Here is a 143,178-nt window from a genome sequence, read left to right on the forward strand (position 1 = left end):
GGAAGGGAATATCCCCTACCCGATTCCTTTAGACTAAGGAACTAGGCACCGAGCCCATTATGGTCTAGGGGTTCGAAGGTTGGCCCCCCGAGGGTCTCGATAGCCGCCCCAGGACAAACAGAGTCAGGGATGACTATGGGACGAGCCTGTACATGGTCGAGGCCCAAGCAAGCAATTGCTTGGGATGCTCTAAGTCATGTTCGAGACCGACAAGGAGGTCTCTAAATGGGATCCCACCGTAGGGAGGCACCGAGCCCCTAGGGCTAATCGAATGGCCCTGGGACCCACTAGAGAAGCTCTCTGGTACTTTTAGAGTGCGTCTCTGGATCACTAGCCGACCCCTTATCGAATGGGGTATGGGCCTCTACTCGGACTTACCCGATAATAGCTCACCGGAGGTGTCACTACTCGCGCCCACCAAGGGTAGCCTAGCATACTCCACCCCTCCTTCCAAACAAAAAGGATGCGCGAGGGCCACACAAAAAAGATAGGGAAACTCCTGATCGCCCTCTTGCTCTGAGCAGAGGCTCGGGGGCTCTTCCTGCAACCAAGCTGAGACCCAGCGACCCGAACTCGCACTCGAGGGCTCGGCAAACGTGATAAACACCTCTCCTTCCGAACGAAAAAGATGCGTGAGGGCCGCGCAAAAAAGACAGGGAAACTCCTAATCGCCCTCTTGCACCGAGCAGAGGCTCGAGGGCTCATCCTACAACCAAGCCGAGGCCCAGCGACCCTGAGCTCGCACTCGTGGGCTCGACAAATGCAATAAAACCCCTCGCTCAATATGAAAAAAGCCCCTGGAGGAATAAATCCACTCCTCTAGGGCCTCGAGGGCTACACTCAGCGGGTGTGCTCGCGCGCACCCACCGAGGCCTCGAGTATGAAATACCATCCCGCCAGGAGCTGCCGTGAGCCAAGTCTCGTCAAAACCTCACGAAGAGCGCTCACACTCTCCCCGAGGCTCGAGGGCTACTGTCGGGTACCATAAAAAGGGGTCCCGTAAGCAAGAGTCGAAAAGATCGCTTAGACCTTGTAAAAATCAAAACTAAGAAACAACCACCGGCAAACCCCCACCTTATCCGAGGCTCGGCTGGACCGCTCGGCCCACCTCGATCAATATCCGGGCTCACCCGAAGCGGGCTCGGCCCAGAGTGAAACCACGAGGCCTCGGACTAGGTACCGAATTCTCTGACTTGCTCGAGGCCTCGCCCGTCAGGCCTCGGATGAGGTACCGATTCTCCGCCTTGCCCGAGGCCCCGCCTGTAAGGCCTCGGACGAGGTATCGATTCTCCGCCTCGCCCGAGGCCCCGCCTGTTAGGCCTCGGACGAGGTACCAATTCTCCTGCCTCACCCTAGGCCCTCGCCCGTCAGGCCTCGGATGAGGTACCGATTCTCTGACTCGCCCGAGACCCCGCTCGTAAGGCCTCAGATGAGGTACCGATTCTCTGCCTCGCCCGAGGCCCTGCGCCACGAGGCCTTGGACGAGGACGTCACATCCAACCAATGCGTCCAACCACTCCCGTGACTCAGCCGAACGACGGCTCGATACAGCGGAGTGGCCGATGAGATGGGAGTCACATCGACGCCACGCCGTCCGGGACAAGACGGGGCGGGGGTTACCGGTCGCTGTGCTCGGCGCTGTGCCCACGACCGACACCTGTGCTACACTGTGCTGCCTAACCCCACCTGCTCTAAGGACAGCGCGGCGTGGAGAGTCAAGTCCGGGTCTCTGTAGCCTCGGAATCAGCATAAAAGATCAACTGATCCCTCTGAGCCTGGCTATCCGCTTCTGGGCCCCTGTAGCCTCGGGACTCGGGTCCGCCGAGCCCCCCACGATGGTTCAACCTCTGCACCGACTAGGCCTCGGCTCCCCGCGCCGGTCAAACATACAATGACCAGCACGTCTCCAACAGAAGAAGGCGCGCATGTCATCATAGGAGCTCTCACGTCGCACAGGATCAGGCGTGACCGGCGCATTGCTCCATTGCACTAAGGACAAGGCCGCTCCACCGACCATGCCGCCATAGTGACAAGCTACAGGGCTTGAACATGCCGCCTCTGCTCACAAAACGTCACGTTGCAAATCCATGTACCGCCCCCGTGCCTCCCTTCGACTATAAAAGGGAGTGACCGGGGCCGCTTGTAGGGGATCGGGGAGAGAGACAGACACCACGTATGCAAGCAACGCATAACGCTCTGTAACACACACTCTTCCTCACTGCACGAGATCAACATCTCAAGCAACCCACGCCGCTCCACGCAGAGACCTAGGACAAGTTCCCTCTCTCGCCTAGCTTGTAAGCCCCTACTACGAGCACCTCAGTGCAAGGAATACAAGATCGCTCCCTCAGACTGGACGTAGGGCACCTATTGCCTGAACCAGTATAAACCTTGTGTCTCTTTGCATCACTGTCGGATACCGTGAGAAGGGGTACCCTAAGCCAGAACCAAAAAACGACTGCTTAGACTTCATGAAAATCGAAACCAGCTAAACACCGCTGGCCTCGGCCGAATCTCTGACTCGCCCGAGGCCCCCTCACCGCAGGCCTCGGCCAATTCTCCGACTCGCCCGAGGCCCCCTCACCGCTGACCTCGGGCGACCCCCCACCGAAGGCCTCGGCCGACCCCCTCTCGTCGCAGGCCTCGGCCGGGCCACCGACCCTCCGTCTCGCACGAGGCGGGCTCGGCAGCACTCTGCTGCCTCTTCCTTCTCCCGTCCCTCTGACAAAACGTCGTATCGCATTAACTCAGCCAACTGCTGCCCCTGACATCAGCCGCATGCTCGGCACAGTACAGCAGAATGACTGACGGGACAGGAGGCAGGACTGGGCAAGGGTTACCCGCCACTGTGCTAACCACCATGCACATGGTTGACGCCTGTACCTCACTATGCTGCCAACTCCTGCTCCGAGGACAACGCAGCGTGGGGAGCCACATCTGGGCTACTGTGGCCTCGGAATCAGTACCCAGGACCAATAATTCTCTCCAGGGCCTCGGCAGTTTGCTGCAGGGGCTCGGCAGCCTGAGGACCCATGTCCGTCGAGCCCCCCGCGATGGCTCGGCCTCGGCACCTGCAGAGCCGCAGCTCCCTACGACGTCATCACACGATGACCTGCACGTCGCCCGGACTGGGCAGGGGTTACCCGCCACTGTGCCAACCACTATGCGCATGGTTGACGCCCATGCCTCACTGTGCTGCCAACTCCTACTCTGAGAACAACGCGGCGTGGGGAACCACGTCTGGGATACTGTGGCCTCGGAATCAGTACCCAGGACCAATAATTCCCTCCAGGGCCTCGGCAGTTTGCTTCAGGGGCTCGGCAGCCTGAGGATCCATGTCCGCCGAAGCCCCACGATGGCTCGGCCTCGGCATCTGCAGAGCTACGGCTCCCTACGACGTTATCACACGATGACCAGCACGTCGCCCGCCATGTCCTGCATCAAGCTGTACGGGAGCCCCACGATGCACAAGACCAAGTATGACCGGCGCGTCACTTCTGCACGACAAGGACGGGGCCGCTCCATCGACCATGCCACGAACAGTGGCCGGCTACAGGGCTCGGACACGCCACCCCTATTAATAAAGCGCTAGGTAGCAATATGTGTACGTTCCGGTTTCTCCCTTAGAGTATAAAAGGGAGGGACTGGGGCCATTTCTAAAAAGGGGGGAGAGCAACAAGCAGAAAGACGAACACACCGATAGAACTACACACTTCCACGCTGCTTGGGAACAACGTCTCAAGCAGTTCGCACCTCCCTCGCCGAGACCTGGGGCTAGCTCCCTCTCTCACCTAGCTTGTAACCCCTACTACGAGCACTCCGGTGCAAGGAATACAAGATCGATCTCTCAGACTGGACGTAGGGCCTCGATTGCCTGAACCAGTATAAACCTTGTGTCTCTTTACATCACCATCCGAGATCAGGGGCACGCAGCACAAATTCACTCGTTGGTTGAGGGACCCCCGGTTCCAAAACACCGACAATCACCATCCAGGATTAGGGATACGCAGTACACTTTCACTAGTCGGTTGAGGAACTGCCGGTCCAAAACACCGACAATACTTGAAAAATATAACTAATGAAGAATCTAGTGATACTTAGTTGGTATCATAAATGTTATTATGTTATTATATAAATTTGGTCAAACTTGAAAAACTTTGACTCTTTAAAATTATTAGAATAACTTATAATTTGAGACGGAATGAGTAAATTCGATATTCTTTTTCTTCTTATCCTGCGGCTCCCAGGGCAATGCTCCGTCCATTTTTTCTATGCGCCATTTGAACGCTATAGAGGGGTTCTACCTCCAATTTCTTGGGCTGGTTTATTTCTTTTTCTCATAAACATTTTTATTTTATTGGGCTGTACGGTTTTTCTTTTCTTTTCTTTTGATTATTTTCTCTCTGTCAACTACTCTAGATTTTTTTTTCTTATATACGGAGTAGTCAGATCCGTGCACGCTTTTGACTTTTCTCACCCCACGATTAGATTTTCAGGTTACATTGGAGCTACTCTGATGACTTTGTTGGTGTCACCATGGTCTGTCTAGTTGCACGTCATTCAACAACTTGGCCAATGTAAAAGTCAGGGTTTGTTTGAAACACGGGATTTTTTTTCCTCATTTATGTTTTTCTATGAAATTAAACTAATTTGTGTGAATGTGTTCCAAACATGCCCTTGGAGAATATATGTTGCTGACAAACGTCGATAAAAGTGTAATGAGTTAGCTGGGACGTGTTGATTTTATGAATTTGCATTTCAGATGATTTTCTAATTATAATATTTTAAGATTTTTTAGAATTGTTATTTTGGTGTATTCATAATCTTAGAAAAATTAATGTTCTAAACAAAAACCAGTATACATTATTGATAAAAAATAGTATAATTTTTTTTATTTCATTACCTTATAATCTAAAAAAAATATAATTCTAGATCTAAAACAACTTAAAATTTTAAATCTAACTAAGTTTATCAAAATTTATATATTTAACGGTTAATATAATAATATTCATTCAAAATCATAAATGCCAATAATTTTATATAGATTTAATCATACTTAAAACAATTTGATTTGTTGAAAAATAAGAATCATATATTTTTTCTAGACGGATTGAGTACCTTTATAACGAGATGAAGGCCCCATCAATCAACGATCAGGGACGGCTTTGTCCAAATAAAAAATCGACCACGGACGGCAAATCGGCAACCATATCAGTCAACGTGCACGAGATCTTCCTTTCCCATTTGTCCCGGGCCCGGTCGCCCGAGCCGGCCGAGCCAATCAGCCAGTAGCCAAACCGCGAAAGCACCCGCGACAAGACGCGCTCCGCCCGTCTGAAATCCGGGAACCATCCCAAAGCCTTCCCCGGGTCCCCGCCTTTGCGCAGACCGCACCCAATGGCCGGCTCCACCAAGGTGCTGGCCGCCGTCCTGCTCGTCGACCTCGTCGCCTTCGGCCTCGCCATCGGCGCCGTGCAGAGCCGCCCCTCGGTACATTCCTCCTGCCGCCGTCTTTCTTTCCTACCTGCGTTTTCTTTCTCCCCTTTTCTGACGCGGGTGCCGGCGCCGCCACTGCTCTTCTCCTTGTTTGCCGTCCCGGCTCCGCAGGCGAGGCTGGAGACGGACGCGCAGCAGGAGTGGACCTACTGCGTGTACCGCACCGACGCCGCCACGGCGCTGGGTGGCGCCGCGCTCGCGCTCCTGTTCGTGGGACAGGCGGTGGCCGCCGCCGCCAGCCGCTGCTTCTGCTGCGGGTCCGCGCTGCGGCCCGGCGGCTCCCGGGCCTGCGCGCTCGTCCTCTTCCTCTCCTCCTGGTACCACTAATTCTTCCCCGCCGATCCCAATCTTCTCCTGTCCTCCCCCAAACTCTTCCCTTGCTCAGCTCGCCACCTTGACTTCCCGCGTGAGGCTGACGCGCGGGCCCCCACCCGCCGGTGGCATCTCGGTCTGTATTGCGTTCTCGGTTTTTTAGCTGTCCATGTTGGGCTACCATAAAGTCAAGAGCTGTGTGTAGGAAAGCGTGTTGGATCAATCAACGGCTGCCCAATGTCGCTCAGCAGAACTATTGACTAGTTCTGAGGCTTGCCGGAAATCAACGGTGGTAATGTGATTTGTTCGAGCTGAGATGGTTGTTCCATGAGCGCTGTCGCAGTAATATTTGGGAACCACAGTATACCGTGTTAACAATTTCGCTGGCACTTGGTGGCAAACATAATTCTGATTGCACATATGTTTGTTTTCACATATAGAAAATGATGAAAAATTGTCGAATGTGCTTGGCAGCAACTAGTGGCCTCCTTGATATGTTATTAGAAAAACAGCTGGTTGTCCTTTTTTCTCTCTCTCGTTGAAAGCTGCTAAGGTATTCAGCCATTTTTTTCAAGGGCACCAGAGTTTACTGGATTTTGAAGGTGGTCCATGTGTTCTTTCATGTTTTCGTCACATTTACTAGCGACCAAGGTTAACAAATAAATTCTGTAGACAAAAAACATGATACTTTCTTGTTGAGAATTTTAGTTTGTATATAACTCTAGGTAAAATGTTTTATGGTAGCTGCCAGGAGATCTGTTCATTAACGTTTGTATTTTACATGTTGCTTTCGGTATTCGCTAAATTCCCACTCTTGTTAGTAGCAGAATTCTTACTCTCATCGAGAGAGGATGACACTAGTAGTTGGGGTAATTTTCTGGTTTATTTCTCACACAAACTCACACAAATGCCATGTCAACCTGAGAGGTTGGGGATACATATTTATAGGCTGCTAGCCAGTAAAAGCATATGTCTAGATGCTATCCTAGATGCTGTCCTAGATGCTGCTGTCCCAGTCAAGGATGTTGCTGCTGCTGTCCCAGTCAAGGATGTTGTCCTTGATGGCAGCAAAAACCACAAAGACTGCTGCAGCCCCACAAAGACCACAGATTCTTATCCATCATTCTCCCCCTAAGTCTTGTGCGTCGTCTTGTGGGGAAGTTGAACCATCCCGGTCTTGGAGCAGAGCTCAAGGAACTTGATCCTCCCAAGAGGCTTGGTAAGCAGGTCCGCAAGCTGGTCCTTGGTGTTGATGTAGCTCGCCTTGATGCTCCCGTCCTCCAAACAGCCTCAGATGAAGTGGTACCTCACCTGGATGTGCTTACTCCGTTCATGGAAAACGGGGTTCTTTGCCAGGGCCAGAGCAGACTTGCTGTCCACCCTGAGCTCCACCGCTCTAGTGTCTCTGCCGAGGAGATCACCAAGCAGTCGGGCGAGCCAGAGCGCCTGAGTCGAAGCGGTGGAGGCCGCTATGTACTCGGCCTCGCAGCTGGACAGGGCTACCACCTATTGCTTGACCGACTGTCAGCTAACGAGGCACTTGCCGAGAAAGAAGAGGATCCCGCTCGTGCTCTTGCTGGTGTCGATGTCGCCGGCGTGGTCGCTGTCGCTGTACCCGACGAAGTGTGCCGTCCCAGGCCACCTCAGCATCCTTGGTGCCGGTGATCACCAAGTCGTCGACGTAGACACCCACCAGCAGAGCATTTCCTCCACTGCCCCGCCGGTAGATGGCCGCCTCGTGCGGGCTTTGCTCGAAGCCCATCCCCTTTAGCGTGGAATCCAACTTGGCATTTCACGCCCTCGGTGTCTGCCGCAAGCCATAGAGGGCCTTGCGTAGGCGGAGCACCTTGCCCTCCTTGCCGGGGATCGCAAATCCCGGCGGCTGGTGCACGTAGACCTCCTCCTTCAAGTCGCCGTTAAGGAACGCCGACTTGACGTCCATGTGATGAACACGCCAGCCCTCCTGGGCGGCTAGCTCAAGGAGGAGTCGCACGGACTCCATCCGTGCCACGGGAGCAAAGGCGTCGTCGAAGTCGACCCCCTCCTGCTGCACGAAACCTCGTGCCACCAAGCGAGCCTTGTGCTTGACGATGGCGTCGGCTTCATCCCTCTTCAGCTTGTACACCCACTTAAGGGTGATCGCGCGGTGACCACGAGGAAGGTCAGCAAGCTCCCAGGTGCGGTTCTTCTCAACTGCATCCATCTCCAACTGCATCGCGGCGCGCCATGCCGCATGTCTCTCGGCCTCTGCAAACGACCGAGGCTCGCCATCGTCACACGCAAGGTGCAACTGCGCCTCCAGGTTGTGAGGCACCAGTCCCGGCTGGTCGCCGAGAAGGTTCTCCATCGTACGGTACCGCAACGGCTCGCCGTTGTGGTACGCGTCGACGCGCTCCTCGTCGTGAGAGAGCGGAGTAGCGAGCTCAACCGGGCCGTGCTCGACACGAGCTGGTGGTGGAGTAGACGTGCCCGGAGTGGTGCCTGTCGGTGCTGGAGTGCGTGGCGTTGCTGGCTGTGATGGAGCCAGCGAAGAACTCGTCGCAGCCGAGGTCCTGGCTGGAGAGCGTGGTGCTGTCGGAGTAGCAGGCGCCGGGGTCGGTGGAGGCTCGAGGACTAGGGTAGACGCGCTCGCCGAAGAAGAGCTGACTACTCCCCCAGCTCCCTCGAAGTGGACGTACTCGACAGTGAAGTCGTCGTACGTCGGAGCCGAGCCGTCGTCCACCGCCTTGTCCCACGCCCATCCTCGCCCTTTGTCAAACACAACGTCGCGCGCCGTGCGCACACGCTGTTTCTTCGGGTCGAGGATGCGGTAGGCCTTCGAGCCCTCTGCGTAGCCGATGAACACTCTCGGAGTGCTCCTGTCGTCGAGTTTGCTGATGTGGCCAAGCTCCTTGGCGAACGCGAGGCAGCCGAAGACCTGCAAGTGGGAGACCGCCGGCTTGCGCCCATGCCAAGCCTCGTACGGCGTCGTGCCGTCGAGCGCTTTGGTAGGCGAGCGGTTGAGGATGTAGATGGCCGTCACCACCGCCTCTCCCCAGAAGACAGCCGACATCCCCCTCTGCTTGAGGAGGGCCGAGCCATCCCCACAACCGTCTGGTTGCGCCGCTTGACGACGCCGTTTTACTGCGGTCTGTACGGCGCGGAGTAGTGGCGCTGAATGCCCTCGTCAGCGCAGTACGACGCGAATTCAGCCGCCGCGAATTCACCGTCGTTGTCGGTGCGCAGCACGCTCAGCTTGCGGCCGCACTCCGCCTCCGCAGCAGCCTGTGCGCGCCTGATGGCGTCCGCAGCCTCTCCTTTGCTGCCGAGGACCATCACCCACATGTAGCGGGAGAGGTCGTCGACGAGCAGCAGGAAGTAGCGTCGTCCTTCCGGTGTGGCCGGTGTCACCGGGCCACACAAGTCCCCGTGCACAAGCTCGAGCCTCTCCTTGGCTCGAAAGCTCGCCCGCTGGCGAAAGGGGAGTCGCCTCTGCTTCGTCAACACGCAGACGTCGTAGAGCTGCTCCACATGGTCGAGGCACGGCAGGCCTCGCACCATCTCCGTGGCACTGAGCCGCTTCAGGGCCTCGAAGTGAAGGTGCCCGAAACGCTCGTGCCACTGCCACTGCCTCGTCGTCCCGACGAGCAGCGAGACAGAGGGGTTGTGCCACCTACACGTTGAGGACGTAGAGTCGATTTGCGCTTCTGGTTACCTTGGCAAGAAGGCGACGACGGCGATCCCAAATCCTCATGACTCCATCCTCAACCACCACGCCCGAACCGTTCTCATCCAGCTGTCCCAAGCTGATGATAGAGTTCCTCAACGCGGGGATGTAGTAGACTCCGGTGAGCAGCCTGTGCTCACCAGACACGGCTGGTGAAGATGACGGAGCCGACGCCCTTGATCTCCACGCCGAAGGCATCCTCAAACTTGACGGAGCCTCGGACGCTAGAGTCAAGCTCGGTGAAGAACTCTCGTCGACCAGTCATGTGATGGGTGGCGCCGGTGTCGAGGCACCACCCGTCAGTCTTGTCGTTGCCAGAGCTGTCGCTGAGGAGGGCAGTGTGCTTTTAGCTCGTCAAGGTGGAGGAGAGCCGCTGCGGCCGGTGCCGCTGGAGGTAGCTCGATGTTTGCATGTGCCATGAACAGAGCCGGCTCCTCCTCCGCCTGTGCGACGTGGGCCTGACCGTGTCGTGGCTGTCAACAGTCCTTGGCCCAATGGCCAAGCTGGCTGCAGTTGCGGCAGGCGTCGTCTCGTGCCGGTTTGTGCCTGCCGGCGGCGCCGCCCTGGGCGCCTCCGCGGGCATCACCCTCGGCACGTCCTCGCGCCCCGGCCTGGGCGTCTCTGCGCGCCTTGCGCTGGCTTGCCACGCTTGCGGCTGTCTGTCGCGGAGGAAGGCTCCTCCTTCTTCCGGTCACCTTGGCTGGCAAGCCACTGCTCCCGAGTGAGAAGGAGCTTCCCGCCAGTGGTGATGGGCCCCGAGAGAGGCTGTGGTTCATCGCTGTCGACGACCTTGAGGCGACCTATCGCCTCCTCGATCGACATCGTGGAGAGATCTAGCAGAGACTCGATCGAGCGAGCCATCTGCTTGTACTTCTCGGGGACGTAGCAGAAGAGCTTTTCGACAGCTCTCTCCTCGCCGTAGGTGTCATCGCCGAACTGCACCATCTTCTGCAACAGAGTGTTGAGACGGAGAGCGAAGTCATCAACGTCCTCACCTGGCTTGAAGGCCAGGTTCTCCCACTCCTTGCGAAGTGCCTGCAGTGTGGACTTGCGGGCGCGGTCGCTGCCGATGCGTGCCGCAGCGATGACGTCCCAAGCCTCCTTGGTAGTCCGCTTGTTGGTAATCGAGAACTGCATCTCGGGCGGGACTGCAGCGATGAGGGTATCCAGCACCCGTCGATCTAGGTCGTAGTCGACGTCGCCGTACCGGACTGCCTCCCACATGTGCCGCACCTGGAGCTTTACCCTCATCACCGCAACCCACTCGACGTAGTTGGTCTTGGTGAGGGTAGGCCACCCACCGCCGGGACCGACGTCCCTGACAACAGCCTGGAGCCCGTGGTAACCACGATACCGATCAGGGGAGAGAGAGCCACGCTGCTTGTGAAGGCCGCGCTCTCCATCTACCCGTTGGTACCGATTCGGGGAGAGAGAGCTACGCTGCCTGTGAAGGTCGTGCTCTCCATCGACCCGTCCGCCACCGTTGCCGTGCGCGCCTCCTCCAGTAGCGCCACCGCCGTGCGCGCCTCCTCCAGGAACACCACCGCCGTGTGCGCCTCCTCCAGGAGCGCCATCGGCGTGCGCGCCTCCTCCAGGAGCGCCACCGGCGCGTCCGCGCATGTCTGGGCTGCCGCCGTGCTCGTGGGCGTGCGCGGCTACCCACTGCGCCGCCCGCGCTCGCGCTGCCTCCCTTCCCAGCACTCGAGGTCCGCGTCGGCGGTGTCGTCAGCAGAAACGGAGCTGCTGATGCTGCCGTGTAGGGCCTCGACCTCTGCTGCCGCCGCACACGCTGCATCCGCCGCCTCCGCTCTGGCTGCTGCCAGCTCCGCCGCTGCCAGCCTCGACGCCCTTGCCGCCGCCGCAGCGGTCTCTGCCGCCGCTCGCTTGCGTTTCTCTGCCGCGGCAAGTTCGGTCTCCTGCCGACGCCGCGTGCTCGAGGCGACCGAGCGCTGAGATTGCCCTGCGGACATGACGCGCTACCGGGGGGCTGCTGCGTGGGGAGAGGGGTGCTTCAGACGAGCTGCGCAGGGGAGGAGTGAGCAGGAGCGGCCGGAGCTGCTGCTCGCAGCTGGGGATTGTTGTGTTGCCTGGGAGAGGAGATGAGCAGGAGATGTTCAGGCTACAGGGTAGTACGGACTCTGATACCAGTTGTTAGTCGCTGAATTCTCACTCTTGGTAGTAGCAGAATTCTTACTCTCATCGAGAGAGGATAACACTAGGAGTTGGGGCAATTTTCTGGTTTATTTCTCACACAAACTCACACAAATGCCATGCCAACCTGAGGGGTTGGTGTCGGCTACCATAAAACGGGGTACCCCGAGCGTATACCAAAAGAATCACTTAAACCCCATCAAAAAACAAAGCCAAAGGGTAAGCCATTTGTTAAACCCCGGCCTCGTCCGAGCCCACCGGCTCTCCGCCTCGCTCCTGGCCTCGCGCGGGAAGTCTCGGCGGCCTGCCAAACCTCCGCCTCGCGCGAGGCCTTGCACGGGGGGCCTCGACGGGGAACCGATTTTCCGTCTCGCTCGAGGCCCCGTGCGTAAAGCCTCGGATGAGATGTCGATTCTCCGTCTCGCTCGAAGCCGGCTCGGCAATAATCCGTCGCTTCTGCCTCGACCGGGCTCCCCGACAGAGCATCATGTCTCTAGGATGTGAGTACGATATGGTACTTCTCACACCCCGAGCCCCCCCGATCCGATGTCGACGTCACGCACCCACAGCCCAGGCGTAGGCGGCGCCCGGGCGGCCGCTCTCGTCGCGCTCGCCAGGCACGATGCGAGCAGGGCCACGCCGACACCACGCGAACCCAGGGCGACACGCCGCGCCCCGTCGGTATCCCATGCCTAGCTGTTGGCACAAGGTCCCTGGTTGGGGACCTGTCTAGCCTGTGCCTGGACAAGGGAAAGACGCCGGTGGCATGCGGCAACGCCCCATCATCAAGCTTCGCCCCGCCACCGCGTGAGGAGCCAGCTCCGGCGAAGCAGAACTCGGCGATGGCACCATCTCGGTACCCCTTCGGGTTGAGAAATGCTGCCGCCTCCTATGCTTATGCCTACGCTTCTACTCACGCGGAGCCCTCGGGACACCACCAAAGTTTCGCCCTCGACTTCGGTACCGCGACTTCGACTCACTCCCACGACGACTCCTCGGAGGAGGACGAGGCGTGGGCCGGAGCGGATTTCTCCGGACTTCGCGACCCTAAAGCCATGCGCCGCTTCTTGGCCAGCGAGCGACTACTGCTTCGGCTACTCCGACTCCGACGACGAAGGCACTTACGATCCCGCTCGTGAGTGCTTCCACGTCGGACTCGGGATGCCAAGCATCGGCGATGAGGACGAGGGGGCAGGCAACCGTACTCCGCTTCGCCAGGGAACGGGCGATGCCACGCCCTCACGCATTATCCCACCAGCAGCGCAGAATGAGAACCTTGCCCTCGGACAGCTTCGACGCCCGGACCTGGAGCAGCTCCGAGAGCTTCAGGCCAAGGTCGAGCAAGATCGTCTCCTTCTGCAACAGCTCCGAGACACTCTCGAGCAGGAGCAGCAGGGTCGCGGTGACGGCGGAGGAGCCCGGCGGCGGGCCCGCGACGTCCACCACCGCATCAACGACGACGAAGGGGGCGAGCATCCCCCAATCTTCAATCGCGCTAGTCAGAATGTCGCGGCTGCGGCGATGCTAGTCCACATGATGCCCGAGCCCTCTACCACGGAGGTGCGACGGGTCCGCGGCGAGCTCCGGGATCTCCTAGAGACCGCCGCGGTGCAGCAGGCCGAGAGTTCCGCCTCCCGATGGCGCGGAGCCGCCTCGGACCTCCCCTCGGCACCGCATCGGCAGGATAGGGAGGCCTCGGTTCGTCTCGAGCCCGCTCAGGGCACCGACAATCAACAGGGTCCCCTTGCTGCATGATCGCCTCGACAACCGACGCGAGGCACGGGACGACCACAAGGTGGTCAGCAGGCGACGACGCCACGACAATGAGGGGCCCGCCCGCGGCTACCATCCACACCGAGGCGGTCGCTACGACAGTGGGGAGGACCGCAGCCCCTCTCCTGAACCGCCTGGCCCTTGAGTTTTTAGCAGGGCCATCCGCGGCACTCAGTTTCCAGTCCGGTTTCGCCAACCGGCTAACCTCATGAAATACAGCGGCGAAACCAACCCCGAGCTTTGGCTGGCTGATTACCGCCTGGCTTGTCTGCTAGGCGGCGCGGACGATGACCTGCTCATCATCCGCAATCTCCCCTTGCTCTTGTCAGACTCGGCACGAGCCTGGCTCGAACACCTTCCTCCCTCGCAAATCCACGACTGGCGCGACTTGGTTAGGATCTTCGTCGGGAATTTCTAGGGCACGTACGTGCGCCCTGGAAACTCCTGGGACCTTAAGAGCTGTCGCCAGAAACCGGACGAGTCTCTCCGAGACTTCATCCGGCGCTTCTCCAAACAATGCATCGAGTTGCCCAGCGTCGGCGACTCAGAAATCGTCCAGGCTTTCCTCTCCGGCACCACCTACCGAGACTTGGTCCGAGAGTTAGGCCGAAACGTGCCGCGCTCCTCGACATCGCCACCAACTTCGCATCGGCGAAGAGGCAGTTGGAGCCATCTTCTCCGACAACTGACACCAAGGGGAAGCGGAGGGACGAGGCCACCGAGGCCTCGGCTCCCCGCCTCCCTAGGAAAAAGAAAAAGGGTCGTCCAGGGGAAGCAGGGGATCCTCGAGGCTGATCTAGTCGCTAGCCGCGGAGCGCAAGAATCCCCGAGGCCCCAGGGGCCCCGGGCTCTTTGACGACATGCTGAAGAAGCCCTGCCCTTATCACCAGGGTCCGGTGAGGCACGCCCTCGAGGATTGCACCATGCTTCGGCGTTATTACGCCAAGCTCGGGCTCCCCGATGACGACGCCAAGAAGAGGGGCGCCGGCGACCGGGACGACGACAAGGACGAAGGGTTCCCCGAGGTGCACAACGCCTTCATGATCTTCGGCGGACCCTTGACGTGCCTTACGGCACGCCAGCGAAAGAGGGAACGCCGAGATGTCTTCTCGGTTAAGGTGGCCACTTCCCGATACCTCGACTGGTCTCGGGAGGCGATCACCTTTGATCGGGATGATCACCTCGACCATGTCCCGAATCCCGGGCAGGTACCCACTCGTTGTCGACCCGATCATCGGCAACACCCGACTCACCAAGGTGTTGATGGACGGAGGCAGCGGCCTCAACATCCTCTACGCCAACACCCTGGAGCTCCTGGAGATCGACCAGTCGCGGCTCCGGGGTGACGCCGCGCCTTTCCACGGCATCGTGCCAGGGAAACGCACGCGACCCCTCGGGTGCATCGACCTTCCCGTTTGCTTCGGCACCCCCTCCAACTACCGCAAGGAGGTCCTCACCTTCGAGGTGGTTGGGTTCAAGGGAACCTACCATGCCGTCCTGGGGCGGCCGTGCTACGCCAAGTTCATAGCGGTTCCCAACTACACCTACCTCAAGCTCAAGATGCCGGGTCCCAACGGCGTCATCACGATTGAGTCCACGTACGAACATGCATACGACTGCGACGTCGAGTGCATCGAGTACGCCGAGGCTCTCGTGGAGGCCTGAGACCCTCATCGTCGACCTTGACCGACTCGGCAGCCAGCTGCCCGAGCCCAAACGTCGAGTCGGGACTTTCGAGCCTGCAGAGGCCGTCAAACTCGTCCCAGTCGACCCCGCCTGCCCCGACGACCGGGCGCTGAGGATCAGCGCCACTCTCGACATCAAATAGGAAGCCGTGTTCGTCGACTTTCTCCGCGCGAATGCCGATATGTTCGCATGGAGTCCCTCGGACATGCCGGGCATACCGAGGGAGGTCGCCGAGCACGCCTTGGACATCCGGGCCGGCTCCAGGCCGGTGAAGCAGCGCCTACGCTGATTCGACGAGGAAAAACGCAGGACCATCGGCGTGGAGGTGCAGAAGCTCTTGGCGGCCGGATTCATCAAGGAAGTATTCCATCCAGAGTGGTTGGCTAACCTCGTGTTAGTCAAGAAGAAAAATGGAAAGTGGAGGATGTGTGTAGACTACACCGGTTTGAATAAAGCCTGTTCGAAAGTCCCCTTCCCATTACCTCGAATCGATCAAATTGTTGACTCCACTGCGGGATGCGAGATCCTGTCTTTCCTTGATGCGTATTCCGGTTACCATCAAATCAAGATGAAAGAGTCCGACCAGCTCGCGACTTCTTTTATCACACCATTTGACATGTACTGCTATGTGACCTTGCCTTTCGGCCTCAGAAACGCAGGGGCCACATACCAGCGGTGCATGACCCAGGTCTTTGGCGAGCACATAGGGCGAACCGTCGAGGCCTATGTGGACGACATCGTGGTCAAGACTAGAACGGCCGGGGATCTCGTCGATGACCTGGAGATAGCCTTCAAATGCCTCAGAGAGAAGGGCATCAAGCTCAACCCCGAGAAGTGTGTGTTCAGGGTCCCCCGAGGCATGCTCTTGGGATTCATAGTCTCGAAACGCGGCATCGAGGCCAACCCGGAGAAGGTCTCGGCCGTAACCAGCATGGGACCGATCCGAGACCTTAAGGGGGTGCAGAGGGTCATGGGATGCCTTGCGGCCCTGAGCCGCTTCATCTCGCGCCTTGGCGAAAAAGGCTTGCCTCTGTGCCGCCTCTTGAGAAAATCCGAAAGCTTTTCTTGGACCCCCGAGGCCGAAGAAGCCCTCGCCAAGCTCAAGGCACTGCTCACCAATCCTCCCGTCCTGGTACCGCCAGCCAGGGACGAGGCCCTCTTACTCTACGTCGCCGCAACAACCCAAGTGGTCAGCGCGGCCGTGGTAGTGGAGAGGCAGGAAGAGGGGCACGCTCTACCCATCCAATGACCTGTTTACTTCATCAGCGAGGTGCTCTCCGAGACCAAAACGCGCTATCCCCCACATCTAGAAGCTAGTCTACGCCGTAGTCTTGGCCCGGCGCAAGCTGCGTCACTACTTCGAGTCCCACCCAGTGACCGTGGTATCGTCTTTCCCCTTGGGAGAGATAATCCATAACCGGGAGGCCTCGGGTAGGATAGCCAAGTGGGCCGTCGAGCTTATGGGGGAAGCCTTGACTTTTGCGCCTCGGAACGCGATTAAGTCTCAGGTCTTGGCCGATTTTATGGCTGAGTGGACCGACACCCAACTGCCACATGCTCAAATTCAGACGGAGTGCTGGACCATGTACTTCGACGGGTCCCTGATGAAGACCGAGGGCAGGCGCAGGTCTGCTCTTCATCTCGCCCCTCGGAGTACACATGCGCTACATGGTTCGGCTCCACTTCGCTGCCTCCAACAACGCAGCCGAGTACGAAGCCCTCGTCAACGGCTTGCAAATCGCCATCGAACTTGGGGTACGACGTCTCGACGTCCGGGGCGACTCGCAGCTCGTCGTCGATCAAGTCATGAAGGAGTCAAACTGCCTCGACCCCAAAATGGAGGCGTACTGCAAGTTGGTACGTCGCCTAGAAGACAAGTTCGACTGGTCTTGAACTCAACCACATCGCGTAGAAATACAACGAGGCCGCGGACGAACTGGCAAAGATGGCGTCGGCACGGGCTTCGGCCCCCCAAACGTCTTTGCCAGAGACCTCCACAAGCCTTCCATCGAATGCGCCTCGGCAGCGGAAGAGGGCTCGCTGGCCAAACCCACCGTAGGGCTCGACGCCCCCTCTGCCGTCCGAGACTCTTTCAGCCGAGCCCGAGGTCATGGAAGTCAACACGCAGCCTCCCCAGACCGACCAGGACACGGACTAGCGAGTCCCGTTCCTTGATTGGCTCGCTCGTGAAGAGCTTCCTACTGACAGGACCAAAGCCCGGCGGCTTGCGCGACAAGCCAAAACTTACGTCCTCTGCAACGGCGAGTTATACAGGCGAAGTCCATCTGGTGTCCTCCAACGATGCATCACCACCGAGGCAGGCCAGGCCCTACTTTGGGACTTGCACGCGGGGGCTTGCGGGCACCATGCGGCGCCTCGGACGCTCGTCGGAAACGCCTTCCGTCAAGGGTTCTACTGGCCGACGGCGGTTGCTGATGCCACCAAGTTAGTATGCTCCTGCGAGGGATGCCAGTACTACGCGCGGCAGACGCACCTCTCGGCCCAGGCCCTTCAAACCATCCCCATTACATGGCCGTTTGCCGTGTGGGGGCTCGACATGGTCGGGCCTCTGCAGAAGGCCCCAGGGGGCTACACCCATCTGCTGGTAGCAATCGATAAGTTCTCCAAGTGGATCGAGGCTCGCCCGATCAATCAAATTAAATCCGAGCAAGCGGTGCTGTTTTTCACGGACATGGTCCATAGGTTCGGGGTTCCGAACACCATCATCACCGACAACGGGACACAGTTTACCGACCAAAAATTCTTGACATTCTGCGACGACCACCACATCCGTGTGGCCTGGTCGGCCGTAGGACACCCAAGGACAAACGGCCAAGTAGAACGTGCTAACGGCATGATCCTACAAGGCCTCAAGCCTAAGAATTTACAACCGGTTGAAGAAATTTGGCAAGAAATGGCTCGCCGAACTCCCGTCGGTCATCTGGAGCCTGGGGAACACTCCAAGCCGAGCCACGGGGTTCACACCTTTCTTCCTAGTCTATGGAGCCGAGGCTGTCCTCTCCACTAACTTGGAATATGGTTTCCCGAGGCTACAGGCCTACAACGAGCAAAGCAACCACACCACCCGCGAGGACGCCCTCGACCAACTGGAGGAAGCCAGAGATGTGGCGCTACTACATTCGGCTAAGTACCAGCAAGCCCTACGACGCTATTAGGCCCGGCGCATTCGAAGCCGAGACCTGAAGGTAGGCGACCTAGTGTTGAGACTAAGGCAGAGCAACAAGGGCCGCCACAAGCTGACCCCGCCGTGGGAAGGACCATACATCGTCGCCCAAGTGCTGAAGCCCGGGACCTACAAGCTAGCCAACGAAAAAGGTGAAATCCTCACCAACGCTTGGAACATAGAACAGCTACGTCGCTTTTACCCTTAAATTTCCAAGCATTGTATACATCGTTTCTCGAAATACAATTAAGAAGCGTTCTTCAGTTGTTCTAATTCCTCGAGAAACCCGCCGAGCCCCATCACGGGCCTCGGCAGTGCGATAACATCACAAGGGAGACACGGCTCTGCTTCTGTAGAATCGAGCCTCCCTCGGGGGCTAGATGGGGGACTCCTCCCTAAGTCCCACGCACCATTTTTTAGTCGTTTTTCGAAAAAATTCCTACGCCAAACTTTCTAGCACGCTCTGACGAATCGGTTGTGAAAAACCCAAGGACCGAAGGTCTGTCTCAGGGCCAGAAGGCCGGTAGAGTCGCGAGATGGCCTACGCCTCCGGGCTACGGCACTCCCTCACCACCTTTCGCCCAAGGGGCGGCTTAGGCTCCAAAGAGGTTTTTTTGCAAAAGATCTCTGATCAGAGACAACAGAGGGCAGAGGCTCGGAAATACAAGAAAAACGATTAAGAAGCACGAGTACTTTAAAAAAGGCCTCGACGGCCACAAGCGTTACGATACAAAGTTAATCCCTATTCTATTTACATGGCCTCTTGGGCCCAGGTCAAGGCTCCGGGCCTCCAGCGTCGGCGGACGGTGGGGGAGGGAGCACCTCCTCTTCGAACAGCTTGGCCAGCGCCGTGCTGGGGCCCTCCGCCGCCTCTATCAGCTTCACGACCGCCTCGTCGGCCTTCTCGTCATCGTCGGGCAGGACGTAGCCATCGCTGATGGCTTGGAGGTCAACGCCGATGTAGTGCGAGGCGATGACGGCTAGCGCGCGCTTGACACCCGTGTGCAGTGCTCCTCGGAGCCGCTCGCGCATTTCGTCGCTCAACGCGATCAAACGGCTCCCAAGGGAGCTGCCTGACTGAACCCCCTCGACCTCCAGGGCCTCGCAGGCGGTACGGGCGGCACCTTTCAGTGCGTCGTGCTCCCCGATCTCGGTCTCGAGCACCGCCTGCTCCGCGACGGAAGCCTCGGCTGCCCGGGTGACCTCCGCCTCCAACTCTGCGCCACAGGAAACGGAATGGGGTTGAGCGCAAAGGGAAACAAGCCAAATAGGGACGGAAGCCTACGGGACTCACCCTTGGCCTTCTGCTCCCAGCGTCGGGCCTCGACCCGAGAGGCCTCGGCTTTCTCCTTCCAGCGCTGGGCCTCGACCCGGGAAGCCTCGGCCTTCTCCTTCAGGCGCTGGGCCTCGACCCGAGTAGCCTCGGCTGCCCTGGAAGCCTCGTTCCCCAGCTCTGCATCACACCAGGGAGTTAGGGGCCGAATACAAGAAAAACAAACTAAATAAAGGGAACGAGACTCACCCTCGGCCTTCCCCCTCCAGACCACAGCCTCGGTCCGGGAGGCCTCAGCCACCTTAAGGGCCTCATCCAAGGCGCCTTTCGTCAGCTGGTGCGCACTCTGCTCCACCCCTAGCTGCCTAGCAAGGACCTTGCCCGAGGCCGTGGCTTCTTCAGCCCGGGACCTGAAGGCATCCCGATCACCGGCCACGCGGGTCAGCTTCTCCTCCAACTCCTTGACCCGCGCCGCCAGAGGGGCGACCTGCTCCTGGGCCGTGGCCGCCTCGACCTTCGCATCGGCACAACGAAGGCGCAGGTCCTCCACCTCTGCGCTCCGCGCCGACAGGAGCTCGTTGGCGCCGGCAAGAAGACCCTTCTGCCGCTGGAGTTGGTCCCAGACGTCCCTCTCCCGCCGGAGAAAGACCGACTTCCCGAGGGACCGGGCCTCGAGCTCCTGGGGAAACAGAACATGGGTCATCCCTACAAGAAAACTCGGAAAAAGACAACACCGCATGAGAAAAGAAAGCGCGAACCTGGGCGACTCCGGGTAGATCATCGGCCACCACGGACAGCGCCGTCCGTAGTGATCGCTCCGCCAGCTGGCGGTATTGCTCGAAGGTGTCTCAGCGCCCGCCCTCGGCCGCGTCCTCGAGGGCGAACAGAGGCTCCGCCTCAGGGTCGTCCCGGCTCTGCCACAGGACACGCGGGTGATCCCACCCGCGGGGCTCAGGTCGTACCCGCGCGAGGGCCGAGCTTCCCTCGCCCGGGGTCAAAACCTGCTGTTCCACGACGCCGGCCACCTCGGTGTCGACCACCTCCTGCGCCCGGGAAGTATCGTCGGAAGAGATCGGATGGACCTCCACCTCTCGGGCGCTCTCCCACAACGACGGTGGGCCTTGAACCAAGGGTGCCACCGAGGTCTCCGCCGCCTTCATCTCCACTTCCTGGGCCGACGGCCTCGCCGCGATCACGTCGGCCTCGGTGGTCCCGGGGGCTCCGGCCTCCGCCATCGTGGCCTCGGTAGTCGCGAGGGCTCCTGGCGCCCGCTGTTGCGGCCTCGGTGGTCCTGGGCGCCCTGGCCTTCGCCGCCTCGGCCTCGGAGACCCAGAGGGCCTCGACCTCGGTGGCCTCGGCAACTGAGGGCACCTCGGCCCCATCCGACTCACGGGCCTCGCCCACGCGGGGCGGAGGCACTCCCTCCCCCATCTGTGTCGGGGCCGTCTCGGCAGCCCCTCCTTGGGTGGCCGGCTCCTTCGGGTCGGCCCTCGCCGACGCCGCGCCACGTTGTAGGGCGGCTTGCGCCTCCGCCACCCAGTGGGCGGTGGAGCCGGGGTTCACCTTGAGCGCCTTAAGGGGCGCCAAGGTGGGCACCTCCGCAGGACGCTTCCGGCTAAGGACAACATTTACAGGGTCAGCACAAGACAAAAGAACGAACGAAAAACGCTGCGGCTCCACCAAAAATACGCTTACCTCGAGCGGGGCTGCAACCGCTTCGGCACGGCGACCCTCGTCTGCAAAGGCGGTGGCGGCGGCAGAGGCACGGCCTCTGTGTCCGTCGGCGCCGGCCGGTCCTCGACGGACCTCGGCGCCCCCTCGGTCCTCTGCGGGGGCAGTTGCGTCGCCCCCGCCGCCACCTACTCCACCGCTGCCGTCGAGCCCACCGGGCTGACGGAACGCTTTCCCAGCGCCCGCGCCTCGGGCGTGTCGGCCTCGACCCCGAGGCGGGCGATTGTCGACCCCGGGGCAGCTCCTCCTTCTCCCCCTGGGAGCGCCGGGCTGCTTGCCGACGCCCCGGGCACCGTCTCCCCGATGTCAGGGAGATGGTCCAGGGGACCCTGCCCCATCTCGCCCTCGTCATCTCCGTCCGAGGCATCCGTCGATAGCGACGGCGACGGGGACTCCTCCAACGGGAGACCATCCTTCCTTTGCTGCCGGCGGCGCTTATCCAGTTCCTCGCGCGCGAGGATCTTCTTCGTGTGCTTCGCCACCTTGGCGTCCTTCCGCCTTTTCTGTGCCTCGGCGTACGCCTGGTTGACCGCCCGCCGCCTCGCGTCCTCGGGAACGGGCAGCGGGGAGGCTCGCACGTCCCTCATCCCCTGCAGGAACAGCGAACACGGGTAAGGGAACAAGAAACAATGAGAAACGGGGAGGCCTCGGGGGCTGCAGAGGAGAGGAACCCCCGCGACGGGCGCATCGCGAAGGGGGTCAGGCCACCGCCCCTCAGCTTCGCCTCCACCGTCTCTCTCACCCGGCGAAGAATTTCCTCGTCGGAAAGGGCGGAGGCAGACATCCGGATGCCCTCGATTGGCTCATCCGGCCTCATCTCGAACAGGCGCCGCCGCCGAGCCATCAGCAGCAGCACCCTCCGGCGGTGGAAGGCGGCCACGACCACAGCCGCAGTAAGGCCGCGGTCTCGCAGCCTCTCCAGCCCCTCCAGGAGCGGCTGTAGCTTGGGCTGATCCTCCATCGGGACGCCATACTTTCACCTCTCCGGGCAGCTCCCCACGATCTGCTCGGTGTAGGGGAGAAGTCCACCGTCGTCATTACGAAGATAGAACCAGCTCGTGTACCATCGGCGATTGGTTGACGCGAGCTGGGCCGGTATGTAGAGGTGCTGACGGTCCTGGCGCACTTGGAGAGTGCAGCCGCCGGCCCTCACCGCCTTCCTCGTGCCCGACGTACCCGTCGGCTTGGTGGTGTGCCCCGCCCGGAAGAGGTGGAGCCACAGCTCCCAATGGGGAGCAATCCCCAGATACCCCTCGCAGACAGCAACGAAGATCGCCGCCTGCGCGATGGAATTGGGGTTGAAGTTGTGGAGCTCCACGCCATAGTAGTGCGGGAGCGCCCGCATGAACCGGTCCGCTGGAAGGCCGAGGCCGCGCTCGTGCAAAGACACAAAGCTCACGACGTAACCGTCGCGAGGCCTCGGCTCCGGCTCTCCCGACGGAGCGACCACTCCGGCCTGTTGGGGTCGGTGACCGGACGAAGAAGCCCGCCGTCGACGAGCGACTGAAGCATCTCCACGGTGACGTCGGATGGACCCCAAGGGTCCGCCTCGATGACGATGATGTCGCTGGCCATGAGTGCAGTGGAGGGTTCGACTACGGCGGTGAGTCCCTCTCTCTCTCCGCCTCGCCTCTCTCCCTTCTTCCTCCCGAGGCTCTCTGCTCTAGCGACGGCTCAAAGGCGGCGAAGCTAATGCAGGCAAGGTAAGGAGGAGAGGGGCGATGCTCGTTGCGTATTTATGCAGGATGAAGGCGAAACGGACGGGCGACGAAATCGGGGAAGTTTCCCTCAGATCCGGCGCGGTTAATCCCGATTCGATTTTACCGCCCACGTGCCCACCTTTTCCTCATTAATCGCGGGAACAGTTACGTCCCATCCACTGACACCACGCCGCGTCCGATCGCTGCAGCGGCAGGCGTCGTTCCGCCTCCCTGAGAAAATCGCCTCAAAAGGCGCGCCAGCCGTTGTCAAGCCGATGGGGGAGATATCCCCCCACCCTATTCCTTTCAGACGAAGGAACTGGGCGCCGAGCCCATTACGGTCCAGGGGTTCGAAGGCTGGGCCCCTAAGGGTTTCGACAGCCACCCCAGGGCAACAGAGTCAGGGACGACCGCGGGCGAGCCCACACGGGGCCGAGACCCAAGCAAGCGAAACGCTTGGGACGCCCTAGGTCGTGTCCGAGACCGGCAGGGAGGTCTCCGAATGGGATCCCACCGTAGGGAGGCACCGAGCCACCGGGGCCCAGCGAACGGCCCCGGCACCCACTAGAGAAACCCTCTGGTACTCTTGGAGTGCGTCTCCGAACCGCTAGCCGACCCCTAGCGAACGGGACACGGGCCTCCACTCGGACTCACCCGATAACAGGTCACCGGAAGTGCCACCGCTCGCGCCCATCGAGGGTAGCTTGGCATATTCCATCCCTCATTCCGAACGAAAAGGAAGCGCGAGGGTCGTACGAAAAGCCAGGGAAACCCCTGACGGCCCTCTTGCTCCGTGCAGAGGCTAAGGAGCTCTTCCTGCAACCTTGCCGAGACCCAGCGACCTAGGCTCGCATTCGAAGGGGCTCGGCAAAACAACCTCTCCTTCCGAGCGAAAAGGACGCGCGAGGGTCGTTCAAAAAGCTAGGGGAACTCCTGACGGCCCTCTCGCTCCGTGCAGAGGCTAGGGAGCTCTTCCTGCAGATATGCCGAGACCCCGTGACCCAGGCTCGCACCCGAGGGGGGCTCGGCAAACAAACCCTCACGCGCGAGGGGCGTACAAAAAGCCAGGGGAACTCCTGATCGCCCTCTTGCTCCGTGCAGAGGCTCGAGGGCTCTCCCTGCAATTTTGCCGAGACCCAGCGACCCGGGCTCGCACACGAGTGGGCTCGACAAAAAACCCCTCCGTCCGAACGAAAAGGATGTGTGAGGGTCGAACAAAAAAGTCGGGGGACCCCTGACCGCCCTCTCGCTTCGTGCGGAGGCTCGGGGGCTCCTCCTGCACCCAAGACAAAGACAAGCGACCCAAGCCCGCACTTGAAACTCGAGAAAAACGCGATAAAGGGCATCGAGCCCGTTACGGTCCTAGGGGTTTGAAGGCTGGGCCCCTAAGGGTTTCGACAGCCGCCCCAGGGCAACAGAGTCAGGGACGACTATGGGCGAGCCTGTACGGGGCCAAGGCCCAAGCAAGCAAAACGCTTGGGACGCCCTAAGTCGTGTCTGAGACCGGCAGGGAGGTCTCCGAATGGGATCCCACCGTAGGGAGGCACCGAGCCACCGGGGCCCAGCGAACGGGGCACGGGCCTCCACTCGGACTTACCCGATAACAGCTCGCCGAAAGTGTCACCGCTCGCGCCCACCGAGGGTAGCCTGGCATATTCCACCCCTCCTTCCGAGCGAAAAGGAAGCGCGAGGGTCGCACAAAAAGTCAGGAGGACTCCTGATCGTCCTCTCGCTCCGTGCAGAGGCTCGGGGGTTCTTCCTGCGATCTTGCCGAGACCCCGCGACCCGAACTCGCACTTATGGGCTCGGCAGATACGATAACATCCCTCGGTCAACGTGAGAAAAAGACCCTGGAGGAATGAATCCACTCCCCCAGGGCCTCGGAGGCTACACCCGACGGGTGCGCTCGCGCGCACCCACCGAGGCCTCAAAGTATGAAACACTATTTCACCAGGAGCTACCGCAAGTCAAGCCTCGTCAAAACCTCAAGAAGAGCGCTCACACTCTCCCTGAGGCTCGGGGGCTACTGTCGGGTACCATAAAACGGGGTACCCCGAGCGTATATCAAAAGAATCACTTAAACCCCATCAAAAAATAAAGCCAAAGGGTAAGCCATTTGTTAAACCCCGGTCTCGTCCGAACCCACCGGCTCTCCGCCTCGCTCCTGGCCTCGCGCGGGAAGTCTCGGCGGCCTGCCAAACCTCCGCCTCGTGCGAGGCCTTGCACGGGGGGCCTCGACGGGGAACCGATTTTCCGTCTCGCCCGAGGCCCCTGCGCGTAAAGCCTCGGATGCGATGTCGATTCTCCGTCTCGCTCGAAGCCGGCTCGGCAATAATCCGTCGCTTCTGTCTCGACCAGGGCTCCCCGACAGAGCGTCACGTCTCATTAATGCGTCAACCACTCCCGCAATCTCAGCCGGACGACGGCTCGACACCGCAGAGTGGCCGACAGGACAAGGAGTCGCGTCGACGCCATACCGACTAGGACAGGGCGCGGCTGGGATTACCGGCCACTGTGTTCTGGTGCTGTGCCCACGATCAGCGCCTGCACTACACTGTGCCACGTAACCCCCGCCCCGGAGACAACGCGGCATGGGGAGTCTAGTCCGGGTCACCATAGCCTCGAAATCAGCGTACGAGACCAACTGTTCCCTCCAAGCCTCGGCAATCTACTTCAGAGGCTCGGCAACCCCGGGATTCACGTCTGCCGAGCCTCCCACGATGGTTCGGCCTCGGCACCAACTGAGCCTCGGCTTCTCGCGCAGTCAACACACAGTGTCCCGCACGCCGACCGCCACGCCCGCTGCGAGGTAACCCTGGAGCTCCCGCGACGCACAGGATCGGATGTGACCGGCGTGTCGCACCAGTACTTCAAGGACGGGACCACTCCGTTGCCCACGCCGCCACAGTAACAGGCTGCAGGGCTCGGACACGCCGCCTCCGTCCGCACGATGCCGTGTAGCTAGCGAATGTATCACCCTGGTCCCCCCTTCAACTATAAAAGGGAGGAACCTGGGCCATTTCTAGTGGGAGAAGGACGATTAGGCCTACGCCCACGCAACGAACTCACGCATAAACGCACAGACGAACACTTGAGCTTCCCCGCTGCCTGAGATCAACATCTCAAGCAATCCACGCCGCCCTACGTAGAGACCTGGGATTAGCTCCCTCTCTCGCCCTGCTTGTAACCCCCTACTACGAGCACTTCGGTGCAAGGAATACAAGATCGATCTCTCAAACTGGACGTAGGGTGCTCATTACCCGAACCAGTATAAACCTTGTGTCTCTTTGTATCACCATCCGGGATTGAGAACACGCAGTACAAATTTACTAGTTGGTTGAGGGCCCGCCGGTCCGAAACACCGACAGTTGGGGATACATATTTATAGGCTGCTAGCCAGCCAAGCATATGCCTAGATGCTATGCTGTCCCAGTTAAGGATGCTGCTGCTGCTGTCCCAGTCAAGGATGCTGTCCTTGATGGCAGCAAAAACCACAAAGACTGCTGCAGCCCCACAAAGACCACAGAGACTTATCCATCAGCTTTATGGATTTGCACATGTTTCTGTAGACATAATTATTGGAATGGTAGTGTAGTGTCGGCTCCAGTGGAATCCAAAGTGTGCTGCCTGCTCAATTATAAATTAAAATGCAGAAATTGTTTAGTAGCAGCTTGTACTCTAGCCTTTTTTCAGCTGTCTGATTGTACAGATTTGGTCAGAACAGAGAGATTATGTCATTGACAATAAAAAAGACCATAAAACTTGGTTGCCGTCTTCTAAGTTTACTGGTGTTGAAAAAAGATGACCTGGTCAATGTCATATTGGTTAAGGACATACTGGGTCAATGAAGGCTTGAGTAGGTATTCGCTCAGAAGACTGCATGTTTTGATTTGTGGGGTCTAGGATATCTCTTAGGAGTATTCTAAGTCTGATCTAGTAATATAACCATTTTCCTTAATTCGTCTGACAAAGATGTGGAACAGTAAAAATTCACATCATTTATATGTGCATGAACTCCAAATTCAGCCCGTGTTTAATTTGTCTGATAAAGACGCGGAGTAGTAAGAATTCATTTCATTTATGGCTGCATGAACTCCAAACTCTGCCCGAGTTTATGTTTTATCAGCATTTGTAAATTCTTCCAGAGTTGTTTGCTTTTTTGTCTTCCATGAAGTGAAACTATTAAGTATAACTAACTAGCCAGGCGTGCGGGGTTGTACTAATTCATGGCGTTCAAGCATAAACATGAGGTTGCTGACTTGCTGCCACCATGCTGGTATGAAATTTATTGTAGCTGTTCAGTATTATGTAGTAATAGGATTGCATGTATCTCATGATGGGTCAGGAATAAAGAACGTCACTTGTGGAAGTTCCTAATACTGACCTTCAGATATTACTATTTATAATTTGTCATTTTGTTTAGCTGGCATTTGCAAATGTGACTTGTCTGGGGACTTCTGGAATCATTTTTTTGACTGAACTTCTGGAATAATTAGATTACCAAAGTTGATTTGTTTTCCTTTGAACTGTCTGGTTTATTATCCAAAGAAAAGGGGTTTTATCCAAGTTTTCGTGTTCCTCTGGTGTTTGAAACACGGCATGTTTGATTACTTCCTGACTTTGTCTTGTTTAGATTTGCTGGTACTAGAACCATTCAAAACCCCAGTGAATACGCGTACAAGTTGTCCAGGACACTGACCTTTGCTTGTCCTACACACAGGGTGACATTTGTCATCGCTGAGGCGTGCTTGCTGGCTGGTCTGTTGCAATCCGCCTACCACACTGGCTACCGGACGGTCTTTTTCCAGAACCCGCCGGACTGCGAGACCATGCGGAGGGGCACGCTTGGAGCCGGCGCTGCGTTTGCCCTTTTCACCTGCGTGCTCACCTCGGCCTACTACTACTACTTCTCCAAGGCGCGGATCCACTACCACCGCCCGGAAGCCGCCATCGGCATGACCGCGTTGTAACAGATTTGCCAGTCTCTCTGCAGTAACAGTTTTGATAGCAACTATATATGTGCATTAGCTTTTTGCATATATTTTTGTTCGGCTGGTATGTCGAGTTGAACTCATGTACAAGGATGGCTGCTGGTGCTGGACCAGGGCCAGCCTGTCCTTACTGAATGGGAATTTCCTGTGCTGTGCCTGCTATGTCTACTTTTCCTAGTACGTATTTTCCGGTGCTTTTTACTGGACCTGTAGATTTGTATACGCACATGGAAAATATTGTTGAAATGTATCATCATAGACATGAAAAAGGAGGGAATGCCGGATTCAAGGACTAGGTAATTGGTTGACAAATTGACCCCCAATGGACAAAGCATATATAGTAGCATGAAAAGGGAGGGAATGCCGGAGCAAGTGCCTGAAAAAAAAATCCGATAAGATAGTACTCCCCTGTACCAGATTTTATAGTAGAAAAGTTTGAATAAATTATCTTAGTTTGATCAATTTTATAGTAGAAAAGTTTGAATAAACTATCATAGTTTGATCAATTTTATTGAAAAGTTTGAGTTTATAGGGAAGTGTAAGTATAATATCTATAACACTAAATAAATACATTATGAAAATATAGTTCTTGATGTATCTAGTGATAATAATTTCATTCTCATAAGCACTGATGTTTTTCTTATAAAATTTTATCAAATTTATAATGTTTTGACTTAGAACAACTCTAGAAGTTATTTATTCTAGGACGAAGATAGTGACAAAATAAGGTTACAATTTTGTAAGGTTCAAAACTCAGATCCTATTTGAAACACAACATTTTTTTCTCTCTCTATTGCGATGTTTTTCATGTAAAGTTGAACGGATTCTTATAAAATCGTTGCGAATTTATGTGAAATTCCTGCGTTCTAAACGAAGCTCTAAACAAACAAGGTGAAATCTGCCTTGGCAATAGGATGATTGGACCATAGTCCACTATAGCATAGTATTATTAGCATGCACACAGTTTTAGCTAAGAACACATAATACGCACACAAAAAGTAGAGAAAACAAGCTGATGGTGTACTAGTACGTACGTTTTGCAATACACGCACACATATAAACGTATATAAGTAGGCAGGAACATGTGCTAACACAAGGTCTACTGTAGTCTATATATAGTAGTACTAGTACGCACTTAGCAAGCTCCATCAAGGCCGGGCATGCCGTCTTGCTGCCATTCGCTCCAGTACTGCAAGGCGACGGAGTTGGCCTCCGCCTCCGCCGCCGCCCCCGCTGCTTCGAGAGTGCTGGCATCGCCGGTCCCCTGCGGCGGTGGCGCCGTGGCCGCGGACATTTGCCGCCACGCGCCCAGGTCGATGGCGTAGCCGCCCCCGCCCACGGCCGCGGCCGACGTCGACGGGAACTGCACCAGCTGCCGCAGCAGGTCCGGGAACGTGTCGGCGCCGACGCCGAGGACGTTCCCGCCCTGCGTCGCAGCAGCCGCGGCCGAGGCAGACGCCTTCGCACTGCCCTTGGCGCCGCGCCTGTTCTTGCGGCCGCCGCCGACGGGCACGTCGCGGAGCGTGCCGCCCGCGGTCCAGTGGCGGCGGCACGCCTTGCAGAGGTACCGCGGCTGCTCGCGGCTGTAGTTGTTGTAGTAGCAGAACTTGGTGTTGGCGGAGTGGCAGCGCGGGCACTGCCGCGGCGGCGGGCGCGGCAGCGGCGGGTGGCCCGCGCCCGCGTTCCTGGCTCCTCCCTGCTGCCTCGGAGGCAGAGGCGCCGCCGCCGCGGCATTCAGGGCGTTCGTCGCCACGACGCCACCTGTGGGCACACCGATGCCACCGGTGGCACCACCGTATCCCTGTCCCTGCCAAGAACAAGAACACACCGCGATCGAGTCATCTCATGTAGTCATGTGTGCATGTCTGAGTGGAAGATATATATATATATATATATATATATATATATATCAGGGTATATGCTACAATCGGTGGAGGATGTTTGTGATGTCTAAGGATGTTTGTGATGTCTAAGGTACGTACCATGGCAAGGGGAGGCGGCCTAGCACTAGCAGGGATCAGGTAAGAGAGGTGCGACGAAGCGGAAGAGGAAGAAGAGGTCAGAAAGGAGGACGGCATGGCTGGCCGGGCGTCGCGGCGACGGCCAGGGCAGCTTGTTGGCGGCGGAGAGGGCGGCGTCGTCGAACGGTGCGCGCTTGCTGCGGTGGGACTGCCACGGTGACGCTCTGCGCATGTCGGTGCCGGACCGGTGATGCGCCCCCGCCCACGACTCCTCCAGCTCCGGCCGGCCGGCTCCTAGGTAGTCAGAGAACTGCCTCCAAAACACAGCTGCAAGATTAATTAACAGTTGCTTCGGAGTTACGAAATCCTAGCTAATAGCTCTCTTGAGAGATGGCACGACTAGCGTGTGAATTGGTGTAACTATACCCTGACGAAGCAGAAGGTAGCTAGGAACGAAGAAGCTGAGGTGAGAAACGAAGGCCACGAGCCATGGAGGCGTTTCAGTGCTCGTGCTCGAGGTGGTTATATAGGCGATGGAGCGAGAGAGAGGCCACCACGCTTAGGAGTTGCCAAGGCTCGTTGCACTTGTATTATTGGGTGACAGAGCCCCGAGAAATAAAAAGCCATCTTTGCTTAGGCGCTAAGGCCATAGTGGTGAGAACGGACCGGAGATGAGAGCCAGCGCGACGGGAAATAAAGTGTGCAGCGGCAGCCGTGGACTGGCTGCATGCGGTTCTGTGGGCAGTGGGGGCACCGAACACGACGGTTCTGGCCAGGTGCACCGTGCACGTCCCGCGCCGGCTCGGCGGTTTAGCTGGATAGCTAGCGTGTCTGGCCTGGATCAAGCACACCACACACCAGCATCGATCGACTGGACTCATCTTCGCCGCCGTTGCTTCGGCCGCCAGCGTTTCCCTCCCGTTCCCCATACGCTCAGACGACGGGCATCGGAGCGTGGCGGAAGTGGGCCGCTCGGCAGCGCACCGATGGATATCGATAGCTTCCTTGCGGGCGAAGAAGACGAGTGACACACTGACACTGACACAGCACTGTGTGATTGCAAAAGCAAGCTCTAATCTACGTACTAGTGTGGTGTAAGGTGTAACCCAGCGTGGGACCGGCCGGGCTGTAATTTAGTCTCGGGTGGTGTTGGCCAGCGACGGCGACAGGAACCGGCGAGGAGGCGCTGGTCGGCGCGCAAAGTGCGCGCTTTTAGCTCAGCCTCCTGCTTCACGAGTGAGTAGGACAGAAAACAACAGCCGGCGAGTTGGTTTAATTTGTCTTGTCCTGAGCTGCCTCCTCGTCGTCGCAAGTCTTCCACTACTAGTAGTACTGCACTATTGTTGTAGATCTGCGGTGTTTTCGCTCCACTTTGCTTGCTAGAGATGCGCATGGCTGCCTTTACAATCTTCCGCGCGCGTGCATGCTCGATCGCCCCAGCTTGGATTGGAGCCGATGCAGCGTAGGACAGGAGCCCGCCCGCCCTGACCCTCAGGCCTCAGGTCCGGAGTGGGAGTTTGCCGCGACATGGTCGACACGTTTCGTCCCTCTGGCCTCATGTCCGTACGTGTTCGGAGCTTCTCGGTGTTCCCGTCCAGGTCCAACCCACCCGGTCTTGGCTCTTGCATGCTATGCAGGGAGCGGCCCAGAATTTTTGGGAGCACAAACCATGTAGCTCCCCGACGCCCAGACTCCAGCCCACTCAGTGCCCGCAGGCCGCATCCTGGCGACTCCCGAACCGGCGAACCCCTACGCCAACGGTAATGCTGAGTATAGCACGTCCATCCGCCCGGACGGCGCTGACGGTAGGCCATGACGGTAGATCAACAATTGCAACTTATATGCTCATCTCCTCACCTCCAACCGTTCTAAAAAAGGAAAAACTCAACTCATCACAGCGCTGCGACACCTCTGGACAATGGCGCTCTTCACCGCGCTTCCCTTTCCACCGCGTCTCCCTCTCCATTGCGTTTTCGCTCCGCCGACCGACATCTCCTCCGCGCCAGAGCATGGCAGCCCGTCTTTCTCCCTCTCCACCGCGCCTCCCGCCCACCACGGGCTTCTCCCGTGCATGGACCCGCCGTAACCTTCTCCATGGGATGTGCCGCGGCCTTCTCAACCGGAGGAGCGAGCTCTGCGCCACCGGCGAGTTCTACACCGGTGTGAACTCCACACGTCGACAAGCCTTCATTCCCAAGCAGGAGATGTTCGCTAAAAATGTATGTTGCAAACATATGTTTCAAGTGTTTCAGATAGTTCAAAGGTATGTTGAAAGTGTTTCATATGGATGTTGCAAAAAGTAGATCGTGATGTTGCATATGCTGCAAGTGTTTTAGAGGCATGTTGCAAGCTTTTTGTTTCAAAGTGTTTCATCTATTTCAGACACATGTTGTAAATGTTTTGATGTGGATGTTGCATATGTTTCCACACATATGTTGTAATAGTATCACATCACCCTATAAAAAGAACGAGTTTTTTTATGGGGGGCTATCCCTCTATAATAACAATTTGATGTACACATCGTGCTATATGAGCCTTTCGTCATCCGTGACCTTACTCTCCCTCTATAATAACCGTTCGATCTATACATCGTGCTATATGAGTCCTTCATAATTCGTGATTTTACATGTAAGAGGTAAGACTCCTCCTAAACTAAGATTTAAACTCACTTGTACATCTCGTGGTATGTCTGTAATCCCACCCGTCATAAGTCATGTTTATTTGAGGTACATAAGTTAAGGACGACTTTCTTTATTTTCTTGGACTCCTGAAGGGACCTCGCTTGCTGCGGCGGCAGAGACGGCGGAGCTCGGCCGAAGCTACCCACGTTTGTTTACAGGTCTCAGGTCGATCAACCTTTTCCGTGTCCGCCGCACGCACGTCCGAGGAGCCCGGCTCACCCCCCTGCCCGGCACCACTGCGCTGTCCGCTCGGTACCTGGCCGCGGCCACCACCGGCCGTCGTCACCGTCGTCATTTGTCTTCGGCTCCTGACTCTACACGGACCCATCGTCGTCGTCTGACTGAGTCATCTTCTTCACTCGCCATGATATGCACACTGCGGCAGTGCGGATGTGCTCGCTGAGGCGGCACGAGATGTAGGCGGCGCGCCGCCGGCCTGCGCGATCTTGAAGACCAGGCAGCTGTTGCCCCGCGCAACGCAAAGCTGCAGCGTGCCCGGCCGCGGCTCGGCGGCGGGAGCCAGCTTGCGGAACGGCGGCGTCCACTGCACGCCTAGCCCACCGTGAGGCCGGTGGCAGAGTAGCAGTGCTGAGGTGGATGGAAGTCGTGACCAGGTTCCTTTGCTTGCTTGATTGATGGTATGTCGCACAGACCTTCATACCCAACTACAGACATTTACAAGCATGCTAATTTATGCATTGATGCAAAGTAAATATTTCATTTTGAAACAAAAATGAATTCTAAAGTGAGCAGCCACAGTGAGAATGAGATTATGGGAATCTGATGATCGGTGACAGGCAGACACGTGTAGCTATGGTGATGACGGCAAACTGAAGAACGTCAGTAGTGGTAAGGATTTTACACTATTAGATCTTTGTTGGTTCCTCTATGTCCTCTCTAGGTGAGGAAACATGTTCTTGGCTTCGACGAGCTATGAGCAAAGTTGATTTGTACCATACGAGATTTGGGTTGATGATTCCGCAATTAAAGTAACATATTTTTGTTTGATGGTCCATGTTTATATTATCCATCGGAAAATGCTGCTGAAATTGTGGCATACAATGTTCATGGTCCGGCAATAGGTATGGTGCTAGATCAAAGTTTACAAACCACCTGCTATTATGGTTTCACAATTGAAAATTATATGCTGTATCAAAGTTTGTAAACTACTTGCTACTATGCTTTTTGATTAAAAAAATATAGCAACCTAGAATCATGACAAAGGAAACTTCATATTCCTGTCTGATGATTTAGTTTAGTTTAAATTATTATTGCTGCTGCTAAGTACCTACTGTACTGTTCTGCATTGAGAATGCTTTTAAAACAAAGGGGACATTTTTTTTTGTAAGAACAGGAGGGGCAAGGAGCCCCTACTGGAGGTTTTATTAAACAAAGGTAAAGATACAAAACAAATCAAAACAAGTACAGGAATATAAGAGAAGAAACAACAGCAGAAGCACTAGAGGAATAGCTAGGGCATATAAATTGAGGTATGACGAAGTAGTTTTACCGAGAGAAGATCGTGATTTGACTGAAGCAACAAACACTGCCAGTAGTCTATATGTTTCTGAGATGTGGTTCATATGTAAATTTTTAGTCTTTGATTTTATGCAATACACTGCGGCTATTAGAAGCAATGATAATTTAGACTGCACCGAATGCACAAGGCTATGTAGGAGAGACATAAAATTTATTGGGCTACCGCGAGAAGATCATAAATTTTGACCGGTAGAAGATTCTGAATTCCATCCTTTTATCATACCATGATTTGATAGGTTAGAATGTTAATAAATTTATAGCTTGGTAAATTTTATGAGTCTGTATGTTTATTACAAGCTCTAAATTTAACATTGTTAAGTTTTTATTGTATATATGATTCTTTTAATAGACACGTGTATATGATTTTTTAATAGACATGTGCGTGTCGCATGTGCATTTTTGCTAGTGTTACAAATATTTCAGTTGTTTCATTCTTGCTCTGCAGACTTGCAGTAAGTATTTTCATGTTGCAAGTGTTTTATCTAGATGTTGCATATGTTTCACACATATGTTGCAAATGTATGTTCCACATGTTTCATTTGTTTCAGATTTATGTTGCATTCAAGTGTTTATGTTACAAGTTTTTCGTGTTCCAGAGGTATGTTCAGAGAATCATGGAGGCACGGCCCGAACTCTAGGAGAAGGAGCACGGTGACCGAGGGGGGGGGCAGATGGGGCGCACAGTGCGCCTAGGGTCCTATGGACAGGGCATGCTTGTCCTCATCCGGGCTCCTAGGTCCTGCCAGCGCAGAGAGAGAAGGGGGTCAAGGGGATGGAGTGGCGGGTACAGCCGGGGTGCGCGTGCTGGGCTAGGCGAGGCAGACGCAACGGACTTCTCCGGCAGCATCGATACAACGCAGCAGCAGGCGCGGGCGCCTAGGGCAGCAGCATGCGCGGGGCGTACGGACGCGCTCATTTGCTCCAGACTGTCCGGACGCTAGTAAGTCCCCTACGTGAAATGCCACCGACCCGTCCTCATCCCTCCTCTCCGCAATTCCGCCCTCTGCCGCGCCTGACGCCCGGGTCGTGTTACGCTTACGCGTCGACCGGAATGGCACCCAGTCGTGCGCCGATCAAAATTTTTGGTGTCGTCATAAGTTTGGCCGCGTGCAGTACAGACATGGGCTGTTTTCACTTGTTTTGAGTCCTTTGAACTATTCGTTGTATGTATTTGGATGTTCCATTTACCTTCCTCAATTACCGCGATAGTTCAATTTTCATCCCTGATATATAAAACCAGTTTTTTAACCTCCTATAACTTTTGAAACTGTTCACTTTTGTAGTTGACGGTTGAAAGCTCTAGTTTGGTTTTGGATAATTGATGAAACCTAGGGACTATTCCTTGTGCTAAGTGTATAGACTAGAAAGGATGGTCCTATGCCAAGTGGTGGAGCTAGATGATGGTTATGGTGATGGTGGAGACCAAACATGAACATCAAGTGCTTCCAACTTGGAAAAGAAGAAAGAGAAAACAAAAACAAGGTTGATCAAGGCGAATGTATCAAATATTTTTTTGTTTTGGCACTCAAGACACCATAGATGGTGTAAGTGTGTTTAGAATCGATAGTCGTACTAAAAAGGGGAAATCTTTGGCTAAGCGCTTTATCGAGTGCCATTAGGTGACATGATTCTTGCATATGTATTAGGGACCTAGTGTGCTAACATTTGACCCTTGAAATACTTGAAAATGCTAACACACGAGCACACAAGTTACACACTTTGTGGTTAGCAACTTGGAAGACAAAGGTGAAGAGGTTGAGAAGATAGAAAAAGAAAAGGAGATGAAGGTGTAGGACCAGACGCTGGAATAAAAAATCGACCACGGACGGCAAATCGGCAACCATATCAGTCAACGTGCACGAGATCTTCCTTTCCCATTTGTCCCGGGCCCGGTCGCCCGAGCCGGCCGAGCCAATCAGCCAGTAGCCAAACCGCGAAAGCACCCGCGACAAGACGCGCTCCGCCCGTCTGAAATCCGGGAACCATCCCAAAGCCTTCCCCGGGTCCCCGCCTTTGCGCAGACCGCACCCAATGGCCGGCTCCACCAAGGTGCTGGCCGCCGTCCTGCTCGTCGACCTCGTCGCCTTCGGCCTCGCCATCGGCGCCGTGCAGAGCCGCCCCTCGGTACATTCCTCCTGCCGCCGTCTTTCTTTCCTACCTGCGTTTTCTTTCTCCCCTTTTCTGACGCGGGTGCCGGCGCCGCCACTGCTCTTCTCCTTGTTTGCCGTCCCGGCTCCGCAGGCGAGGCTGGAGACGGACGCGCAGCAGGAGTGGACCTACTGCGTGTACCGCACCGACGCCGCCACGGCGCTGGGTGGCGCCGCGCTCGCGCTCCTGTTCGTGGGACAGGCGGTGGCCGCCGCCGCCAGCCGCTGCTTCTGCTGCGGGTCCGCGCTGCGGCCCGGCGGCTCCCGGGCCTGCGCGCTCGTCCTCTTCCTCTCCTCCTGGTACCACTAATTCTTCCCCGCCGATCCCAATCTTCTCCTGTCCTCCCCCAAACTCTTCCCTTGCTCAGCTCGCCACCTTGACTTCCCGCGTGAGGCTGACGCGCGGGCCCCCACCCGCCGGTGGCATCTCGGTCTGTATTGCGTTCTCGGTTTTTTAGCTGTCCATGTTGGGCTACCATAAAGTCAAGAGCTGTGTGTAGGAAAGCGTGTTGGATCAATCAACGGCTGCCCAATGTCGCTCAGCAGAACTATTGACTAGTTCTGAGGCTTGCCGGAAATCAACGGTGGTAATGTGATTTGTTCGAGCTGAGATGGTTGTTCCATGAGCGCTGTAGCAGTAATATTTGGGAACCACAGTATACCGTGTTAACAATTTCGCTGGCACTTGGTGGCAAACATAATTCTGATTGCACATATGTTTGTTTTCACATATAGAAAATGATGAAAAATTGTCGAATGTGCTTGGCAGCAACTAGTGGCCTCCTTGATATGTTATTAGAAAAACAGCTGGTTGTCCTTTTTTCTCTCTCTCGTTGAAAGCTGCTAAGGTATTCAGCCATTTTTTTCAAGGGCACCAGAGTTTACTGGATTTTGAAGGTGGTCCATGTGTTCTTTCATGTTTTCGTCACATTTACTAGCGACCAAGGTTAACAAATAAATTCTGTAGACAAAAAACATGATACTTTCTTCTTGAGAATTTTAGTTTGTATATAACTCTAGGTAAAATGTTTTATGGTAGCTGCCAGGAGATCTGTTCATTAACGTTTGTATTTTACATGTTGCTTTCGGTAGTCGCTAAATTCTCACTCTTGTTAGTAGCAGAATTCTTACTCTCATCGAGAGAGGATGACACTAGTAGTTGGGGTAATTTTCTGGTTTATTTCTCACATAAACTCACACAAATGCCATGTCAACCTGAGAGGTTGGGGATACATATTTATAGGCTGCTAGCCAGTAAAAGCATATGTCTAGATGCTATCCTAGATGCTGTCCTAGATGCTGCTGTCCCAGTCAAGGATGCTTGCTGCTGCTGTCCCAGTCAAGGATGTTGTCCTTGATGGCAGCAAAAACCACAAAGACTGCTGCAGCCCCACAAAGACCACAGATTCTTATCCATCATTCTCCCCCTAAGTCTTGTGCGTCGTCTTGTGGGGAAGTTGAACCATCCCGGTCTTGGAGCAGAGCTCAAGGAACTTGATCCTCCCAAGAGGCTTGGTAAGCAGGTCCGCAAGCTGGTCCTTGGTGTTGATGTAGCTCGCCTTGATGCTCCCGTCCTCCAAACAGCCTCAGATGAAGTGGTACCTCACCTGGATGTGCTTACTCCGTTCATGGAAAACGGGGTTCTTTGCCAGGGCCAGAGCAGACTTGCTGTCCACCCTGAGCTCCACCGCTCTAGTGTCTCTGCCGAGGAGATCACCAAGCAGTCGGGCGAGCCAGAGCGCCTGAGTCGAAGCGGTGGAGGCCGCTATGTACTCGGCCTCGCAGCTGGACAGGGCTACCACCTATTGCTTGACCGACTGTCAGCTAACGAGGCACTTGCCGAGAAAGAAGAGGATCCCGCTCGTGCTCTTGCTGGTGTCGATGTCGCCGGCGTGGTCGCTGTCGCTGTACCCGACGAAGTGTGCCGTCCCAGGCCACCTCAGCATCCTTGGTGCCGGTGATCACCAAGTCGTCGACGTAGACACCCACCAGCAGAGCATTTCCTCCACTGCCCCGCCGGTAGATGGCCGCCTCGTGCGGGCTTTGCTCGAAGCCCATCCCCTTTAGCGTGGAATCCAACTTGGCATTTCACGCCCTCGGTGTCTGCCGCAAGCCATAGAGGGCCTTGCGTAGGCGGAGCACCTTGCCCTCCTTGCCGGGGATCGCAAATCCCGGCGGCTGGTGCACGTAGACCTCCTCCTTCAAGTCGCCGTTAAGGAACGCCGACTTGACGTCCATGTGATGAACACGCCAGCCCTCCTGGGCGGCTAGCTCAAGGAGGAGTCGCACGGACTCCATCCGTGCCACGGGAGCAAAGGCGTCGTCGAAGTCGACCCCCTCCTGCTGCACGAAACCTCGTGCCACCAAGCGAGCCTTGTGCTTGACGATGGCGTCGGCTTCATCCCTCTTCAGCTTGTACACCCACTTAAGGGTGATCGCGCGGTGACCACGAGGAAGGTCAGCAAGCTCCCAGGTGCGGTTCTTCTCAACTGCATCCATCTCCAACTGCATCGCGGCGCGCCATGCCGCATGTCTCTCGGCCTCTGCAAACGACCGAGGCTCGCCATCGTCACACGCAAGGTGCAACTGCGCCTCCAGGTTGTGAGGCACCAGTCCCGGCTGGTCGCCGAGAAGGTTCTCCATCGTACGGTACCGCAACGGCTCGCCGTTGTGGTACGCGTCGACGCGCTCCTCGTCGTGAGAGAGCGGAGTAGCGAGCTCAACCGGGCCGTGCTCGACACGAGCTGGTGGTGGAGTAGACGTGCCCGGAGTGGTGCCTGTCGGTGCTGGAGTGCGTGGCGTTGCTGGCTGTGATGGAGCCAGCGAAGAACTCGTCGCAGCCGAGGTCCTGGCTGGAGAGCGTGGTGCTGTCGGAGTAGCAGGCGCCGGGGTCGGTGGAGGCTCGAGGACTAGGGGTAGACGCGCTCGCCGAAGAAGAGCTGACTACTCCCCCAGCTCCCTCGAAGTGGACGTACTCGACAGTGAAGTCGTCGTACGTCGGAGCCGAGCCGTCGTCCACCGCCTTGTCCCACGCCCATCCTCGCCCTTTGTCAAACACAACGTCGCGCGCCGTGCGCACACGCTGTTTCTTCGGGTCGAGGATGCGGTAGGCCTTCGAGCCCTCTGCGTAGCCGATGAACACTCTCGGAGTGCTCCTGTCGTCGAGTTTGCTGATGTGGCCAAGCTCCTTGGCGAACGCGAGGCAGCCGAAGACCTGCAAGTGGGAGACCGCCGGCTTGCGCCCATGCCAAGCCTCGTACGGCGTCGTGCCGTCGAGCGCTTTGGTAGGCGAGCGGTTGAGGATGTAGATGGCCGTCACCACCGCCTCTCCCCAGAAGACAGCCGACATCCCCCTCTGCTTGAGGAGGGCCGAGCCATCCCCACAACCGTCTGGTTGCGCCGCTTGACGACGCCGTTTTACTGCGGTCTGTACGGCGCGGAGTAGTGGCGCTGAATGCCCTCGTCAGCGCAGTACGACGCGAATTCAGCCGCCGCGAATTCACCGTCGTTGTCGGTGCGCAGCACGCTCAGCTTGCGGCCGCACTCCGCCTCCGCAGCAGCCTGTGCGCGCCTGATGGCGTCCGCAGCCTCTCCTTTGCTGCCGAGGACCATCACCCACATGTAGCGGGAGAGGTCGTCGACGAGCAGCAGGAAGTAGCGTCGTCCTTCCGGTGTGGCCGGTGTCACCGGGCCACACAAGTCCCCGTGCACAAGCTCGAGCCTCTCCTTGGCTCGAAAGCTCGCCCGCTGGCGAAAGGGGAGTCGCCTCTGCTTCGTCAACACGCAGACGTCGTAGAGCTGCTCCACATGGTCGAGGCACGGCAGGCCTCGCACCATCTCCGTGGCACTGAGCCGCTTCAGGGCCTCGAAGTGAAGGTGCCCGAAACGCTCGTGCCACTGCCATGCCTCGTCGTCCCGACGAGCAGCGAGACAGAGGGGTTGTGCCACCTACACGTTGAGGACGTAGAGTCGATTTGCGCTTCTGGTTACCTTGGCAAGAAGGCGACGACGGCGATCCCAAATCCTCATGACTCCATCCTCAACCACCACGCCCGAACCGTTCTCATCCAGCTGTCCCAAGCTGATGATAGAGTTCCTCAACGCGGGGATGTAGTAGACTCCGGTGAGCAGCCTGTGCTCACCAGACACGGCTGGTGAAGATGACGGAGCCGACGCCCTTGATCTCCACGCCGAAGGCATCCTCAAACTTGACGGAGCCTCGGACGCTAGAGTCAAGCTCGGTGAAGAACTCTCGTCGACCAGTCATGTGATGGGTGGCGCCGGTGTCGAGGCACCACCCGTCAGTCTTGTCGTTGCCAGAGCTGTCGCTGAGGAGGGCATGTGCTTTTAGCTCGTCAAGGTGGAGGAGAGCCGCTGCGGCCGGTGCCGCTGGAGGTAGCTCGATGTTTGCATGTGCCATGAACAGAGCCGGCTCCTCCTCCGCCTGTGCGACGTGGGCCTGACCGTGTCGTGGCTGTCAACAGTCCTTGGCCCAATGGCCAAGCTGGCTGCAGTTGCGGCAGGCGTCGTCTCGTGCCGGTTTGTGCCTGCCGGCGGCGCCGCCCTGGGCGCCTCCGCGGGCATCACCCTCGGCACGTCCTCGCGCCCCGGCCTGGGCGTCTCTGCGCGCCTTGCGTGGCTTGCCACGCTTGCGGCTGTCTGTCGCGGAGGAAGGCTCCTCCTTCTTCCGGTCACCTTGGCTGGCAAGCCACTGCTCCCGAGTGAGAAGGAGCTTCCCGCCAGTGGTGATGGGCCCCGAGAGAGGCTGTGGTTCATCGCTGTCGACGACCTTGAGGCGACCTATCGCCTCCTCGATCGACATCGTGGAGAGATCTAGCAGAGACTCGATCGAGCGAGCCATCTGCTTGTACTTCTCGGGGACGTAGCAGAAGAGCTTTTCGACAGCTCTCTCCTCGCCGTAGGTGTCATCGCCGAACTGCACCATCTTCTGCAACAGAGTGTTGAGACGGAGAGCGAAGTCATCAACGTCCTCACCTGGCTTGAAGGCCAGGTTCTCCCACTCCTTGCGAAGTGCCTGCAGTGTGGACTTGCGGGCGCGGTCGCTGCCGATGCGTGCCGCAGCGATGACGTCCCAAGCCTCCTTGGTAGTCCGCTTGTTGGTAATCGAGAACTGCATCTCGGGCGGGACTGCAGCGATGAGGGTATCCAGCACCCGTCGATCTAGGTCGTAGTCGACGTCGCCGTACCGGACTGCCTCCCACATGTGCCGCACCTGGAGCTTTACCCTCATCACCGCAACCCACTCGACGTAGTTGGTCTTGGTGAGGGTAGGCCACCCACCGCCGGGACCGACGTCCCTGACAACAGCCTGGAGCCCGTGGTAACCACGATACCGATCAGGGGAGAGAGAGCCACGCTGCTTGTGAAGGCCGCGCTCTCCATCTACCCGTTGGTACCGATTCGGGGAGAGAGAGCTACGCTGCCTGTGAAGGTCGTGCTCTCCATCGACCCGTCCGCCACCGTTGCCGTGCGCGCCTCCTCCAGGAGCACCACCGCCGTGTGCGCCTCCTCCAGGAGCACCATCGGCGTGCGCGCCTCCTCCAGGAGCGCCACCGGCGCGTCCGCGCCTGTCTGGGCTGCCGCCGTGCTCGTGGGCGTGCGCGGCTACCCACTGCGCCGCCCGCGCTCGCGCTGCCTCCCTTCCCAGCACTCGAGGTCCGCGTCGGCGGTGTCGTCAGCAGAAACGGAGCTGCTGATGCTGCCGTGTAGGGCCTCGACCTCTGCTGCCGCCGCACACGCTGCATCCGCCGCCTCCGCTCTGGCTGATGCCAGCTCCGCCGCTGCCAGCCTCGACGCCCTTGCCGCCGCCGCCGCGGTCTCTGCCGCCGCTCGCTCGCGTTTCTCTGCCGCGGCAAGTTCGGTCTCCTGCCGACGCCGCGTGCTCGAGGCGACCGAGCGCTGAGATTGCCCTGCGGACATGACGCGCTACCGGGGGGCTGCTGCGTGGGGAGAGGGGTGCTTCAGATGAGCTGCGCAGGGGAGGAGTGAGCAGGAGCGGCCGGAGCTGCTGCTCGCAGCTGGGGTTGTTGTGTTGCTGGGAGAGGAGATGAGCAGGAGATGTTCAGGCTACAGGGTAGTACGGCTCTGATACCAGTTGTTAGTCGCTGAATTCTCACTCTTGGTAGTAGCAGAATTCTTACTCTCATCGAGAGAGGATAACACTAGGAGTTGGGGCAATTTTCTGGTTTATTTCTCACACAAACTCACACAAATGCCATGCCAACCTGAGGGGTTGGTGTCGGGTACCATAAAACGGGGTACCCCGAGCGTATACCAAAAGAATCACTTAAACCCCATCAAAAAACAAAGCCAAAGGGTAAGCCATTTGTTAAACCCCGGCCTCGTCCGAGCCCACCGGCTCTCCGCCTCGCTCCTGGCCTCGCGCGGGAAGTCTCGGCGGCCTGCCAAACCTCCGCCTCGCGCGAGGCCTTGCACGGGGGGCCTCGACGGGGAACCGATTTTCCGTCTCGCTCGAGGCCCCGTGCGTAAAGCCTCGGATGAGATGTCGATTCTCCGTCTCGCTCGAAGCCGGCTCGGCAATAATCCGTCGCTTCTGCCTCGACCGGGCTCCCCGACAGAGCATCATGTCTCTAGGATGTGAGTACGATATGGTACTTCTCACACCCCGAGCCCCCCCGATCCGATGTCGACGTCACGCACCCACAGCCCAGGCGTAGGCGGCGCCCGGGCGGCCGCTCTCGTCGCGCTCGCCAGGCACGATGCGAGCAGGGCCACGCCGACACCACGCGAACCCAGGGCGACACGCCGCGCCCCGTCGGTATCCCATGCCTAGCTGTTGGCACAAGGTCCCTGGTTGGGGACCTGTCTAGCCTGTGCCTGGACAAGGGAAAGACGCCGGTGGCATGCGGCAACGCCCCATCATCAAGCTTCGCCCCGCCACCGCGTGAGGAGCCAGCTCCGGCGAAGCAGAACTCGGCGATGGCACCATCTCGGTACCCCTTCGGGTTGAGAAATGCTGCCGCCTCCTATGCTTATGCCTACGCTTCTACTCACGCGGAGCCCTCGGGACACCACCAAAGTTTCGCCCTCGACTTCGGTACCGCGACTTCGACTCACTCCCACGACGACTCCTCGGAGGAGGACGAGGCGTGGGCCGGAGCGGATTTCTCCGGACTTCGCGACCCTGAAGCCATGCGCCGCTTCTTGGCCAGCGAGCGACTACTGCTTCGGCTACTCCGACTCCGACGACGAAGGCACTTACGATCCCGCTCGTGAGTGCTTCCACGTCGGACTCGGGATGCCAAGCATCGGCGATGAGGACGAGGGGGCAGGCAACCGTACTCCGCTTCGCCAGGGAACGGGCGATGCCACGCCCTCACGCATTATCCCACCAGCAGCGCAGAATGAGAACCTTGCCCTCGGACAGCTTCGACGCCCGGACCTGGAGCAGCTCCGAGAGCTTCAGGCCAAGGTCGAGCAAGATCGTCTCCTTCTGCAACAGCTCCGAGACACTCTCGAGCAGGAGCAGCAGGGTCGCGGTGACGGCGGAGGAGCCCGGCGGCGGGCCCGCGACGTCCACCACCGCATCAACGACGACGAAGGGGGCGAGCATCCCCCAATCTTCAATCGCGCTAGTCAGAATGTCGCGGCTGCGGCGATGCTAGTCCACATGATGCCCGAGCCCTCTACCACGGAGGTGCGACGGGTCCGCGGCGAGCTCCGGGATCTCCTAGAGACCGCCGCGGTGCAGCAGGCCGAGAGTTCCGCCTCCCGATGGCGCGGAGCCGCCTCGGACCTCCCCTCGGCACCGCATCGGCAGGATAGGGAGGCCTCGGTTCGTCTCGAGCCCGCTCAGGGCACCGACAATCAACAGGGTCCCCTTGCTGCATGATCGCCTCGACAACCGACGCGAGGCACGGGACGACCACAAGGTGGTCAGCAGGCGACGACGCCACGACAATGAGGGGCCCGCCCGCGGCTACCATCCACACCGAGGCGGTCGCTACGACAGTGGGGAGGACCGCAGCCCCTCTCCTGAACCGCCTGGCCCTTGAGTTTTTAGCAGGGCCATCCGCGGCACTCAGTTTCCAGTCCGGTTTCGCCAACCGGCTAACCTCATGAAATACAGCGGCGAAACCAACCCCGAGCTTTGGCTGGCTGATTACCGCCTGGCTTGTCTGCTAGGCGGCGCGGACGATGACCTGCTCATCATCCGCAATCTCCCCTTGCTCTTGTCAGACTCGGCACTGAGCCTGGCTCGAACACCTTCCTCCCTCGCAAATCCACGACTGGCGCGACTTGGTTAGGATCTTCGTCGGGAATTTCTAGGGCACGTACGTGCGCCCTGGAAACTCCTGGGACCTTAAGAGCTGTCGCCAGAAACCGGACGAGTCTCTCCGAGACTTCATCCGGCGCTTCTCCAAACAATGCATCGAGTTGCCCAGCGTCGGCGACTCAGAAATCGTCCAGGCTTTCCTCTCCGGCACCACCTACCGAGACTTGGTCCGAGAGTTAGGCCGAAACGTGCCGCGCTCCTCGACATCGCCACCAACTTCGCATCGGACGAAGAGGCAGTTGGAGCCATCTTCTCCGACAATGACACCAAGGGGAAGCGGAGGGACGAGGCCACCGAGGCCTCGGCTCCCCGCCTCCCTAGGAAAAAGAAAAAGGGTCGTCAGGGGAAGCAGGGGATCCTCGAGGCTGATCTAGTCGCTAGCCGCGGAGCGCAAGAATCCCCGAGGCCCCAGGGGCCCCGGGCTCTTTGACGACATGCTGAAGAAGCCCTGCCCTTATCACCAGGGTCCGGTGAGGCACGCCCTCGAGGATTGCACCATGCTTCGGCGTTATTACGCCAAGCTCGGGCTCCCCGATGACGACGCCAAGAAGAGGGGCGCCGGCGACCGGGACGACGACAAGGACGAAGGGTTCCCCGAGGTGCACAACGCCTTCATGATCTTCGGCGGACCCTTGACGTGCCTTACGGCACGCCAGCGAAAGAGGGAACGCCGAGATGTCTTCTCGGTTAAGGTGGCCACTTCCCGATACCTCGACTGGTCTCGGGAGGCGATCACCTTTGATCGGGATGATCACCTCGACCATGTCCCGAATCCCGGGCAGGTACCCACTCGTTGTCGACCCGATCATCGGCAACACCCGACTCACCAAGGTGTTGATGGACGGAGGCAGCGGCCTCAACATCCTCTACGCCAACACCCTGGAGCTCCTGGAGATCGACCAGTCGCGGCTCCGGGGTGACGCCGCGCCTTTCCACGGCATCGTGCCAGGGAAACGCACGCGACCCCTCGGGTGCATCGACCTTCCCGTTTGCTTCGGCACCCCCTCCAACTACCGCAAGGAGGTCCTCACCTTCGAGGTGGTTGGGTTCAAGGGAACCTACCATGCCGTCCTGGGGCGGCCGTGCTACGCCAAGTTCATAGCGGTTCCCAACTACACCTACCTCAAGCTCAAGATGCCGGGTCCCAACGGCGTCATCACGATTGAGTCCACGTACGAACATGCATACGACTGCGACGTCGAATGCATCGAGTACGCCGAGGCTCTCGTGGAGGCTGAGACCCTCATCGTCGACCTTGACCGACTCGGCAGCCAGCTGCCCGAGCCCAAACGTCCGAGTCGGGACTTTCGAGCCTGCAGAGGCCGTCAAACTCGTCCCAGTCGACCCCGCCTGCCCCGACGACCGGGCGCTGAGGATCAAGCGCCACTCTCGACATCAAATAGGAAGCCGTGTTCGTCGACTTTCTCCGCGCGAATGCCGATATGTTCGCATGGAGTCCCTCGGACATGCCGGGCATACCGAGGGAGGTCGCCGAGCACGCCTTGGACATCCGGGCCGGCTCCAGGCCGGTGAAGCAGCGCCTACGCTGATTCGACGAGGAAAAACGCAGGACCATCGGCGTGGAGGTGCAGAAGCTCTTGGCGGCCGGATTCATCAAGGAAGTATTCCATCCAGAGTGGTTGGCTAACCTCGTGTTAGTCAAGAAGAAAAATGGAAAGTGGAGGATGTGTGTAGACTACACCGGTTTGAATAAAGCCTGTTCGAAAGTCCCCTTCCCATTACCTCGAATCGATCAAATTGTTGACTCCACTGCGGGATGCGAGATCCTGTCTTTCCTTGATGCGTATTCCGGTTACCATTAAATCAAGATGAAAGAGTCCGACCAGCTCGCGACTTCTTTTATCACACCATTTGACATGTACTGCTATGTGACCTTGCCTTTCGGCCTCAGAAACGCAGGGGCCACATACCAGCGGTGCATGACCCAGGTCTTTGGCGAGCACATAGGGCGAACCGTCGAGGTCCTATGTGGACGACATCGTGGTCAAGACTAGAACGGCCGGGGATCTCGTCGATGACCTGGAGATAGCCTTCAAATGCCTCAGAGAGAAGGGCATCAAGCTCAACCCCGAGAAGTGTGTGTTCAGGGTCCCCCGAGGCATGCTCTTGGGATTCATAGTCTCGAAACGTGGCATCGAGGCCAACCCGGAGAAGGTCTCGGCCGTAACCAGCATGGGACCGATCCGAGACCTTAAGGGGGTGCAGAGGGTCATGGGATGCCTTGCGGCCCTGAGCCGCTTCATCTCGCGCCTTGGCGAAAAAGGCTTGCCTCTGTGCCGCCTCTTGAGAAAATCCGAAAGCTTTTCTTGGACCCCCGAGGCCGAAGAAGCCCTCGCCAAGCTCAAGGCACTGCTCACCAATCCTCCCGTCCTGGTACCGCCAGCCTAGGGACGAGGCCCTCTTACTCTACGTCGCCGCAACAACCCAAGTGGTCAGCGCGGCCGTGGTAGTGGAGAGGCAGGAAGAGGGGCACGCTCTACCCATCCAATGACCTGTTTACTTCATCAGCGAGGTGCTCTCCGAGACCAAAACGCGCTATCCCCCACATCTAGAAGCTAGTCTACGCCGTAGTTTTGGCCCGGTGCAAGCTGCGTCACTACTTCGAGTCCCGCCCAGTGACCGTGGTATCGTCTTTCCCCTTGGGAGAGATAATCCATAACCGGGAGGCCTCGGGTAGGATAGCCAAGTGGGCCGTCGAGCTTATGGGGGAAGCCTTGACTTTTGCGCCTCGGAACGCGATTAAGTCTCAGGTCTTGGCCGATTTTATGGCTGAGTGGACCGACACCCAACTGCCACATGCTCAAATTCAGACGGAGTGCTGGACCATGTACTTCGACGGGTCCCTGATGAAGGCCGAGGCAGGCGCAGGTCTGCTCTTCATCTCGCCCCTCGGAGTACACATGCGCTACATGGTTCGGCTCCACTTCGCTGCCTCCAACAACGCAGCCGAGTACGAAGCCCTCGTCAACGGCTTGCAAATCGCCATCGAACTTGGGGTACGACGTCTCGACGTTCGGGGCGACTCGCAGCTCGTCGTCGATCAAGTCATGAAGGAGTCAAACTGCCTCGACCCCAAAATGGAGGCGTACTGCAAGTTGGTACGTCGCCTAGAAGACAAGTTCGACGGTCTTGAACTCAACCACATCGCGTAGAAATACAACGAGGCCGCGGACGAACTGGCAAAGATGGCGTCGGCACGGGCTTCGGCCCCCCAAACGTCTTTGCCAGAGACCTCCACAAGCCTTCCATCGAATGCGCCTCGGCAGCGGAAGAGGGCTCGCTGGCCAAACCCACCGTAGGGCTCGACGCCCCCTCTGCCGCCGAGACTCTTTCAGCCGAGCCCGAGGTCATGGAAGTCAACACGCAGCCTCCCCAGACCGACCAGGACACGGACTAGCGAGTCCCGTTCCTTGATTGGCTCGCTCGTGAAGAGCTTCCTACTGACAGGACCAAAGCCCGGCGGCTTGCGCGACAAGCCAAAACTTACGTCCTCTGCAACGGCGAGTTATACAGGCGAAGTCCATCTGGTGTCCTCCAACGATGCATCACCACCGAGGCAGGCCAGGCCCTACTTTGGGACTTGCACAGCGGGGGCTTGCGGGCACCATGCGGCGCCTCGGACGCTCGTCGGAAACGCCTTCCGTCAAGGGTTCTACTGGCCGACGGCGGTTGCTGATGCCACCAAGTTAGTATGCTCCTGCGAGGGATGCCAGTACTACGCGCGGCAGACGCACCTCTCGGCCCAGGCCCTTCAAACCATCCCCATTACATGGCCGTTTGCCGTGTGGGGGCTCGACATGGTCAGGGCCTCTGCAGAAGGCCCCAGGGGGCTACACCCATCTGCTGGTAGCAATCGATAAGTTCTCCAAGTAGATCGAGGCTCGCCCGATCAATCAAATTAAATCCGAGCAAGCGGTGCTGTTTTTCACGGACATGGTCCATAGGTTCGGGGTTCCGAACACCATCATCACCGACAACGGGACACAGTTTACCGACCAAAAATTCTTGACATTCTGCGACGACCACCACATCTGTGTGGCCTGGTCGGCCGTAGGACACCCAAGGACAAACGGCCAAGTAGAACGTGCTAACGGCATGATCCTACAAGGCCTCAAGCTAAGAATTTACAACCGGTTGAAGAAATTTGGCAAGAAATAGCTCGCCGAACTCCCGTCGGTCATCTGGAGCCTGGGGAACACTCCAAGCCGAGCCACGGGGTTCACACCTTTCTTCCTAGTCTATGGAGCCGAGGCTGTCCTCTCCACTAACTTGGAATATGGTTTCCCGAGGCTACAGGCCTACAACGAGCAAAGCAACCACACCACCCGCGAGGACGCCCTCGACCAACTGGAGGAAGCCAGAGATGTGGCGCTACTACATTCGGCTAAGTACCAGCAAGCCCTACGACGCTATTAGGCTCGGCGCATTCGAAGCCGAGACCTGAAGGTAGGCAACCTAGTGTTGAGACTAAGGCAGAGTAACAAGGGCCGCCACAAGCTGACCCCGCCGTGGGAAGGACCATACATCGTCGCCCAAGTGCTGAAGCCCGGGACCTACAAGCTAGCCAACGAAAAAGGTGAAATCCTCACCAACGCTTGGAACATAGAACAGCTACGTCGCTTTTACCCTTAAATTTCCAAGCATTGTATACATCGTTTCTCGAAATACAATTAAGAAGCGTTCTTCAGTTGTTCTAATTCCTCGAGAAACCCGCCGAGCCCCATCACGGGCCTCGGCAGTGCGATAACATCACAAGGGAGACACGGCTCTGCTTTTGTAGAATCGAGCCTCCCTCGGGGGCTAGATGGGGGACTCCTCCCTAAGTCCCACGCACCATTTTTTAGTCGTTTTTCGAAAAAATTCCTACGCCAAACTTTCTAGCACGCTCTGACGAATCGGTTGTGAAAAACCCAAGGACCGAAGGTCTGTCTCAGGGCCAGAAGGCCGGTAGAGTCGCGAGATGGCCTACGCCTCCGGGCTACGGCACTCCCTCACCACCTTTCGCCCAAGGGGCGGCTTTAGGCTCCAAAGAGGTTTTTTTGCAAAAGATCTCTGATCAGAGACAACAGAGGGCAGAGGCTCGGAAATACAAGAAAAACGATTAAGAAGCACGAGTACTTTAAAAAAGGCCTCGACGGCCACAAGCGTTACGATACAAAGTTAATCCCTATTCTATTTACATGGCCTCTTGGGCCCAGGTCAAGGCTCCGGGCCTCCAGCGTCGGCGGACGGTGGGGGAGGGAGCACCTCCTCTTCGAACAGCTTGGCCAGCGCCGTGCTGGGGCCCTCCGCCGCCTCTATCAGCTTCACGACCGCCTCGTCGGCCTTCTCGTCATCGTCGGGTAGGACGTAGCCATCGCTGATGGCTTGGAGGTCAACGCCGATGTAGTGCGAGGCGATGACGGCTAGCGCGCGCTTGACATCCCGTGTGCAGTGCTCCTCGGAGCCGCTCGCGCATTTCGTCGCTCAACGCGATCAAACGGCTCCCAAGGGAGCTGCCTGACTGAACCCCCTCGACCTCCAGGGCCTCGCAGGCGGTACGGGCGGCACCTTTCAGTGCGTCGTGCTCCCCGATCTCGGTCTCGAGCACCGCCTGCTCCGCGACGGAAGCCTCGGCTGCCCGGGTGACCTCCGCCTCCAACTCTGCGCCACAGGAAACGGAATGGGGTTGAGCGCAAAGGGAAACAAGCCAAATAGGGACGGAAGCCTACGGGACTCACCCTTGGCCTTCTGCTCCCAGCGTCGGGCCTCGACCCGAGAGGCCTCGGCTTTCTCCTTCCAGCGCTGGGCCTCGACCCGGGAAGCCTCGGCCTTTCTCCTTCAGGCGCTGGGCCTCGACCCGAGTAGCCTCGGCTGCCCTGGAAGCCTCGTTCCCCAGCTCTGCATCACACCAGGGAGTTAGGGGCCGAATACAAGAAAAACAAACTAAATAAAGGGAACGAGACTCACCCTCGGCCTTCCCCCTCCAGACCACAGCCTCGGTCCGGGAGGCCTCAGCCACCTTAAGGGCCTCATCCAAGGCGCCTTTCGTCAGCTGGTGCGCACTCTGCTCCACCCCTAGCTGCCTAGCAAGGACCTTGCCCGAGGCCGTGGCTTCTTCAGCCCGGGACCTGAAGGCATCCCGATCACCGGCCACGCGGGTCAGCTTCTCCTCCAACTCCTTGACCCGCGCCGCCAGAGGGGCGACCTGCTCCTGGGCCGTGGCCGCCTCGACCTTCGCATCGGCACAACGAAGGCGCAGGTCCTCCACCTCTGCGCTCCGCGCCGACAGGAGCTCGTTGGCGCCGGCAAGAAGACCCTTCTGCCGCTGGAGTTGGTCCCAGACGTCCCTCTCCCGCCGGAGAAAGACCGACTTCCCGAGGGACCGGGCCTCGAGCTCCTGGGGAAACAGAACATGGGTCATCCCTACAAGAAAACTCGGAAAAAGACAACACCGCATGAGAAAAGAAAGCGCGAACCTGGGCGACTCCGGGTAGATCATCGGCCACCACGGACAGCGCCGTCCGTAGTGATCGCTCCGCCAGCTGGCGGTACTGCTCGAAGGTGTCTCAGCGCCCGCCCTCGGCCGCGTCCTCGAGGGCGAACAGAGGCTCCGCCTCAGGGTCGTCCCGGCTCTGCCACAGGACACGCGGGTGATCCCACCCGCGGGGCTCAGGTCGTACCCGCGCGAGGGCCGAGCTTCCCTCGCCCGGGGTCAAAACCTGCTGTTCCACGACGCCGGCCACCTCGGTGTCGACCACCTCCTGCGCCCGGGAAGTATCGTCGGAAGAGATCGGATGGACCTCCACCTCTCGGGCGCTCTCCCACAACGACGGTGGGCCTTGAACCAAGGGTGCCACCGAGGTCTCCGCCGCCTTCATCTCCACTTCCTGGGCCGACGGCCTCGCCGCGATCACGTCGGCCTCGGTGGTCCCGGGGGCTCCGGCCTCCGCCATCGTGGCCTCGGTAGTCGCGAGGGCTCCTGGCGCCCGCTGTTGCGGCCTCGGTGGTCCTGGGCGCCCTGGCCTTCGCCGCCTCGGCCTCGGAGACCCAGAGGGCCTCGACCTCGGTGGCCTCGGCAACTGAGGGCACCTCGGCCCCATCCGACTCACGGGCCTCGCCCACGCGGGGCGGAGGCACTCCCTCCCCCATCTGTGTCGGGGCCGTCTCGGCAGCCCCTCCTTGGGTGGCCGGCTCCTTCGGGTCGGCCCTCGCCGACGCCGCGCCACGTTGTAGGGCGGCTTGCGCCTCCGCCACCCAGTGGGCGGTGGAGCCGGGGTTCACCTTGAGCGCCTTAAGGGGCGCCAAGGTGGGCACCTCCGCAGGACGCTTCCGGCTAAGGACAACATTTACAGGGTCAGCACAAGACAAAAGAACGAACGAAAAACGCTGCGGCTCCACCAAAAATACGCTTACCTCGAGCGGGGCTGCAACCGCTTCGGCACGGCGACCCTCGTCTGCAAAGGCGGTGGCGGCGGCAGAGGCACGGCCTCTGTGTCCGTCGGCGCCGGCCGGTCCTCGACGGACCTCGGCGCCCCCTCGGTCCTCTGCGGGGGCAGTTGCGTCGCCCCCGCCGCCACCTACTCCACCGCTGCCGTCGAGCCCACCGGGCTGACGGAACGCTTTCCCAGCGCCCGCGCCTCGGGCGTGTCGGCCTCGACCCCGAGGCGGGCGATTGTCGACCCCGGGGCAGCTCCTCCTTCTCCCCCTGGGAGCGCCGGGCTGCTTGCCGACGCCCCGGGCACCGTCTCCCCGATGTCAGGGAGATGGTCCAGGGGACCCTGCCCCATCTCGCCCTCGTCATCTCCGTCCGAGGCATCCGTCGATAGCGACGGCGACGGGGACTCCTCCAACGGGAGACCATCCTTCCTTTGCTGCCGGCGGCGCTTATCCAGTTCCTCTCGCGCGAGGATCTTCTTTGTGTGCTTCGCCACCTTGGCGTCCTTCCGCCTTTTCTGTGCCTCGGCGTACGCCTGGTTGACCGCCCGCCGCCTCGCGTCCTCGGGAACGGGCAGCGGGGAGGCTCGCACGTCCCTCATCCCCTGCAGGAACAGCGAACACGGGTAAGGGAACAAGAAACAATGAGAAACGGGGAGGCCTCGGGGGCTGCAGAGGAGAGGAACCCCCGCGACGGGCGCATCGCGAAGGGGGTCAGGCCACCGCCCCTCAGCTTCGCCTCCACCGTCTCTCTCACCCGGCGAAGAATTTCCTCGTCGGAAAGGGCGGAGGCAGACATCCGGATGCCCTCGATTGGCTCATCCGGCCTCATCTCGAACAGGCGCCGCCGCCGAGCCATCAGCAGCAGCACCCTCCGGCGGTGGAAGGCGGCCACGACCACAGCCGCAGTAAGGCCGCGGTCTCGCAGCCTCTCCAGCCCCTCCAGGAGCGGCTGTAGCTTGGGCTGATCCTCCATCGGGACGCCATACTTTCACCTCTCCGGGCAGCTCCCCACGATCTGCTCGGTGTAGGGGAGAAGTCCACCGTCGTCATTACGAAGATAGAACCAGCTCGTGTACCATCGGCGATTGGTTGACGCGAGCTGGGCCGGTATGTAGAGGTGCTGACGGTCCTGGCGCACTTGGAGAGTGCAGCCGCCGGCCCTCACCGCCTTCCTCGTGCCCGACGTACCCGTCGGCTTGGTGGTGTGCCCCGCCCGGAAGAGGTGGAGCCACAGCTCCCAATGGGGAGCAATCCCCAGATACCCCTCGCAGACAGCAACGAAGATCGCCGCCTGCGCGATGGAATTGGGGTTGAAGTTGTGGAGCTCCACGCCATAGTAGTGCGGGAGCGCCCGCATGAACCGGTCCGCTGGAAGGCCGAGGCCGCGCTCGTGCAAAGACACAAAGCTCACGACGTAACCGTCGCGAGGCCTCGGCTCCGGCTCTCCCGACGGAGCGACCACTCCGGCCTGTTGGGGTCGGTGACCGGACGAAGAAGCCCGCCGTCGACGAGCGACTGAAGCATCTCCACGGTGACGTCGGATGGACCCCAAGGGTCCGCCTCGATGACGATGATGTCGCTGGCCATGAGTGCAGTGGAGGGTTCGACTACGGCGGTGAGTCCCTCTCTCTCTCCGCCTCGCCTCTCTCCCTTCTTCCTCCCGAGGCTCTCTGCTCTAGCGACGGCTCAAAGGCGGCGAAGCTAATGCAGGCAAGGTAAGGAGGAGAGGGGCGATGCTCGTTGCGTATTTATGCAGGATGAAGGCGAAACGGACGGGCGACGAAATCGGGGAAGTTTCCCTCAGATCCGGCGCGGTTAATCCCGATTCGATTTTACCGCCCACGTGCCCACCTTTTCCTCATTAATCGCGGGAACAGTTACGTCCCATCCACTGACACCACGCCGCGTCCGATCGCTGCAGCGGCAGGCGTCGTTCCGCCTCCCTGAGAAAATCGCCTCAAAAGGCGCGCCAGCCGTTGTCAAGCCGATGGGGGAGATATCCCCCCACCCTATTCCTTTCAGACGAAGGAACTGGGCGCTGAGCCCATTACGGTCCAGGGGTTTCGAAGGCTGGGCCCCTAAGGGTTTCGACAGCCACCCCAGGGCAACAGAGTCAGGGACGACCGCGGGCGAGCCCACACGGGGCCGAGACCCAAGCAAGCGAAACGCTTGGGACGCCCTAGGTCGTGTCCGAGACCGGCAGGGAGGTCTCCGAATGGGATCCCACCGTAGGGAGGCACCGAGCCACCGGGGCCCAGCGAACGGCCCCGGCACCCACTAGAGAAACCCTCTGGTACTCTTGGAGTGCGTCTCCGAACCGCTAGCCGACCCCTAGCGAACGGGACACGGGCCTCCACTCGGACTCACCCGATAACAGGTCACCGGAAGTGCCACCGCTCGCGCCCATCGAGGGTAGCTTGGCATATTCCATCCCTCATTCCGAACGAAAAGGAAGCGCGAGGGTCGTACGAAAAGCCAGGGAAACCCCTGACGGCCCTCTTGCTCCGTGCAGAGGCTAAGGAGCTCTTCCTGCAACCTTGCCGAGACCCAGCGACCTAGGCTCGCATTCGAAGGGGCTCGGCAAAACAACCTCTCCTTCCGAGCGAAAAGGACGCGCGAGGGTCGTTCAAAAAGCTAGGGGAACTCCTGACGGCCCTCTCGCTCCGTGCAGAGGCTAGGGAGCTCTTCCTGCAGATATGCCGAGACCCCGTGACCCAGGCTCGCACCCGAGGGGGGCTCGGCAAACAAACCCTCACGCGCGAGGGGCGTACAAAAAGCCAGGGGAACTCCTAATCGCCCTCTTGCTCCGTGCAGAGGCTCGAGGGCTCTCCCTGCAATTTTGCCGAGACCCAGCGACCCGGGCTCGCACAAGAGTGGGCTCGACAAAAAACCCCTCCGTCCGAACGAAAAGGATGTGTGAGGGTCGAACAAAAAAGTCGGGGGACCCCTGACCGCCCTCTCGCTTCGTGCGGAGGCTCGGGGGCTCCTCCTGCACCCAAGACAAATACAAGCGACCCAAGCCCGCACTTGAAACTCGAGAAAAACGCGATAAAGGGCATCGAGCCCGTTACGGTCCAGGGGTTTGAAGGCTGGGCCCCTAAGGGTTTCGACAGCCGCCCCAGGGCAACAGAGTCAGGGACGACTATGGGCGAGCCTGTACGGGGCCAAGGCCCAAGCAAGCAAAACGCTTGGGACGCCCTAAGTCGTGTCTGAGACCGGCAGGGAGGTCTCCGAATGGGATCCCACCGTAGGGAGGCACCGAGCCACCGGGGCCCAGCGAACGGGGCACGGGCCTCCACTCGGACTTACCCGATAACAGCTCGCCGAAAGTGTCACCGCTCGCGCCCACCGAGGGTAGCCTGGCATATTCCACCCCTCCTTCCGAGCGAAAAGGAAGCGCGAGGGTCGCACAAAAAGTCAGGAGGACTCCTGATCGTCCTCTCGCTCCGTGCAGAGGCTCGGGGGTTCTTCCTGCGATCTTGCCGAGACCCCGCGACCCGAACTCGCACTTATGGGCTCGGCAGATACGATAACATCCCTCGGTCAACGTGAGAAAAAGACCCTGGAGGAATGAATCCACTCCCCCAGGGCCTCGGAGGCTACACCCGACGGGTGCGCTCGCGCGCACCCACCGAGGCCTCAAAGTATGAAACACTATTTCACCAGGAGCTACCGCAAGTCAAGCCTCGTCAAAACCTCAAGAAGAGCGCTCACACTCTCCCTGAGGCTCGGGGGCTACTGTCGGGTACCATAAAACGGGGTACCCCGAGCGTATATCAAAAGAATCACTTAAACCCCATCAAAAAATAAAGCCAAAGGGTAAGCCATTTGTTAAACCCCGGTCTCGTCCGAACCCACCGGCTCTCCGCCTCGCTCCTGGCCTCGCGCGGGAAGTCTCGGCGGCCTGCCAAACCTCCGCCTCGTGCGAGGCCTTGCACGGGGGGCCTCGACGGGGAACCGATTTTCCGTCTCGCCCGAGGCCCCTGCGCGTAAAGCCTCGGATGCGATGTCGATTCTCCGTCTCGCTCGAAGCCGGCTCGGCAATAATCCGTCGCTTCTGTCTCGACCAGGCTCCCCGACAGAGCGTCACGTCTCATTAATGCGTCAACCACTCCCGCAATCTCAGCCGGACGACGGCTCGACACCGCAGAGTGGCCGACAGGACAAGGAGTCGCGTCGACGCCATACCGACTAGGACAGGGCGCGGCTGGGATTACCGGCCACTGTGTTCTGGTGCTGTGCCCACGATCAGCGCCTGCACTACACTGTGCCACGTAACCCCCGCCCCGGAGACAACGCGGCATGGGGAGTCTAGTCCGGGTCACCATAGCCTCGAAATCAGCGTACGAGACCAACTGTTCCCTCCAAGCCTCGGCAATCTACTTCAGAGGCTCGGCAACCCCGGGATTCACGTCTGCCGAGCCTCCCACGATGGTTCGGCCTCGGCACCAACTGAGCCTCGGCTTCTCGCGCAGTCAACACACAGTGTCCCGCACGCCGACCGCCACGCCCGCTGCGAGGTAACCCTGGAGCTCCCGCGACGCACAGGATCGGATGTGACCGGCGTGTCGCACCAGTACTTCAAGGACGGGACCACTCCGTTGCCCACGCCGCCACAGTAACAGGCTGCAGGGCTCGGACACGCCGCCTCCGTCCGCACGATGCCGTGTAGCTAGCGAATGTATCACCCTGGTCCCCCCTTCAACTATAAAAGGGAGGAACCTGGCCATTTCTAGTGGGAGAAGGACGATTAGGCCTACGCCCACGCAACGAACTCACGCATAAACGCACAGACGAACACTTGAGCTTCCCCGCTGCCTGAGATCAACATCTCAAGCAATCCACGCCGCCCTACGTAGAGACCTGGGATTAGCTCCCTCTCTCGCCCTGCTTGTAACCCTCTACTACGAGCACTTCGGTGCAAGGAATACAAGATCGATCTCTCAAACTGGACGTAGGGTGCTCATTACCCGAACCAGTATAAACCTTGTGTCTCTTTGTATCACCATCCGGGATTGAGAACACGCAGTACAAATTTACTAGTTGGTTGAGGGCCCGCCGGTCCGAAACACCGACAGTTGGGGATACATATTTATAGGCTGCTAGCCAGCCAAGCATATGCCTAGATGCTATGCTGTCCCAGTTAAGGATGCTGCTGCTGCTGTCCCAGTCAAGGATGCTGTCCTTGATGGCAGCAAAAACCACAAAGACTGCTGCAGCCCCACAAAGACCACAGAGACTTATCCATCAGCTTTATGGATTTGCACATGTTTCTGTAGACATAATTATTGGAATGGTAGTGTAGTGTCGGCTCCAGTGGAATCCAAAGTGTGCTGCCTGCTCAATTATAAATTAAAATGCAGAAATTGTTTAGTAGCAGCTTGTACTCTAGCCTTTTTTCAGCTGTCTGATTGTACAGATTTGGTCAGAACAGAGAGATTATGTCATTGACAATAAAAAAGACCATAAAACTTGGTTGCCGTCTTCTAAGTTTACTGGTGTTGAAAAAAGATGACCTGGTCAATGTCATATTGGTTAAGGACATACTGGGTCAATGAAGGCTTGAGTAGGTATTCGCTCAGAAGACTGCATGTTTTGATTTGTGGGGTCTAGGATATCTCTTAGGAGTATTCTAAGTCTGATCTAGTAATATAACCATTTTCCTTAATTCGTCTGACAAAGATGTGGAACAGTAAAAATTCACATCATTTATATGTGCATGAACTCCAAATTCAGCCCGTGTTTAATTTGTCTGATAAAGACGCGGAGTAGTAAGAATTCATTTCATTTATGGCTGCATGAACTCCAAACTCTGCCCGAGTTTATGTTTTATCAGCATTTGTAAATTCTTCCAGAGTTGTTTGCTTTTTTGTCTTCCATGAAGTGAAACTATTAAGTATAACTAACTAGCCAGGCGTGCGGGGTTGTACTAATTCATGGCGTTCAAGCATAAACATGAGGTTGCTGACTTGCTGCCACCATGCTGGTATGAAATTTATTGTAGCTGTTCAGTATTATGTAGTAATAGGATTGCATGTATCTCATGATGGGTCAGGAATAAAGAACGTCACTTGTGGAAGTTCCTAATACTGACCTTCAGATATTACTATTTATAATTTGTCATTTTGTTTAGCTGGCATTTGCAAATGTGACTTGTCTGGGGACTTCTGGAATCATTTTTTTGACTGAACTTCTGGAATAATTAGATTACCAAAGTTGATTTGTTTTCCTTTGAACTGTCTGGTTTATTATCCAAAGAAAAGGGGTTTTATCCAAGTTTTCGTGTTCCTCTGGTGTTTGAAACACGGCATGTTTGATTACTTCCTGACTTTGTCTTGTTTAGATTTGCTGGTACTAGAACCATTCAAAACCCCAGTGAATACGCGTACAAGTTGTCCAGGACACTGACCTTTGCTTGTCCTACACACAGGGTGACATTTGTCATCGCTGAGGCGTGCTTGCTGGCTGGTCTGTTGCAATCCGCCTACCACACTGGCTACCGGACGGTCTTTTTCCAGAACCCGCCGGACTGCGAGACCATGCGGAGGGGCACGCTTGGAGCCGGCGCTGCGTTTGCCCTTTTCACCTGCGTGCTCACCTCGGCCTACTACTACTACTTCTCCAAGGCGCGGATCCACTACCACCGCCCGGAAGCCGCCATCGGCATGACCGCGTTGTAACAGATTTGCCAGTCTCTCTGCAGTAACAGTTTTGATAGCAACTATATATGTGCATTAGCTTTTTGCATATATTTTTGTTCGGCTGGTATGTCGAGTTGAACTCATGTACAAGGATGGCTGCTGGTGCTGGACCAGGGCCAGCCTGTCCTTACTGAATGGGAATTTCCTGTGCTGTGCCTGCTATGTCTACTTTTCCTAGTACGTATTTTCCGGTGCTTTTTACTGGACCTGTAGATTTGTATACGCACATGGAAAATATTGTTGAAATGTATCATCATAGACATGAAAAAGGAGGGAATGCCGGATTCAAGGACTAGGTAATTGGTTGACAAATTGACCCCCAATGGACAAAGCATATATAGTAGCATGAAAAGGGAGGGAATGCCGGAGCAAGTGCCTGAAAAAAAATCCGATAAGATAGTACTCCCCTGTACCAGATTTTATAGTAGAAAAGTTTGAATAAATTATCTTAGTTTGATCAATTTTATAGTAGAAAAGTTTGAATAAACTATCATAGTTTGATCAATTTTATTGAAAAGTTTGAGTTTATAGGGAAGTGTAAGTATAATATCTATAACACTAAATAAATACATTATGAAAATATAGTTCTTGATGTATCTAGTGATAATAATTTCATTCTCATAAGCACTGATGTTTTTCTTATAAAATTTTATCAAATTTATAATGTTTTGACTTAGAACAACTCTAGAAGTTATTTATTCTAGGACGAAGATAGTGACAAAATAAGGTTACAATTTTGTAAGGTTCAAAACTCAGATCCTATTTGAAACACAACATTTTTTTCTCTCTCTATTGCGATGTTTTTCATGTAAAGTTGAACGGATTCTTATAAAATCGTTGCAATTTATGTGAAATTCCTGCGTTCTAAACGAGCTCTAAACAAACAAGGTGAAATCTGCCTTGGCAATAGGATGATTGGACCATAGTCCACTATAGCATAGTATTATTAGCATGCACACAGTTTTAGCTAAGAACACATAATACGCACACAAAAAGTAGAGAAAACAAGCTGATGGTGTACTAGTACGTACGTTTTGCAATACACGCACACATATAAACGTATATAAGTAGGCAGGAACATGTGCTAACACAAGGTCTACTGTAGTCTATATATAGTAGTACTAGTACGCACTTAGCAAGCTCCATCAAGGCCGGGCATGCCGTCTTGCTGCCATTCGCTCCAGTACTGCAAGGCGACGGAGTTGGCCTCCGCCTCCGCCGCCGCCCCCGCTGCTTCGAGAGTGCTGGCATCGCCGGTCCCCTGCGGCGGTGGCGCCGTGGCCGCGGACATTTGCCGCCACGCGCCCAGGTCGATGGCGTAGCCGCCCCCGCCCACGGCCGCGGCCGACGTCGACGGGAACTGCACCAGCTGCCGCAGCAGGTCCGGGAACGTGTCGGCGCCGACGCCGAGGACGTTCCCGCCCTGCGTCGCAGCAGCCGCGGCCGAGGCAGACGCCTTCGCACTGCCCTTGGCGCCGCGCCTGTTCTTGCGGCCGCCGCCGACGGGCACGTCGCGGAGCGTGCCGCCCGCGGTCCAGTGGCGGCGGCACGCCTTGCAGAGGTACCGCGGCTGCTCGCGGCTGTAGTTGTTGTAGTAGCAGAACTTGGTGTTGGCGGAGTGGCAGCGCGGGCACTGCCGCGGCGGCGGGCGCGGCAGCGGCGGGTGGCCCGCGCCCGCGTTCCTGGCTCCTCCCTGCTGCCTCGGAGGCAGAGGCGCCGCCGCCGCGGCATTCAGGGCGTTCGTCGCCACGACGCCACCTGTGGGCACACCGATGCCACCGGTGGCACCACCGTATCCCTGTCCCTGCCAAGAACAAGAACACACCGCGATCGAGTCATCTCATGTAGTCATGTGTGCATGTCTGAGTGGAAGATATATATATATATATATATATATATATATATCAGGGTATATGCTACAATCGGTGGAGGATGTTTGTGATGTCTAAGGATGTTTGTGATGTCTAAGGTACGTACCATGGCAAGGGGAGGCGGCCTAGCACTAGCAGGGATCAGGTAAGAGAGGTGCGACGAAGCGGAAGAGGAAGAAGAGGTCAGAAAGGAGGACGGCATGGCTGGCCGGGCGTCGCGGCGACGGCCAGGGCAGCTTGTTGGCGGCGGAGAGGGCGGCGTCGTCGAACGGTGCGCGCTTGCTGCGGTGGGACTGCCACGGTGACGCTCTGCGCATGTCGGTGCCGGACCGGTGATGCGCCCCCGCCCACGACTCCTCCAGCTCCGGCCGGCCGGCTCCTAGGTAGTCAGAGAACTGCCTCCAAAACACAGCTGCAAGATTAATTAACAGTTGCTTCGGAGTACGAAATCCTAGCTAATAGCTCTCTTGAGAGATGGCACGACTAGCGTGTGAATTGGTGTAACTATACCCTGACGAAGCAGAAGGTAGTTAGGAACGAAGAAGCTGAGGTGAGAAACGAAGGCCACGAGCCATGGAGGCGTTTCAGTGCTCGTGCTCGAGGTGGTTATATAGGCGATGGAGCGAGAGAGAGGCCACCACGCTTAGGAGTTGCCAAGGCTCGTTGCACTTGTATTATTGGGTGACAGAGCCCCGAGAAATAAAAAGCCATCTTTGCTTAGGCGCTAAGGCCATAGTGGTGAGAACGGACCGGAGATGAGAGCCAGCGCGACGGGAAATAAAGTGTGCAGCCGGCAGCCGTGGACTGGCTGCATGCGGTTCTGTGGGCAGTGGGGGCACCGAACACGACGGTTCTGGCCAGGTGCACCGTGCACGTCCCGCGCCGGCTCGGCGGTTTAGCTGGATAGCTAGCGTGTCTGGCCTGGATCAAGCACACCACACACCAGCATCGATCGACTGGACTCATCTTCGCCGCCGTTGCTTCGGCCGCCAGCGTTTCCCTCCCGTTCCCCATACGCTCAGACGACGGGCATCGGAGCGTGGCGGAAGTGGGCCGCTCGGCAGCGCACCGATGGATATCGATAGCTTCCTTGCGGGCGAAGAAGACGAGTGACACACTGACACTGACACAGCACTGTGTGATTGCAAAAGCAAGCTCTAATCTACGTACTAGTGTGGTGTAAGGTGTAACCCAGCGTGGGACCGGCCGGGCTGTAATTTAGTCTCGGGTGGTGTTGGCCAGCGACGGCGACAGGAACCGGCGAGGAGGCGCTGGTCGGCGCGCAAAGTGCGCGCTTTTAGCTCAGCCTCCTGCTTCACGAGTGAGTAGGACAGAAAACAACAGCCGGCGAGTTGGTTTAATTTGTCTTGTCCTGAGCTGCCTCCTCGTCGTCGCAAGTCTTCCACTACTAGTAGTACTGCACTATTGTTGTAGATCTGCGGTGTTTTCGCTCCACTTTGCTTGCTAGAGATGCGCATGGCTGCCTTTACAATCTTCTGCGCGAGTGCATGCTCGATCGCCCCAGCTTGGATTGGAGCCGATGCAGCGTAGGACAGGAGCCCGCCCGCCCTGACCCTCAGGCCTCAGGTCCGGAGTGGGAGTTTTCCGCGACATGGTCGACACGTTTCGTCCCCTCTGGCCTCATGTCCGTACGTGTTCGGAGCTTCTCGGTGTTCCCGTCCAGGTCCAACCCACCCGGTCTTGGCTCTTGCATGCTATGCAGGGAGCGGCCCAGAATTTTTGGGAGCACAAACCATGTAGCTCCCCGACGCCCAGACTCCAGCCCACTCAGTGCCCGCAGGCCGCATCCTGGCGACTCCCGAACCGGCGAACCCCTACGCCAACGGTAATGCTGAGTATAGCACGTCCATCCGCCCGGACGGCGCTGACTGGTAGGCCATGACGGTAGATCAACAATTGCAATCTTATATGCTCATCTCCTCACCTCCAACCGTTCTAAAAAAAGGAAAAACTCAACTCATCACAGCGCTGCGACACCTCTGGACAATGGCGCTCTTCACCGCGCTTCTCCTTTCCACCGCGTCTCCCTCTCCATTGCGCTTTCGCTCCGCCGACCGACATCTCCTCCGCGCCAGAGCATGGCAGCCCGTCTTTCTCCCTCTCCACCGCGCCTCCCGCCCACCACGGGCTTCTCCCGTGCATGGACCCGCCGTAACCTTCTCCATGGGATGTGCCGCGGCCTTCTCAACCGGAGGAGCGAGCTCCTGCGCCACCGGTGAGTTCTACACCGGTGAACTCCACACGTCGACAAGCCTTCATTCCCAAGCAGGAGATGTTCGCTAAAAATGTATGTTGCAAACATATGTTTCAAGTGTTTCAGATATTCAAAGGTATGTTGAAAGTGTTTCATATAGGATGTTGCAAAAAGTACATCGTGATGTTGCATATGCTGCAAGTGTTTTAGAGGCATGTTGCAAGCTTTTGTTCAAAGTGTTTCATCTATTTCAGACACATGTTGTAAATGTTTTGATGTGGATGTTGCATATGTTTCCACACATATGTTGTAATAGTATCACATCACCCTATAAAAAGAACGAGTTTTTTTATGGGGGGGCTATCCCTCTATAATAACAATTTGATGTACACATCGTGCTATATGAGCCTTTCGTCATCCGTGACCTTACTCTCCCTCTATAATAACCGTTCGATCTATACATCGTGCTATATGAGTCCTTCATAATTCGTGATTTTACATGTAAGAGGTAAGACTCCTCCTAAACTAAGATTTAAACTCACTTGTACATCTCGTGGTATGTCTGTAATCCCACCCGTCATAAGTCATGTTTATTTGAGGTACATAAGTTAAGGACGACTTTCTTTATTTTCTTGGACTCCTGAAGGGACCTCGCTTGCTGCGGCGGCAGAGACGGCGGAGCTCGGCCGAAGCTACCCACGTTTGTTTACAGGTCTCAGGTCGATCAACCTTTTCCGTGTCCGCCGCACGCACGTCCGAGGAGCCCGGCTCACCCCCCTGCCCGGCACCACTGCGCTGTCCGCTCGGTACCTGGCCGCGGCCACCACCGGCCGTCGTCACCGTCGTCATTTGTCTTCGGCTCCTGACTCTACACGGACCCATCGTCGTCGTCTGACTGAGTCATCTTCTTCACTCGCCATGATATGCACACTGCGGCAGTGCGGATGTGCTCGCTGAGGCGGCACGAGATGTAGGCGGCGCGCCGCCGGCCTGCGCGATCTTGAAGACCAGGCAGCTGTTGCCCCGCGCAACGCAAAGCTGCAGCGTGCCCGGCCGCGGCTCGGCGGCGGGAGCCAGCTTGCGGAACGGCGGCGTCCACTGCACGCCTAGCCCACCGTGAGGCCGGTGGCAGAGTAGCAGTGCTGAGGTGGATGGAAGTCGTGACCAGGTTCCTTTGCTTGCTTGATTGATGGTATGTCGCACAGACCTTCATACCCAACTACAGACATTTACAAGCATGCTAATTTATGCATTGATGCAAAGTAAATATTTCATTTTGAAACAAAAAATGAATTCTAAAGTGAGCAGCCACAGTGAGAATGAGATTATGGGAATCTGATGATCGGTGACAGGCAGACACGTGTAGCTATGGTGATGACGGCAAACTGAAGAACGTCAGTAGTGGTAAGGATTTTACACTATTAGATCTTTGTTGGTTCCTCTATGTCCTCTCTAGGTGAGGAAACATGTTCTTGGCTTCGACGAGCTATGAGCAAAGTTGATTTGTACCATACGAGATTTGGGTTGATGATTCCGCAATTAAAGTAACATATTTTTGTTTGATGGTCCATGTTTATATTATCCATCGGAAAATGCTGCTGAAATTGTGGCATACAATGTTCATGGTCCGGCAATAGGTATGGTGCTAGATCAAAGTTTACAAACCACCTGCTATTATGGTTTCACAATTGAAAATTATATGCTGTATCAAAGTTTGTAAACTACTTGCTACTATGCTTTTTGATTAAAAAAATATAGCAACCTAGAATCATGACAAAGGAAACTTCATATTCCTGTCTGATGATTTAGTTTAGTTTAAATTATTATTGCTGCTGCTAAGTACCTACTGTACTGTTCTGCATTGAGAATGCTTTTAAAACAAAGGGGACATTTTTTTTTGTAAGAACAGGAGGGGCAAGGAGCCCCTACTGGAGGTTTTATTAAACAAAGGTAAAGATACAAAACAAATCAAAACAAGTACAGGAATATAAGAGAAGAAACAACAGCAGAAGCACTAGAGGAATAGCTAGGGCATATAAATTGAGGTATGACGAAGTAGTTTTACCGAGAGAAGATCGTGATTTGACTGAAGCAACAAACACTGCCAGTAGTCTATATGTTTCTGAGATGTGGTTCATATGTAAATTTTTAGTCTTTGATTTTATGCAATACACTGCGGCTATTAGAAGCAATGATAATTTAGACTGCACCGAATGCACAAGGCTATGTAGGAGAGACATAAAATTTATTGGGCTACCGCGAGAAGATCATAAATTTTGACCGGTAGAAGATTCTGAATTCCATCCTTTTATCATACCATGATTTGATAGGTTAGAATGTTAATAAATTTATAGCTTGGTAAATTTTATGAGTCTGTATGTTTATTACAAGCTCTAAATTTAACATTGTTAAGTTTTTATTGTATATATGATTCTTTTAATAGACACGTGTATATGATTTTTTAATAGACATGTGCGTGTCGCATGTGCATTTTTGCTAGTGTTACAAATATTTCAGTTGTTTCATTCTTGCTCTGCAGACTTGCAGTAAGTATTTTCATGTTGCAAGTGTTTTATCTAGATGTTGCATATGTTTCACACATATGTTGCAAATGTATGTTCCACATGTTTCATTTGTTTCAGATTTATGTTGCATTCAAGTGTTTATGTTACAAGTTTTTCGTGTTCCAGAGGTATGTTCAGAGAATCATGGAGGCACGGCCCGAACTCTAGGAGAAGGAGCACGGTGACCGAGGGGGGGGGCAGATGGGGCGCACAGTGCGCCTAGGGTCCTATGGACAGGGCATGCTTGTCCTCATCCGGGCTCCTAGGTCCTGCCAGCGCAGAGAGAGAAGGGGGTCAAGGGGATGGAGTGGCGGGTACAGCCGGGGTGCGCGTGCTGGGCTAGGCGAGGCAGACGCAACGGACTTCTCCGGCAGCATCGATACAACGCAGCAGCAGGCGCGGGCGCCTAGGGCAGCAGCATGCGCGGGGCGTACGGACGCGCTCATTTGCTCCAGACGTCCGGACGCTAGTAAGTCCCCTACGTGAAATGCCACCGACCCGTCCTCATCCCTCCTCTCCGCAATTCCGCCCTTTGCCGCGCCCGACGCTCGGGTCGTGTTACGCTTATGCGTCGACCGAAATGGCACCCAGTCGTGCGCCGATCAAAATTTTTGGTGTCGTCATAAGTTTGGCCGTGTGCAGTACAGACATGGGCTGTTTTCACTTGTTTTGAGTCCTTTGAACTATTCGTTGTATGTATTTGGATGTTCCATTTACCTTCCTCAATTACCGCGATAGTTCAATTTTCATCCCTGATATATAAAACCAGTTTTTTAACCTCCTATAACTTTTGAAACTGTTCACTTTTGTAGTTGACGGTTGAAAGCTCTAGTTTGGTTTTGGATAATTGATGAAACCTAGGGACTATTCCTTGTGCTAAGTGTATAGACTAGAAAGGATGGTCCTATGCCAAGTGGTGGAGCTAGATGATGGTTATGGTGATGGTGGAGACCAAACATGAACATCAAGTGTTCCAACTTGGAAAAGAAGAAAGAGAAAACAAAAACAAGGTTGATCAAGGCGAATGTATCAAATATTTTTTTGTTTTGGCACTCAAGACACCATAGATGGTGTAAGTGTGTTTAGAATCGATAGTCGTACTAAAAAAGGGGAAATCTTTGGCTAAGCGCTTTATCGAGTGCCATTAGGTGACATGATTCTTGCATATGTATTAGGGACCTAGTGTGCTAACATTTGACCCTTGAAAAATGCTAACACACGAGCACACAAGTTACACACTTTGTGGTTAGCAACTTGGAAGACAAAGGTGAAGAGGTTGAGAAGATAGAAAAAGAAAAGGAGACGAAGGTGTAGGACCGGACGCTGGTGTCTGGTCGAGATGGCGGACTAGAGGGAGGGTGAATAGTCTTTTTTAAATTAATCGCGTCGGCTAGCCAAAACAAGTGCGGAATTAAAACTATCGGTCTAGCCAAAACTACACCCCTCTATCTAAGTTCTCTAGCACCTTCCAAAGATACTAATCAAGCAACAAAGGTACCGGGCTAGCTAAAGCTCACCTAACCAATTCTAGGAGCAAGGTCACACAAACCTATGCCACTAGTACTTTAAGCAACAAGGGAGCTCCTACACATGCTAGTAAGCAAAAGCACAAAGTCAACTAAGCTCACTAGCAATGCTCAATAACAAGGCAACCAATGCCAAATTAGAGAGCGCAAATACTTAGCTACACAAACTAAGCAAAGTGACTAACAAGATTACACAAACCTAATTAGCTACGCAAGGGAGCTACTTCTATGCTACACAAGCAAGAAGGTAACTAGTAAGCTACATAAGCTAACTAGTTACAAGAGCAACTACACAAGCACTATGTATATGAAAGTAATTACAAGCTTGTGTAACGAGGATGCAAACCAACGGGAAGAACAAGGTTGACACGATGATTTTTCTCCCGAGGTTCACGTGCTTGCCAACACGCTACGTCCCCGTTGTGTCGACCGCTCACTTGGTGGTTCGGCGGCCAATTGGCATCACCCGCCAAGCCCGCACGTGGCTTCTATTTATAACCCCACGAACAAATAGAGCCGTTACCCCTTCACTAGGCAAAAGTCAGGACGACCGGACGCTCTGGTCCGATCGACCGGATGCTAGACCTCAGCGTCCGGTCGTGCGATGCATGCCACGTGTCCCCTTCTTCAAATGCTGTTCACCCGATCTCAACGGTCATCTGTTGACCGGACGCAGCAGCTTGAACTGACCGGACTCAGCAACCCTAGTGTCTGGTCATTTCCAGTAAGGTATCAGACATGACCGGACGCGTCCGGTCGGTCGCTATCAGACGTAGCACCAGTGTCTGGTCACCTCCAGCAACACTACTCTGCCTGTATCATCACACATCACCTTGACCAGACACACCCTGTCAGCATCCGGTCACCTCCAGCGCTAGCGTCCGGTCGAAGACTGATGCCTGCCCGCTGACTACCACTACTGACCGGACACAGGAACCCAGCGTCCGATCACTACGTGACCAGTGTTCGGTCCACTCTATGAGACCCTATCTTTTCAGAATAGGGCACCAGTGGCACCATCGGACTGTCCGCACTCTACGGGTGGACACTCCGCCCGTGGAGTTTCAAACCCTTCTCACCTCCGTTCCATCGCCAAGTTGATCTACATCAACTCTAACTTCATCTCCTTTATAAATGTGCCAACACCACCAAGTGTACATCACTATGTGTATGTGTGTTAGCATTTTCACAGTCATTTTCAAAGGATTAGCCACTCAACTTGCCATGCCACTCAATCCTAGAGACGATGCAAAATTAGATCACTCGAGTGGCACTAGATGACCGATATGCAAATAAGTTTGCCCCTCTTGATAGTACGACCATCTATCCTAAACCCGGTCATCAACTTCTCTACACACCTATGACCGGTGAAATGAAATGCCCTAGGTTATACCTTTGCCTTGCGCATTCCATTCTATCTCCTCCAATGTCGATGCAACACATGCACCAACACGATCAACAATGATATGATCCACTTCATATCATCATGTGATCATATTGGTTCATCGATCTTGACTTCACTTGCTTTTCACTGTTGCCTTCGTCCATCGGCACCAAGTCTTGCTCAAGCTTCACCGCCATGCGGTCCATTGCTCCAAAGCCTCTGACTTGCCCTTCACGCTTGCAACTGGTCCATCAAGCTAAGTCTTGTCTTGATCTTCTCCACCTTGATCACATGACTCAATGTCATGTCCCATGTGCAATGAGCTCCTTCATCATCACATGTGTGAGCTTTGCAACATCTCCAAGCCATTTTCACCTTCATGGCATATGTTGCTCACACATATGTACCTATGGACTAATCACCTGTGTATCTCACATAAACACAATTAGTCCACCTAGGTTGTCACTCAATTACCAAAACCACACAAGGACCTTTCAGCTAGACCTAACCCTAACCAAGCGTGTCTGGACAGTTGTTTGCGCGTTGGCAGAGAAGGCCAAGCTTGACCAAATGCTGGGACCTGACTCGAACCTGAGTTCAGTCATGACCGAGCAGTGATGGTGACGTGCGGTGCGCGAGTGGATGCAGGTGGGCTAGCATGACCGGATGCACAAGGGACGTGTTAGGTCCGCGTTGACGTACACTAGCGTCAACCTCATGGGCACGCGTGAAGGGCGAAGTGCTGACCGGACGTAGGGGCGCATTAGGTCAACCTCGAGCGGATGCGTCAGGTCAAGAAAAACCCTCTCGGGATGCTTACTGGAAGTGATTGGACTCCACGTTTGTGGGGGTATTAACCCCTATACCCTTACGGCTAAGCTTGGGCCAGCCTGGATCGATGGGTCCGGTCCATCCAAAAGACGACGTGCGGCCCAGCCAACCTGGTTGGGGTCCCACGCAAGGAGTCAAGGCGGATTTGGCGATCAAGCAGGATCCTGGTCGGTTAGAATAGGAATCCTTATCCGGCCACATATGGCAATTGTAACTGACTAGGATTAGTTTTCAGATTTGTAACTCTACCCCCCGGACTATATAAGGTGGGCAGGGGATCCCTCTAAAAAACATCTCATTGACATACAGCAATACAAATCAGACACAGGACGCAGGTTTTACGCCTTCTTGGCGGCCGAACTTGGATAAAACCTCGTGTCTGTCTTGCATCACCGTCTTGTTTATGGCTTGCGCATCTGTCTACCAACAATCTACTACCTTGGGCATACCCCTAGGTAGACTGCCGACCATATTTCATCGATAGTGATGCGCCAGGTAGGGGGTGTGCGTACTGCTCTCCAAGCAAACAAGATGGTCATCTCCTCTGGCTCCATGGCTATGCCAAGTGGCCTCATGTTCACCGTCGGCCAGATCACATGGACCACCGACTCTGATGACTTTGTCGCCATGACCACGGAGAAGGCGTGGATTCAGTCTACGCCGACCACTACTTCCCCTGCATCGGCTACGGCTCCGACCACGACGAATACGGCTCCAACCATGATGGATCTGGCTCCAACCACGATGCATTTGGCTCCAACCATGGTACATCTAGCTCCGACCACGCCTACATCGCCTTCAGCCACGCCGACAACCCATCATCCGCTTCCCTGCTACAAAGGGAAGCAGATCGACAACACCGACCTACTCGATTCCATCGATCGGGTCGGCATCAAACTCGCTAAAACCCTAGCTCTAGTAAGTATGATTCAAAGTCAACCTAATGAACAGGTAACCATTTCCCACAACAGGTCTACCCGACCAGCTCGGGCTAGTCATCCTGCATGACTTGGTACAGATCTCGTGGTCATATCTACTCCTGAGGGGTGCTCCGCTCATCGCCGGCCAGTCTTCACGATGGGTCTTCGACTCTCCGAGTACGAAGCCTCGACGGAGAAACACCAGGCCTAGCCCTACGGCCTGCGAAACGCTACCTCCGGCTATGCATATAACTTACAACGCCGCTTGGATCTATGTCCTATACATCGACCTCAGCCGAAGCCATGCAACTTCATCAACATGGTCCGGATTGAAGATTATCAAGAAGGATCCATCCACACAGTCCGAGAGGGTGACTCTAGCTCCTTGTCTGGCATCGCATCTAATGCATCTATCCACACCGAGCATCAGCGTCATGAAGATGAAGGTGTCAAATACGATCTGGATCTCCCAGACCACGCCCCAGGTTTCCCCCAATTTCCGTCTTTCTCGCCAAGACAAGGGGATTTGATCCATGTTGTCAGCAATGACGAGCCGCCAGCAGTTAGCGAAACAGAACAAGAAAGGACTGCACGCGAAGCGCGCAATATTGACCGGTTTAATCGCTGACAAATCGAAGCTGAAGCAGACCAGGAGGCATGACGCATAAGGGTCTAGCTACGTGACCTCAACAATGCTTTCGACAGGGTGGGGGACAAACAAGTCTTCAAGACTCCAAGCACCAACATAGCCGTCGCCATGGCGACAATGCAGCGGCTACCCAACACTCCCGAGACCCAGGCAGTTCGCGATGACGTACAAGCTTATCTGACGGCTGCTATGGCTCAGACCGCAGAGATGGTGAATCAAGCCCGGGCTCCATCCATTTTAGTCAAATCAAGCCATAGCCGCCAGTACTCAAGTCGCTCATAGCCACTCAACCAACGTGGCTCGCGCAACAACGACCCATCGGACAACCGTCAAGGCAGAAACGGTGGTCATGATGGTGGTCGGGACGACAACCGCCGCTGGGAGGATAACCGCCACGACGTTTGAGATGAGAACCGCCGAGATAACCACGACAATCACCGTGATAACCATGGTCATAGGGCTAATCCAGATGGCAATCGAGATCGCCGCGATGGCAATAACGATCTCCGCCATTACCTCGGTGGACGTGATCTGCGTGCTCGCATCAACCAGAGAGCCAACGATCGTGCATCCCATGAAAGCTATCGCCATATGGAATATGACACTACCCATGGCCCACCGGGTTTGAAGCAGTTTACTCCACACCTTCGCCAAAGTCATATGGCCCAAAAATTTCAAGCTCGAAAAACTTCAGAAGTACGACGGCAAGGAAAACCCCGAATTATGGGTCATGCTCTACGAGACTGCGTGCAGATCAGCCATGGCTAATGAGCACGTCATGTCTAACTATTTCCCAGTCGCTGTTGGCCATGCAGGTCACCAATGGCTGGTCAGCTTGCCGGCGAACTACTTTGACTCTTGGCAGGAGCTCAAGCAAGCCTTCATCGACAACTTCATTGCTACTTGTGAACAGCCAGGCAACAAATACGATCTGCAATGGATTCGAGATCGAAAGGATGAGCCACTGCGCGAATACATCCGGTGCTTCTCGGAGATGCGCATCAAGGTCCCATCAATCTCCGACAACGAGGCAATCGAGGCCTTCGTCACTGGCCTCCGCTTCCACGACGCCCTAAGGGACAAGCTCCTCCATAAGAGACCTGAATCAGTCACAGCGCTCTTGGCCACCGCTAAGAAATATGTGGATGCCGACGATGCTAAAAAGATAATTGTTGAAGAAGCAGCAAGGGTTCCACGTTCCGACCACCCCCTACACCGCGACGATTACCACGGCAATCATGGTTGGAACGACAATTTTGACCGCCACAACCAGCGCAACGACTCCCGCGACCACCGTGACCAACGTAATCAGCGGCGTAACCACCATGACGATTACAGGAGCAAACGTGCTTGGGAAGACGATGGCGAGGTCAATACCATTAAAAAGGGCAGCGGACGTCGTAACTACGAAGACGACTACACCAAAGCATTGAAGGGGCCCTACCAGCTCCATCCTAAGTCAAACCATACCATGGAGAATTGCCGCGTCCTCAAGACTATCTACACGCGTCAACAGGCTCTGGATACGTCCGCCAAGCCTAACGACGTAGGGGAACAACGCAACAAGGATAACGACGACGATGATGCGGACCCTCATCATAAATACATCAAGCCAACTAATCGCGTGAACACCATCATCGGCGGCAAGGTGTCCATTGAGACCAAACGAGAACGCAAGCTGCTCGCCCGCGCTTGCTTAAATGTGGCAAACACCGACAACCTTCTCACCGATCCGCGGCTCCCTCCGTGGTCTCACCGCGAAATCTCTTTCAGCAGGAAGGACCAATGGGCCGCAATACTAGAGCCAGTACATTTTCCCCTGGTCCTCGATCCTTGTATCAACAAGGTCCAGTTCGATAGAGTACTAATCGACGGCAGCAGCTCCATCGATATACTGTTCAAGAACAGTCTGCTCGCCCTGAAGATAGCTCAGGCGGATCTTAAGCCATACGAGGCACAGTTCTGGGGTGTTCTCCCCGGACAGAGCTCTACACCTCTCGGGCAGATCACGCTACCTGTGCAGTTTGGGACCCCGAACCACTTCCGCACCGACTACGTCAACTTTGTGGTCGCTGACTTCGATGGCACCTATCATGCTATTCTTAGTCGATCGTCGCTCACCAAGTTCATGGCCATACCTCATTACAGGTATCTGGTGCTCAAGATGCCTACCGAGAAAGGAGTCCTAACCCTCTGAGGTAACGTGTACGCCGCTTACACCTGCGAAGACGACAGTTTCAAAATAGCAGAGGCCCACAACCTCTCTATTCGCATGGCCCAGACCGTGCTTGATGCTAAGAAGACCTCAGCCGACCACCTGGAGATCCCAGACCTCGAGGCTCCACGCAAGAACATCAAGTCAAAGGAGCACAAGGTGATCCAGCTGGTCGACGGCGACTCCTGCAAAATGGCCCTTATCGGGGCCAACCTGGATCCCAAATAGGAAGACACGCTCATTGGGTTCTTGAGGAGCAACGTGGATGTGTTTGCATGGAAACCTGCTGACATGCCCGGTGTACCTCAGAACTTGATCGAGCACTCCTTGAATGTCAACAGCAAGGCCAAACCTATCAAGCAGAAGCTACGACGGTTCGCTCGTGACAAAAAGAAGGTGATTAGGGTAGAAGTGACACGGCTTTTGGCAGCCGGATTTATCAAAGAAGTGTATCATCCGGAGTGGTTAGCTAACCCGGTTCTTGTACGCAAAAAGAATAATGAATGGAGAATGTGCGTTGATTACACTGATCTCAACAAACACTGCCCTAAGGACCCCTTCGGCTTACCTCGCATAGACGAGGTCGTAGATTCAACCGCCGGTTGCGAGCTCCTTTCTTTTCTCGATTGCTACTCTGGTTATCACCAGATCGCTCTCAAAAAGGACAATTAGATCAAGACGTCTTTCATCACACCTTTTGGTGCCTACTGCTACACGACTATGTCGTTCGGGCTCAAGAACGCCGGGGCTACATACCAACACGCCATTTAGGCCTGCCTCACAGACGAGATAAAAGACGACCTTGTAGAGGCCTATGTGGATGATGTAGTTGTCAAAACCAAGGAAGCACATACCCTTGTTGACAACCTAAAACACACCTTTGCGGCCCTCAATACATTTCAATGGAAGTTAAACCCAAAGAAGTGCATCTTCGGTGTTCCTTCTGGTATATTGCTAGGCAACGTCGTCAGTTACGATGGCATACACCCTAATCCAGAGAAAGTCAAAGCTGTCTTAGACATGAAGCCCCCCAAAAAGGTGAAGGATGTCCAGAAGCTTACCGGATGCATGGCTGCTCTCAGCCGCTTCATATCAAGATTAGGAGAAAAATGGCTACCATTTTTCAAACTTCTCAAAGCATCCGAGAAGTTTGAGTGGTCGGAGGAAGCAGACGCTGCCTTCACGCAGCTAAAACAATACCTTACATCACCTTCGGTCCTCACTGCTCCCAGAGAAGACGAAATTCTCCTACTTTACATTGCGGCAACCAATCGGGTGGTCTCCACTACCATGGTGGTCGAGCGCGATGAGCCGGGCCACGCCTATAAGGTACAGCGTCCAATTTATTTCATCAGTGAGGTACTCAACGAATCCAAGACCAGGTACCCATAGATTCAGAAATTGCTCTACGCCATACTGATAACATCCCGAAAGTTGAGACATTACTTCGACAGATATCATGTGGTGGTCATGACCGAGTACCCTTTGGGGGACATCATTCGCAATAAGGATGCGAATGGGCGCATCGTCAAATGGGCAATGGAGCTATGCCCCTTCTCCTTGGAATTTGCAAGCCGTACTACAATCAAGTCTTAGGCACTCGTCGATTTCATCGTCGAGTGGACAGACTTAAGCACGCCTTCCTCTTCGGGATCCGACGAATATTGGACGATGTACTTCGACGGCTCTCTCAACATCGATGGCGTGGGAGCAGGAGTTCTTTTCGTGTCACCATCCAAGGAGCAGCTCCGGTACGTCCTCAGGATTTATTTCCCGACATCTAATAACGCCACCGAATATGAAGCATGCCTGCATGGTTTACGGTTCCGGCGCCAAGCACAACCGAATATGAAGCATGCCTACATGGTTTATGGAGTCTGGTCACCTAGTGGCGCATCAGGTCATAGGCTCTATGGCGCGTGCGCATGCGTGAGCAAACGCTGAGCGACAGCGTCCGGTTTGTCTCGGCAGCGTTCAATCGTGACTTAGCTGTTGGGGGTCAACTGCTAGCCGTTGAGATCGCGCGGTGGAGTTTGAACGCAGGGACGCCTGGCATCCATCCAAGGACCGGACGTAGCTGATCATAGGCAGGGGTGCGTCCAATCAGGCGAGTCCGATCAGTCCTCGACAGAGCAACGACTCTATTTCGAGGAGGCGTCTATAAATAGTCTTTGGCTGGCTTGGGGCTCACTTTCTTGGCACTTTGACATTCTTGACATCCTTGTGAGCCTAAGCAAACACCTCCCACTCATCTCCATTATTGATTCATAATCATAGTGAGATTGAGAGTGATTCCTAGTGCATTTGCTTGAGTAATTACATCTAGTGGCACTTGGGGATTGTTATGGCTGCAGAGTTCTTATTACTCTTGGTGGTTGCCGCCATCTAGACGGCTTGGAGCAGCGGAGGAGCATCGACACGAATTGATGATTATTCGTGGTCATCTCCGGATGATTGTGAGGGGTCTTGTACCTTCTCCGGCGGAGTACCGAAAGGTAAGTCTAGTGGATTGCTCGTGTCATTGAGTTAGCTCATATGTGGGTAGGTTCTTGCAGTGCCCTTGTGGTGGGCTAGGTTTGTGAAACACCTATTAGCCACTGAACCACTAAGTGCTGGTTGACACAACGGGGACTAGTGTGCCGACAAGCACGTGAACCTCAGGAGAAAAATCTTGGTGTCATCTTGTGATTGAATTTCTCCTGGTGATTGATTGGCTTCATATTGTGATGGGTTCATTCCTTGACACGATGGTATAATCACCCTACTCACTCTCTTATATTATTGTAAACTAGTTGTGTATCAAGCTTTTTAGTGTAGCTAGTTTTGAGAGCTTACTTGCTAGTTTAGTTTCACCTAGTGGAGGTCTTTAGTGTAGCCTTGTTGGGAGCTCTTAATGAGTAGTGATTTAGCTCTTGTGTGCCTAGAGATCATAGCAACTAGAACTGTTGGGATAGGTGGCTTGCAACCCTTGTAGAGCTAGAGCAAAATTATATTTCGCCATTTAGATATCTAACCCATTGCTCTAGTGATTTTGTAAAGATTTTTATAGGCAAAACACCCCCCTCTAGCCATTTAGGACATTTCAACGGTTTAGATGGTGGTTTTGCTAATGTGGCGCCATGTTAGAGGGGTAAACCGAACTAAGTTGAAAGTTCAATGACGGACAAGAAGTATTTTTATAAAAAATACTAAAAATAATAAAAAAGTTAACTTTTTTCTAATATACTTTTACATAGAAGATAATGCAATTAAAAATCTTAAAACCTAGTTTAATCTTGAAAATTTCATAACAAATGTTTTAGCTTGGAAAATTATGAAACTTGTTTTAGATTTTTTTTCTAAAAATCATGCTCTTTGTTATAGTGCCTAGCTTGAAAGTGTTTGGATCTTGATGGACTCATTTTGTTGCTTATTTTCTAGTAAAAGCTCTCGTATCTATTATAATATGTCGATATTGATCATCCAATCTACACAGAAGCACCATCAGGATTGTAGTGGGCACTGCTTTCCTGCCCTAGATAAATTTTCGAAGTATCCATGTTAGACTGTGTGCCTACATGCACCCTGCCGCACACATGCATGCATGGACCCTTTGTTTAATATATTTAATTAAGTATTAGCACAATTAATTATAGAGTGTAATGTGGCATGAAAATCAAGATGGTAGCACACGGGTCAAAATATTTGTAACAAATAGAATTGAGTGACGTGAGGATATTTCAAGCTAGGCACCATGACATAGAGCATGATTTAAAAAATCTAAAACTAGTTTCATAACTTTTTGAGCTAAAACAAATTTTTACAAATTCTTAAATATTTTTATAAAATATTTCTAGTCCAATTTACCTCCATGAACTTTCAACTTAGTCCGATTTACCCCCTTCTGACGTGGTGCCACATCAACAAAATCGCCATCAAAACCGCTCAAGGTGCAAAAATGAACGGTTTTCAAAAGTTGAAAAGTTGAGGGAGATAACAAAAAACTGCTTTTGTAGATCAAGGAGAAAAATCGAATGACCACGATTGTTATGGGAGGTAATTGGACTTTTTCCTATTTGAATTGACTATTTTGACTATTTCGGAACACTAAGTGATGCAGTCCTTCGACCGTTTTGAAAAAACGTTACACGTTTAAATAGGTGTTACACTTGACTGTATTAAAACCTTTGAGAAAAAATGCTGCACGAACTACTTATGTTTTCTTGTGATTGAGAATATTGGTGTTATAAAGTAGATTACACATGCCACATAAATTTTGTATTAAAAAATAACATATGAAAATGAAGGAATATTTGAACGTTTCTTTATTTGTGAACTCATAATACATCATATAATATTATAATGTTGTTGAAGTAAAATGAGCATTGTTCTTTTGTAGGAGTATCTTCAAGGTTTTAGGTCATTGCATTGGAGAAATAGTTTGCCTTTACAAATGGAAAAGAAATTGTTATCATTTGAGAAGTATTGTTTATGACATTGGCAAAACAAACATATAAAAATTGTAATGAACTTACATTTCTTAATAAGGTATACTTGCACTATAAGCATAGAATTTCTCCATAAATTCTGAGTTGACCTTGTTATGTTGACTTGTTGCTATGAAATAGGAATTTTGCATGTATAGAGATAAAACATCGGCCTGTAATAAAAATATTTGAATTTTTAAGTTGTTTACAAAATAATTTCTTAATTGCTATACATCTTTAATGTTTTAATTAATAAATAATTTGTACAATAAAAATATGTAGTTAATATTAAGCTTGCACTCAATAATATTACGAGAAGAGATGTTTTGCTTATATTAGAGAATTTCAGAATTGTTGTACCATCAAATGTTTGCATAAACTGCAATATGAAGACCCCTGAATCATACTTACAATTTGTGAAGATTAGTGTGAACTTAAGCTGTTTACACAACAGTTTTGTTATAAATTGAATGAAAAAAGGAAATATATAATGTCTTATAGTAGAACAACATTATTGGACAATTGGACATTGTAATTATTTTTATAATAGACTAGAGATATGCCCCTTGCGTTGCACCAGGTCATAATTTTTTGAATTGAACCTGACGCGGACATGTGAGCTTTGAGGACTTCATATCAAACGCGAACACGTGGATCCAGTCTTCGTATTGTAACCAGGTAGGATATGGACGTGTGAGCTCGGAGCTGTATGATTCGTATCGGACACGGACACGTGAGTAGGGTCAAGATTTGGTATCACCGGGTAGATGATGACTTTAGAGTCTTTTAAAACGGGTACAAAAAATAAGGACATGGTAATTATACTTCACACATATGTTGTACCATAGCCAAACAAAAGCATTTTTAGTGTGGCATTTGTACCAATGTGCACGTTCGGCTTATCGGGCCAGCTTGGCCCAAAAATCGGCCCGGTGTTGCGTGCCTAGGCCAATGGCTAGGCACTAAGCCCTCTTCGGTACGACCCAACAGCTCGGTGTGACATGCCCGGCCCGTCCTCATTGGTCCATGCTTTTATAGGGCCTGTGCAGTGCTAGGTTAGGTGGCCCGTTTGGCCATCTATACCAGGAAGGCTGAAAAAGCATAAATAACATTTTCTTCTGTAGATGAGGAAGGTATCTGTTTACACTCAAATTTGGCTAAGGCTGAGTACATATGCATGAAGGCAATGGTCTCTACGAACTTCATTTGCAGAGCCAATAATTTTCCCAACTTGTTTTTGCTTTCCAGTGCAAATTAAGCTGAGAAAGGAAGGGAAGGATGAGTTTGTATGTACACGGAGAGATGAAAAGCTAGAATTTCTGTTGACCCTAGACATATCCGGGCCTTCCAGCAACTTCAATTGCCGCCGTTGATGTATAGTTTGGACTAGGATTTCTGCATGCAAGTATACATCAAGAAGAGAATAAGCATAAGTAGTTGATGCATTTTATACTACGTGTATGTGATTGGTGCTTCCTTTTGGTGTTATGAAAGAAATAGAGAAGATGCATGCAGCATGTGAGATGACAGAGGAGGCAACAACGTTGTCATGCATATTGAAACTAATCAATGCATCCAGTCAAGAACAGAGACTTGCGTACGTACTTGGATTTGAGTCCGACATGGATACACAGTGCTATGATTGAATTGGGGTCTAGTCCTGATTGATCACCTTAGAGAAAAAGGATACGTGCGGCAAAAGCAAATAGAAACCGTATCATTATCTTCATTGTTTATTAATTGTTTCATGTACACCAGAAAGACCACTAGCCATACTATAAATATAGACTTCGTATGAGGGCAGGACTTCGTACATATCACCGGGTGCTATACGACTTCGTACGTATCACCAGGTGCTATACGGGTAGTGAGATTTGGTTTGGTATCACTGGGTACATGATTACTTTAGAGTCTTTTTAGTGTAGAGATAGATGGTAGATGGATATGACAACGATAGACCTCATTTTCTCTCTGATGAAAAAGTAAACCGGGTTGTGAATACCCGGGCAACTCTCTGTTCAGTGTCCAAGTCACTATGAGAGCGTTAGTGTGGAGAGTGATCCAAATACTGTCAAAGATGTGAATAATGCATATCAGGGACTTTTAGTTTGTCGCATTAAGCCTCACTTCGATGTTGGAAAGCCGGAGCACATTAATATCACTAGATTTGCAATTGAAGAAAAGAGAGGTAAGGTTAGAATCCTAACCTCCACCCAAGGGATAAAGGCCATCTTGCCATCCGCCCAAGTGTGAAGAAATTGATTCAGTCTTCAAGTGTTTGCATGAGGAGGAGCGGTATAAACATTAACAATCCGAAGATGGTAGTCCCTATTGTAATGCTAAGTTGTTGCATGTAGATTGCCGTAAGGATTTTCTACTCCTTGAAGCGGATGTTAAAGCTAGCTGCCATGTTGATCATCCAATTATTGGTTTGGCTGCCTCGCATCATCCTGAAAGTAAAGGCACACTAGTCTTCTTGCATGGGTGGATAATTTACCGTGAAGGTTCAGTGACACCCGGGATGATTTCCCACCTTGTAAGACAATTCAAAGATGTTGGATGTTCCTAACAAGTACCAGCACAATATGAAACTTATTGAAATTTTTGATGGCTGTTGTTCTAAAGTATTTTCTAGTGGCTCAGTCATCGATGGAGATTTGGATTGCCTTGGAGTGTTTCATGGAACCTATAACAACAATGGATATGCTACTTCTTGGGAGAATGTTGCTCAATTCTTACATGATTTTGAGAGGTAAGTTGTCATATCTATTTAGGATGTAATTTCTTTGTGCAATATACCTATAGTAATTTGTTTCATGTAACTTATAACAATAAAATCATGAAGATTAGGATAGGAAAGCGAAATGTACATCAATGAAGCCTATAGAGAAGCATGTTGCAGATATTTACACAAGATCAATATATTTGAAGTTCACTTCTCAGATGCATACACTTTTGAAGAAATTGAAAAGGAAAAAAAATACAACCTTCTGAAAATGATGAAATATGAAGGATAAGAGTTTGACAGAGATTCATTTCTGGTTGAAATTAAACATGATGAAAATATGTTTGAATGCATATTTGCAAAATATGATAGAGATATATTTTTGTGTTGCCATGTTTTGAGATTATCGTCTCAACTTGGTATTCACAAAATACCTAATTGTTATATAAAACAAAGATGGATTACTACTTATCTTGAGGATGAAATTAAGAGGAGAAGATTGTTTCATTGAATTTATCATGAAACCAAAATGGACAGCAAGCAATTAGATATGCAATGATGATGACAAGTATTGGTCGTCAACCAAACATGAGAGAGGTGGGAGTGAACAAAATAAGGAGGCAAATGAGTGAGGGTTTAGAGCCCCCTCCACCATCTCCCTCTCCTTTTATATGGGAGTTAGGAGGAGAAGTTTTCATTATTTTTTTATGGTGGGCTTGTATTTACAAAAGAGCCTACATGAGCTATAAATGGGCCCTAAACACTACCTGATAAGCCCCTTGGCTACGTAATTGGACTTGAACACACTAATGGAGGGTCCCAAATTATAATACACCCTAACCCCCAACAATAGCACCTCAGGACTATTTAGTTTTGATCAGAAATACAAGACTCAGAATACAACTAAGTGTGACCTAATTACAACTCAGACCCAACACATGACTCTCGACTTTACAAAAATAGTGTAGGGATGACTTTGTCTTCGGCTAGTCTTCGGTAGCGGCCTTCGCTCAAACCTTCGTGACCTCGTCTTAGGTGGCTTGCTCCTTCGTATGGCCTTGAGTCTTTGATCCTTTCCATAATTGAGCCTTCGCCAAAGACATTGATGTAGTCAAAGTAGGCGAACAGTCGATATAGTCGAGGTAATTGTAGATGATCACAACCTTAGCAGCCTAGGAACGAGAACATGACCCACATTTCCGTTCCCATGTTCTACGTTCCAGTTCTCACATTATAAAATGATACCCCAATTTTCTGGTCCCGTTCCAGGAACGGAAACGAGTACGGGAACATGGCTGCTAAGATCGCAACACGTCATCAAGCGTTCACTTACGGGGGCGGAATACTTGTCTAATGTGCTTCTGGCCAGCCACTTGGCTGGCGTTCGTGAGAAGTTCTTTCGGGTGCTTGAATTAAAACGTTGCGTGGTTGATGTCACAAATATCATAGACCCCAGCCTCGGCGCCGCCGCCCTGCTGCACACTGCAGCACAGCATCAGCAGGGAAGGGAACGGGGCCTGTCCTGCCGCCGTGAGACGGAACAAAACCCGGGCCGGCTATCCACCGACAACTCACGCTCCAGAAGGACCAGAACCGTCCGGAGCTCCCCCGAGCGCGGCGACGCAAGACGGCAACAGCGACCGACCCCGCCCGTCCGTGCGTGCCAATGCCAAAGAAAAAAATATCCGAGCAAGCCTGCCAAGCCAATTACCGAAATTATCCTATCCATCCCCGAGGGGACCGGGGACGCCGCGGGAAATCCAAGCCACCGAGCTCCCATTGGCCGGGCTGGTGCCATGTCGGCGCCCCGTGGCGAACCCCACCCCCACCCTATCGCGTTATCGCCACCACCTCCGGCACCGATAAACTCCCGCCGCGCCTCGCTTTCCCTTCCCCCCGAGAAGAGGAAGACGAAAAACCCAGCCAAATCCTCAGTCCTCAGGCTGCTCACAGCTCGTGCTATCCGCTCTTGCCTTCGCTGCTCGACATGGCGCTCCAGGCGGCGACGTCCTTCCTCCCCTCGGCGCTCTCCGCGCGCAAGGAGGTGAGCGGCAGCTCTGCGTTTTCCAGCGAGCATTCGTCCCTTTGTGGCTGCTTTCTTTTTTTCGATTCGCACTCAGCTTCGGTGTCTGAGCTCCCAAGTTGCGGTTCTGGTAAGCGATCGGTGAGTGTTTCGGTAGTAAATTGCGGTCGCAATGTTGGTGCTGTGTGCAGGGGTCGGTGAAGGACTCGGCGTTCTTGGGTGTTCGTCTCGCGGATGGCCTCAAGCTGGAGACCAGTGCTCTGGGCCTACGCACCAAGGTATGGATTCGGGACTAAGGCCACTGCTTGTTTACCTTTCATCATCTTCTGTTGCTGCGTGTGCGTGTCCCAATTGCCACCTACTCCAATTGTAATCTATGCCCATTCCCATTGTTAGGCCTTAGGGAGCTTGCAGTTGCAGGTGCCAATTTCCCCGGTCGACTTAAGGTGTAGACTGTGGCAGTAGATTTTCAGTAATGGATAGTGAGGGGGTAGTCTTTGTCTACTGAAGCCTTGGATAGTTGGACATCATTTGGCTGGCTAGAATTTGTCTGTCTTGAGTATCTCCAAGTTCAATGTCTACTGACTAGTATCTGTTTTCTGAGTCCAAGGCTTTAAAGCAATGGAAAGTCTGACTGAATAGTTAAGATGACATTTTCTTTCCATCATCATATGTATAACTCGTAATTGCTACTCCTAATACTAAGCGATGGAGTACTTTTAGATGACTATGTTACTGCAGCAGCTCTGTTGTCAATTGGGCATTGTAACACCGTTATCTTGACACTTCAGCTAAAAGTTGAATTTCTTTTTGACGGGAAAGCTAAAAGTTGAATTTACCATAGGTTGTGTCATGACTGACTACCAGTGTTATAGGCAATCAGGCATTCCTAGGATCGTCACTTTTGCCACTTCGGCTCAAAACCGGAATTCAGAAGTGTCGTTTAATTATCAGTGGGTTTTGTAAACGATGTCAGCCTGGCCAGATGTTGCTTCGGAACTACAGATCTTGCTAGCCACTAGCCAGTAGCCATTGTACATTGTTGTACTTGTTACTGGTTTTCTGTATGATGACTGTAACTGAAAATGCGCATCCAAAACCTGCAGAGGGTGAGCACGTCGGTGGCCATCCGCGCACAGACGGCAGCGGTGTCCTCCCCATCAGTGACCCCCGCGTCGCCGTCTGGGAAGAAGACCCTCCGCAAGGGCACGGCGATCATCACCGGTGCGTCGTCCGGTCTCGGCCTGGCCACGGCGAAGGCCCTGGCGGAGACAGGCAAGTGGCACGTTATCATGGGCTGCCGCGACTTCCTCAAGGCGTCGCGCGCGGCCAAGGCGGCCGGCATGGACAAGGACAGCTTCACCATCGTGCACCTGGACCTCGCCTCTCTGGAAAGCGTCCGCCAGTTCGTCAAGAACGTGCGCCAGCTGGAGATGCCCATCGACGTGGTGGTCTGCAACGCCGCCGTGTACCAGCCCACCGCCAAGGAGCCGTCCTACACCGCCGACGGCTTCGAGATGAGCGTCGGTGTCAACCACCTCGGCCACTTCCTCCTCGCCCGCGAGCTCCTCAGCGACCTCCAGTCCTCCGACTACCCCTCCAAGCGCCTCATCATCGTCGGCTCCATCACCGGTACGTACGTGATGATAATGGCGCTGCCATCATCTACCTTTTGGATTTGGATGCATGCCTGTCCCTGAACTGAGATGTGAATGATCGAGCAGGGAACACGAACACGCTGGCGGGGAACGTGCCGCCGAAGGCGAACCTGGGTGACCTGCGCGGCCTCGCCGGCGGCCTCAACGGCATTGGCAGCTCGGTGATGATCGACGGCGGGGAGTTCGACGGCGCCAAGGCATACAAGGACAGCAAGGTGTGCAACATGCTGACGATGCAGGAGTTCCACCGCCGGTACCACGAGGAGACGGGCGTCACCTTCGCGTCGCTCTACCCGGGCTGCATCGCCACCACGGGCCTGTTCCGCGAGCACATCCCGCTGTTCCGGCTGCTCTTCCCGCCGTTCCAGAAGTACATCACCAAGGGGTACGTCTCCGAGGAGGAGGCCGGGAAGCGGCTGGCGCAGGTGGTGAGCGACCCCAGCCTGACCAAGTCCGGCGTGTACTGGAGCTGGAACAAGAACTCGGCGTCCTTCGAGAACCAGCTCTCTGAGGAGGCCAGCGACGCCGACAAGGCCAAGAAGCTCTGGGAGATCAGCGAGAAGCTTGTCGGCTTGGCGTGACGGCCTGATGCCCACCGTGGCCGGCGCCGGCGGCCGGTGACAGTTTTTCCTAGGACATGCTCGTTAGTTGGTCTCAGTCGACGTGTGGTGCGCACGTGTCAGAGCGCCAAGCCAGAAAGTGAGTACACGTGTAAGTGTAAAATATGTGCTACTGCGCCGTGATGGTTTTGGCAGTGGGCTGTATGTAACTCTAGCCTTTTGCTTTGCTTTGGTAATTTAATTTACTGGTAATAAGAGGACAACGAATGCCTTTCGAGCTTCTTTATCATCAGCATTCAGCAAATTCAGTTTTTCTTGAGGACATGCTGGGACATGATACTTCTTCTGTCCCTACAAGTTCTCCAATGATTTTTGTATCCAGCTAGTCAAATGTTCCCAGCACACACTGACACACCTTCAATCCATTTTCACTGTACATGAAAGTAAATTAATTCATTGCATGCACATGAAAAATAACCGTATACAACAGCATTTTCCATTTTGAGTCTTTGAAAGAATTCCACTACTTCCTATGTTCCAAATTATGAATAGTGCTGAATAACTTTTAACATGTATCAATATATATTCAATAAGTCCGTAAAAAAAACTTTGTATACTCTGTACCTCGAGGGTCTACTTAGAATTGAGGAATAGGAAATAGAGAAATTGAAAAAAATACGCAGGAATAAGATGAAGGGAATAGTGGAAAACTGTAGGATTTCAACACACAGGAATGAATGCTTTGAGCTGTTTGGATTGGAGGAAAAGAAAATCAGGAACATGAGCAAGCATAGCAAGAGAGGAAGACCAAAGATTCTTTCCCTTGGGTTAGAGTGGATGTTTTATTTCCTTTGTTTTGCACTACTATTGATTCCTTTCCTTCGGAATGGAACTCAACATTGCTTCATTCCAAACATTATGAAGTGATTCCTTTTCTTTGGAATTTATTCATCCAAAATTGTTTTGGAAATCCTTTGATCCTGAAAGCATCTAGGCCCCTAGTTGGGTTTCAGTGATTAATCACGACACGAGATTACTATGACTAACATGTGTTTTGCAGAAGCAATTTGAGTTAGGTCATGGTAATGGCAATTGATTGGGCAATCATGGTTGTCATGCCCCTGTCGATGGAAATCGTTTCGATTTTCAAAGGATGGACGACAAGGTTAAGGATGGACTAGTTCTAAGTGTCGTTTGGTGTTGAAGAGACTTAGAGTAATTTAGGACTTTGTTTTTCCTTTGACCGTACTATTAAGGGGGGTATGGACTAGTAGCTTGACCTAGGTGAGTCTAGTGGGTTAGGTGTGGTGCACACTTATTAAATCTAGCACTAGGTAGCTCAGGAGTAGCCCTAAGATCAATTGGAGTAAACTTCATTCACATAGGATTTCGAGTTGAAAGTGAATAGAGGATCAAATGACTGATCGGATGCTGGGGGTGAGTCCGGTCAGTTCATTTAATCAACTGAAGTTGTCTGGTTGCGACCGGACGCTAAGTGAAAAGTGACCGGACGCTGGGTGCCTACGTCCGGTCAACTCTAGAGAGGTTCTAGAGAGGGATTTTCCTGATCGGACGTGTCCGGTCAGTGCTGACTGGACGCTGGTCAGGATCCAGTAACTATCCGGACGCTGAACAGCGAAGTGACTGGACTCTAGGTGCCAGCGTCCGGTCAACATTAGTAAGGTTCCAAAGAGCGTTTTTCTTGACCGGACGCGTCTGGTCAGTGCTGATTGGACGTAGGTCAGAGTCCGGTCAGAACTTAATGGCTCTTTCTGACACAGTGGCGGGGATAACTGACTGGAGCGTCCGGTCACCCTGATCGAAGCGTTCGGTCACCCCGCAGAGTGCTGACTCAGCCTCCCAACGGTTTGTTTTAAATGAGGGGGGTATAAATACTTACTCCACTAGTTCAAGGGAGGTCTCTTGCCCATTTGTTCAGCTGAGAAACACCCTTGAGAGTGCAAAGGAGAGGAAGAGCCTAGTGAGGTGATTGAGATTTGAGAATCCAAGATTAAGGTCCTCATTAGCACAAGGAGAGTAGCAAGTGTGCTTCCACCCTTCTCATTAGGCTTGTCGTGGTCAAGTGAGAGTTTGTGCTTATTACTCTTGGTGATCACCATCACCTAGACGGCTTAGTGGTGATTGGGAGTTTGGTGATCATTCGACGGAGCTTATGGATGACCCAACTCAAGTTGTAAGCGGTTGTGGGCGATTCACCACAACGGAGTGTCGAAGAATCAGCCCGTAGAGAGCACTTGATCCTTGCATGGATCAAGAGGGAGCTACACCCTTGCGCGGGTGCTCCAACGAGGACAAGTGGGGAGTGATAACTCTCCGATATCTTGGAAAAATATCGCTGTGTTCCTTTCTCTCTCTTTACTTTGAGTATTTATATTTGAGCAATTCATTTCTTGTCTTTACATTTCTAGAATTGTCATGCTAGAGTAGGATTGGAACCTAGGCTGCAAAACTTGTGTGGTAGAGCAATAGAAACACATTCTAGGCACAAGGGGTGAAGTGGGCTAAGTGTAGGGCTTAATTATTGCTAAAATTTAGAATTAACCCAATTCACCCCCCCTCTTGGGCATCTTGATCCTTTCAATTGGTATTAGAGCCTCGTGCTCGCTAAATTAGGCATAACCGTCTAGAGAAAGATGTCCCACGGGGATGGACCTCCTTCTATCTTTGAGGGAGATGATTTTCCTTATTGGAAAATCCGCATGGAGGCTTATTTAGAAGCTTTAGATGTTGGAATTCTTAGAGCTGCTTCACAAGGCTTCCCAAAACCTAAGGATCCCACACACCCTCAAGGCAATGAAGTTAATTATGAGAAATGGAATGTGAAAGGATCAAGATGCCCAAGAGGGGGTGAATTGGGCTAATTCTAAATTTCTTTGCAATAATTAAATCCTATGGTTAGCCCAATTAACCCCTTGTGCCTAGAAAATGTTCCTAATTGTTCTACCACACAAAAGACTTGCAACCTAAGTTCTAATCCTACTCTAGCATGGCAATTCTAAGAATGTAAAGACATGAATTGAATTGCTCAAGGTAAATGCTCAAAGTAAATGCTCAAAGTAAATAGAGAGGAAGGAACGCGACGATGTTTTACCGAGGTATCGGAGAGTCGCCACTCCCCACTAGTCCTCGTTGGAGCACCCACGTAAGGGTGTAGCTCCCCCTTGATCTGTGCAAGGATCAAGTGCTCTCTATGGGTTGATTCTTCGACACTCCATTGCGGTGAATCACCCACAACCGCTCACAACTTGAGTTGGGTCACCCACAAGCTCTGCCGGGTGATCACCGAACTCCCAATCACCACCAAGCCATCTAGGTGATGGCAATCACCAAGAGTAACAAGCACGAACTCTCACTTGACCACGACAAGCCTAATGAGAAGGTGGATGCACACTTTGCTACTCTTGATCTTCACTAATGAGGGCTCTCTTTAGGATTCTCAAATCTCAATCACCTCACTAGGACCTTGCTCTTCTTGGCACTCTCAAAGGTGTTTCTCAGCTGTTGGAATGAGCAAAAGTACCCCCACACACGAGCGGAGGTTGTATTTATAACACCGGCTGAAAAATGAACCGTTATGTGCCTCTGTGGGGTGACCAGATGCTTCGATCATGTTGATCAGACACACCGGTCAGTATACCCCGAGCTCCAGTGGTTATGAGTTGACCGGACGCTGGCAGCGTCCGATCAACACTGACCGGATGCGTCCGGTCACATTTTCTCCTCACTAGAACCTTACTGATGTCAACCGGACACTGAACCTCCAGAGTATGGTCACTTGCTGAGCAGCGTTCGGTCAGTAACTAGAACCTGATCAGTGTCTGGTTAGCATTGACTGAACACGTTCGATCAGGATTCTTCATCTTTGGGACCTTACTAGAGTTGACCAGACGTTGGACCTCAGCGTCCGGCAGCGTTCGGTCAGTAACTAGAACCTGATCAGTGTCTGGTTAGCATTGACTGAACACGTTCGATCAGGATTCTTCATCTTTGGGACCTTACTAGAGTTGACCAGACGTTGGACCTCAGCGTCCGGTACCATGACCTCGCAGCGTCTGGTCATTTCTAGATGATTTCACCTTGGTCAAATGAATTGACCGGACCCTGAGCCAGCGTCCGGTCACACCGGAGCCAGTGTTCGGTCAGCATTTGACCCTCCATTCACTTCCAACTTTCGAACATATGTGAATGAAGTTTGCTCCATTGGATCATAGGGCTGTTTTGGAGCTACCTAGTGCTAGTTTTAACAAGTGTGCACCACACCTAACTCACTAGACTCACCTAGGTCAAGCTACCCATTCATACCCCCCTTAATAGTACAGCCAAAGGAAAAACAAAGTCCTAAACTACTCTAAGTGTCTCTCCAACTCCAATCGACACTTAGAACTAGTCTATCCTTAACCTTGTCGTCCATCCTTTGAAAACCAAAACGATTTCCATCGTAGGGGCATGATAACTTTGATTACCCAATCAATCTTCATTACTGTGACCTAACTCAATTGTTTCTGCAAAACACACGTTAGTCACAGTAATCACGTATTGTCATTAATCACCGAAACCCAACTAGGGGCCTAGATGCTTTCAGAATGCAAAGGCTAGAAACACCATCTTTAGAGGCCTTTGTAATGATGTTTTAACCGTGTGTGGAACCACAAGGATGCCCATGCACTATGGTCCGACATTTGTGTGCTCCATGAGGGAACAGAGAATGAGCATGAGCAACGCTATCATCTTGTTATGAAAAAGCTTAATTCATTTGAGATGCTTTCTAAAGAAAGTGCAAATAAGATGTATTCATGCTTGAATGTTCTTGTAGAGGAAGTCAATGGGCTTGGACTCACACAAATGCAACCATCCAATGTTGTAAGAAAAATCTTGAGTGTCCTCCCCATTGACAAATATGGGCATATTGTGACCGTGCTTCATCAAGGTGATCTTTCCACCGCTACACCAACTCAAATATTGGGAAAGATCAATGCACATGAGATGTATATGCACATCACACCACAAGATGACTCTTCTTCCACCAAGAAGAAAGACTTGGCATTCAAGGCTAGCCAAGAGAAGAAGGGCAAAGCAAGATTTAAACATGAGAGCTCAAGTGATGATGAAATTGATGATGCAAGTCTTGCTCTCATGGTGAGAAAAACCGCCAATATGTTTAAGAAGCTCAACAAGAACGGTGTCAAGTTTGATGGCAAGAAGAAGAAATTCTTCACTAGCAATAGAAGGAAGCCAATCTCCGAGATGGATTGCTATAATTGTAGAGAACTTGGTCATCTAGCTCATCAATGCCCCAAGCCCAAGAAAGATAAGTACAAGAAGAAGTACAAAGGCAAGAAAGATGACTCAAGTGATGAAGATGATGATGAGAACAAGAAAAATAAGCCATACAAGAAGAAGGATGGCAAGAAGAAGGATTTCCACAAGAAGAAGAAGAATGGCAAGGCATACATCGTTGGTGATTGGCTCACGGATATTGATTCATCAAGTTGCTCATCTGATGATGAAAGTGAGAATGAGAAGGTGGCCGCTATTGTAATTGACTCTTCACTATCTTCACTGACACCACCACCATCATCCTCTACACACCTATGCCTTATAGCCAAGGATGAACGAAAGGTACAAAATGACGATGATAGTAGTGGTGATGATCATGCTAGCAATGATGATAGTGATAGTGATGATGAATTTGAATCACCTTTTTATGATGATCTTGTCAAGTTGCTCAATTAATATACTAAAATTATTAGAAAGACAAGAGCTAAAAATAAAAAGCTATAACTTGAGAATGACTCACTTTTAGCAAAATATGACATAGCCAAAAAAGCTAGTGTTGAGCTTAGAGAAGAAAATAAAACTATGTCATCCAAACTCAAGGAGCTCAAATCCTCTAAAAAGGAGCTTAAATAAAAACATGATAAACTTGAGGGGATACATAATGAGCTCACCACTAGCTACAATATGCTAAAAGAAGAGTACACAAATCTTAAGGTTAATCATGATAATCTTGTTGTCTCTCATGAGTTATTATCCAATGAGCCATATGATGTTACTAACCATGTTGTTAAGATTGATATAGCTACATCATGTGATGACTTAATTGTTGAGAGCATTGAGCAAAGATCTAGTAGCAAAGGTAAGAAAGTGGTTGACACCGACAACTATGATGAGTATGTCAAGCTCAAGCATGAGAATGAGAAGCTCAAGAAAGATCTTGAAAAGCTATCAACCACCAACACAATTGTGGTAGAGAACCTTGATCATGATTGTGATATAGCTCTTGAGAATGAGAAGCTCAAAGAAGAGAACAAGAGACTCAAGATGGAGAAAAATCATGATCAACTTAGAGAAGAAAACAAGAAGCTCAAGTTGGAGAAAGAACATCTCAAGACTGGGTTGAGCAAATTCACAAGAGGCCAATATTTCCAAAGTGAGCTACTAATGAACACCGTAATGAAGATGGATAGAAGTGGCATTAGGTACTTGGCACATCAAGAGAAGAAAGCTCAAGCTCAACATCAACAATAACATAAGTCAAAGCCTAAGCCAAAGAGATGTGTTGAATGTGGATAAGAAGGTCACTTTGCCCATGAGTGTCAAACTCCACCACCACAACCCTTGCCCAAGCATGCTAGACCCTTTGATTTCAATGCTCATTACATGCTTAGAAAGGATTCTAGTGGAAAAATGAAAGTCATGTTCTTAGGTCCTCTCAACAAGAATAGGCCTAAGAAAATTTGGGTTATAAAGACACTTGTTGAGAAAGTCAAGGGCCCTCATCAAGTTTGGGTCCTTAAGCAAGCTTGATCTCTTGTGTGTAGGTGAACTACAAGACTGGTGGAAGTCATTGGGTAATTGATAATGGTTGCACTCAATATATGACTGGTGATCCTCGTATGTTCACCTCACTAGATAAAGAAGTAGATGGTCAAGAAATGATACCATTTTGTGATAATTCAAAGGGCAAGGTTCAAGGATTAGGCAAAGTGGCAATATCAAATGTCCTATATGTTGCTTCATTGAGCTTCAACTTGCTATCCGTTGGCCAATTGTGTGATCTTGGCTTTCTATGCTTGTTCACCAAGAAGGAAGTGGTTGTGTCTAAGAAAGATGATGATCAAGTGATATTCAAGGGTTTTAGATACAACAACCTACATCTAGTGGATTTCACCTCCGAAGATGCAAACTTGAAGACATGTCTATTCACCAAAACAACACTTGGGTGGCTATGGCTTAGAAGACTTGCACATGTTGGGATGAGCTCACTCAAGAAGCTAATAAAGAATGAATTGGTGAGAGGTTTGAAGAATGTGAAATTTGAGAAGGACAAGCTTTGTAGTGCATGTCAAGCCGGCAAGCAAGTTACAAACACTCATCCTATAAAAGCTTACATGTCAATAATAAGAGTGCTAGAGCTTCTCCACATGGATCTATTTGGACCAACAACTTACAAGAGTTTAGGAGGAAACCTCTATTGTCTTGTGATAGTTGATGACTAATATAGATATACTTGGGTATTCTTCCTTCATGACAAGACCAAGGTGGCATCATATTTCAAGAAGTTTGCCAAGAGAGCACAAAATGAATTTGAAGTGAAGCTCAAGAAGATAAGAAGTGATAATGGAAAGGAATTTGACAACACAAACATTGAAGCATATTGTGATGAAGTTGGGATCAAGCATGAGGTCTCCGCAACATATACTCCTCAACAAAATGATGTAGTAGAGAGAAAGAACCGGACACTTATCACACTTGCAAGAACAATGCTTTATGAGTACAATACACACAAAGCTCTATGGGCGGAAGCTATCAACACCGCATGTTATGCATCTAACCACCTATTTCTTCAAAAAGTTTCTTGGCAAGACACCTTATGAGTTGCTCAATGGGAAGAAGCCGGACGTATCTTTCTTTCGGGTGTTTGGTTGTAAATGCTACATCTACAAGAAGCGGCAACACCTAGGGAAGTTTCAAAGACGTTGTGATATTGGCTTTCTTGTTGGTTACTCATCAAAGTCCAAAGCATATTGAGTATTTAATCATGCCACCGGCTAGGTTGAAGAAACATATGATGTGGAATTTGATGAATCTTATGGCTCCTAAGGAGCACATGAGAATCTTGATGATGTAGGTGATGAACCATTGAGGGTGTAACAGAACCGACCAATTTATAAGAGCACAAGTACGAAAGTAATCACTGAAGTGATCGAACCATCATACTTGAACCCATATAAACCCAGTAGTCAACTAAAACCATGAAGGATTTCAAACCAACTTGCATACAACCAAGATCATAGTAATTCAACATAACAAGCCACATGTTACATCCATTTCACAAGTAGTTCACAAGTACCTCATACATCAGAGTTCACATAGTTATTACAAAATGAGTTCACAAATAGCGGAAGCAAAGTAGTTGGAGACCATCACACACACTTAGTTCAAATACAAGCCAGTTCTATAGTCATATCCAGCAAAAGCAGTAAGATAAGATAACATAGATGATCATGCCCATGATCTAGTCTTCATCCCCTATAGGGTGGAGACAATACTTGCAGTAGCCGTTATAGAGCATGCCATCTACAACAAGGGGGAATAAACCCTGTGTATGAGAATGTACTCAGCTAGACTTACCCATCGTAAACCAGAAATAAATGACGCCAAGGAGTATGCAAGGCTTTATTGGTGGATCTTGCTTGACAACCATTTTGCATAAAAGATTTAGTGATATGAGAGCATAATTTACATTATTAGTAAGCAGCAAATTATCCAAATTAACCTGTCAACTAGATTGGCACCTGTACTAGAGCAAGCAATTGATTTAACTCTAAACATTAGTAACCATATCTGGTATAATGTTGTATCATCATCATCATTTAACCATCAAGTTCCATTAAGTGCATCTACGTTGCCGCTGCTCAGTCAAGTTCTCACTATCTAGGAGAGACGGCGATTCGAATTGATTTCTATCCAGCTAGAGGGCTATTCCTAACACAAACCCAGACATATCGCGCGAAGGCAGCCTTAGGTCACCTTTGGTACATCTCAGGAATCACGGCTCCGAGTAGCGCCACACCCTTAGGGAGTCCACTCTGCCAGGTGGTCAATCTCACCTCGGACTTACGCCAATAGCTCCCCGCACATCCTTACTACTGCCAGGGTGCACACTTTCACTTCTCAGTCTTCCGGCCTGAGTTGAGCTACTTGGCTTCACGGTCGGAATGAGTTATCTGGCCAACTAAGTGATAGGCATGTGTTCAACATGACATAAGGACGTATAACGTATCGGTCCTTAATCAACACAGACGGGGATAGATCTACACCCAAGACCTCCTTGCCTTGTTGCTTCTCTATCGACATCCCGCCTAGTCACAATTCATTATTAACACATAGTTATCTTCCATGATAGCAAATATAGCCAACCGTGACCAGACATCATCCTAACTTGCAGGTGACAGGAAATCACCTGACTTTTACCGGTCTAAGCATGGCTAAGCTTTGATTTGCTCCTAGACCTAAATAGGATTCAGGGTACGTATACTGGCCAAGGAATAGATATATATGCAACAAGTGTTTGCATCCAATTCCTATCACTTAATGCATCAACAATAAAGATACTCAAAGTAACATTTTCAAAACATAGGAGATTTAGAATGCTCTAGGGCTTGCCTTTCAGAAAAGACAAAGGTTGGTGATTGGGACACTCAAGAACTTCTTTGTCGGCTCCTTGTTCGGGGGCCTGCACCTCCTGCTCCTGAGCTTGCTGCTGCTCCTCCGGAAGTACTTGCTCGAATTCCAGAAGCGTGACTCCCTCCAAAACACCTATTGCATGCATATGCATAGTATAAGAATCATTCATGCACAAGAGATGGAAGGTGATGATAAAATGTACAGCCATGTATGGATGGACGCATGAAAGACATGATGATACAAGATTAACATCGATTTTACCGAGTAGGTGCATATCTCTTTTAGAAAACAAAAACTACACACTCACCAAGATCTAACAACCTAAGATAAAGTTGTTCATCTTCAGTAAGAGGTCTAGCACCTGCAACTAACAAGTTATTTTAGTTAGCCTAGCATCTAACTCATCATACCGACTCATATCGAACAAACAAGCCATTCACTGAAATCACAGAGTCAAGGCTGCAAACAATAGTAACTAGTTTTATCCATAACTAGAGTTGTACTAATCCAAAAGACATGCAACAAGATAATATGGAAATCTTATAAAATTGTCTACAATTCATTATTAGTCACCTTAGCATGATTCCCAAGTTTAGAAGGTCGAATTTACATAAATACCGAATCAGGTCTAAACAAGACCGAGAGCAGACAAAATTGTGGTCCAACTTTGAATGACTGTAACTCCTAAACTACTAGGTCAAATGCCACTAAATTTTAATAGGAGATAGATACATAAGTTATCTACAACTTTTGTATTCACCCCTTTCCCAGCAAACCAAATTATCATGGTGAACTTTTTAAAGTTCCCAGAACTGTCCAGAAAGACACAATGCAAGAAAATAATTATTAACTCATGTTGTAAACATACAAATGGACAAAACCAACTTTACTAACTTACCATACATGTTGAAAGAACACCAGAAAATATAGTGGCCATTCCTAAATAAATTATTTTCATGCCTTTATTAATTTATTTAGATAATTAGGTTAAATAATAAACATATGTCCAAAGTATACAGAAAATTCCACAAAAATTATAGTAGCTTATACATGTCTCCAATAGGCTACTACATAAATTTCACATCATTTGAACAAGTATCACATCCTACACAAAAATAACAAGGCATAAAGGCTTAAAATGACATAAATAGGAAATCCAAGTGAAAAGTGTCAAGCAACAGATTTATATTTTTCCTAGCATCATTAAGGTACTAGGACATCCTCCAATAAATTTCATGGTCATTGGATTCATAGATAAATTACTAAAATGCACACAAGGATCATCCAATGATAAAAGGAAAATCTATAAATAAAAAACCATACATGCACTGACTCTCAAATTTTTACTAGAGCTTCTACTCATCAAGAAGAGCTCACCCACAAAAGTTCATAATTTTTGGAGCAAAGGAACTCGAGATATAAATTAAACAAGTTTGCATTCATTTAAAAACACATTTCAAGTTTCAATTTAAATCTTCCAAAAATTCCACTACAAGTGTTCATGTTATATTTTTCCTAAATAGTACACTTCACCATGATCCTAACAAAATTTGAACCACACAATTTGGATCTACCAAACTTTAGTTATCAAATTTACAAAACCGCATCCAAAACTGAATATTTGAACTAGCTTTTCAGGTTTGAGTCACTGACACGCGTGGTCCGTCAGTCAGCCGGGCCTGCATGTAAGTGAAAGGAAAATAGAGGAGGCGGCTCTCCGGCGACGCAGATCAGTGGAGCTAACCGATGACAACTATTCTGGCAAAATCAAGGGCACCGGCGTGCTCCTAGCAACGAGCCGCACCTATCTATGCCCTTTCCCCAACCGCTACCAAGCTCTAGATAGGACGGCGACAGCAATGGCGGACGGCAGTGAGGCCGCGGTGGAACTCCAGCGATGGTGAGCCCCCATTGCCCCACCCAAGCTCGGTATGAGCTACACGGGTTCACAGCGAAGCTATCCGAGAAGAGAAAGGGGAAAGGGGGAGCCTCTAGTGCTCCGGCCACGGTGAGCTCGATCTCCGGTGAGGTCGAGTCATGGCGGCAGCGGATTCGGTGAAAGTGCCATCTACTTAGCTCGATAGGCTCAACTAGAGGGTGGACGAGGTAGAGGAGATGGTGGGGAAGCTATGGGCAAAATGGAGCGAGGCGAGACGCGGTGGCGAGCACGCGGGAGCTCGACGGAGCTCACGGCGGCAATGGTGCTTTGCCGCGGGGAAGAAGAAATGTGACCTCAACCATGACTCACCGGCTCAACGACGAGGTGGACGCACTAAAGGGGACTATGGTGGAGCTGTGGACTAGCTAGAGCAAGCAAGGCATGATAGCGAGGGTGCACGGGCTCGGTGCGACAATGGCAGACAGCGCGGCTTTGCTTCTAGCGAACTGGCGAGGCGAGACGGACGCGGGCGAAGCAAATAAGCAACCAGCAGGCGCGTGGCGTCGTCATGTCCGTGATGGCCTGACCGGTGGGGTAGTGCCGACGTATGGCTGCCACTTGGCCGCCATGGCCTGAGCTCTATCGGCCATGACTGACCGGCCGGGATGATCATCAGGTGCAGCATCAGTCGACTGTCAGCGAGTTTTCTACCCCTCCTAAGTCCTAAACCACGGTGAATTAGCAAAAGGTCCGTTCTACATGTAAACTCCAACATTGTCAATATTAACTTCGTCTAAAACTCCACGGTTTTCAAACTATTAAGGACCAAAGTAACCTACCCTAAAACTGAAACTCAAAGCAAGACTTAGAAATTTTTCTAAGTGTAGAATCAGCCCTCAAATCTGACTTGTGGGCCATGTTTGAGACTGTTCCACACATTTTCATGAGTTGGTCATAAAATAACTTTTGTTCCTTATATAATTTGCTACAACTTTGATTTAGGTTGCTCAGACATGCAAACACTCTAAGCTATACATTTTAAACAGTCAAATAAAAGAGCTCTAGGGGTCAACACAAGTCAAACTATCACTTAGAAGTGTCATTAGGCAATATGGTCAACATGAACATTGTTCCTAATGACATTCTAAGTGTAGCTAAGGTATTTTAGTTACCCACATTAATCACTTGCACTCAATCACACATGATCATAAAGCATACATACAATGAAACTTAAAAGAACAATAGCATGTTTCACTTGTTTCATAGCAATGTTTCATATAGAAATGCTTATGCATGAATGAATGATGCTTATGAATGAGATGATGATGCACATGCTCATGTGAGGCAAGTGTTTTAGTGCTACCATAACACTGAGGTGTTACAGAGGGAGGCTATGAAGAACATTTCGGTTGGAGACATCAAGCCCAAAGATGATGAAGATAATGTACAAGTGATTGATCCACCTTCTTCATCAAATGTGTCACAAGATGGTGATAAAGATGGGAGAGTAGAAAATGAAGATACTCATGTCTCTCATGATCAAATGGTGGCATAAGCTCAAGATGTTGATGCTCCACAACCTCCCCCTCAAGTGGTTGATAGAAGAAATTCACCCCTACTACAAGCACATCCACAAGATATCATCATAGGGAGTTCTTTAAAGGGTGTAATGACTCGCTCTCAAAAACTTGCTTCATTTATTGAACATCACTCTTTTGTCTCTTGTGTTGAACCTAAGAATGTAGAATAATCTCTTTAAGATTCCGATTGGATAAATGCCATGCATGAAGAGTTGAACAACTTCACTTGCAATGAAGTTTGGACTCTTGAAGAGCGACCACAAGGTGCAAGAGTCATTGGAACAAAGTAGGTGTTCTACAACAAGCAAGATGATCAAGGCATTGTAGTGAGGAACAAGGCTAGACTGGTTGCAAAGGGGTTCTCTCAAGTTGAAGGGTTGGATTTTGGAGAGACCTTTGCACCGGTTGCAAGACTTGAAGCCATTCATATCCTCCTTGCATGTGCATCACATCATGAAATGAAATTATATCAAATGGATGTTAAAAGTGCATTTTTAAATGGTTTCATAAATGTACTAGTCTATGTTGATCAACCTCTCAGGTTTGAGGACCCTAGATATCCTAATCATGTCTATAGGTTGTCCAAGGCACTATATGGGCTTAAGCAAGCCCCAAGAGCTTGGTATGAGCGCCTTCAGGATTTTCTCATTGAGAAGGGCTTCACCATTGGGAAGGTTGATACCACACTATTCACCAAGAAGCTTGATGGAGAGATCTTCGTTTGCCAAGTATCTGTTGATGATATCATATTTGGCTCATCAAATGAAGACTATTGCAAAGAGTTTGGTGAATTAATGTCAAAAGAGTTCGAGATGTCAATGATTGGAGAGCTTACATTCTTTCTTGGTTTTTAAGTCAAGCAAATGAGAGAAGGGATTTTCATCTCTCAAGAAAAGTATACAAAGGATCTTCTCAAGAGGTTATATGGATGAATGTAAGCCAATCAAGACACCAATGCCATCTATTGGACATCTCGACCTAGATGAGGGAAGTAAATCGGTTGATCAAACTCTCTACTATTCTATGATTGGTAGTTTACTTTACTTGACCACATCTAGGCCCAACATCATGTTTAGTGTGTGTATGTGTGCTAGATTTCAAGCTAATCCTAAGGAAGCTCATTTGGTTGCCATTAAAATAATCCTTAGGTATCTTAAGTACACACCAAGCATTGGTCTTTGGTATTCCAAAGGAGCTAGATTCCAACTAGTTGGCTATTCTGATTTAGATTATGCCAGTTGCAAAATTGATAGCAAAAGCACATTCGGAGGGTGCCATTTGCTTGGTAGATCACTAGTGTCTTAGTCCTCTAAGAAGCAAAATAGTGTGGCTTTGTCCACCACCGAAGCGGAATGCATTGCCGTGGGTGCTTGTTGTGCACAAATTCTTTACATGAGGCAAACTTTGCTATAGACTATGGTGTAGTTCTAGAAGAGGTACCTCTTTTGTGTGACAATGAGAGCATGGTAAAGCTTGCTAATAATCCGGTTCAACACTCTTGCACCAAGCACATAGATATCTGCCATCACTTTCTTAGAGATCATGTTGCAAAAAATGATATATCACTAGAAGGTGTAAGGACTGAGGATCAATTGGTGGATATCTTCACTAAACCGCTAGATGAGGCTACATTTTATCGGTTGAGGAATGAGCTTAATGTGCTTGATTTTAGTAACTTCATTGAAAAATGAGCTTGTGTTGTCCCTTGCATTGCATTGTAATATAAAACATGTTTAAATTTTTAGTAATGCACTTAGGGCTTGTCTAACATGGTTAAGATAACCACCAAAAAACATGTGAAGAAGCTTAACCTTGGATCAAACTTGACAAGCAACTAGAATTACTTTCAAGTATTGCATTGCATGTGCATGTGTGTTGCTTTGTTGTTTCTTCTCGATTATCCTTTTATTGCCTATTTTCTTAAAAAGAATTATAGCCGAAGGCGAAATATTTTGAAAAATTTGAGGGTTCAAGAGAGGTCACTCACATAAGTCCCAATTTGTGTTTATTTGGGTCTTATTGAAGTTGGGACTTGATTGGGAATAGGTAGCGCGAAGGAACTTTGAAGATTCACTGAAAAAGGGTGACCAGACGCTGCACCGGACTCTGCTTCTAGCGTTCGGTCAGTTCACAGGCGGTGAACAGATGCAGCACATAAGTGACCGAATGCTAAAATAGTGCTCACCCTACGTCGGGTGTGATCGTGACCCTATGTCTGGTCAAACAAAGAAGACAAACTCAGGATCGGTCGGACTCTGGCTATGTCCGGTCAAGGATAATCAGACGCGTCCAATTGCGATTTGAGGGGTTTTGGACCTCTCTGTAGTCGACCGGACTCTGGATGGTAGCGTCTGGTCGTTGCCACCGGTGTGTCTGGTAAGTTGAAATCGGGTGGATCTCCAACTCTATTTTGTTTCCTCGTCTATCATGGGGGGCCACTATAAAATCCTTTCCATACGCCACGTTGCTGCCCTAATCCCATGCTGCCTCATCTAACCACCACACTCCGTGCCTGCCTTATGCCGCCATGTCCATGCCCATGCCACCATACCAGCACCGCCATCTGCCCTAGCCATGCTTACTCCACACCTCCACTACAGTGTCACCGTGCCCGCTCTAGGCTCTGCTTCATGCAGCCATGCTTTGCACCATCATGCCACTGCCGCATCACCACCGCACTGCTCCACTCCACCTCGCTCGTGTGCACCCGAGTCGCCTACCCATGCCGCCATGACCCCTGCCGTCTCGCATCCTGAGTCTAGCCCATGCCGCCATCCACTGCACCACCACGTCTTCTTGGCCATTGCATCTCTAACCCTAACCCTAGGCGTTTCATTGCCAACCCGATGGTGCCCCGTGATCCTCTCCTTTGCTTGTCCATCACCGGTTCGTCAGGTAGCAAGCCATCGCTTTCAATTTCTTATCTATTGCTTGCTTCTTAGGGTTTCACACCTCTAGATGAATATAGTTATTTATACTTCCTATGTATTCCATCATGCAGTGAGTCGATGCTCTTGTGGTTTTCTTTGCAGTTGTTAGTGAACTCAGGGCCAAGCCTCATGAGTGTCCATTGGTATTATCAGTGGTAGTAATTCTCTTTAGCTACAGCAATGGCACGTTGCAAGAATGCTGAAGGTGGTCCTAGCGATGAGGATCCAAGGCCTCCACCTCGCCTGACTGCTCAGGAAAAAGGAAAGGCGAAAAAGATGATTACAAAGAAGCACAAGTTTGTCGATGTGGAGACAGAGAGAGCAGCAGCAGTGGCAGCCACCGCAGAGCGAGCAGAGAGAGGTGGATCTAGGAGTGATATTAGCATTGCTGATTAGTTGTGACCAACATAGAGGGCTGCCATCGAGAGGACTAAGACTCTTCATGGTAGTCCACCTAGGACTATCATGCTAGGAGTACGATGTGTCTCTTTAGAGGAGAGTCAGCGTTAGGGGGAGACAGAGCAGATAGAGGGTACTCAATAGGTAGAGTAGACTAAGGAGATAGAGCAGACAGCACAGCCACAACTTTGATGCTCTGGTCATACACGCACTCAGGTGTCACCGAGGCCTGAGACATAGAGGAGGGGCTCTCGTCCGCCTTAGGTGGTTTAGCTTGACCTAAGGGCAGCTACAACCAGATAGGTCAGCAGCTCTGCTTTGTGTAGTTTGAGGACTAGTTTCTGCCGAGGCGGGATGAGCATGCTTTAGAGCACTTCAATACAGTACTGTAGGAGGATTTCTATAATGCTTACCTAAACAGTGGAGTTGCCTTCAGATCCTAGAGAGTCTACTCCTTAGAGTCACTTGTGGTAGCTGTAGGTGAGCAGATCTATCCTCACCTCTCATATCTTCTTGGACGGACTGGCTGCTATGTTTCATCATGGGTCCGTGAGTTCTACTCTTCTCTTTGGATTGACCTGAGGCACAAATTCATTCACTTTGCATTCAGAGGCCGTGACTACAGGCTACATAGCTCAAGGGTCAAAGAGATTCTCTGGATTCTAGAGTCACCTATTCACCTTCATGAGGTGTCGAGGACCTAATATCGGGGTACCCAAGGAGGTGGAACTAATAACCATCGAACATTAAAAACTCTTAGACGGATAAGGACACGTGCATTTCGGTGACCTGGATTTCATCATCACACTGGGAGGAGAGCTGGCACTGGCCCACATAGTTGTCTAGTCTCTCCCTCCCATCAACTTCAGCTACCAGAGGCTTGAGGGCTAGCTCGGTGTCTCCCTTGGACCCTAGTCATCTAGGGAGGCCCCACGCCACATCACCCTCTCTCCGGAATGCTCCACATGGCGTGCCTCAATGGCGTTTCCGTTCGGCCTCTACAACGCTGCGGCAACCACTGGCCACCTTCTGGCACTACACATGGTTCAGCCACCCACATATAGCGAGTTCATGGGGGCAATTGAATATGATCTAGAGACTCTCCACGGGCTCCTCATGGAGGAGCCAGAGTCGTCCTCTAGCTCTGACTCTAGCAGGGGGAGCCATCACCCTTCCTGAGAATGCTTCATGGCGCAAACCCCCAAGGGGCATGTCGAAAGCATCTCTGGGGAGGAGGCTACCCCAACGAGCAACCCTGACGGTAAGTCCGGAGGGGATGCAGCGGCCCCATCTTGCTTGGGGATGGGGCAGCTGAGAGCCTAGAAGCTAGAGATCAATGAGGCCGGACAAGGGCTCGTGCAGGAATACATGGACATCAATCGCGAGATCGAACGCCATGAAAATGGTGGGCGTGCACGTGCCATAGCCCATGATGTACACCAGAGGATCCTCATCGATGATGGGACCCTCCCTCACTTCACTTGGGCAAGCCAGAACATCACCGCCGTGATGGCCTTGCTTCATGGCCTCCCAGAGGCTGCGACGTCTGAGGATCACCAAGCCCACCGAGAGATTCGCACATTGCTCGAACATGCAGCAACGTAGCAGGTGGAAAGCTCGTTGTCTCGGTGACATGAGCCTGACGCTAGCCAGCGCACATCCTTAGTACGCCCCGCTAAGGATGCGTCCGTTCACTAGACACCACCAGGCGGCAGGCAGCACTCAGCTGTCCCGGTACATCAATGTCTTGGCCATAACCGTGACGTGCGCAGCACCATCGATGCTCGTAGGTGCACCCACAGCGATGGAAGGGAAGGAGCCTGCCACGGCTATCATCCTTGATGCGGCGGACACTACGACAGCGGTGAGGACTAGAGCCCGAGCCTCGACCTGCCAGGCCCTTAGGCCTTCGGCCGACACATCCTCAACGCTGCTTTCCCACCAAGGTACCGACCGGCTACCAATATCCCTAAATATTCTAGGGAAACAAACCCCAGGCTTTGGCTCGAAGACTATCGGCTTGCCTGTCAAACCGGTGGTGCAAGTGATGACAATTTCATTATTCGCAATCTCTCGCTATTTTTGGCCGATTCGGCATGAGCGTGGTTGGAGCACCTACTGTCCAACGCCATTCAAGGTTGGGCAGATCTGATGGAGATCTTTGTGGGGAACTTCTAGGGCATGTACAAATGCCCTAGAAACCCATGGGACCTCAAGAACTGCTGTCAGAAGGCCAATGAAACCCTCCATGAGTACATCCGATGCTTCTCTCGGTAGTGCAATGAGCTCCCTAACGTCGCCGACGTTGACGTGATAGGAGCCTTCCTATCCGGACAACCTACGAATCCTTGGTCCACAAGCTAGGGCACAGGGGCCCATGGACCACCAAGGAACTCCTAGACATCGCTACTAGCCACGCCTTAGGAGAGGAGGCAGTCAGAGCCATCTTCGACTGCCCTGACGGCAAGGCAAGGCGGGACGAGGATGCCGGCGAAGGCGCCTCCAACCGTCCCGCCAAAAGAAAGAACAAGAAGCAATGGCATGACAACTCACTCATGGCCACCGTCGACCGCAAGGGTGACCGAAAGCCCGCGGAGGGCACTCCAAACCACTTTGAGAAAATGCTCGAGGGGCCATGCCCAAACCATGCTTTTCCGATGAAGCATCTATACAAGGATTGTGGCCTCATGCGCAAATACTTATCCGGAGGCCTCAACAAAGGGGAGTAGGGGAAGGAACTTGCCCCCACCACAGATGATGCCAAGGAGAAGGATGACACCTTCTCAACACCAAATGGTGCCCTTATGATCTTTGGGGGATTAGCGGCCTACGACTCCAAACACCGCCAGAAGGTTGCGCGCCGCGAGGTCTATATGACCGGTTTGGCCATGCCTACTTTCCTCCGATGGTCAGAATCTGCCATAACCTTCGATAGGACTGACCATCTGGATGCCATCCCACACCTAGGAATGTACCTGCTTATCATCGACCTGATCGTCGATCCAAAGCGGCTCACGAAAGTACTGATGGACGGAGGCAACGGCCTCAACATCATGTACGCAAAGACGCTTGATGAGATGGGTGTTGACCAAACGAACCTTTGCCCCATCTGAGCACCTTTCCATGGCGTCATGCCTGGTAGACAGGCCATACCACTAGGACAGATTGATCTGCCTGTCACTTTTGGGGATTAGTCTAATTACAGGACTGGGACCCTCACCTTCGACGTGGTAGGGTTCCTCAGGATCTTCCATGCCATCCTAGGACATCCATGCTATGCGAAGTTCATGGCCATCCCCAACTATATGTACCTCAAGCTAAAGATGCTGGGTCCCTGCAGGGTCATCACCATCGGCACCTCCTTCCGCCGCGCTTACGAGTGTGAAGTCGAGTGCTGCGGCCACGCCACAGCAGTCATCGCCTCCGAAGAGCTCGCCACCCTCAGGGGGGACGTCGCCAAAGAAGCGACACAAAGAAATTGACTGGGTCATTCGAATCGGTAGAGGGCTCCAAGGAGGTCCTCGTGGACCCCAGTAGCCCTAAGGCTAAAAAGGTATGCATTGGTACCACGCTCTCCTCCGAATAGGAAAGTGCGCTTGTCGACTTCCTCCACAATAACAAAGATATCTTTGCATGGAAACCCTCGGATATGCCAGGCATCCTGAGGGAGGTCACTGAGCATACCTTGAAAATCCACCCAGGATCTAAGCCGATGAAGCAACGCCTGCGCCACTTCGACGAGGAAAAGCGCAGGGCCATCGGTGAAGAGATAGCAAAACTATTGGCTGCTGGGTTCATTAGGGAAGTACACCACCTAGAGTGGCTAGCAAATCCTATTCTTGTGCGGAAGAAGAGCGGGAAATGGAGGATGTGTGTCGACTACACAGGCCTCAACAAGGCATGCCCAAAGGACCTGTTTCCTTTGCCACGCATAGACCAAATAGTCGATTCCACCTCAAGGTGTGAAACCCTCTGCTTCCTTGACGCATACTCCGGCTACCACCAGATCGTGATGAAAGAGTCCGACCAGCTCGTGACGTCTTTTATCACCCCTTTGGATCATTCTGCTACATTTCAATGCCGTTCGGTCTAAAGAATGCTGGGGCAACTTACCAGCGCTGTATGCTCAAATGCTTCGGGGACCTCATCGGGCAGACCATTGAGGCCTACGTCGATGACATCATAGTTAAGTCCAAGTGAGCTGACCACCTTGTCACCGACCTTGAACAAACCTTTGCAAAACTCTAGGGCAAATGGCTGTCAAACTCAATCCTGAAAAGTGTGTTTTTGGGGTCCCAAGGGGCATGCTGCTTGGCTTCATTGTCTCCGAGCACGGCATCGAAGCCAACCCAGAGAAAATCTTAGCCATCACAAAGATGGGCCCGATCCTAGAACATAAAGGGGGTTCAGTGGATCACAGGGTGCCTCACCGCCCTCAACTGATTCATTTCGCACCTCGGCGAACGAGGACTCCCCCTTTATCGACTCCTGAAGAAAGCCGACCACTTTGAGTGGACAGTCGAGGCCTAGGAGGCGCTTGACATGGTCAAGCTACTTCTAACAAAACCCCTAGTCCTAGGTTCCTCCAAGCAACTGGAGAATCCCTCCTGCTGTACATAGCGGCCACCACGCAAGTGGTCAGCGCCGCCTTAGTAGTAGAGCGGGAAGAAGAGGGGCACGCCTTCAAGGTACAGTGCCCTGCATATTTCATCAGTGAGGTACTATCCGACTCCAAAACCCGTTACTCCCAAATCCAGAAACTCCTCTACACCATCCTCATCACCAAGAGGAAGCTACACCACTACTTCGAGTCACACCCTGTGATAGTCATGACGTCGTTCCCCCTTGGCGAGGTCATTCATAGCTAGGATGCCACAGGAAGAACCGCAAAGTGGGCACTCGAGCTGATGGATCAAGGCATTACTTATGCCCCCCGAATGGCGATCAAATCCCAGGTGCTGGCTGACTTCATCGTGGAGTGGACCGAGGTCCAGATGCCACCAGTAGTCGTCGATCAAGAGTACTGGATGATGTACTTCGACGGATCACTAATGAAAAAGGGCGCTGGTGTGGGACTAGTCTTCGTTTCACCCCTCGGGGTCCGCATGAGGTACATGGTTCGGCTCCATTTCCCCTCATCAAACAATATCGCCGAATACGAAGCACTCATCAACGGCCTATGAATTGCCATCGAGCTAGGCATCCGACGCCTCGACATCAGGGGTGACTCCTAGCTGGTCATCAACCAAGTCATAAAGGATTCGAGCTGCCACAACGCCAAGATGGAGGCATACTACCAAGAAGTCCACTGGCTAGAGGACAGATTCGATGGCCTCAAACTCAATCACATCCCAAGGCGCCTCAATGAAGCAGCCGACACTCTCACGAAAGCAGCATCTGGCTGAGAGCCAGTGCCAATGGGTGTCTTCGCCAGCGATCAACACAAGCCCTCGGTGTGCTATGAGGGGTCGGAACGAGCCAATGATGGCCTGTTTGATCTGGCCCCGGGGGCCAACTCGCCGACTGCTCCGCCCGACCCCGAGGTCATGGAGCTTGAAGAGGATCCAACAGTAGAGTTTGACCCTCCCAATGACTAGAGAATGCTTTACCTTGACTACCGCCTCCGCAACACACTACCGGTAGAGAAGACAGAGGCACGATGGCTCTCATGTCGCGCCAAGTCCTTTGTTCTTGTAGAAGGAGAACTCTACAAGCAGAGCCACACTAGAATCCTGCTGCTCTACATCCCTAGTGAATAGGGAAGGCTTCTGTTGAGCGACATCTATGGTGGGGTCTGCAGTCACCATGCCACACCAAGGACCTTGGTTGGAAATGCATTCCGACAAGGCTTCTACTAGCCCACTGCAGTAGCCGATGCTGAGCAGTACGCACCTACGAAGGGTGTTAGTACTATGCTCGGCAGACTCACCTCCCAGCCTAGGCGCTCTAGATGATCCCCATCACGTGGCCCTTCATGGTCTGGGGACTCGACCTAGTTGGGCCACTCAAAAAGGCACCCAGGGGCTTCACCCACTTACTTGTCACCATAGACAAGTTTATGAAATGGATCGAAGCTCGACCAATCTCCATGATCAAATTCGAGCAAGCTATGCTATTCTTCCTCAACATCATCCACCGCTTTGGAGTACCAAACTCCATCATCATAGACAATGGCACGCAGTTCACCAATAGGAAATTCATTCGATTCTGTGATGAACAACATGTCCGAATCGATTGGGCGGCCGTTGCGCACCCCTAGACAAACAGGTAGGTCAAGCGCACAAACGACATGCTCCTGCAGGGCCTCAAGCCTAGGATCTTCAACTGGTTGAACAAGTTCGGCACGCGCTAGGTCACTAAGCTCCTGGTGGTGCTCTAGAGCCTAAGGACAACTCCTAGCTGGGCCACTGGCTACACACCTTTCTTTATGGTCTATGGTTCTGAGGCCATTCTCCCAACGGACCTTGACTATGGAGCACTAAGAATCAGAGCATACGACGAACTAGGGCCGAGGCATCCGACCAAGACGCCATGGACCAGCTAGACGAAGCCCGTGACATCACCCTCCTCCATTCGGCCAAGTACTAGTAGGCATTGCGATGGTACCACAGCCGATGGGTGCGGGACCAAGCCTTCAACATCGAGGACCTAGTCCTCTGCCTCGTACGGAGCAACAAGGACCGCCACAAGCTCTCCCCGCCCTGGGAGGGGCCGTACATCGTTGCGGAAGTACTCCGCCTAGGCGCCTACAAGTTGAAAACCATCAACAGCGAGGTCTTCACCAATGCCTAGAACATTGAGCAGCTATGTCATTTCTACCCTTAAATAAACGCATGCTTTTTCTTATCAGTTTTTGTCTTTATAAATCCCCGATCTTTAGTGACATCCGACCCCTGCAAAATTATGAGGGGCCGGACCTCACTTGGGGGCTGATACAAATAATACAAGTACATTTATCTTGCAAACACTTCTTGTATTATCCTTATAAACTTTCTCCAAGTTTTTCGTTCTTCTCATAAACAAGTCCTAAGGACTAAGATTTCGGGAACAAATTCTGAGTACAACTGGTAGGAATGCTGGAGACCCATGCCCCAGTGGCTACAACCTCTTTGCTCACCAGCGTAATCAGAACCAATTCACCCGCACTCCTAGTTTTTTGCAACTTGAGCCATGGGAAGGGTCAGAGGGCATCGAAACCTCTTCTACAAAAAAGAGGAAGCTGAAAAACTGTTTGCCGTAACAAAAGATGAAAATTTGTTCATTTTTGCACAAAAACCACTTACAAAGTGATTTCATCACACAAAGGACTAATGTACTCCTAAAATTCAAAGGGCTGTTCACTCGGGGGCTCCTCCAAACTTATTCAATTACAGTCTCTACTTAGCTTTACTACAAGTACTACTGTGGCCGCCGCGCCAAGCTCTCCATCGGCAACGTCCGGGCATGTACATGGGCTAGTTCATCTACTACGACCGCCGCACCACGCTCTCCATTGGCAACGTCCCACCGCTCCATGGGATCTTCGAAGGCACCATCATCTACAACATCGAGCACCACGCTGGCGAATGCGGTGTCCCTCCGTCGGGGCGTTCAGGGACTACGCCATCATCATCAGCTCCAACCCCGACAACAGCATTGAGACAGGGGGTGCTTCCCACCGAAGGAAGGCCACAACAAACGATGGCAAGGTCGACAATGCTTGGCACCCTCCAGTGCTCCTCCTCCATCGGTGGCGGTGGTGTGCCCACAGCAAGGGCGGCTCGCACTATTTCATCTATGTGGGACAACCTCCAGCTCGACATCACGCTCTGGATTCACAAGCAGATCTGTGAGTTGTTCTCTCCCTCGCATTGCCCTCTCTTACTCAGGAACCATCGCATTTGGTGGAAAGGAAGGAGAAGTGGTAGCGACTCAGAGGCTAGCAAGGGAATAGGACAAGAACTCCTCTCCCCCTCCCTATTTAAAGAAGGGGCACAGTAGCGGAGGAAAGGCAAAAGGTTGGGACAAAAAACTCTCTGCCTTCCCCTATTCGATACAAATGCGAAATCAATGCTGACAAAAATCTAAGGAGACGTGCCAGAAATGATAGGACACACTCTGGTCGATGGGACGCCACCTGGTAAGTCAGAACGTCACCCAGGCATGGCCCGCCACTAATACACCCTAGGCACGAGAACCAAGGCACGTTCACCTACAGGCAACTCTCTGCTTCCCCAGGTAGGCCCATGGAACAACCCAACGATGGAACCTCCCTCTAGGGGGAGCCCAATGGGCCTCCTGGGTCGATCGGGTGACCTAGGCAAAACAACGAACGAACGACCAATTGAAAGATAAGCACCCCTGTTTACTTACTTTGAGCATTAAATTCTTTACTGAGCCTCCGACCCCAGCAACGGCAAGGGCATGGACATCGCTCGAGGGCTGCTAGGGGCGCCTATTTGTTTAAACACCCTCTTAGCCCGACCCCTCCTCACATTTGAGAAACCAAAAGCATGGCGTGTGGGAATAAAATGATGAGTACAACTGGACAAACCACCAGACCCTACACCCCGATGGCTACGGTGTTTTTTGGTTCACCTACATAATCACGTTCACAGTTCCTCACACTACTAGCCTTAGCTCCTGCCCTCCCAAAAGGAGTTTGGAGGGGTCCACCTGTAGAACCCCCTTCGAGGGGAAGCTGACAGATCGCTTAAAAGTCAATCATATGGCTCGGATTGCCACCGAGAGACGGAAACAAAAAATCACGATGCTCATGCAGGTCATGCCGGCCCCATCATTGGCGTCGGACTTGAACCCCGCATGGTCATATCCGACAAAAAGCATCCCATCCCTCATACCACCAAGGTAACATCACCGACCCCCGCTTTCATTTTGATTAAACTATACGCTAAATCCATGTATCCAAACATTTCATATGCCAATCCTTGCATCTCAATGCTTCCTGTCACGTCACGAAGCGATAGCCGCCTCATTCAACATGAGCGACACCTGACCAAGGTTCGAAGGTTGGCCTACGAAGGGCTTGAGGCCACCTCATGTCAAATAGAGTCAGGGGAGAAAAACTAAAATGAGCCCCAGCGGCCTTGCCCGACCCTGTTCAGAAGCGGATAGGGACATCTTGACTTTTCTCGTTCAATTCTAAGCTCGAGCCAGACCCATAGAATCTCCATCGAGGAGAAGCCAATGGGCCGCCTGAGCCTAGCAAATGGCTCGAGCATCTGCCGGGAGGCAGGTTAAGAAGTAGTGGAATACCACATGAGGGCTCTGCCGACCCCGTCAACAAATGATGGATCCAGATTCCACACGAACATACCCATTAGCGAGCTCATTGAGCGTGACACTCGAGCCATCGAGGCAAGTATCGTCAACTTAGCCCCTCCGGTCGTGGAAACTAAGGATGGGGTAGCATGTGAAAACACGGCTGACCCCTAGCAGACCCTAAAGGGCTTGGGGGCTCGAGCCACTTGATCCAAGATCAAGAGACCGAGGTTCGAAGGCTGACCAATGAAGGGTCCGAGGCCGCCTCACGTCAAACAAGAGTCAGGGGAGAAAACACAGATGAGCCTCAACGGCCTTTGCCTGACCCGCATTAAGGCGAATAGGGTCGTCTCAACCTTCTTGTTGAAATCCAGCCTCTAGCCGAGCCCATAGAAACCCCATTGAGGGGAATCTATTGGAAGGAGGGCCAAGGTGTAGCAAAACACCACCCGAGGGCTTCGCCGACCCTGCCGCGAAGCAAACGGGATCGGATTCTGTCTGAACATCCCTATTAGCGAGCTCATAACGCATGGTCTTGTAGCAATCATCAAAGTCCTAGGTAAGGGGTATGAGTAAATACAAATGTAAGTTCGCCTCCCTCGCTCTGATCTCCAGTAACATCCGATCCCAGCAACCGCAAGGGGTCAGATCTCACTCGGGGGCTGATAGGTATGAGAACCTCCTTTCTTTTCTTTTGAAAAAACATTACATTAGACCTCCTCTTTGCATCAGGACTAGTGGCAAGGTTCGGCGGAACAGACTGGTAAGACCACAAAAGGCCAACGCCCAGACAGCTACAGTAATTTTGCTCACCAGCACAATCAAGTTTCCCCTAAAAAACCTCAGGCCCTATGGTCTTAACAAACGGAAGGGTCGATTGTCTAATTCTTTTTCATCGCAAAAAGAGAAGAATGTAAGATCAAACAAACGAAACGAGAATTACGAAACCATTTCCAGGACAGAAAAGCACTGACACTTGTTCACATATTACAAATAAGTGTTTATCAAACTAACTACTTCCGCGAAGGGAGAACATCTTCTTTCAGCCTGTCCGCCAGGTTCCACTGCAAGGGGAGTCACTGCCTTCTCCATCTCATCTAGCTCGGTGTCTTCATAGACAGGTGCAAAGCCTTGGCTCATCACCCCTAGGTTGATCTCCTGAGCATAATGGGAATGGGCGACAGTGAAGGCTTGGGTGATCCTAAGGCAATAGGTGCTCTCCTCAAGCTGGCCCACCCGCCAGTGATACCAGCAGCACGAGTCAGCGAGGGAACCGACCCCCTCCTCTTGCACCACCTGCAGGTCATCACTAGACCGCTAGGACAGGTGGAAGACAGGCGATCATACTCATCACTTTTGACCTGAAGAAGCCCCCGCGCCTCGGCAAGATCGGTGCGTAGACCGGTAGAAGCTTCCTCGGCATCCAGCCTTCGGGCCACCTCAACTCCAAGATCCGCTCGGTGTGCCTCGGCCTCCCGACATGCTTCATCGTGCTCTCAGATGGCCCGGTCACACTCTTCATGGGCCGTGCTGTGCTCCAAGCAAAGCCTATCTTTGGTTCGGCTCAGCTCGTCCCACTGCCCGCGTAGCCAGTCGATCACCGTGGCATCCTAGTCCACCTTTTGCTGCAACACCGTGGACCTCTCCTTAGCCTTAAGCTTGAGGTCTCGCTCCATCTTCAGCTCTACCAGGAGCTCGCCGGCCCACTCACTGGCTGCGGCATCCTTCTATAGTAGCTCATCCCGCTCCTTTTGAAGCTTGGTGGTCGCCTCCTCGTCCACCTTCACCCACGCCGATAGATCCTCGAACATCCTATGGAACTCCTCCGCGTCCCGATGCGCCTCGGCTTCCCGCTGCTGGGCGACAGCAAGCTACACGCCCACATCTCCTCACAGCCTAGCCTCCTCAGTAAGGCGGTCCCACTTCCGCCTTTTGCTCATGGAGGAACCGGGACTTGTCCCGGCTACGAGCAACAATATTCTGAAAAAGGGACCGGAATCAGAAGACACGAAAACATAGAAATGTGTGAAGAAAGAAGAAAACAAGCGAGAAGATCAAGCAGATACCTGGCTAGAAGGAACGAGGATTTCACGCAAGGCACCACTGGCCTCCCTCAGGGCACCCATCACCGCCGAGAGCCCTGACATCAAGATTCTCCCGCTCCAAGCTCTCGGCAGCATCGTCAAGCGAAAAAAGAACCGACGCTAGGGTCCTGAGCGGCCATCCACTGGACCGGCGGCTCGCCCCGTGTCGGGGGAGCGGCTGCCTCCTGACAATAGGGCCAAAGGCGGCTCCCTTCTGGTTCTCCCCACCACTGTCACGACGCCCGAAGACCCTCCGGCCACGTCCTCCTCCATCCTAGCCTAGCCCCGGGCGCCACGGCCTAGACCCGGTGGTGTAAATTGTGCCACCCCCCAGATGCCCCCATGGCAGTGTCTGACCCCACCGGGCTTGTCATGGTTGTAGCCACCTCCATTTGGGCCTTCGGCGACATGAACGGCGCTGCTCCATCGGACGCCTCCGCGGCTACACCTGACTCCGCCCGGCCCGCGTTAGCCACCGTCACTGAAGCCGCCGGGGGCACGGATCGCACCACCCCCTTGGTCGCCACTGTGGCTACACCTGGCTGCTCCTAGATTGGCATGGTCACGGCCACTGCTTGACGACCTCTGAGGGCACGGGCGTCACCGCGGGCACCGCTGGACCGACCAACGAGGCCACAACATCAGCACCGCTCCTGACCAAAATAGGGGCGACGTCAGGCAGCGTCATTCGTCCCATCTAAAGGGCTAGGCTCTTCTTGGGCACTAGCCCCAGAGGGTAGCCCTGTCGCAAGAATCTGCATAAAATCAGAACAGAAGAAACAAAAAGGGAAAAACGAGGGAAATCGGTGACATACTCTATCGCTTTAGGGCAGCGGGAACGTTTTGGGGATGAACCCCTGGACCCCTGCTCCAACTCATGTGGGCGAGACCGCTTCATGCCTGCCCCCTGCTCTGAGGCAGGGGGGCTCGTCTCCCTTGTCTCCAAGGGCATGGCGACAGGGCCGCTCCCCTCCATCGGCTCATGGGGCGCGGCGCCGGAGCCGCCCCCTCCATCGGCACATGGGGCGCGGCGTCGGAGCCGCCCCCCTCCATCAGCTCATAGGGCACGGCGTTGGAGCCGCCCCCTCCACTAGCACCTCAAGGATGGCCTCGGATCTGTCCCCTCCCGTCCACCGATCCTCCGCTGGCACCCCGACAGTGACGGCAGATCCATCGGCTCCCACCAGACCCAGGGGCAGGCCCAGCTCCACTGTCCCCATGGACTCGCTTCCCTCCACGTGGAACAGGAAGGGTCCCTACATGGGCAACAAGTCCTCGTCCACCAAGTCACCCCAATCCACGCTGGCTGCTTCCTCTTCAGACTCATCGTCAGTCATCATTGTCTTCACTGCTTGTCTCCTCTCCTCGATCTCGAGCTTGCTGCTTCCATATCGCCTTCTTCTTCATGAGCTCCCGCGTCTTCTTGTCCCAACCAGCCACGGCGCAGTTCGCTACCGCCCGGGTTGGGTCCTTCGACAACAGAGCTGGGCTATCCTTGAAATGCGGTCCCCCCAGCTGGTCCCACCATCTCGAGGTTAACATCAAGGGATCAGAAATTTCAAGAAAAAGAAGAGCAAGAGGCAAGAAAACTTACGAAGTCAACAAACCCTGGTTTCGGTCGCATCGGGGGATGCCCTGGCACGGATACACAAAGTCAAGGACAGCGCCAACAGAGTCCTTCATGGGCTCCATGCCTCCTTGATGTGCTGCGCAACTTCGGAGTAAGGGAGCTCCTCGTCAACAAGCATCGTCCCTTCGAATGACGCTTCAGGCACCATCTGATATAGGGGAAGCGCACGCGCCATCAGCAGCGCGACCCTCCTCGCATGGTAGGCGCCAATGATCCCTGACCCCTTCACGCCCCTCTACTTCAGAGTTTGGATGGCGGCGAGAAGGCCGTTGAGTTGCTTCTTTCCCTTGCCCGGGATGCCCCACCCCCATGACCCTGGGGCTTCCAAGATGTAGTGCCCGGTGAAAGCTAGCAAGGGGGCGATGGCGTCATTCTTGACATAGAACCATTGCGAATGCCACCCCTTGTTGGAAGTGGACAGACTGCATTAGTGGGTATGCCCCCCCCTAGTTGTTGCGGAGGTGGATGCTTGGCGCACCCCACCAGCGCATGCAGCTCTTGCTGCCCGACCCGCATCTTCACAAGATTGACGGCAAAGAGATACCGCCATAGGTCAAAGTGGGGACTGATCCCCAAGAACCCCTCACACAGGGTGACGAACGTCGCAATATGCTAGATCCCGTTGGGGGAGAGGTGTTGCAGTTCCACCTGATAGTAGTCCTAGCAGTCCTCGGAAAAACGGATGGGCGTGCATGGTGAATCCCCGCTCGTGGAAGTGAGCAAAAGACACGACGTACCCTTCAGGCGGCTGTGGCTCCTCCTCACCGGGCAGCCGCCACTCCTCGGCGGCGGTCAACGGGCGAAGGAGGCCTCGACGGACGAGGCCCTCTAGGCACCGAGTGGAGATGTTGGATTTGTACCCTAGGTCCATTGTGACGGCGGGAGCAGCACGGGGAAGAAGGCATTAGCAAGTTTGATGGTGGGAGCAGTGCGGGTGCGAGAGGCCTAGGCGATTGGTGGTGAAGGCTGAGAACGCGAGGGCAAGGAGGTGAAGTACGGAACCCTAGGGGCAAACCCCATGGTTTTATAGGGGCGGCGGACGCAAGAAGGGCATCGGTCCACCTCGATCTCCGAGCCTGCCATGACACACCGCCGCGTCACGCCATGGGACACATGCACGTGATCCCTATCCCTTCCCGCGAAAGTCGCGCCAAGCGGTCTGCCTTCCCCAGGCGGACCAGGACTCTCTTCCCACTGAGGGAATATGGGCCACAAAGTTTTTTTCTCTCCGGCCCACCTAGGACTCCAGAGCCCAAGGGCTGTCCCAATAAGGGATGGGCCTACAAAATGACCAGGACTCAAGGATGCAAGCATCACCAGGGCCTTGATCCATAGTTGGGTTCTGGCCAGGCCGGCCCTGAATAAAATTCCCACAAATGGAATACCACGTTTCCCTTAAAAATATCTAGTTGACAAAAAACCAAGTCTTATGGCCTTACCCGCGGAAGGTCCGATACTACCCCTTGGGCGACTCTACTTGAATCACCCGAGGGCTTGGGGGCTACACCCATCAGGTGCGCTCACACACCCAATAGCGAATTGACCCTGACGAAATAAAAAACACCCCTAGGCAATTCTGTCCGAATCACACGGGGGATCAGGGGCTACTGTCGGGGACCTAATACCGAGGTACCCAAGGAGGTGGAACTAATAACCATCGAACGTTAAAAACTCCCAAACGGACAAGGGCGCTACTACACTTCTTGCCCGAATGACGGGAGTTTAGTTCTGCCTCGTTAGACGCCCGTGGGCCAGCTCCGCCTCGCCCAAGGGCTAAGGGCTAGACTCCTCCTCGCCCAACGCCCTTGGGCTAGCTCCACCTCACCCAAGGGCTAAGGGCTAGACTCCGCCTCGCCCGACGCCCGTGGGCCAGCTCCTCCTCACCCGAGGGCTAAGGACTAGACTCTGCCTCGCCCGACGCTCGTGGGTCAGCTCTGCCTCGCCCGAGGGCTAAGGGCTATACTTCGCCTTGCCCGACGCTCGTGGGCCAACTTTGCCTCACCCGAGGGCTAAGGGCTAGGCTTTGCCTCGCCCGATGGATAAAAGACTGGCTCCGCCTCACCTAACAACCACTCCCTACTCCCTCATGATGATAGGTATAGGGTGAACCATGGCATCAAGGGCCATACCCTGCACCCCTGCAGAAAAGTACCGTCAGGGCACGATAGGACGAGCACTTAGACCCTTCTAGGCATAGCAGAGCCTAAATAGTGTTGTGGGCGCATGCTCTTCACCCTACAGTGTTGTAGGCACCGCCTTCAACCTCTGGCGAAGAACCCGACATGGACATACGACAACCGCTACGTTCCAAGTGGGGACTCCCGTCTTCTATAGTGACAAACAAGTAGTCACCGCGCCGTCCGCTCCCCACGGGGTCAGAGATCAACAACCCCATCCGACATGCCACCCACAGGAGCAGGATGGGACACACCCACTTGCTAAAAGAGGCCAGGGCATGGCCTACAAAGATCAACAAGCACACCACTTCTGACACGGTCAGCCAGGTTATACTGGGTAGTCATGGGAAAAAAGGAAGACCTGGCTCCTTCTAAGGACCTTCTTTACCCTTGGTGTTTTCTTCTTTCTCCCGTCTGTAGCCCCTGCTCCCCCCTTGTACTATAAAAGGGAGGGCAGGGCTCCACTAGAGGGACTGACTTTTGATGGACAACACACATCACACACAGTCAAGCTGCTATCAGGCTCTTGACATCCTTTTGACCCTTCCATCAGAGACCTGGGACTAGTCCCTCTCTCGACCGTTTGTACCCCCTACTATGAACCATTTTTGGTGCTAATAAACATAAGCATCAACAGACTAGATGTAGGGACATTCAGCCCGAACGAGTATAAATCTTGTGTCCTTTAGCGCACCATCTGGGCCTAACGCGCATAAATATAAATTTACTTGCCGGTGCTTATTCGAAACACCGACATGTGATTTGCTATGGTCAGACATAGTCTTCGAGATGCCCTCATTGTGGTCTTGTGCCACCTACAGATATTGTCAGACCTTGCTTCATAGAGCCATTTGGCGAGAGGTCGAGCAGGACACCACGTGACCTTACTCCTATAGCTTGGCTTCTTGATGCTATTATGAGGAGGACTCTGCTCCTGAGGATGGGTTACCGTGAGGGCTTGACTCACATTTAGTTGTGGCAAGTATATGACCTAGTGTCTCAGTCAGTCTTTGATATTTGGGATGTGATACTTTCAGAGATGGAGGATTCACTAGCAGAGGGCTTTAGAGGTCACCGTCAGCTGCCGTATGCTGATTGGATAACCTTCTTGATTCTCAAGGCAGTTACATAGAAGTCTCCTGAGACGACGGCAGAGTATATACGTGCTACTACTGAGTTTCCGCCATATAACATGACCTAGATGCTCCGCCATAGTAGTGCGAGGACACCACACTAGCCGAGCCATTGTCCAAAGGTACCAGAGATAGTAGCCCAGTAGGATGATATCATCAGGGGCATTGCTGCTATAGAGGAGTAGCTTGATGCACAACAGACAGATGTGATTGAGAGTGACCCTAGTGACAGCTATGATGATGACTATCAGCCTATTCCATAGATGGCTCCTCAACCACACGATAGAGAGGCCAGTGGCTCTAGCTCCACTCCACCACAACCACCGTAGATAGACCCAACTCTTCTAGCTATACTTAAGCAGTGAGGTAGGACTAGGCATGCCAGGCATAGGAGACCACAACTGCACTTGCACAGGTTTAGGCTTGATAGGATGAGTTCTAGAGGCGGCAGTAGGCCATGCATTAGCACCAGCTCATGATCCAGCAACAATTACTTGGCTTCATGCAGCACGTATTCTCTGCTATCAGGGCTGCTCCTCCATAGTCTACACCCCAGATCGGCCAACCTGCCACCACTTCAGTGACTCTAGCTGTACAACCCAGTGGGCTTTAGAGTTAGGGATAGCTAGCTACTCACTTTGCTTCACCTACAGAGCTGGTGTCTAGTGGTTTGCCTCACTAGTGACAGCTCAGGGTCCTCACTTTACTCCTATTGTTAATGGCTTTACTCTGCCTTAGAGTTCCTTAGTGCTAGTGACTGACACCCCAGTCTCTAGGAGTCTTGGTGCTATATTCAGTGAGCTTATAGGGTAGCCTACACCTCTAGAGCTATGAGTCCCTATCTTTACCACAATTGCTCCTATTACCGAGACTACTAAGACGATCCCATCGTCTATTGCATTGTCTGAGCTAGTTACTTCAGTTGTTTCAACAACATCGACAACAATAGATGTGGCTCCACTTCCTACTGTTATACTTCTAGAGTCATAGGTCGTGCTAGTTACTTAGCAGACCTAGACTACTTCACCTTCACTTCTAGTTATAGAGGGTTAGACTGCTTAGAGCTCAGGGTCAGAGGATGCTGCTGCTTAGTTCTAGATTTCTCATCGCACATCAGCGCCCGACTCGTCTGCTCCTGTCCCACCATTTGACCCTTAGGTTTTGGTGCTTGACACCAAATGGGGAGAGGGAGCGAGTATGTTAGAACTAGGGGGAGTGTTACATCTATGGGGAGCGTGTGATTCATTTCATTTGGTTTTCTATGTGTGATACTCTATGCACTCACGTTTACCTTCATGCATTATTTTATTTACATATGATGGTGTGACTTATGTGACATGTGTGCTCTCTACATTGATTTATATATATGTCATGTCACTTGGTTATGCTCATTTGCTTTGCTTCTACATTTTTACTCTGATTCAAATGAGTTTATTTTAGGTACTCATGCTTAATTCATATCTATTGAGTACATGTTGGCTTGGGTCATATAAGCATGTCTAACACCTTTTTCTTATTGTCAAAAGCTTATATGAACCAAGGATGTTGAAAACCTCATGTGGGGGGTATGACCCCAGATACCCATGATAGACCATATGGGCTGTGCCCCTAGGGGTGGCCTAGCCCACAAGATGAAGCCTTATAGAGCATGGTGCTGCTCGGCGTGTCCCGCAAGACACCAGGAAGATATCCTGAAGATACTATGAGATCTATTAGGATACGTGTGATCCCATGATTTCTAAAATCTGTTATTACTTTCTGGTTATATCATAGATCTAACTGACTTGTAACCCTGCCCCCCAGACTATATAAGGCGGGTAGGGACCTGCAATATCATACAATAGCCAATCCAATCCAACAAACCACAAGGGTAGGGTATTACATCATGCTGACGGCCTAAACCTATCTAACTCTTGTGTCTCTGTTACCTTCTTGTTCTCAATTACACGCATCTCTACCAATCAATCTACCTTCATGGGATACCCCTCGGAGGACTACTGACGATATTCTATCGACAGTTGGTGCGCTAGGTAGGGGTGTGCGTGCTATTTCTAGGTCAAATAAGATGGTATGTTTTGTAGGCTCTTCATCCCTCCCATAGCATGGCCAGATCTTCATGGTCGGATTGATCTCCTAGATCATCAACACGGATGGAATCGGAGAGCTCATCGAGCCGGTGCAGATTGATTCTACATCAATCACCCCAACACCTATGACTATAGATCTGATCTTGGAACCACCTCTGAGGTCATCTTCATCGACAATTCACCGCCCGCTCCCCTGCTACTCGAGTTGGCAAATCAACAACGACGATCTGATCGCATCCCTCGATCAGGTTGGCTAGAAGCTCACCGATTGCCTCTCCATCGTAGAATTAGCTTTGACCACTCTAGTTTAGCGCCAACCACCCTCTGATTCAGATCTATCGAAGGCTAATCAGGAAATGCCAAGGGCTATGGCCCTACCCTTTGGGCTCACCAGCATCGCCGCCACCTATCAAGATGCCCTAAGGGGCAAATTCGCTAACCAGGTGGGAGATATCCATCCTCTCACCGACTAGATCACCGATCAGCTCTCGTAGGCTGTTAACATGCTACACATCGCCTAACACCCTGAAGCATCCCTCCAAACTATCCTGGAGGAAAATCCAAACTCCGTGTCCTAGGGCTCTATGGAGACTGTCGCCAAAACCACTACTGTATAACCTCCTTTCCTACCCTTTTGTGGAGGCAGAATTTTCAATGTCAGCATCGACAGACCCCATGGATAGGGAAACCAAGGAGGACCGCATTGCTCACGTCAATAGGAATGTCAACCATGCGCAGCATTGAGCAAATGAGGCTACCCTTGTGCTAGATGAGGCTGCTCGCAACGATCAGCTCGACTCGCAAGGAAGGCCACGCCCACTCCAACGCAACCTCGATGATGAATTTATCTGTGTTGATGGCCACGACGTCTACAAGTCCCCAAGTGCCAACTTGGCCATGGTTGCCAATGAGCTCACCTAGCTCAAGCAGACACCCGAGGTTGTCAAGGTCGCCGCCATGCTTAAAGCGACGCACTGCCAGGTCAATGAGATCCACCAGGATTAGAGACCTTCATACTCGATGAGCTCGATTCGCCTATCCGCCACCCCAAGATCTAATCACCGCCCTAGCAGAAGCCATTTTGCCGACCAGCACCGCGATGATGGACAACCTCTCTAGGGGGGAGCTAGGGGAAACCACATCAACTATCCTCGCCAACATGACCAGGAAGTCAACCAAGACATCCAAGCACACATCAACAATCTCCGAGACATGCAACGCCACATCGACGGGCACCATTTCTCTTGCCATGAAGAAGAGGTACGCCGCCATCAAGAATATGAGCAAGAGTTTAGTAATTCGGACTCAACCCTCCAGCCACTCAACACCAGCAACGCTGTAGATCATGATGGCGATGATCCCAAAGGGCCCTGAGCATTCACAAGGGCACTCCGAACACTCTAGTGGCCCCATGGTTTCAAAATCACTAGGGTCGAGCCCTATGAGTGGTGGATGAACCCCACACAGTGGCTATAGGCTTACACCACTATTGTGCGCACTGTCGGGGGAGATACCAGCATCATGGCAAACTATCTTCCCATCATGCTCATGCCAACTATGATAAACTAGTTCACAAGCCTTGCCCCAAACTCCATCGGATCCTGGGTAGAGCTAAAGAAGGTCTTCACCAACAACTACATAGCTATATGTACTCGGCCGAGAACCAAGCATGATCTGAACCGCATCTACCAGAAGCCGTCTGAGCTCCTCTGTAGCTACATCAAATGCTTTTTCGAGATGAGGAATTCTATTCCCAACATCATGAAGCTGAGGTCATCACCGCCTTCGTCCAAGGACTCCATCACCACGACCTCCATTCCAAGTTCAATCTCAAGCCACCAAAAGGGATTGGCGAGATGATTACGACCACCGATCAGTATGCTGATGCCAAAGAGGCCAAAGTATGCTTCAACGAGGATGTGGGCACTCATCACCCAACTCGCTGCAACAACAAGCAACCCAACGATCGACGCCACAATGACCACCACTACAATGACTGCAGTCACCATTAGGACAGTGGCCATGATCGGCCAGAAGGATCCAAATCTGGTCAATATCACCGCCATCGAACAGACCACATTGTCGCCGCCCTTGATGAACCTCATGCCAAGCACAACTATGATGAGCAGTACAAGAAGATCCTCAAAGGCCCGTGCCCTCTCCACAAGAATAGCAAGCACAAGATGAAGGACTACCTCGGCTTGGCTAAGGAGTTCCAGGCTAAAAAGCCAGACGACAACAACAACGATGGAGCCAGAGGCCACCAACCACCTAGGTACAACAACAATGCCTTCTAGGATCACAACAAAGTGGTCGCCACCATTTTTAGGGGCCTCGCTGCCGCCGAGAGCAGAAGAGATCAGAAGCTCACCGCCCACCGGGTGCTCACCGTCAATGCCGAAGACACCATTGCCAACCCAAGCTATCGCCCCTGGTCCTAGGTGCCCATCACCTTCAGTAGGGCCGACCAGTGAGCGGACATCCCTTACATAGGGCGTTCCCCCCTCATTCTTGATGCAATCGTCAGGAAAGTGCTTTTTAGGAAAGTACTCGTCGATGGCGGAAGCGCTCTAAACCTCCTCTTCGTCAGAGCCCTAAAGGAGCTAGGCCTTGGGATAGGAGACCTCACACCCTCCGACTACTCCTTCTAGGTTGTGGTACCTAGCAAGGCATCCAAACCGCTCAGAGAGATCACCCTCCCGGTACAATTCAGCATGGCTAGCAACTACCGCATCGAGCACGTCAACTTCTACATCACCTACTTCAACACCGCCTACCACGCCATACTTGGTTAGCCAACTCTGGCTAAGTTCATAGCCATACCGCACTATGCCTATCTGGTGTTGAAGATGCCATCACCTATAGGATTGCTGGCCTTGTGGACCAACCTCTCCATTGCCTACGCCTATGAGATAGAGAGTCTCGCTCTCACCAAAGCCACCAACCTCTCCATCTAGATGGCTAGCATGGCCTCTGATGCCAAGACGATGCCCACCGATGACCTAGAGATCCCAACGCTAGAGCCTTCATGTGCCTCTGCCAAGTCCAAGGAAATGAAGGAGGCCAGCCTTAGCCTCGATGACCCCACCAAGACCGTGAAGATTAGGGCTCACCTCGACCCCAAATAGGAAAGCATGCTCGTCTCCTTCCTATGTGCCAACACCGATGTGTTTGCTTGGAAACCTATAGACATGCTGGGGGTACCATGGGAGACGATTGAGCACTCCTTGAATGTCTCACCGACTGCCAAACCGATCAAGTAGAAACTCTGATGATTTGCGCCAGACAAGAAGGAGGCTATTAGGGTAGAAATAAAATGGCTCCTAACTTCCGGATTTATTAAAGAAGTGTATCATCCTTAGTGGTTGGCAAACCCTATTCTTGTTCAAAAAAAGAATAAAGAATGGAGAATGTGCATTGATTACACTGATCTCAACAAACACTACCCTAAAGACCCCTTTGGTCTGCCTCGGATAGACAAGGTTGTAGACTCCACCACCAGCTGCAAACTGCTCTCCTTCCTTGACTATTACTCCAGCTATCACTAGATATCCTTGAAAGAGGATGACCAGATCAAAACGCCGTTCATCACGCCTTTTGGTGCGTATTGCTATACTACCATGTCCTTCGGACTCAAGAACACCAAGGCGACATACCAAAGGGCCATCCGGATGTGCCTCGATCAATAGATAGGCCATAATGTCAAAGCATACATCAACAATGTGATCATCAAGTCCAAGACCACCGATAATCTCATCGCTGACCTCGAAGAAACGTTCGCCAATCTAAAACAATATAGATGGAAGTTGAACCCTTCAAAGTGCATCTTTGGAGTTCCATCTAGCATACTCCTAGGCTACATCATCAGCACCCATGGCATTGAACCCAATCCTGACAAGGTCTCCGCCATCACCAACATGAAACGGCCAGCTTGCGTAAAATATATACAAAAGCTAATAGGGTGCATGGCTACTCTCAGCCACTTTATATCATGCCTCGGTGAAAAGGGTCTACCATTCTTCAAACTACTCATGGCCTCTGAGCACTTCTCCTGGTCAGAGGAGGTAGATACAACTTTTAAGCAGCTCAAGTTGTTTCTAATGAAGCCTTTGATCATGACGGCGTCTCGACCAGATGAAACCCTACTGATCTACATCGCCGCCACTTCTTGCGTCATTAGCATAGCTATCATCATCGAATGCGACGAAGCCAGGCACGCCTATAAGGTGCAACGTCCGGTCTACGTCATCAGCGAGGTTCTTAATGAGTCCAAAACTCATTACCATTAGGTTCAGAAACTGCTATACGCCATTCTGATCACGTCGTGCAAGCTCCGCCATTACTTCAAGTATTACAAGATCACCGTGGTCACCGAGTTCCCTCTGGGGGGCATTCTCCACAATAAAGAGGCCAATGGCCGCATCATCAAGTGGGCTATTGAGCTCAGCACTTACTCCATTGAATTTAGAAGCAGGCCTACCATCAAGTCATAGGCGCTCGCTAACTTCGTCGCTGAGTGGACCGAGATTCAAAAGCCCATCCCGGCTACTTGCCCTGAGCACTGGGTGATGTACTTTGATGGCGCCCTTAACATCAATGGTGCTGGTGTTGGCATTCTATTTATTACGCTGACCAAAGACAAGCTTCAATACGTTCTCCGAATTCATTTTCCAGCCTCCAACAACACCACCGAGTATGAAGCATGTATCCATGGACTCTGTATAGCCGTTGAGCTCGGCGTCAAATGCCTCATGGTATACGGAGACTTTGCGCTGGTCATCAACCAACTCAACAAAGATTGGTCCTGTTCTAGTGAGAAGATGGATGCTTATTGCGTCGAAATCAGGAAACTCAAAGGGAAGTTCTACGGTATCGAGTACCACCATGTGGTATGAGATCAAAATCAGCTCACCGACCACCTATCTAAGATAGGATCTTCTCATGCCGTGATTCTGCCTAGGGTTTTTGTTCAAGATCTTTTTATGCCATCCATTAAGGAAGAGAAGGAAGTTCAAGAAATCCCCCTACCGAGCAATTGGTACTTACAGTACCTTCGTCGGCCACCGACTGGAGGGAATAGTTCATCAAGTACCTCACCAGCGCCGATGTACCTACCGACATGACTGAAACTGAACACCTAATTCATTGAAGCAAGCATTACGTGCTGGTAGACGGGAACTTGATGAGGAATAGTGCCAAGGAAGGGATACTATAGAAATGCATCAACCAAGAAGAGGGAGTCAAACTACTTCTTGAGATTCACTCTGGTTCCTATGACAATCATGTGGCATCGAGAAGCCTGGTTGGCAAAGCTTTCTAAGCTATTTTTTTACTGGCCCACGACCATCATTGATGCAGAAGACCTCATCCGATGTTGTGAAGGATGCCATTTTTTTTGCCAAGCAAATACATGTGTTGGCGCAAGAACTATAGACCATCCTAGCTTCCTGGCCTTTTGCATGCTGGGGACTAGACATGATTGGGCCTTTCAAGCCTACGCCAAGTGGTTTCTGGTACATGTACGTCGCCATTGACAAGTTTTCCAAGTGGATCGAATATAAACCGCTTGTTTCGGCTGCTGCAAATTAGGTAGTCGAGCTCTTCGAAGATATCATCCATAGATTCAGTCTTCTGAACAGCATTATCACCAACCTCAGAACTACATTCACTGGTCATTGTTTTTGGGACTTCTACGAAGACCAATGCATCTCCATCAAATACATCTCCATTGCCCATCCTAGAGCCAATGGCTAGGTCAAATAGGAGAATGGCATGATCCTTGATGCCCTCAAAAGAGGCTATATCTGAAAGAGGAAAAGCATCTAGGTAGATGGCTCAAAGAGCTCCTAGTTGTGGTCTAGGGACTATGCACTCAAGCTAGTCGCAGCACCGGTGTGTCTCCATATTTCTTGGTCTATGGCTCATAAGCCATACTTCCAATGGACATTCCCTTCTGAGCACCTAGGGTGGAACATTATAATGAATAGCAAGCCACGGCTATTTGGACAGAGGATGTCGATAGGGCCAAAGAAGAATGGCTGATCACTTGCATCCGCAAAGCCAAATACCTAGAAGGCTTGCGAAGATACTACAACCACAACATCAAAGGTCATTCATTTGCTGTCGGTGACCTCATTCTCCATAGAAAATAAAAAACCGAAGGGATGCACAAGCTCTCCTCCCCCTAGGAAGGGCCTTACATGGTCAAAGATGTTACCCGACCAAGGTCTTACTGGCTATGTGACTTAGACGAAATTGATATCCCCAATTCATGGCATATCGAGCACCTTATACATTTCTATCCTTGAAACGCTCCAGATATGTACTCTCCACTCCATAATGAATGATGTTTTTGCCACCATAATTTGTCTCCATTATTTCTCCACTATGGTTTAATCTCCATTTGTGGTCGCCAGCTCTAAGCTACTCCTTAACAAACTCCAATACGTGATCTCCATAAACGCTCCACCACGTTTCTCCATACTAAAATATCTCTACGATATTTTGCCAACCGCCGAGCAGCACACGTTCTGCTCTATGTTCTTTGGAGAAGACCCAGTCTTTGATCTCTCCCTACACGTGCTACGGGCTCTGCGCTCTATGTTATGGGTGGTTGGCTATGGTTCCTTGGTCACGCCTGTTCCTCCTACACATGCATGGGCTCCGCGCTCGATGTTATGGAATATGGACTAGCCAAGGCCAAGAACCCAGTAAAGAACTAACTGCTCGGATGCTACTTATACCACATATAATTGCGTTAGGGTTAACACTACATCTATTTTTTCACTAAAATACTGGCAAACTGAATAAACATGCACATGACACTTTACAACATTTATACAGATACATAAATGTTTGTCTGCGCCCTCACGCATTTTAACTATCCTCTCTAGCTGTTAAAGATTACTCTCCGAGCAGGTCATTGGGCTTAGCTATCACCATCCACCTCGATGAACTAGTCAACATCGTCGGCCAGCTTCTTCACCGTGTCCTCCACCTCAGCTTCATCGCACCCATCCCTCTAGCGAATCCAACCCCTATCGCTTGAAGATCGATGGCAGGGTAGTGGGACCAGACCCCCACTAGGGCGTGTGTCATGGCAGAGATAGTGGCATCTCGATTGAAGCTCTTGAAGTTCTCCCATGCCGCCTTGCATCCATCGATGATGGTGTCCGAACATGGTTGCCTATCATTGGGCTGAGGAGCTGCCTCCATGTCGACATAGTCGAGCACAGGCTTGACCCTAGCAACCATGGCATCAAGTTTCCCTCTCTAGGTCCTAGCCTCCAACTCTAGCATGTCAAACTATGCCTTGGTCCTTCGATGGTATTCCGCAAGCACCAAAAGGATCCATCAAACAAAGAAATCACTTCGAAAACAACTCTGACCATGAACTTCTCACCTTTCTGCTCCTTAGCCAGCTTCTCCGCTCACCTAGATGCCTTCTCCTCCTCCTAGAGTTGACTGATGACTTGACACAACTGGCCAAGCTCCGCATCTTGCTCTACAAAAGTGATGATTGTCAGCCACATTAAAGTTGTTCGGTAATACAGAACACGTCCATCGATCCACAATATCATTTTTCTACTTGGAGAGGCTTCTTAGCTGCTCAGAGCTACCCTACAACTGCTTGGACATGGTTGCCAGCTGCTTGGATAAAACCCCCTTTTAGTATTCCAGGTCCTGCGTGTTAGATTCGGCAAGATCTCTTTCATGCTGGGCCCTCTGGATATTTTTCTCCATAAGCTTCATCGCCTCCTTCTACTTCGTGTTCTCATCAGCGAGGGGCTCCATCCTCTTGATCAACTACCACCATTGTTCAGCAGTTCGTGCTATGCCCTGCAATAGCACCAAGATTATGAATAGAATCTCCAACATCAAAGAGGAACAATGCCGATGCCATACTAACCTTGATCTGCTTCATGGCTATGGTAAGGGTGGACTCTAACCTCCTCATCTCTTTAGTTGTGTCTTCCTCCTCCACAACAACCACTTCATCCCCTCGCTTGCGGAGGATCCGGATAGCTTAAGGTCATGGCTCTTCATGCTCAATCTCCTCAACCACGTCATCTGCCTCTATAGTAGGTGGTGCTTCCTGGGGGCTTAGTGTCTGCACAAAGCGTCCAACCATGCCCTGCGATGTCTTAGGGTGCGCCATTTGCACCTCTGATGCTACCGACCTTTGCATTTCCAGCTTCAGCATGGCACTGGTAGGTCTTGTTTCTGCCTCCAAAGGCTCGACAGTTCTCACTATTGCCCCTGGCATCTCCACTGATGCACCCACCGTTGTTGCCCGCTGCTCTCTGCCTTTAGCTCCACTAGCAGCGGTGGTCATCTCCTCCATAGGCCGCCAAGCACCCAGGGACTCTAGGATAGGGTCTGTTGGCATCGCATCCATGCTAGGACCAGCTCCTAGCTGCTTGCTAGTCTAGATGAATGGATTCAGATCCTCCGTATGCCTTGCTCTGCATTAGATTAGCTCGTCAATCACCACAATAATAAGGATCCAACAACAAAATGAATCCAAGGCAAGGATACTTATATGTCAGTCTCCCGATACATGGTTCTGAACTAGTGCTGCCTCCCGGAGCCCCTAAGAATGGCTCTAGGGTCAACTCGCGTGCCCTGGGCTAGAGGTCTTGTGGCCCCCGAGTCGGCCTCTCCTCCGCCTGTCACTCGGGGACTCCCTTCACCTGCTGCTTGGGGACTCCCTTTGCCTATTGCTCAGGGACTCCCTCCCCTCCCTTCGACTGCACCTCCACATGCGTGTTGCATGGTGGCACCTCAGTGCTCAGACGAGGAGCTACTAGAGCCCCATCATCATCCGAGCACTCAGACATCTCCACACTCCGCGTTCGAGTGGTCCGATCGCCACCAAGCGAGATGTCACCTGGCTTGTGGGGAGCTGCACTCGCCATTTTCCTCTTCTTTTAGGCTGGCTCATCTATCACCGCCCTTTCCCCCAGACTTTCTCTAACATCGGGGGGGGGGGGGACTCTCCATCCAACCAGTGCCTATGCCTCTAGACTCCAATGAGGCGCTGATGGCACCTTCCTCTAGCTGAGTAGTTGGCCGGGCGTCCACTACCTTTAGCCAATTGCTCCTTAGCACGCCCGAGAAGTACGCCGCTCGTTCCTACGAATGGATCTTTCCACAAGTGAATCAGTTCACTGCTTAGCATTGGTATAGGATAAAAAGCATCAGGAACAAATAGTTGAGACTTTTACCTAAGGAGGTGGGTTCATACAGTTGAAGGCTCTTGTCTATCCTTACACACTGAACAACGTGATCAGAGCAAATAATTTAGCTACTCGGTGTATGACATCCTCCTTCATCAGCCTCTCCATCCTCTTCTAGGTGCCGTCAGTGTCCCCCTTGAAGTCAAAGCCCATGTGGGCCCTCTCCTTGTAGGGCTGGATGCAGCACACTATGAAGCTCACTGCCACCAAAGCACCTTTCATCTTCATGCCCTTTATTAGGCCAGGGAGCTCCCTCACTTGATCCATACCACCACTGCTCAGCTTCTCTGACTAGCTCTTTTGGTTCTCTGGAATGTGGTCGATGTCATAGTGGATGGCAGGATGGCTGTGGTAGAACCTCCTAAGGAATTGGGCCCACATGCACCTATCGTTGTCTTAATAGACCTTGGATAGCGTACACGAGTTCCCAACAACTCAACAGGTCTGTCGGGTGTCCTCGGGAAACCCGAATCATCCACAATTCTCTTTTCAAATAGGATCCCAATCACAGTCATTGCAGATTACAATAGTTTATTCAAATATATACCAGAGTAAAAGATAGCGGAAGTCTTAAGATAACATAATTACAAACCAGTTGTTTTCAAACTTACAATATCATAAGTGTTATACAACCATAGTAGCAGGATAATATTACATTAACTTTATTTATCATACAAACTAGTGCCTTGTCCAAAGGCCATTCATCACTCCTCATCTTCGTTGACTTCAAACACAGACATGCAGCAGGGACCAAAACAAGCCTACGCATGTGACTCACCTGCAACAAGGGTTAACAAACCCTGAGTACAAAGGTACTCAACAAGACTAACCCGGTGTACGGGGGTAAGACTTTAGGGACGCAGTGTTTGGGACAAAGTAAGGATGTAGCAAAATTCAAAGTCCTTTGCCAAAAGCTTACTATTCTTATCCTATTTTCAAATTTCACCCTTAAGACCTTTAGTTCATTATCTCAACTAAATATACATTTCCCATATTCACCAGTCCTGCATTGCTTCTGTAATGAATCGAGTCTCCATATCCGCGGAGCACCGGCAATTCGAATTGATTCAAGTCCTAGCTGGGGATTCCTTATCACACGACATATGTAGAACTTAATCTTGCATATATCAACCTCGCTACCAGATCCTCCTATACTGAGCCGTCTCCACGCCACCCGAGAGCACAGCACACCTCAAATCCGGCCACATTCCAGCCACAAGGGTACACGGTACTCCTGCCATCTCTCCACTCCCAGTGCGTGGGCATTCATCTTAGTATAGGATTAGCCGAAGTAGGCTTAAAGAGTATGTGACCAGTACTACAAAGTGTCTCATTCAGAAGATCCACAATGAGTGGCCTTTAAGCGACATAGCCGGCAACATTACCCAAAAATTCAAGATAAGTCACCCGACTAGTCTCTAATTCATTCTATCTTCTTTCTTTCTTTGGCCAGTATGCCATCTTTGATTGTATCAAAACTTTTACTTTGAAAGCCTACCATAAAGCATACTAAGCATACTACGCTTTTATAAATGAAAACATCTTCAAGGATGATAAACAATTATCAAGGTAGGTAATGCATCAAGTAGGTAACATTTGAATTAAACAACTTAATGCAATAAGTAACATAGGTGATAAACTTTTCAAAGTAAACAAGGTAAGGGCTTAATGCATAAAACGGGGCTTGCCTTCGTTGACGATCTCAGGTTCCGGGTCAGTACCACAATTATCGAATCCCGTGACAACCGGGGATTCTTCCAGAACTTGCTCAACTAGAATCGTTTTGTTCTCGGGTTCTACATGAAATGATAACATATGCTTTAACATGATGATAATGTAAACATGATGCTTTCACGGTACATGAAATGTAAAAACACCCGCAAATGATTTTATTTCACGGTACAGTTGCAAGCCAACAAAACCAACTTGCAATCCTACCATTAAGAACCACACATGTGACTTGACCAAATAGATCTTGAAACCCTACTAGTCACAAAACATGACCAAAACAAGATCCAACACTAATCAAACACTTAGGGTTTGCTTTTATTTATTTTTGAATTAATTTGGAATTAAGCCCAAAAATGAACTTGTTCCAAATGACCTGAAAATTTTATGTAAGATTCCTCATGACAAATTAGTGTACCAAAACAAATTTCATAATTTTTGGAATTATACAGTGACCTACAAAAATCATGGAAATTGCATTTTTCAATTAATGGACTGAATATTTGAACGTTAAAAATTTATTCAAATTTCAAGTTTCAAATTTTTAAATCATACTAGAGCATGTACAAAAGCTACACACAAAATTTCAGAATTTTTGGAGCTATCATGAATTTCCTACAAATTCCCAAAGTTTTAGCACTATTCACAAATTCAGAAAATAAAAATCATCACTGTTCTTCTTCCTCACTCGCACTGACAGCCAGGCCCCACTGTTAGTGACTCAAAGCAAACGCACGGCGGCGTGGTCAGTTCCGATCAGCAAAACACGCCGGCGATGCTTCTCCAGTGAGATGGACTGCACCAACGTGATCTACACCATGTCGCGAATCTAACCCAACCCTCAGAGCAGCAACAGGCACACCAGATGGAACCCTACGTCGGCCATGGCGGCTCAGACCCGATGGCGGTCGATGTAGCTATGGCTACGGTGCAGTAGAGTCAAAAGAAAGGCGAGCATCATGCTCCGGAGCTCACCGTGATCACGAGGGTGTACTTGGTACAGACGGAGGCGTACTGAATCGCCATGGCCACGGTGAGGTGGGTCGTGGCGGAGCTTTGGCCGGACTCGGGGAAGACGACGTCGCGCGGTGGCACTGGACTTCTAGGAGCAACACGACCAGGCTTGGGAGGAGCAGGAAGACGAGGCGGAGCTACTGGCGGATGCTACTGACTAAAGATGCTACGACGGCGACGAATTTTGCGAGCGCAGCGAGATCGTCGGCGGCGAGCAGAGGAAGGAAAAGAAGAGAGGGACGACGATGGTATGACTATTTATAGCTAGGGGAAACTCGTCTGGCTTCGATAGCACACGACGAAGACGCCACGGCGATGAAGACGTGCCAGGGCGCGAGGAAGCGGCGCAAAACGCTCGGCGGCGGCAGAGGCGTGGCGCCGGCGGTAAGCGGTGATGTAAATCTTAATTTTTGAATTATTTATAGAACTGCCACTAAGTCTATTTTTCAAATTACTCCCAAATTTTCTAAAGAAGTTGAAAATCTCCAAAAATGAAAGTTGTTCAATTTTTCAAACTCTACAACTTTGCTTCTAGAAATATTTTCAAATTCTGCCTCCATTTTGAAATTTGAATTTGGGGTGCATTTGAGCATTTGAATCATTTCAAAATTACTCCAAATTTTATATGTAAACTTGAAAAACTTTGAATACCAAAGTTGATCTACATAAAATAATCTCCACCTTTGCTTTTTGCCTCAACCCCAAATTCCTCATGGATTTTGAATTAGTCAAAAGGGGCAAAAAGGACTTTTATAATTTGAATATGAATTCAAATTTGATTTGTCTTCCTTTTACTTAAATTTTGATTTTTGACCAGTAACATGGCCCATTAGGGTTATTTAAGTCAAATGACACATGGCCTCACATGATCACAAGAAATTTGACCCTTGTGGTCATGATCTTTATTTAGGGTTTTTGAAACACATCACATGAAATAACAACATTATGAAATAAACCTTATTTAGTGAATGCATTCAAAACTTTATACTATATGAATGCTTTGCAATGCACATGATGACATGTCAAATTTTAGTATTAGGTCAAAACACCAGAGGTGTTACAATGGCTCTGCTTCAAGTAGAACAACCTAGCATTCCACCCCTTCAGCGAGGTGTTCAGCGGCACCATGATGTACTCACCTACTGTGGGGGATATGACCCCCGGTATCCATAAGATAAGACATGGGCCGCACCATCAGAGGTGGCCCAGCCCACAAGATTAAGGTGTGCAAGACATAGCTTGATGTGCACCGCAAGATATTATATAGTACCAAATAGGAACTTTCCTTATAACCCTACCCCTGCAGAGTATATAAGGAGAGGTAGGCCCCCCTAGTCGACATCTCCATACATGTCATATTCAATACAATACACTAAATACACAGGACATAGGGTATTACATCGATCAGATGGCCCAAACCTATCTAAATCGCTGTCTATACGCCTTGTGTCACCATTCGGTTCCCGATTACACGCACCTCCACCAATCAATCTACCTTCGTGGGATACCCCTCGGAGGACTACCAAGCATCTTTTGTCGATAGTTGGTGCCCACCGTGGGGCTATACGTGCTGATCCATGGTGAACCAGATGGCGTACCTCAAGATCAATGTCGTTTGTGGCAACTCATCTAGCTGTGATGGCATCCCGAGCTTACCTAAAGAGGCTCGACATCGACGCGCGCTATGGTGACACTGTGGCACAACTCGATCGACACCTCCTTCAACAACTTCTACACCATGACTGTTGCCTCGGCTCCCTTCTAGCCATGGGTGGACCTTGACTTCGACCTTGTCTCCATCGTTGCACCGTGCTACATGTTAATGGCTCTACGCTCTCACCGTGTTCTCCACCAACAACGCTGTGGACCTCCTCGTGTCGCTTGTGGTTTGCTTCCACCACGTGCGGTGCTAGGCCAGGCTCCTGCACAAAAAGCAAGACATTGAATATGGGCCACGGTGACGTCGATGATGCAAGCCAGATCTGATCTAAAATCAAGCACATGTTGACCGCATAACAATGCCTATGAACAATGATCAATTTGCATGGAATGCGTATGCATCTATACAAGCATAGATGTAGCCACAAGCAAAACAACGAAGGCGTACGATCTACAAGACAAGTAGGCTACTCGTGCATGTGTGCATGCATAATGAACAAAGCAATTTCCCTTGCTTGTTGCCATACGTATATCTTCCTAATCCAACATCGACGCCGCCAAGACCTACAGCATCAGACTCAGGAGCCTTCACCCATGCTCTATTCCCATGTCACAATGATGATCGACTCCGAGCACCTACCACGTCGCAATGATGATCGCTACGAAGAACGGCGCCATGACAACCATGACTGCCGCCATGATGACAGTTCGGAAACCTCGAGGGCCGGGCAATTTCATCAATGCTGACCAGATACTGCCATACGCCACCGATGAGATGTTCTGTCTAAAGCTAAGTCATGCTTTAATATTTTTCTAAATATTCTCCAATCTTCGTATATCGCCATAATGTTTCTTTGAGCTATTTTCTCCATGTTTGCTCTCCAAACGATTTTCTTTCATGTATACCATCTTAAAGATGACATATAGCTAAGTCTAAAGCGAACCCTCAAACAATCATGTTGATGCTCGGATGTCCCCAGAGACGGCCCTGTCTCCGGCTCCTCCCTACACGTGCACAAGCGTCTGCCCTTTGCATTATAGGTGGTCGGCAGTGGCTCCTTAGCAACGCTTTGTTCTTCCTACATGCACACGGGCTCCGCGCTCCGCGTTATGGTTAATGGTCTAGCTAGGGCTAGAGACTCAGCTACACACTAACTGGTCAGGTGGTTTATATTAAATATAAATACATCTTCACACCAACTGATCACCGAGCTGCATACGCTATTTCATCACCATTACTGATTTTTCTCTAGAGTTCATATATTTTTACACCATGTACTACCCGTTCTACATATTTGTATTATAGGATCATCGTCTAGGTTATCGGACCACCTAGTGCTCAGACTTCTCGACCAATCAACTGGTCGGACCGCTAGTTGACTGGACTCCTCGGTGCTCAGACATCGCCAACTATGCCAGGGACTCCTCGGTGCTCGGACATCGCCAGCTACGCCAGGGACTCCTCAGTGCTCGGATATCACTAGCTATGTCGGGGACTCCTCGGTGCTCAGAAGTCACCAGCTACGCCGGGGACTCCTCTGTGCTCGGTTTCTATGTGCATGCATCGCTAGCTATGCCGGAGACTCCTTGGTTCTTAGATTGTATGTGCACGCATCGCTAGCTATGCCAGGGACTGCTCAGTGCTCGAACATCACTAGCTACGTTGGGGACTCCTCATTGCTCAAACATCGCTAGCTACGTTGGGTGTCTCATTGGTACTCGAATTCTTCATGCAAGCACCGCCAGCTAAGCTGAGGACTCCCTTGGTGGTGGGATCTGGCTATGTCTCATCTATATGCTCTCAAGCTGCTCCATGCTATTCGGATCAGCATGCTGATCTTGGGCAGCACGTCTAGGGTCTTGATACGTGCATGTCAGATGACGTCGGCAAGCTTTCTGACTTCTTTTCTTTGACCCTGTTGCAAGATTCATTCTTCATCTTCCAGCAGGCTCAGGGACTAAGTGTCTACACTTCACCTGGCAGTGAATGTAGTGCTCATTTCTTGATTTACCCTCCTTATTGATGAAGTCTAAGTGGCTACACTTTTCCTAAGTGGAAGAATTTTTAGAATTTTTAGATTTTGAACTTGAGCTCTTTACATCCTTATGGCAAGCCTTACTTGGGATACACTGCATGGTGATGGTTCACACTACTCGGGGATGGTTCACAACTGCTTGACGATGGTTCAGAACTGCTTGGCCACTCATCATGATGGTCGAACCATGAGTTTAACTGCTCGGCTTTGTTCGCACCTGCTCGAACAAGCTCAAGACGGCATTGCACAATGGATACAAGGCGCTTGGGGACTAGCTATGGGGGATATGACCCTTGATATCCATAAGACAAGACATGGGCTACACCATTAGAGGTGGCCTAGTCCACAAGATCAAGGCATGCATGGCACAACTCAACGTGCACCACAAGATATTATATAGTACCAAATAGGATACTTTCCTTGTAACCCTACCCCTCCAAAGTATATAAGGAGAGGCAGGAGTCCCCTAGTCGACATCTCCATATACCTCATATTCAATATAATACACCAAAGACATAGGACATAGGGTATTACGTCGATCAGACGGTCCGAACCTATCTAAATCGATGTCTCTACGTCTTGTGTCACCATCTGGTTCCTGATTACACGCACCTCCACCAATCAATCTACCTTTGTGGGATATCCCTCGGAGGACTGCTGAGCATCTTTTGTCGACACCCACCATCCTATCGTAGAGTTGCAGGTAAAGCCGCCGACCACTCTAGAACCACCGCCGCCCTTCTTCTTTAGCCAGAATAGGTGTTGGAAGAGGTTGAAGTGGGGAAGAATTCTGAGAAACACCTCACAGAAATGGATGAAAAATGGATATGTGCAAGATGGTATTGGGATGCAGATTGCACACACTCACTCCCTAGAACTCCAATAGATCCTGCAAGAAGGGATGAATAGGAACTCCTAATCCACGCTAGAAGTAATCTTCAAAAACTACAACTTCGTCGGTGTGCGGCATTGGGTAGGGCTCACCGTTGGCTGGACACCATCCGGTGGTGACTCACTCAGGGAGAACGCCCACTACCACCATCTTGTCGAGCTCTGTCTCCCCCATCAGGGACAATACCCACTCCTAGTCATGACTCGTCCCAACAACCGCCTTCTTTGGGTTACCAACTCCTCTCTTCGGCGCCATCTCTTAGATCTGGTTTGGGGTTGGCGGCAGAAGCATGTGTGAATCGAGAAGCACGAGGGCTGAGGAGGAAGACAAAGTGGCAAAGTGGCAAAGGCGGGAGCACGGAGCGCGGCAGCATAGTTATAAAGCCCCCTCCCCACTTTTCTGATTCAAGGGTTTTTGGGAAACCGCTCCACAATTTGTGCCTCTCCGAATTATCCAGAATGGCGTGGTGGGCCATTACCTAGGCTTCCGTGCAACTACAACCTATATCGCCCATTTTTGCCTCAACTTGTTACTGCACACCGAATATTTGCTAACTTCTCCGCAATCCATTAAGGCTCAGTAGCTCGTACTGTACAACCATTACTCCAGTTTTTTCTCCACAGTTTGATTTCTCCAATGTTTCCACTTGTGGCTCGAGGACTGCATCATCACTACGACTTGATTCCTCACCACACTGGGGACTTTCTTCTAGTTACTATTATTTCTGACCCAGGCACCACATGACCATGTCAATTACTGTGAGGCTCGGGGACTAAGTGGGCACACTTCACCTTGCGGTGAATGTGCTTTTCTCATTTCAAGGCCTCACCCAGGGACTAGCTGCCTGCTCGGCTAGTTTTCTACTTTTCTTCTACTTTGGACCCTGGCACCATGTGACTACGTCACCTACTATCAGGCTCAGGGACTAAGTGGGCACACTTCACCTCGTAGTGAGTGTGTTTGCTTTAATCTAGAAGACTCCACACCTCCTGAGGTTGAAGATGACTATCTCCCTTTCTTGTGGTCAGACTCTAAGTGGGCACACTTGGTCCACTGTGAGGAAATTTTTTATTTTGAACTTGAGCTCCTTACTTCCTTATGGCAAGCCTTACTTATGATACACTGCTCGGCGATGGTTCACAACTGCTCGGTGATGGTTCACAACTACTCAACAACTCATCACGGTGGTCAGACCATGAGTCTGACTACTAGGCTTTGTTCACACTTGCTTGGACAAGCTCAAGACAGTATTGCACAACAGATACAAGGTGCTCAGGGACTAGCTATGGGGGGTGTGACCCTGGATACCCATGATAGACCACATGGGCTATGCCCCCATGGGTGGCCCAGCCCACAAGACGACACCTTGCGGAGCACGGCGCTGCTCGGCACACCCTGCAAGACACCGGGAAGATATCCTAAAGATACTATGAGATCTGTTAGGATATGTGTGATCCCATGATTCATGTAATCTGTTATTACTTTTCGGTTATCTCCTAGATCTAACCGACTTGTAACCCTACCCCCTAGATTATATAAGGCGGGCAAGGACCCCCTCAAAACACATGCAATATCATACGATAGCCAATATAATCCAATAGACCATAGGAGTAGGGTATTATGTCGCGTTGACAGCCCAAACCTGTCTAACTCTTGTGTCTCTGTTGTCTTCTTGTTCTCGATTACACACATCTCTGTCGATCAATCTACCTTTATGGGATACCCCTCAGAGGACTGCCGACGATATTCTATCGACACCTCACTTATCTCTTCTACATACTCAAGGTTGTGTTGTTATCAATCACCAAAAAGGGGGAGATTAAAAGCATCTAGTCCCCTAGTTGGGTTTCAGTGATTAATGATGACACAAGATTACTATGACTAACGTGTGTTTTGCAGAGGAAATTTGAGTTAGGTCATGGTAATTGCAATTGATTGGGCAATCATGGTTATCAGTCCCCTATCGATGGAAATCATTTTGGTTTTCAAAGGATGGACAACAGTGCTAAGGATGGACTAGTTCTAAGTGTCATTTGGTGTTGAAGAGACACTTAAAGTAGTTTAAGACTTTGTTTTTCCTTTGGCCATACTATTAAGGGGGGTATGGACTAGTAGCTTGACCTAGGTGAGTCTAGTGGGTTAGGTGTAGTGCACACTTGTCAAATCTAGCACTAGGTAGCTCAGGAGTAGCCCTAAGATCAATTGGAGTAAACTTCATTCACATAGGATTTTGAGTTGGAAGTGAATGGAGGGTCAAATGACTGACCAGATGCTGGTCTGGTTATGACCGGACACTGGAGGGTGAGTCTGGTCCATTCATTTGATCAACTAAAGTCATCTGGTTGCGACCGGACGCTGAGTGAAAAGTGACCAGATGCTGGATGCCTATGTTCAGTCAACTCCAGAGAGGTTCTAGAGAGGGATTTTCCTAATCGGACACGTTCGATCAGTGCTGACCGGATGCTGGTCTGGATCTGGTAACTGACCGGACGCTGAATAGCGAAGTGATTGGACTCTGGGTGCTAGCGTTCGGTCAACATCAGTAAGGTTCCAAAGAGCATTTTTCTTGACCGCACGTGTCCAGTCAGTGCTGATCGGACGTAGGTCAGAGTCTAGTTAGAACTTAACGACTCTTTTTAACACAGCGGCGGGGATAACTGACCTGAGCGTCTGGTCACCCTAATCAGAGCATTCGGTCACCCCATAGAGTGCCGACTTAGCCTCCCAAACATTTTTTTTGAATGAAGGGGTATAAATACTTACTCCACTCGTCCAAGGGAGGTCTCTTGCCCATTTGTTCAGTTGAGAAACACCCTTAAGAGTGCAAAGGAGAGCAAGAGCCTAGTGAGGTGATTAAGATTTGAGAATATAAGATTAAGGTCCTCATTAGTGCAAGGAGAGTAGCAAGTGTGCATCCACCCTTCTCATTAGGCTTGTCATGGTCAAGTTAGAGTTTGTGCTTATTACTCTTGGTGATCGCCATCACCTAGATGGCTCGGTGGTGATTGGGAGTTTGGTGATCATCCGGCGGTGCTTGTGGATGACCCAACTCAAGTTGTGAGCAGTTGTGGGTGATTTACCACTATGAAGTATCGAAGAGTCAGCCCATAGAGAGCACTTGATCCCTGCGCAGATCAAGGAGGAGCTACACCCTTGTGCAGGTGCTCCAACAAGGATTAGTGGGGAGTGGCGACTCTCCGATACCTCAGGAAAACATCACTGTATTCCTTTCCCTCCCTTTACTTTGAGCATTTACATTTGAGCAATTCATTTCTTGTCTTTACATTTCTATAATTGCCATGCTAGAGTAGGATTGGAACCTAGGGTGCAAAACTTTTATGTGGTAGAACAATAGAAACACATTCTGGGCACAAGGGGTGAAGTGGGCTAAGTGTAGGGTTTAATTATTGCTAAAATTTAGAATTAGCCCAATTCACCCCTCTCTTGGGCATCTTGATCCTTTCAGATCTAAACAGTCCTGGAGTACTAGGGAAGCAAAACCTCAAACTAGCAAAAGGGGTTGGACAAGGCTAGCACTTGGATGTCCGGACAGATGCTAGCGTCTGGACGCTCAGACCGCACACCAACTTCATGTGGATTTCATGCCACTCTGTGTCTCATGCCCACTCCGTGTCTGTGCCACTCCATGTCCCCATGCCCGCATGGTTTCTCATGCCTGCCACTTGTGCCCCATCCACACCCACGCGCATGCTGAAAGCCCTAGTTTAATTTTGAATAATTGATGAAACCTATGGACTAATCCTTGAGCTAAGTGTGTAGACAATAGAGGATGGTCCAAAGACAAGTGATGGAGCTAGATGATGGTCATGGTGATGGTGGTGACCAAACTTGGAGATCAACTGCTCTAACATGGAAAATAAGAAAGAGAAAAACAAAAACAAGGTTGATCAAGGCAAAGGTATCAAATAGGCCTTTGTTTTGGCACTCAAGACACCATAGAGGGTGTGAGTATGTTTAGAATCGATAGCCGTACTATAAAGAGGGAAAATCTTTGGCTAAGTTTTATCGAGTGCCACTAGGTGACATGATTCTTGCATATGCATTAGGGACCTAGTGTGCTAACATTTAACCCTTGAAAAATGCTTGGAAAATGCTAACACATGTACACACAAGTTACACACTTTATGGTTAGCAAATTAGAAGCAAGGGTGAAGTGTTTGACGAGATAGAAAAAGAAAAGGAGGCATAGGGTAGTGACCGGACGCAGGGGACCTGTGCGTCCAGTGCTAAACCCTAGCTATCATGTTGCTACAATACGTTGACCGGACAAAGGCCTAGTGTTTGGTCAGTGGTTCTAGAGCAGGCGCTGCTTGGCTTGGCGATCGGATGTAGGCACAGGGTCAAGACCAGACGTACAGGGCACGCGTCAAGTCACACATGACATACGTTGATGTAGGCAATGCGGTGACTCGATGAGTGAGGTAGTAAGGATCGAACATCAGGGCATGTCAGGTCACCTCTGATCGGACATGTCCGGTCAAAGAAAAACCTCTCTGGGTACTTTTTGTACTCGACTAGACCCTTAGTTATGCCGCGTCAGGTCATTTCTTCAGGCGCGTATGGTCATTACTTAACCCTCGAGCACATTGTCAAGCGACCATTGGAGATGAGCGGCTATAGTTCAAAGGAGATACACATGGATAGCATCGGTTGACCAAACTTGACCGACCAGATGCTAGGGTGCATCCGGTCATGCCTGCATAGGGCCAACAGCTCTTTGAGCCTTGGGGCTCTATTTAAAGGGGTTGGTCAGCTTGGGGCTTACTCTCTTGGCACTTTGACATTCTTGACATCCTTGTGAGCCTAAGCAAATACCTCCCACTTATCTCCATCATTGATTCATCATCATAGTGAGATTGGGAGTGATTTCTAGTGCATTTGCTTGAGTAATTACATCAGTGGCACTTTGGGATCATTGTGGCCACCTAGATGGCTTGGAGCAGTGGAGGAGCATTGGGATGAGTTAGTGATTGTTCATGGCCATCTCCCAATGATTGTGAAGGGTCTTGTACCTTCCCTGGCGGAGAGCCAAAAGGTAACTCTAGTGGATTGCTCATGTCATTGAGTTACCTCACTTGTGTTAAGTTCTTGCGGCGCCTAGCGAAGGCTTGGTGTGGTACCAATTAGCCACCGAACCACCAAGTGTTGATCGACACAATGGGGACTAGCATGCCTACATGCACGTGAACCCTGGAAGAAAAACCGTGTGTCATCTTGTGATTGGATTTCTCTCGGTGATTGATTGGCATTCATATTGTGATTGGTTCATTCATTGCCACGGCGGTATAATCACCCTACTCACTCCCTTACATTGATTGCAAACTAATTGAGTAGCAAGCCTTTTAGTGTATCTAGTTTTAAGAGCTTGCTTGCTAGTTTAGTTTCACCTAGTGGAGCTCTTTAGTGCAGCTTGTTTGAGAGCTCTTAGTGAGTAGTGACTTAGCCTCTTGTGTGCCTAGAGATCATAGCAACTAGAATTGTTTGGATAGGTGGCTTGCAACCCTTGTAGAGCTAGAGCAAAATTGCACTTCACCATTTCGTGCACTAACCATCGCTCTAGTGAAATTTGTAGAAATTTTTATAGGTTATTCACCCCCTCTAGCCATTTAGGACCTTTCAAGTGGTATTGGAGCCATGGTCACCATTTGATTGAAGGCTTAACAACCTCGGTGTCAAAAGATGGCTCAAATAGTGTTCAACTATGTTGGGGGCTGTGGCAAAACCATCCAATTTAACCTAATCCCAAGTGTACTTGTTAGCCATTTGACACTAAGTACGCAAGAGATCAAGTTAAGCTCGGTAGTCTGTCGAGTAGACCCAATGGGAGAACTAAAAAATCCACATTTTCATAAGGATCATAAACAAAGTGAATAAAGCTTACAACATTCTAACCATTTCATACATCACAAGCTTACAAAAAATCAAAGTTTGAAAGAACAATTTCATAAAAGCAGCGAAAGAAAGATCTTTTACAAAAGCAGCGGAAGTTAATAATTTTCAACATTGAGACAGAGGTAGAGATGTAAGAGTAAAACTACTATGATTGTAGCTGAAGGATTTCCTCACTGAGCCCACCAAGGGATATCCACACACAACAGTCAGCTCTAGCATCCACCTGCTACCTGCAATAGGGGGGATAAAACCCTAAGTACACAATGTACCCCGCAAGACTTACACGACTAGGTGGGAGTAGTCTCCCGACTCTCAAGGATATGTAGGGGCTATTTGGCTAGCTGTTTCATTGTTTCTACATAGAAGCATTACTAATAGTGCACCCTTTATTCAAAGTTTTAGCAGTCACATCAAGTTCATTACTTAACCATTCTAAGTAAGCACTTGATCAACTTTCAAGCATGTGGTAAGCAATCAGGATATATTTCATAATCCGGTAGTAGCCTCATCATCATCTCTATGTTCTAGTTGCATTAACTACAATAGCAGTGGTGCGACAAGTGGTATCCATATCCGAGGAGGGTGGCGATTGCAATCGATGTACATCCAACTAGGCAATCCCAAACACACGCCCGTACTTCTCAAAGGAGCAAGTATAAGGCTACCTTTCCTCTTGTACGACCTAGGTCTAAAAGCGACCCAACCATCATGGGGAACCCACCCTATGAGGTCCATCCCACAAACCAGCGATGGTTTTCCCCTCATAAGTTTTACCATGGACATCCCCTGCCTCCTAACAACTCCTTGAATGGTCAGCGTAACACACCAATAAACTTTTTATTGACCCTGAGTCATAGGGAAGTACTTAGCTTCATGGTCAACTGTAACTCAGGCCCCTATTATGTGTTTGGTACCTTCAAACTTGCCACATCGCTACTAATGGTATGGTCCTTAACTGACATAGGCAAGAAATGTGCACCTAGGGCCGCGTCCTGTTGCACCCACCAATTCTCCAACAAAAAATCTATTTTTCCACTTCCCGCTCGGTCTCCAATTATTATCCATCTCTGAATCCGTGTGATAGTAGTAATATTATAACCATCACCTATTTCTCATGAGTGACCATCCATCACTCGACTTCTACCATAGCCCTATAGCCTGTCATACTATATGATTCCTGTCATACTAGTAGGACTCTGTGGGGGTATTAACCCCTATACCCTTATGGCTAAGCTTGGACCGGCCCGGATCGATGGGTTCGGTCCACCCGAAAGATGACATGTGGCCCAGCCAACCTAATCGGAGTTCCGCACAAGGAGTCAAGACGGATTTGGTGATCAAGCAGGATCCTGGTCAGTTAGAATAGGAATCCTTATCCGGCCACATATGGCAATTGTAACTAACTAGGATTAGTTTCTAGATCTGTAACC

The 143,178-nt window shown here is 51.9% G+C and overlaps 5 protein-coding genes across 7 annotated transcripts; 3 read left to right on the forward strand and 2 right to left on the reverse strand.

Moving 5' to 3' along the window:
* The first annotated feature begins 5,264 nt into the window (after nucleotides 1-5,264).
* Nucleotides 5,265-28,165, forward strand: LOC136524620 (uncharacterized). Its single transcript, XM_066517913.1, has 3 exons — nucleotides 5,265-5,490; nucleotides 5,608-5,813; nucleotides 27,733-28,165. The coding sequence occupies exons 1-3, from the start codon at nucleotides 5,398-5,400 to the stop codon at nucleotides 27,980-27,982; spliced, it is 549 nt and encodes a 182-aa protein (XP_066374010.1). The 5' UTR covers nucleotides 5,265-5,397; the 3' UTR covers nucleotides 27,983-28,165.
* A 753-nt stretch (nucleotides 28,166-28,918) lies between these two features.
* LOC136538907 (dof zinc finger protein 4-like) lies at nucleotides 28,919-30,614 on the reverse strand. 2 transcript variants are annotated; one of them, XM_066530834.1, is made up of 3 exons: nucleotides 30,391-30,614; nucleotides 29,986-30,274; nucleotides 28,919-29,810 (listed from the first exon to the last, which is right to left on the reverse strand). In XM_066530834.1, exons 2-3 carry the CDS (start codon nucleotides 30,079-30,081, stop codon nucleotides 29,139-29,141), a joined length of 768 nt encoding a protein of 255 aa, XP_066386931.1. In that variant the 5' UTR covers nucleotides 30,082-30,274; nucleotides 30,391-30,614; the 3' UTR covers nucleotides 28,919-29,138. The 2 variants fall into 2 exon arrangements, with proteins under 2 accessions (XP_066386931.1, XP_066386932.1); XM_066530835.1 differs by having other exon boundaries at nucleotides 29,986-30,291.
* Nucleotides 30,615-36,082: 5,468 nt separating this feature from the next.
* On the forward strand, nucleotides 36,083-58,951 carry LOC136524628 (uncharacterized). The gene is made up of 3 exons (XM_066517919.1): nucleotides 36,083-36,308; nucleotides 36,426-36,631; nucleotides 58,519-58,951. Exons 1-3 carry the CDS (start codon nucleotides 36,216-36,218, stop codon nucleotides 58,766-58,768), a joined length of 549 nt encoding a protein of 182 aa, XP_066374016.1. The 5' UTR covers nucleotides 36,083-36,215; the 3' UTR covers nucleotides 58,769-58,951.
* Nucleotides 58,952-59,701: 750 nt separating this feature from the next.
* On the reverse strand, nucleotides 59,702-61,315 carry LOC136538908 (dof zinc finger protein 4-like). Of its 2 annotated transcripts, XM_066530838.1 has the most exons (3): nucleotides 61,171-61,315; nucleotides 60,767-61,055; nucleotides 59,702-60,593 (listed from the first exon to the last, which is right to left on the reverse strand). In XM_066530838.1, the coding sequence occupies exons 2-3, from the start codon at nucleotides 60,860-60,862 to the stop codon at nucleotides 59,922-59,924; spliced, it is 768 nt and encodes a 255-aa protein (XP_066386935.1). In that variant the 5' UTR covers nucleotides 60,863-61,055; nucleotides 61,171-61,315; the 3' UTR covers nucleotides 59,702-59,921. The 2 variants fall into 2 exon arrangements, with proteins under 2 accessions (XP_066386935.1, XP_066386934.1); XM_066530837.1 differs by having other exon boundaries at nucleotides 60,767-61,307.
* A 20,726-nt stretch (nucleotides 61,316-82,041) lies between these two features.
* On the forward strand, nucleotides 82,042-84,688 carry LOC136524637 (protochlorophyllide reductase B, chloroplastic). Its single transcript, XM_066517925.1, has 4 exons — nucleotides 82,042-82,199; nucleotides 82,370-82,456; nucleotides 83,285-83,810; nucleotides 83,903-84,688. The coding sequence occupies exons 1-4, from the start codon at nucleotides 82,143-82,145 to the stop codon at nucleotides 84,415-84,417; spliced, it is 1,185 nt and encodes a 394-aa protein (XP_066374022.1). The 5' UTR covers nucleotides 82,042-82,142; the 3' UTR covers nucleotides 84,418-84,688.
* Nucleotides 84,689-143,178: the final 58,490 nt, after the last annotated feature.

Source organism: Miscanthus floridulus, chromosome 2 (genome assembly GCF_019320115.1).
Source record: "Miscanthus floridulus cultivar M001 chromosome 2, ASM1932011v1, whole genome shotgun sequence".
Taxonomy (NCBI): Eukaryota; Viridiplantae; Streptophyta; class Magnoliopsida; order Poales; family Poaceae; genus Miscanthus; species Miscanthus floridulus.

What these genes read in the sequence shown, in the direction of transcription:
- LOC136538908 (XM_066530838.1), bottom strand. Translation starts at nt 60,862, where the DNA reads ATGCCGTCCTCCTTTCTGACCTCTTCTTCCTCTTCCGCTTCGTCGCAC. An exon ending in GGCCGCCTCCCCTTGCCATG is followed by an intron (nt 60,594 to 60,766) that starts GTACGTACCTTA and finishes TGTTCTTGGCAG; the next exon opens with GGACAGGGATACGGTGGTGC.
- LOC136524620 (XM_066517913.1), top strand. Translation starts at nt 5,398, where the DNA reads ATGGCCGGCTCCACCAAGGTGCTGGCCGCCGTCCTGCTCGTCGACCTC. An exon ending in CCGTGCAGAGCCGCCCCTCG is followed by an intron (nt 5,491 to 5,607) that starts GTACATTCCTCC and finishes CCGGCTCCGCAG; the next exon opens with GCGAGGCTGGAGACGGACGC. An exon ending in GTCCTCTTCCTCTCCTCCTG is followed by an intron (nt 5,814 to 27,732) that starts GTACCACTAATT and finishes TCCTACACACAG; the next exon opens with GGTGACATTTGTCATCGCTG.
- LOC136524628 (XM_066517919.1), top strand. Translation starts at nt 36,216, where the DNA reads ATGGCCGGCTCCACCAAGGTGCTGGCCGCCGTCCTGCTCGTCGACCTC. An exon ending in CCGTGCAGAGCCGCCCCTCG is followed by an intron (nt 36,309 to 36,425) that starts GTACATTCCTCC and finishes CCGGCTCCGCAG; the next exon opens with GCGAGGCTGGAGACGGACGC. An exon ending in GTCCTCTTCCTCTCCTCCTG is followed by an intron (nt 36,632 to 58,518) that starts GTACCACTAATT and finishes TCCTACACACAG; the next exon opens with GGTGACATTTGTCATCGCTG.
- LOC136524637 (XM_066517925.1), top strand. Translation starts at nt 82,143, where the DNA reads ATGGCGCTCCAGGCGGCGACGTCCTTCCTCCCCTCGGCGCTCTCCGCG. An exon ending in CTCTGGGCCTACGCACCAAG is followed by an intron (nt 82,457 to 83,284) that starts GTATGGATTCGG and finishes CAAAACCTGCAG; the next exon opens with AGGGTGAGCACGTCGGTGGC. An exon ending in CATCGTCGGCTCCATCACCG is followed by an intron (nt 83,811 to 83,902) that starts GTACGTACGTGA and finishes ATGATCGAGCAG; the next exon opens with GGAACACGAACACGCTGGCG.
- LOC136538907 (XM_066530834.1), bottom strand. Translation starts at nt 30,081, where the DNA reads ATGCCGTCCTCCTTTCTGACCTCTTCTTCCTCTTCCGCTTCGTCGCAC. An exon ending in GGCCGCCTCCCCTTGCCATG is followed by an intron (nt 29,811 to 29,985) that starts GTACGTACCTTA and finishes TGTTCTTGGCAG; the next exon opens with GGACAGGGATACGGTGGTGC.